This window comes from Bubalus kerabau, chromosome 15 (genome assembly GCF_029407905.1).
Source record: "Bubalus kerabau isolate K-KA32 ecotype Philippines breed swamp buffalo chromosome 15, PCC_UOA_SB_1v2, whole genome shotgun sequence".
Lineage (NCBI taxonomy): Eukaryota > Metazoa > Chordata > Mammalia > Artiodactyla > Bovidae > Bubalus > Bubalus kerabau.
Window position 1 is genome coordinate 22,718,090 of NC_073638.1, and position 144,179 is coordinate 22,862,268.

At 43.3% G+C, this 144,179-nt stretch overlaps 1 long non-coding RNA gene across 1 annotated transcript; it reads left to right on the forward strand.

The window, feature by feature from the left end:
* The first annotated feature begins 46,375 nt into the window (after positions 1-46,375).
* LOC129628051 (uncharacterized) lies at positions 46,376-49,875 on the forward strand. Its single transcript, XR_008702707.1, has 2 exons — positions 46,376-48,062; positions 49,562-49,875. It is a non-coding gene; the product is annotated as an uncharacterized LOC129628051 (long non-coding RNA).
* The last annotated feature ends 94,304 nt before the right edge of the window (positions 49,876-144,179 follow it).

The following is a 144,179-nucleotide window of genomic DNA, read 5'->3' on the forward strand; positions in this document are numbered from 1 at the left end:
TATTTCAGCTGGAGTTGGGATGATGGAAATAACACAGCAGCGTTAGAGACATCACCAGGGGAAGGAGAAAAGAGAGAAGGCTGAGAGAGGTGGAGGAAGAACAGTGGTCTCTGCCTTTCTCTTGCCTTCTGTTTCCCCCAGCATCTTTTCACTGAGAAGGCTTCTGAGGAAGTCAGCTGGCAAAGGAGCATAGGCCTTACAGAGCAGTATACGGAGGGTGGCCTTGGGGCTGAGAGACCATAGATAAATAATAAGTACAGTCAGGCAGCTAACAAGTATTTATTGAGTACCTTCTACAAGCCAGACACTGCTGTAGTGCTGGGGAATCAGGAGTGAACAAAACAGAAAGTCCTCGCCCCCTAAGAACCCATATTTTAGTTGGGAGAAATAGACAGCAAACATATCAAGAAAATAACAGTATCACAGATGGTGGTAAGAGTTACAGAGAAAAATAAAACAGGGAACGGGGTAGGGAGTGGTGAGAGTGGGTGGGTGGGCAGGAAATGTTTCACTGAGAAGTGGTGTTTCACTGAAAGAGTGAGAGATTGAGCCCTGACGCTATCTGGAGGAAGAAGATTATAGGCAGACAGGCAGAGAAGGTGCAAAGCCGCTGGGGCCAGAGCAGAGTGTACAAGGGGAGAGGCGCGGTGGGCCCCCGATATTTGCATCCAGGAGGTCAACCAACTGTGGATTTAGAACTCACAGATACGGAAGGCAGACTGGACTGCCATTTGGCAGGATAGGAGCCTGAAGCATCCTTGGATTTTGGTATCTGCAGGGGATCCTGAAACCAACTCCCTGTGGATACTGAGGGACAGTGGTGATAGGAAATGAAGACCCGGAGATAGCCTGACAAAGACAGTTTGGGTTCCAAAGAAAAAAGAGACCCCTTTGAACAAGCAGGACATCTAAAAACCTTTACACAAGTTTCTATTAGGCCCTGGCCCCCTCTGGACTGCAGATCTGGGTTATTTGCACTGGTTTCCCCTCTCACCCCTTGTAGGCTGGGAAGAGAGATAAAGAGGGTGACTCTCAAGGACACGCTCTGCAGGGCCTGGGAGGACACTGTAATGGCTTTATGCTAAATGAGATGGAAAGCCGTGCTCCCCTTCTGCCCTGTTGACACCCGCTTTCTCCTCCCCGACTCCGTATCGGGAGCTGAGGTCCACTTTGAGTCCTAGTTCAATTATTGGAATTCTCCTTCCTCTGATCTCGACATTCACACATCATCTACTAGACTGTCAGAATGTCAGAAAACAGGACCCTCTCTGTGTTATGTATCACTGTTTGCATAACTGGAGCTTGGCATCCAGTAGGGGCTTAGTAGGAGAAGGCAATGGCACCCCACTCCAGTACTTTTGCCTGGAAAATCCCATGGACAGAGGAGCCTGGTAGGCTGCAGTCCATGGGGTCGCTAGGAGTCGGACACGATTGAGCGACTTCCCTTTCACTTTTCACTTTCAAGCACTGGAGAAGGAAATGGCAACCCACTCCAGTGTTCTTGCCTTGAGAATCCCAGGGACAGGGGAGCCTGATGGGCTGCTGTCTATGGGGTTGCACAGAGTCGGACACGACTGAAGCGACTTAGCAGCAGGGGCTTAGTAATCACCTGCTGGATGAATGGACACTTAAGCAGATCTTCATAGATCTCATTTGTCACCAACACTGTGATGGGTCAACTCAGATGACTCAGTCAAAGCCAGTGTCATCTGACAGTGACAAGGCCAATCGTCATCAGTACAATGGTTAGTTGGAGCAGGCTAAATAATAGGGCAGTTGTTTGATTGCATTTTAAAACTGGTTACGTGAAACTTGTGTGGTTATCGTCTCAGGATCCATGAAAACGTTGGGGCCAAGGAGTTACATACTACTCAAGTATGTCCACCCCACTGCTTTCTTGTAATGATGGAGGTCTTTTTTCCCCTCCCTTTTATTAGTGATGAAGGTTTTGTTGGAGATAATTGTATTTTTAGCAGCACAGTTAATGAACTAGCTAAGCATCAATAGACAGAATCATAAAACCATTAAACACCAAGAGCAATAATGGGAAACTGTGTCTGGTGGTAATGAAATTAAGTGTCTTTATGAGGTCACTTTATTCCTTTTCTCCTCAGCTCTCTTGCCCTCCTGAGTACATGGTGACTGCCGCTCCTAATTGCTGTTTCACTAAAATGCACAATGCCATCCATTTTGTGTTTTAATTCAATGTATTTCTAGGGCCTTCAGGATCATTAAACCCTTCACCAAGAGAGTGCAATGGAAGTGGTGATTATGAAAGCTTCTGGAAATGGCCCAGGAGTGTAGGAGAATGCGGAGCACAGACAAGGTTGAGAAGGAAGAAAAAAGGACCTGCTGGACTTGGTACTGGATCCAAACTAATGAGAACTGGTGCTCAAGGTTGAGCCCATGGGAGTGTCTAGTACAACCTCTGAAGGTAGGATGGGGCCACTCCTAGAGGGATGGAACGTCCACAGTTATCAGTTCAGCTCAGTTGCTCAGTTGTGTCTGACTCTTTTTGCGACCCCATGAACCGCAGCACTCGAGGCCTCCCTGTCCATCACCAACTCCCGGAGTTCACTCAAACTCATGTGCATCAAGTCAGTGATGCCATCCAGCCATCTCATCCTCTGTCGTCCCCTTCTCCTCCTGCCCCCAATCCCTCCCAGCATCAGAGTCTTTTCCAATGAGTCAACTCTTTGCATGAGGTGGCCAAAGTTCTGGAGTTTCAGCTTTAGCATCATTCCTTCCAAAGAACACCCAGGACTGATCTCCTTTAGAATGGACTGGTTTGATCTCCTTGCAGTCCAAGGGACTCTCAAGAGTCTTTTCCAACACCACACTTCAAAAGCATCAATTCTTCGGTGCTCAGCTTTCTTCACAGTTCAACACTCACATCCATACATGACCACTGGAAAAACCATAGCCTTGACTAGATGGACCTTTGTTGGCCAAGTAATGTCTCTGCTTTTCAATATGCTATCTAGGTTGGTCATAACTTTCCTTCGAAGGAGTAAGCGTCTTTTAACTTCATGGCTGCAATCACCATCTGCAGTGATTTTGGAGCCCCCAAAAATAAAGTCTGACACTGTTTCCACTGTTTCCCCATCTATTTCCCATGAAGCGATGAGACCAGATGCCATGATCTTCATTTTCTGAATGTTGAGCTTTAAGCCAACTTTTTCACTCTCCACTTTCACTTTCATCAAGAGGCTTTTTAGTTCCTCTTCACTTTCTGCCATAAGGGTGGTGTCATCTGCATATCTGAGGTGATTGATATTTCTCCCGGCAATCTTGATTCCAGCTTGTGCTTCTTCCAGCCCAGCATTTCTCATGATGTGCTCTGCATAGAAGTTAAATATACAGCCTCGACGTACTCCTTTTCCTATATGGAACCAGTCTGTTGTTCCATGTCCAGTTCTAACTGTTGCTTCCTGACCTGCATACACATTTCTCAAGAGGCAGGTCAGGTGGTCTGGTATTCCCATCTCTTTCAGAATTTTCCACAGTTTATTGTGATCCACCCAGTCAAAGGCTTTGGCATAATCAATAAAGCAGAAATAGATGTTTTTCTGGAACTCTCTTGCTTTTTCCATGATCCGGCGGATGTTGGAAATTTGATCTCTGGTTCCTCTGCCTTTCCTAAAACCAGCTTGAACATCTGGAAGTTCATGGTTCATGTATTGCTGAAGCCTGGCTTGGAGAATTTTGAGCATGACTTTACTAGTGTGTGAGATGACTGCAATTGTTCAGTAGTTTGAGCATTCTTTGGCATTGCCTTTCTTTGGGATTGGAATGAAAATGGACCTTTTCCAGTCCTGTGGCCACTGCTGAGTTCTCCAAATTTGGTGGCATATTGAGTGCAGCACTTTCACAGCATCATCTTTCAGGATTTGAAATAGCTCCACTGGAATTCCATCACCTCCATTAGCTTTGTTCGTAGTGATGCTTTCTAAGGCCCACTTGACTTCACATTCCAGGATGTCTGGCTCTAGGTGAGTGATCACACCATCATGATTATCTTGGTCGTGAAGATCTTTTTTGTACAATTCTTCTGTGTATTCTTGCCACCTCTTCTTAATATCTTCTGCTTCTGTTAGGTCTATACCATTTCTGTCCTTTATCGAGCCCATCTTTGCATGAAATGTTCCCTTGGTATCTCTAATTTTCTTGAAGAGATCTCTAGTCTTTCCCATTCTGTTGTTTTCCTCTATTTCTTTGCATTGATCACTGAGGAAGGCTTTCTTATCTCTTGCTATTCTTTGGAACTCTGCATTCAGATGTTTATATCTTTCCTTTTCTCCTTTGCTTTTCACTTCTCTTCTTTTCACATCTATTTGTAAGGCCTCCCCAGACAGCCATTTTGCTTTTTTGCATTTCTTTTCCATGGGGATGGTCTGGATCCCTGTCTCCTGTACAATGTCATGAACCTCAGTCCATAGTTCATCAGGCACTCTATCTATCAGATCTAGGCCCTTAAATCTATTTCTCACTTCCACTGTATAATCATAAGGGATTTGATTTAATCAAACTTGAATGGTCTAGTGGTTTTCCCTACTTTCTTCAATTTCAGTCTGAATTTGGCAATAAGGATCTGAGCCACAGTCAGCTCCCGGTCTTGTTTTTGTTGACTGTATAGAGCTTCTCCATCTTTGGCTGCAAAGAATATAATCAATCTAATTTCGGTGTTGACCATCTGGTGATGTCCATATGTACAGTCTTCTCTTGTGTTGTTGGAAGAGGGTGTTTGCTATGACCAGTGTGTTCTCTTGGCAAAACTCTATTAGCCTTTGCCCTGCTTCATTCCATATTCCAAGGCCAAATTTGCCTGTTACTCCAGGTGTTTCTTGACTTCCTACTTTTGCATTCTAGTCCCCTAAAATGAAAAGGACATCTTTTTTGGGTGTTAGTTCTAAAAGGTCTTGTAGGTCTTCATAGAACCGTTCAACTTCAGCTTCTTCAGCGTTACTGGTTGGGGCATAGACTTGGATTACTGTGATATTGAATGGTTTGCCTTGGAAATGAACAGAGATCATTCTGTCATTTTTGAGATTGCATCCAAGTACTGCATTTTGGACTCTTTTGTTGACCATGATAGCTACTCCATTTCTTCTAAGGGATTCCTGCCCACAGTAGTAGATATAATGGTCATCTGAATTAAATTCACCCATTCCAGTCCATTTTAGTTCGCTGATTCCTAGAATGTTGATGTTCACTCTTGCCATCTCTTGTTTAACCACTTCCAATTTGCCTTGATTCATGGACCTAACATTCCAGGTTCCTATGCAGTATTGCTCTTCACAGCATCAGAGCTTGCTTCTATCACCAGTAACATCCACAACTGGGTATTGTTTTTGCTTTGGCTCCATCCTTTCATTCTTTCTGGAGTTATTTCTCCACTGATCTCCAGTAGCATATTGGGCACCTACCGACCTAGAGAGTTCCTCTTTCAGTATCCTATCATTTTGCCTTTTGATATGGTTCATGGGGTTCTCAAGGCAAGAATACTGAAGTGGTTTGCCATTCCCTTCTCCAGTGGACCACATTCCGTCAGACCTCTCCACCATGACCCGCCTGTCTTGGGTGGCCCCACAGGGCATGGCTTAGTTTCATTGAATTAGACCAGGCTGTGGTCCGTGTGATCAGATTGACTAGTTTTCTGTGATTATGGTTTCAGTGTGTCTGTCCTCTGATGCCCTCTTGCAACACCTACCGTCTTACTTGGGTTTCTCTTACCTTGGACATGGGGTATCTCTTCACGGCTACTTCAGCAAAGCACAGCCGTTGCTCCTTACCTTGGATGAGGGGTATCTCCTCACTTCTGCCCCTCCTGACCTTGAACATGGAGTAGCTCCTCTCAGCCCTCCTGCACCCTTGCAGCCACCGCTCCTTGGATGTCCACAGTATTTTACCTGAACCATACCTTTTAGTTTGGGAACACATTCATATACATAATTTCCATTGAGAATTGTGACAAGGCCACATGATGAAATTTTATTCTCGGTTTTCTGATGAGAAAACTGAGGCTCAGGGAAATTAAGTGATGTTGACTCCCACTATTCATCAGAAGCCAAAGGTGTATTCTTCCTTTCATTCCAAGATGTTTACTCCAAGATGTTTCATTGGCTATGAGCAAAACCACTTGCCAATGATTTAAAACTTGCCCTACAAAGGTTAATAATTCAAGAAATATATGTTGAGTATCTAGTACTTATTGAGTGTCTGCTATATTCTTGGGCTCCAAAATCACTGCAGATGGTGACTGCAGCAGTGAAGTTAAAAGATGCTTTACTCCTTGGAAAGAAAGCTGTGACAAACCTAGACAGCATTTTAAGAAGCAGAGATACTATTTTGCTGACAAAGGTTTGTATAATCAAAGCTATGGTTTTTCCAGTGGTCATGTATGGATGTGAGAGTTGGACTATAAAGAAAGCTGAGCACCGAAGAACTGATGCTTTTGAACTGTGGTGTTGGAGAAGACTCTCGAGAGTCCCTTGGACTGCAAGAAGATCCAACCAGTCCATTCTAAAGGAAATCAGTCCTGAATATTCATTGGAAGGACTGATGCTGAAGCTGAAACTCCAATATTTTGGCCACCTGATGCAAAGAACTGACTCATTTGAAAAGTCCCTGATGCTGGGAAAGATTGAATGCAGGAGGAGAAGGGGATGACAGAGGATGAGATGGTTGGATGGCATCACTGACTCAATGGACATGAGTTTGAGTAAAGTCCCGGAGTTGGTGATGGACAGGGAGGAAAGAGTCGAAGACGACTGAGCCACTGAACTGAACTGAACTGAACTGTGGTGTTGGAGAAGACTCTTAAGAGTCCCTTGGACTGCAAGGAGATGAAACCAGTCAGTCCTAAAGGAAATCAACCCTGAATATTCATTGGAAGGACTGATGCTGAAGCTGAAGCTCTAATATTTGGCCACCTGATGCAAGAGTCGATTCGTTAGAAAAGACCCTGATGCTGGGAAAGATTGAGGGCAGGAGGAGAAGAGGGTGACAGAGGACGAGATGGTTGGACAGCAGCATCAACTCAATGGACATGAGCTTGAGCAAACTCTGGCAGGCAGTGAAGGACAGGGAAGCCTGGCATGCTGCAGTCCATGGGGTCTCAAGGAGTTGGCCTTGACTTAGTGACTGAACAACAACAATATGCTGGAAACACGATGATGAGCAAAATAGACACCTTCGCCATTGTCATAGAACCTGGATGTAGCTGGGAGGACAAGCATGGCCAACAACATGCAGTGAATTAGGGTGATAAAAGAGAGAACGCATTGGTGATTGGAGCCCCTAGTCTAATCTATGAGATAGGAAATCTTCCTGGGGTGAGTGAGGTTTAAGCTGAGGCCTGAAATGTGGAAGTTAAATGGATGAAGGAGGGAGAAGAATACACAAAGGTGGGCTGAGGTGTCCGAGGCAGCAGTGGTTCAGCAATTTTTGTCTATTTAGGAGGTAGCATCAGTTGGTGAGACTAAGGAATGACTTTGTGTGGGGGCTGGAGGGGTAAGTGGAATTAGGAGTGCCTTTCCTGTCTTGGCTGCCTGGTGGGGCAATGACAGTTCCGTTTACTGAGACTGTGGGAGAAGCCCAAGGGTAGAGGTGGGCCGGGATAAGATGGTAATTACTGGGTAGGTCCCATTTTTATAAAAACGAGCCCTAAAAGGCTGCAGCTGGCTAGGTCCAGTGGTATCCCAGGGCTAAGAAGTGAGATAAAGCCCTGATGCAGACATGCTGTTAATTTCTCCACGGAGGTCACCCTAAAGCCGCGGTACCCTTTGTTTCCACTCTGCTGAGGAATTGAAAGGCAGAATGAAGCCTCAGAATGACCACCACCAGCCGGAAGGATTAGGCTAAACATGATGAAATTTAAGAGGGACAAATGTAAATGACACACCTCAGGTTTACAAAATCAGTTTCATGTCAAGGATGAAATCCCTGATCTGACAGCAGCTCATATCCACAGAACCTAAGAGAGTCAGCTGGCTGTGAATCCCACAAAAACCAACAGCGTCATTTGGCTGCCCCTTCTCCCACCTCTAAAGCCTCCTTGACTTTAGCATCACTGAGGAGCCCAGAAAGGTGGTTATCTGAGAGAAACAGAGACAGACCTGTGAGAGAGATGCAGCAGCCAAGAAGGAGAGACGTCAGTTCAGAGACATGTCTGTTGGTGCCCAGGATTCTAGGGGCCGCTTGGAGTGTGGTCGATGCGCATCTCCAATAAAATACCTGGAAAAATCAGGGACAAGGGCATAATTCTCAGTGGACCAGGGGCCTCAGAGAGAGGGATTTGTTTGGGTTGGGAGTATAGGAAAGTGTGGACCAAGGAGTGTTAAAGGGAGGAGGAGCCTGCCACATCTGCTCAGTGTGTTGTTTGTTTCCATCCTGCGTTTGAGGTTAATTAGGTGCCTAGCTGCTCTTATGTGCCCTGCTGTGGGAAATACTGTAAAACACCAACTATAGAAAAGCCAGTAGTTCAGACTGTTCTAGTTCAGGCAGCAGGAGCTATTCAGAGGACAGTGAGGTCTGGGAAGACAGAGAGATCAAAGAGGTCACGGGATAACTGGAGGCCAGGGAAGAAGTCACTGGCAAGGCCGAGTTGGGAAAAATGAGAAACTCAGCTGACTGCAGTCTTGGGAAATAAGGCAGGAAAGGTAAGCAAAAGGCCAGAGCTTGACCCGTTCGATGGGCCAGACAAGGCATGGAGATGTAATGGAGGTCGTGTGGGATGCAGAGTTGACAGATGTCTCCTGCCTGGTGAAGCTGAGTTGAAGGATGACCCTAAATTTGTGAGTTTCCCCCTGATCAGTTTCTCCCTTCATAGCGCCTGCCCCACATGGCTGATTACCCTTGTGGTGTGCTGAGGGTCTGTAACAGACAGGAGTGCCCAGACAGCAGGAGGTAGGAAACTCTAAGGCAGATCTCTAGAGGAGAAAGCCTGGTGCCTTCTGATGGGAAATCAAACTAAATCAGAGCAAGTGTGACAGCAATTTCTAAATTGCAGTGGAAGAGATTTCCCTTCCTTGTTTTCTTCCTTCCTCCCTCTCATTTCCCGTGTCCCTCCAGCATTTATTGAGCAGTACTCCCAGCTCTCTGTGAAGGGGTGGGGACCCAAATGAGCAGAACACAGGTCCTGCTCTTTGTAGTTCATAGTGGAGAGGGGAAGTGGGACATCTGAATGAGTACTATTATTTCTTTGATTTTAAAATGCACTCTCAACATAATAACAGCTTTTCAGAAGCCAAAAAATAATAAATAAAAACCCGAAACACAACCACACTAAATGTACACATTGTTGCAAAATGTCCCACTTTTAGAAACATTCAAATGTGAAAAAATATAGTGTGTTTCAGAATTGAAACATATGAGCAGCATAATCATTATTATCATAATAGGAGTGGGTGCCCTGACCCATCAGAACATAACAATGTGGGGAAGAATGTGTCTTAGAAGCAGGAGGTACAGCAGTGCGATCATTGTCACAACAGGGGTGGGAACAAGGAGCCACTGGAACCCACTGGAGGAAGTTCTTTAAGCCTCCTGGGGACAGCAGATTAGGCTTCCAGCAGGGGCTGGTGTTGTAAGGCAATCTTGCAGGCAAACAGTGGTGGAAGAGGTGGATACGAGGCCAGGGGAGGGGGCTGCAGGCAGAGTGAGCGGTTTTTGCAGAGAGCGCGGTGCATCCTGGGAGCAGCTGCATCTTATCACGGAGATTGTCATTATCGGTGAGGAACAGAGGGGCCTTCAGTCTGGAGGAGTCTGACACGTCTCATCACAAGGGCAACAGGGAAGGAGATGTGGGCAGTGTGTCTCAGAGCCAGGCCTCTCTGCTAAACTTAACTCGTCTCTTGAAAGCTTTTTCTGTTTCTGTTTACATAAGGCAGAAGCTGATTGCCTCGTGCAGAAGTGATGTGTTCTTCAAAAGAAAGAAAATACAACAGATTTCAGTCAGTAGGCTTGGAATTTTTCCTTAAGTCTGCTTGGCTGTTTCCTTAAATCTTTTCTCCAGAGCAAGGATGCCCTATAGAAGTGACTGAATGTGTTGCCTCCATGGGCACATGGACCTTGTATAGGTTCTTCTCTGTCTGTCTGTCTCCTACTCTCTCTTCTTCCCAGTTGTCAATAGGCTGCTCAGGCAGGCAGCCAGGAACCTAGATTTTGTTTAAGTGTATGTGTGTGCATGTGAGGCTGTTTCTGAATTGCATCCACACAGATTGTCCTTTGGGTATCAGCAGGATGAGGATGCCATTAGCAAGAAATTAATCTCTGTTGGTCCCAGTTTTCAAAGAAAGCCCAATAAATAGCCTGGATGTTCTTCCCAGGAAAGCCCGGTAAAAAAGACAGATGAAAAGTAAAGTGAAGTGTTAGTCTCTCAGTCATGTCTGACTCTTTGTGACCCCATGGTCTGTAGCTGGCCAGGTTCCTCTGTCCATGGGATTGTCTAGGCAAGAATACTGGAGTGGGTAGCTATTCCCTTCTCCAGGGAATCTTCCTGACCCAGGGATGGAACTAGGGTCTCCTGCATTGCAGGCAGATTCTTTATTGTCTGAGCCACCAGGGAAGCCCTCCCCTCGCCCCCTCTGCAAAAAAAGACAGATGGTTCTGTATTAATTAGGACATTCTCCTGGGCTGTGTCTTTTCATGCTCTTGGGGGAATGGATATTCTCTTGGGGCAGAGAAGCACTCATCTGGTCCTTTCCACCTTCACTCCATAGCCCAATCCCCCTTGGGCCTGAACGGAAGAAGCCCTTGTCTGCTCCTCCTTCATACTTTTTTCTCAGCCCTGAGAGAGCCTTGAGCTGTCTGAGCAGAGAGCCAGGGCACACTGCAAACGGCGCCTGGGGAAATCATCAGCTTGGCTCCTGAAGGTTCTGCCACTGGAGCCTCCTTGGAGCATGTTTCCTTATCTGTTAAATCAGATTGTTTATTATGTAATTTCTGAGGCTCTGTTTCAGTTCTGTGACAGCAAGTCAAACAAAAATAAAGGTCCTTGTTGCTGAACGTTATGAAAAGCTAAAAGCCTTACATATATTATCTCACTGAATCCTCATGGCAACTCCATGTAGTTTAGTCTCTTGCTATCCCATTTTACAAATGAGGAATGGAAGCTTAGAGACGCCGTGTACGCAGCTCAGGGAAGCGCACCAGTCAGCGGCAGAACTGTAATGAAGGCGGGTCTCTGATTCTCTAGCCGATACTCTTGATGAGTTGTCTCAGCCCATTTTTGCTGCTGCACAAAATCCCACAGACAGGATGACTTAAACCACCAACATTTGTTTCTCAGTTTGGAGGCTGAGAAATCAAAGATCAAGGTGCCAGAAGGATTGATGTCTGGTGAGGTCTGTCTCCCTACTTTACAGATGGCTGCCTTCTTGCTATGTCTTTGTACAGCAGAGAGGGAGGGAGGGAGGGAGGGGAGAGAGGGGAAAAAGAGAGAGAGTGAGTGAATTCTAGTCTCTTCCTCTTCTTATTAGGGCACTAATCTCATCATAAGGACCCTACTCTCATAAAAAAGAAAAGAAGTGTTAGTCACTCAGTCCTGTCCGACTTTTTGTGATTCCATGGACTGTAGCCCACCAGGCTCTGCTGTCCTTGGAATTCTCCAGGCAAGAATACTGGAGTGCGTTGCCATACCCTTACTCCAGGGGTTCTTCCCCACCCAGGGATCGAATCCAGGTCTCTGGCTTGAGAAGTGGATGTTTTTACTATCTGAGCCACCAGGGAAGCCCCACTCTCATGAACTCATTTAAACCTAATCACCACTCAAGGCCCCGCCTCCTAATAACATCACATTTGGGGGCTTAGGGCTTACACACAAAGCTGCCGTGCCTGTGATCAGGACTCTGGAGGTTGATGAACAGGAGGGGAAGTGTGGGAGGGCCCGTGTGACTGAAGCTGAGAGGGCAGAGGTGAGGGAGCCAGGCGGGAGGTATGGAGAGTTCTGTTAGACTTCATAGGTAATTTAAATAGTTTGCACCATATTCTAAGTGCAACAGAAAACCACTGTAAGGTTTTAAACAAGAAAGTAATGTGAACTGAGGAGCATGAAAGCAAAATCACTCGCTGCTGTATGGAAGAGGCCCCAGTAGGAACAGGAGACCCAGTTGATGGGCTATGCACACCAGTCCTTTTTTTTAAAATTTCTGTACCACTTGCAATAATTTATTAATATTCCATTTCTTTAATCAAATAGCTGACCAATTTGAAATTATTTGGAAAGCGTGGTGAAATTTTATTCACATCACTATATTATGTGCAGAGTATGCTTTTTTATATGATACCTATAAATTAAACATGTAAACTTTGTCTTTCATAAGTATATTTTTGTTCCCTAATGGTGCTCACCAATCTTGTAGATTGTACAAGAGGTAGCGGTCGCTGGGCTAGAGTTGGCAGTGGACATGGAAAGAATAAGAAACTTTAGGGGGGCTTTTAGGAGGTAAAATTGGCAAGACATGGGGACGGGATGGCTAGAGTTAGGGCTGCAGGTAAGACAATGTGCAGAGGTAGGGATGGGCAAGCTCATTTTGGACCCTGGTGAGGCAACTTGTTTTTAAGGGGTAATGCTCATTCCTAAAGCTTCCCAAAGTGTCTAGCTGGGTCAGTTAGGATGACCTCACCTGCAAGTTAGACAAATCCTCCAACTCAAAGGTCATGGACAATTAGGAACCATGTCACGTAGCAGAAAGTGTAGCGGTGGTGTGTCTCCCGGATGGTGGGATCAGGCCTGCGATGCCAGCAAGGGGCCAATTTCTCTTCTCTTCCCTCTGCTGAGGAAGGCTCCCAAGCTGCCTTCCCTTCTGGAGGCAGATGACCCTGCCATTTCTAGACAGCAGACACCCAGTCACAGCCACATCCTTGTCAGGCCCAACTGGCCAGACTGAGTCATGTTTCCACGCAGTAAATCGATCTTTGCTCAGACAATGGGTTTTCTCTGACCCCTTAGATGGTTCAGGGTTTTGCTCAGAGCTGAGAAGTGGGGTGAGTGGTGGAAAAGTGGACTAATCTGGGGTTCTGTTCAGGGGAAGAAATATTCAGGCTCATTGGGTTTGTCATGAGGTCCTGGACAAATGAGACCAAGCTTTTGCATTTCTTAGATCAATAAATACATCATGAGGGGAGTGGATGTGGGAACTGGCTTCCCAGGTGGCACAGTGCTAAAGAATCCACCTGCCAATGCAGGAGCCACAGGAGAGTCTTGTGTTGAGAAGATCCCGTGGAGGAGGAAATGGCAACCCACTCCAGTATTCTGGCTTGGAAAATTCCATGGACAGAGGAACCTGGTGGGCTACAGACCCTGGGGTCATAAAAAGTCGGATATGACTGAGCGACTGAGCACAAGTAGTACATTGAGCACATGTGGGAACTGGTAATAGGATCGTCCACTTTTAATTTTTACCTTGTAAAGACATTTAAACAATTACCACCTGCTGTCTCTATCATTTCATCAAAAGAACATTCTAAAATCAAAGAAAAAAAATGTTACATTTAATAAACTTAGCATTATCAAAATTTGCTCTTTTTTCAAATTTCTTATCTGAAACCTGGAAACCACTCTCTTGGACCACTATGGTCCATAGAAAACAGAAGTTCTTAACTGGATTGATGGGCCCACAGGGTCTGTGGAATTGAAGTCAGAGGGCCTTCTTGGGTAGACAGAAACTACAGTTTCATTTTTACTATCCTTTATCTGAAATGTAGCATTTCTTTCAATGACAAGTGTGGCAACAGACTGGCAGTATTAGCATGACCTGTGATTTTTGTCATTAATAGAAATCACAAATATTTTCATATTGTTTGTGGATCAGTGCACAGGATTTGAATCATTTTCATGGTTTGCTGAAGTTTTTGCAAATCTGAGTCCCTTTAACATGAGTTTTTTCCTCTTGTTTGGGAATGCAACTTTTGGTGACATAGACGAGTTCAAACATGTCTGGTGGCCGCACCGACTGTCAAAGTGTGATCCCTAAAGCAGCTTCTTGTGATTGCTAACAGGTTGCAAGTGACGCAGGTCATGGCAGTGTAGTAAGCTCTCCGAGTAGCATAGTCCTTTCTTTTTCTTTTTTGTTCTCCATTTGCAGATTCTCTCTGTGTTGTGAAGTAAAGTCCTATCTGCATAGTATATATATGCATGTTGTCCTTGTATCATTATTTTGTGAAAATGTCACACATTAAAAATACGTTTGTGGGAAACATTGACAATATGAGAAATGAGAACCATTATTTCACATGAAGCAGTAGCTAAATTCCAGGGAGATCAGGACTCCTGAGCAGCTGGTGTTACCCCTGGTCCACACAAAGGTGAAAAGATGTTGCTAGTACAAACATTGACTAATCATAAAACCTGCCTTCCTTCCTTGTCATAAAATGTAATGAATGTTTTATACTTTACTTAATTAACATACAAATAATTCACTTCTAGGTAGATTTATCAAACAAATCACTTAGGAACCACAAAGAAAACATTATATTTCAAAAAATGTCACTGGAACAAAAATATTTTAACTTTATTATTTTTTTATGGACTCAATTTATCTTGAGCTGGCAAAGAAATGAAGGTCTATGAAAACTATGTACCTGGTTTCATTTACATTAATTAAGCAAAAGGACACAAGATGACAATGATTTCTTTACTTTTGTGGAGAAATTATTGCAAAAGGAATTGTGAAGTCAGGAAGACTGAAAGAATACATCATGTCTGTCCATCTAAAAAATGCATCTAAATAAAATGAAGGTATTTTTGTGTGTATGTGAATGAAGAACCTCAATTTCAAAAAGGTAGGATACTTCAAGGGCTTCCCTGGTGGCTCAGACAGTAAAGAATCCACCCTCAATGTGGGAGACCTGGGTTCGATCCCTGGGTTGGGAAGATCCCCTGGAGGAGGGCATGGCAACCCACTCTAGTGTTCTTGCCTGGGACATGCCAAGGACAGAGGAACCTGGTGGGCTACAGTCCATGAGGTTGTAAAGAGTCCGATATGATTGAGCGACTAAGCACAGCACAGGATAGATACTTCAAAATGTGGATTTGCCACTTGCTGGAAACCTTTTCCAGAAGAGTTCTTGAAGTTGCTTACCAAGTGCTAAACAAAAGCCTCACGTGACTGGGGAAACCTGAAATCACAAAAGCTGGGAACGCAGAATGGACTGGAAGTGGCTCTTCGGGTCAAGGGAGGTGTTTCCATGGAGAACTGGTGAAGTATTTTGAAGTGGGGGAATTGGCAGCTTTGTCATTCTCTTCCGTGAATCACTGGAGGGAACTATTAGCATCTTACAATACAGCTACCTGCTTCTTTTGTTCACGATGACCCACATCGAAAAAGAATTCTTGTTCTGTGGGTGACTTGGAAATTACAAAGACCACTGACATTTTGGAGATGGTGTGTGTAGCTTCTTTTTTTTTTTTTTCCAAACAAACTCAGCTGGACAGAAAATCTACTGATCTTTGTACGGGACCTCCTGTGATGATTAGTTGTGCATCTACTTTAGTGGAAAAGGGAGCACCTTATGTTGTTATCACTTGCTGCATTTAATAGACATATTCTGGTCTGGTTTTTCCCAAAATCCTGAGGGAAGTTTTGTTGACAGCCATAAAAAGCCATCAAGTTTATCAAAAGTCAGTCTCTGAATCAGTATTTTTACAGGTTTTATCAAGAAACCATAGCAGAATATAATGAGCTTCTCTATCACAGAGAAGCCCATTGAATTCAAGAGGAAAGTTTTACTTATTCTAAAAGAAAAAGAAAATCCATTCTGGGAACACTTTGAAAGAATTTTGTCTGCGCGTTGGTTGGCTTACCTGGCAGATGTTTTTAACCATATGAATGAAATGACTCTTTCAATTCAAGGCCTTGGTATCATCATTATGAATGCTTCTGAAAACATTACGAGCTTTCTTGGCTGATAGGAGGCTAACATCTTTCAAACTTTCAATGTTGGGGGAAGTGCTTTAACCTCAGTGGAGTTGAGTTACAATATGCTGTCAATTTATTTGAAAAGAGTAATCTATAAACACCTGGAAACACTTTAGAACTCCTGCAAAAGTTATTTCTGTCTTGATGGTAGCAAAATTGAACCCTAGAGTCACATTCTTTTTCTTTCTGATATAAACTGAATCAACAATGTTGAGCTAGCCAAAGATGAATTCATTGATCTTAGGACCAAAACAACCACTATAACTAAAGTTTCACTGAAAAGCCTTAAAGAGTTATCCTGGTCCCTAGGAGACAATTATCTCTAGTCTGTGAAGTTGCTGACAAGCTTTAATTTCATTTTCAACACTGCATCTTTGAGGATTGGATTTTCAACTTTGTAACCATAAAAAAATCAGTTGGAGTTCAACAGAACGTGTGTTTATTTTGTCAAAGACCAGTCTGCCATCTTATGTTCTTATTCTAGGTAAGCAAAAAGTGTTCATATGGGTATGTCTTTAAAAATTAAAATTTGAGCTTCCTTGGTGGCTCAGTGGTAAAGAATCCACCTGCTAATGCAGGAGACACAGGTTCAATCCCCGATCCTGGGAGATCCCATATACCTCGGAGCAACTAAGCCCGTGTGACCAACTATTGAGCCTGTGTCCTAGAGCCCGGGAACCGAAACCACAGAGCCCGTGTGCCACACCAGCTGAAGCCTGTGCACCCTAGAGCTGTGCTCCACAACAAGAGAAGCAGCGCAGTGAGAAGCCTGTGCACCCTAGAGCTGTGCTCCACAACAAGAGAAGCAGCGCAGTGAGAAGCCTGTGCACCCTAGAGCTGTGCTCCACAACAAGAGAAGCAGCGCAGTGAGAAGCCTGTGCACCAGCCCCCACTCTCCACAACTAGAGAAAAGCCTGCAGCAACGAAGACCCAGCACCGCCCAAAATAAAGAAATAATTAAAAAATAAAATTTACCTCGACTGTATTTCAAATGTAATGTTCCATTTTTAATGTCATACAGAGTATCAAATTCATCGCTATATAATTGTCACCCTGCTTATTTAACTTATATGCAGAGTACATCATGAGAAATGCTGGACTGGAGGAAGCACAAGCTGGAATCAAGATTGCCGGGAGAAATATCAATAACCTCAGATATGCAGATGACACCACTCTTATGGCAGAAAGTGAAGAGGAGCTAAAAAGCCTCTTGATGAAAGTGAAAGTGGAGAGTGAAAAAGTTGGCTTAAAGCTCAACATTCAGAAAATGAAGATCATGGCATCTGGTCCCATCACTTCATGGGAAATAGATGGGGAAACAGTGGAAACAGTGTCAGACTTTATTTTTTTGGGCTCCAAAATCACTGCAGATGGTGATTGCAGCCATGAAGTTAAAAGAAGCTTACTCCTTGGAAGGAAAGTTATGACCAACCTAGATAGCATATTGAAAAGCAGAGACATTACTTTGCCAACAAAGGTCCATCTAGTCAAGGCTATGGTTTTTCCTGTGGTCATGTATGGATTTGAGGGTTGGACTGTGAAGAAGGCTGAGTGCTAAAGAATTGATGCTTTTGAACTGTGGTGTTGGAGAAGACTCTTGAGAGTCCCTTGGATTGCAAGGAGATCCAGCCAGTCCATTCTGAAGGAGACCAGCCCTGGGATTTCTTTGGAAGGAATGATGCTAAAGCTGAAACTCCAGTACTTTGGCCACCTCATGCGAAGAGTTGACTCATTGGAAAAGACTCTGATGCTGGGAGGGATTGGGGGCAGGAGGAGAAGGGGACGACAGAGGATGAGATGGCTAGATGGCATCACTGACTCGATGGACGTGAGTCTGGGTGAACTCTGGGAGTTGGTGATGGACAGGGAGGCCTGGTGTGCTGCGATTCATGGGGTTGCAAAGAGTTGGACATGACTGAGGGACTGAACTGAACTGAATGAATATATTTAAAAACAATTGCATTTTGGTATATTTAAAAGTGACTTAGCATCCATGCATGCACTGGAGAAGGAAATGGCAACCCACTCCAGTGTTCTTGCCTGGAGAATTCCAGGGACAGAGAAGCCTGGTGGGCTGCTGTCTATGGGGTTGCACAGAGTCGGACATGACTGAAGTGACTTAGCAGCAGCAGTTTTTTTTTTTTTTTGTAACCTTGCATATTTATTTTGTGCATTGAAAACCTTTATTCTAAGATAGGTCCACAAACTTCATGAGACTGTCCAAGGGATCCCTGTTATAAAAACAACAATGAAGTTCTGATCTAAGAGGACATGATTTAAGCTCTCAAGTTGCTTAAATATGGGAAAAGGGGAGGCTGGCTGTGTCTTTTGGAGGCTGGAGAAAGAGAAGCTCCCCTGACATCAGGCTAGGCCATCTGTAAGAGTCCTCTGCTTCCTGGAAAACCCACTGACAGCCATGAATATTCTACCCCTTCACACCCAGGACAAGGGAAGAAAGGGAAAGATAGCCCCCAGTAAGAAGGCAACCCTTCTTATCTTCCCATAATAACTGGTTTTAGGAAACTTGGGCACTTTTCAATCAATCCCAAGTACTGAAATGAAATACACTGTTGAGTTCTTCCTGTGTGTATGGAGTGTGGCATTGGAGGGCCACAGAGAAGAGGATTACAAGGTTTCTTCCCTCAAGGAGTTAATTTATTTGTGGAGACAAAACTAGTGCATAAAACAATTAAGGAGAATTAAATGCAAAGCGAGGTGGTGTCTTGAGAAAAACCTGCCTGTTGACTTTTTAATCACAGTATCCGCAGAGTTTAGAGTATTGCTTGGCACATAGAGTGTGCTAGAAAAATATTTTTTGAATGAAAAAATTGATGACTGAATTTTTAAAATAACACTTATTGTTATGAGAGTAATACATGTTCATCAGAGAAAATTTCAAAATACAGAGGAATATAAAGCATTAGCAAAGAAAAAAAGCAGCGAACATTTTCCATATTTCTTTCTCCCCCCCGTATACACATGTACAATATACACACTCACACTTTTTTTACAGAACAGAATTGAGGCCTGAGTTTTATTGCTTGAATTTTTTTCTCTTAAAATTATACTGTGAATATTTTTCTGTGCCATTAACTATTCTTCAGAACATTATTTTTTATGGCTTCGTTATATAGTATTCTATAAATAATAAATCATGATGTAGCCTAACTTATTAACCACTTTCCTATTGTTGAGCATTTGGAAACGTTTTATAAGACCAAGAGCTGCATTTATTTGTTGCTTGCTCTGTTCCAAGTGTTACGGTGATTTTCCCCCCTCTTCATACATGATCTCATTGAATTTCCTTCTCACAGTGATCCAATGAAGAGGAATTCATTATACCCACCTTACAGAGGGAATACCTGGACATGGGAGGAGTAAAGTACCAAAGGTCACGGTGCTGGTAAATGACAAAGCTGGGATTCAAACCAGGCACGTGACTCCTTGGGCACTAAGGGGATGCAGAAACACACATCTGCAAGGTGAGTGAGTGGGATGGCAACCAAAGCCCAGAAGCGAAGGAGGGAATGCTTTTCAGGTCTGCAGCTGCGGAGACATCGAGATGGACTTAGACCAAAGCAGAGCGTCTCAAAGAGTGTGTTTCAAGAGAGGCATTTCAGAAGTGAGAGCCAAGGTGTATTCCAAGTTCTCTGCTCCTAACTTCAGGCAGGGGAGAGACTAAACCCCTCTTTTATATCTTCTTGCTATTGAGTCATCTGACCAAGAGCCTTCATGCAATGGCTGAACTAAGGGCCGTGAAAAGCAGAGGGTGGCTCTGCTCTCAAGCCTTCCTGCGCCTTCTCCTGGGTGAGTGGTGTCAGAGAGGAGCTCGGAAGCTTGACAGGGTGGAAGGCAGGGACCCCAGCTCTACCACAGGGAAGAACCACGGGGCCTTGAACTGGGCACAGCTCTTCACTTGGGGCGGGTCGGGGACCAGGTTTACTTGATCAGATGTCCTGGTATAGCTGGGAAGGAAGCGGGTGGTTTCTCTAGATGCAGGACTTTCTTTGTCAAAATTGAGAAAGTCCCAGGCAAAATGGAATGGTTGGTCACCAGAGGCCTAGGCTTTTCTCCATGTGAGGGCTCATTCTGTAGGAAAGGTCCAAGCAAGTTTATTTATTTACTTATTGGTTGATTGATTGATGGGTGGAAATATAATAAGTCCTTTATATGCTAACAAGTTCCATTCAGAGAGAGTGTTTGTAAGTCTAATTTGTTTGTAAGTCTAACAAAGTTAGCCTAGGTATCCAACTAACACAATTGGCTATAAGCACTATACTGTGTTAGGTTTATATTCATACAAATAATATATAAAAAAAAACACAAAAAGTGAAGCATTTAAAATCTTACAGTTCAATACCTTGAAAAGCACAGGAATACAGTATAACAGCTGGCATACAGGGGCTGGCATGGAGTGAACAGGCAAGAAGCGCTCCTGACTGGAGGAGGCAGAGGAGGTGGGAGATGGTAAGAGATGATGGATCGTCAGCAACAGGAGATGGAGGGCGAGCTGCAGTGCCTGACTTTGATGGCGCAGGCTCTGCTTCCTGACTGGGTACAATTCTGTCTACCTTCTTGGAAAAATGATCCAGTGCTGTCTGGGTAGTGCTGTACCAGCAACATCACTGCTACTTTTATGTTTGCTTCCGGACATTCTGGACTTGAAACAGAAATATTGTACTATTGTACTCTATATGGTATTGCATGCTGCTGCTGCTGCTAAGTCACTTAAGTCGTGTCCGACTCTGTGTGACCCAACAGACGGCAGCCCGCCAGGCTCCCCCATCCCTGGGATTCTCCAGGCAAGAATACTGGAGTGGGTTGCCATTTCCTTCTCCAGTGCATGAAAGTGAAAAGTGAAAGTGAAGTCGCTCAGTCATGTCCAACCCTCAGCAACCCCATGGACTGCAGCCCACCAGGCTCCTCCATCCATGGGATTTTCCAGGCAGGAGTACTGGAGCGGGGTGCCATTGCCTTTGTACTGTAGTGTACTCTATAAAGTACATAAAAGCACAAACGTAGAGGATTCATGCATGTGACAATGTATGTCAGACACGTGAACAGACCTTACATGGTTGGGCATGCAAATGCACGTTTGCATCTTTGAAAGCTCACAACTTGAAATTTCATACGTAAAAGACTTACCGAATAGTTGACTGACAGTGTCATATTAGTGTCGGATATACAATGTAGTAATTTGATATTTTTATAGATTATATTCCATTGAAAGTTGTTATAAAATATTAATTATAGTCCCTGTGCTGTACATTACATTCTGATACTTTATTTATTTTATACCCAGTAGTTTGGGCCTCTTAGTCTCCTTCCCTAGCTTCCCCCTCCCCTAACCCTCTCCCCACAGGTAACCACTAGTTTGTTCTCAGGTAGGTGTCTGGAAAGAGTCATTTGTGATCCAGGACCCAGGGCTGTCTGCACATGCTCACCTCCGTTCCTCACCCTTGTAGCCTGCCTCTCCCTCTGTGCCTTCACTGAAGCTGTGTCCACCAGGGTCTCTGATGGCCTATGTACTGCTAGATTCTGGGCACTTTCAGTCTAAGCCATGTCACTCTCACCCAGGGGCCTCCCTGCTTCCAGTCTTGCCCCTTCAGTCTATTCTGAGCCCCAAAGACAAAAGTGATCCTTTCTTATTTTTTTCTATTGAGAAATAATGTATATACAGCAAAATTTACCTACATTAGTATACAATTCTGCATGTCTTGACAAATGCACCCAGTGCTTAACCATCAGTGCAATGGAGAACAGTTCTATCACTCCAAATAATTTTTCTGTGTCTACCTGTTCCCTTACTCTCAGCTCTGATAACCACTGATTCGTTTCTGTCTCTGTACCTTGCCTTTTCAGAATGTCATATAAATAGAACAGTGTAGTGTGCAGCCTTTGAGTCTGGCTTTTTTCACTTGGCACATGTATTTGTAATTCATTCATGTTCTGTATATCAGCAATTATTTTCTTTTTGAGACTGATTAGGATTAGGATCAGTTGTATAGATATTTTATGTTGTTTATCTATTCCCCAGTTGAGGGATATTTAGTATTTTGTAATTTGGGGAAAATAGAAATGAAGTTGCTCTAAAAATTCACATACAGATTCAGATTATTTGGTGCATGTAGGTTTCTAGTTTACTTGGGCAAACACCTGGGAGGGATATTGATAGAAGTGATGTGATAGAAGTATGTTTCACTTCATAAGAAATCTTTAAACTTCCAAAGGGACTATGGAAGGGACTGTGCTTATTCTGAATCCCCTCCAGTAATGAATGAGAGTTCCAGTTGCTCTATGTCCTCACCAGCACTTTGTATTATCAATTACAAAGATCATTTTAGCCATTCTACTAGATGCATAGTGTTATCTCATTGTGGTCTTTTCAATAAAAAATTATTTATTGATTGGTTCTTGGCTGCTCTGTGTCTTCCTTGCTTTGTGCAGCTCTCTCTAGTTGCAGCAAGCAGGGGCTACTCGTCCTTGTGGAGTGTGGGCTTCTAATGGCAGCGGCTTCTCTTGTTGCAGAGCACGGGCTTTAGGCACGCAGGCCTCAGTAGCTGTGGCTTGGACTCAGTAGTTGTGGCACATGGGCTTAGTTGCTCTGAGGTATATGGAATCTTCTCAGACCAGGGATCAAACCCATGTCCCCTGCATTGGCAGGTAGATTCTTACCCACTGCACCATCAGGGAAGTCCTTGTGGTTTTAATTTGTATTTCCCTAGTGGTTAAGCAGCCACAGTTCTTTTGCCCAATTGAAAGCATCTGTTCAATTCTTTTGCCAATGAAAAAAACTGGACTGTTTGCTTTTTTGAGTTTTGCAAATCCTTTATGTATTCCATGTCAAGTCTTTTATCAAGTATGTGATTTATAAATATTTTCTCCCTGACCATAGCTTGTCTTTTTATTTTTGTAATGGTGTCTTATGAAAAGCAGAAGTTCTTAATTTTGGTGAAGTTTATTTTCTCAATATGGTGTCAGGGCTAGGAAATATTTGCCAAGTCCAAGTTCACAAAGATTTCATCCCATGCTTTCAAGTAATAGTTTTACAGTTTTTGCGTCTAGTTTTGTGTTCCATCTTGAGTTAATTTGTGTTATATGATTTGAGAAATGGATAGAGGTTCTATTTTTTTTTCTTCTTTTGCTTATGAATTTCTAGTTGTTCCAGTATGGGACAGTTAATTGAATTGCCTTTGAAATTTTGTTTAAAATGAATTGCCCAGATATATGTACATCAATTTCTAAATGCTCTGTTCCCTTGATCTACATGTAGAAGACTGCTGCTAAACATTTAAGAACCGGCTTTTGGGAGAAGAGCAGGGGTGGGCTGGAGGAGTTCTAGTTTATGGTGCTTGCTGATGTTTATTTCTTAAATATTCTCACAATAGACAGTTTTAAGCAGCCAATTTGACATCAACCAACTTGTAAAACTCTCGAAAATTTAACAGGCGGCTCCCATGAGCTGCCATGACTCCAGCACACCACTCTGTGTATTCTGTTCTCCTAAACCACACTGTTGTGATTACCATGGTTTTATCCTAAGTCCTGAAGTCAGGTAATGTGATTTCTCAAATTTTGTTCATCGGAGTTGTTTTGTCTATTCTAGTTCCTTTGTCTTTCTATGAACATTTTTGAATCAAAGGATCGATTCCCACAAAAATTCCTGCAGAGATTTTGATTGAAATGTGTTGAATCTGTAGCTCACTCCAGGAAAAATTGGTATCTTAAAAACCCCAAGCCTTCAAATCCATGAACAATATAGCTTTCATTTATTTATATATATTTTTTATTTCTTTCATCAGTGTTTTCTAGTTTATGGCATACTGATCTTGCGCATATTTTGTTAGTCTTATACTTCAGTGTTGCATGGTTTTGGGATGCTACTATAAATAATATTTTTGCAGATTCCCATTTCTAATTATTAATCGCAAGTCAATACGAATACAATTGCCTTTTGTATATTGTGAGACTTTGGGGAAATCACTTACATTGATTCTAACTAGTTTTTTTGTTGTTTTTGTAGATTCTGTATGATTTTCTACCTAGACACTCAGGTTGTGTATAAATAGAGTTTGTACTTCATTTCCAATTTGCATTCATTCATCCATTCATTCCACTGGCTGGGACTTCCAGTGTGCTGATGAGAAGTAGTGAGAGTGGACACCCTTGCTTTGTTCCCCATCTGAGGGAGAAAGCATTCAGTGTTTTACCATTAAGTATAATATTATCTGGAGGTTTTCTGCAGTTGTCCTTTGTCAGGCTGAGAAAAACTGCTTCTATTTCTAGTTGGCTGAGTTTTCATCATGAGAGGGTGCTTTTTCAAGTGCTTTTTCTGCATTTATTAAGATGATTACATGGTATTTTCTGTGGGTTGAATTGTAACCTTCCAAAATATATGTTTAAATCCCTAAACCCAGTTCCTACAAATGTGACCTTGCTGGGAAATAGGGACATTGCAGGTGTAATTAAGTGAAGATGAGAGCATATTAGACTAGGGTGGACCCTAAATCCAATGACTTGTGTCCTTCTGTGGAGAGAGAGATTTGAAGACACAGAAGTGGATCCGTTCCAAGACTCTCATTAGACGCATCACTCCAGTCTCTACCTCTGTCTTCACATGGTATTTTCCCTTGTGGGTCTGTCTCAAATCGCCCTTTCCTTTTTCTTATAAGGACAGCAGTCATTGAATTTATGGCTCAACTTAAATCCAGGATGATTTCATCTTGAGTTTCTTAATTTAATTACATCTGCAAATACCCCATTTCCAAATAAAATCACATTCATAGTGCCAAGGGTCAGGACTTGGATGTATATTCTTGGTGATCACTATTCAGTCCAATACATACACTTAATTTTATATGTATGTGTACCATATACTTATTTATTTCCTTAAGCTTTCTCTCTTCAACCTGTATGAAATTTCCACTTGGGTGGGGAGTTTTGCCTGTTATGTTCACTTTACAGCTCTCTCTCAGTACCTGGAATGGTGCCAGTCATAGCATTGCTATTGCTAAGTCACTTCAGTCGTGTCCGACTCTGTGTGACCCCATAGACGGCAGCCCACCAGGCTTCCCCATCCCTGGGATTCTCCAGGCAAGAACACTGGAGTGGGTTGCCATTTCCTTCTCCAGTGCATGAAAGTGAAAAGTGAAAGTGAAGTCGCTCAGTCATGTTCGACCCTCAGCGACCCCATGGACTGCAGCCTTCCAGACTCCTCCATCCATGAGATTTTCCAGGCAAGAGTACTGGAGTGGGGTGCCATTTGTTCAGTAAATCTTTGCGGAATGAATGAATGAATGACTCTCACTTCTCCTTGCTTCAGCATCAGACAGGGCTGTGTACCTTTTATTCCAAGACTCCTCTTCCTTGGTCTCTAAGACCATCCACTCATCCTTCTCTGTTTCTCCTTTGCCTTCTCTAATTGTTCCTTCTTCTGTCTCCATTGTTGGAGCCCCTTTCTGTCTCACCCCTTAACTAGTGGGTCCCCAGTCTTCTTTTCTTTCTTTTAAAAAAAAAAAACTGAAATATAATTGATTTACAGTGTTGTGCCAATCTCTGCTGTATAGCACAGTGGCTCCATTATATCCTATAGACATTTTTTGGTATTCATTTTCATTATGGTTTATCACAGGATATTAAATATAGTTCCCTGTGCTCTATAGCAGGACCTTGTTGTTTAGCCCAATCTTCTTTTCTACTACTCTATTTCTTCTCCGCAGGAAGCCCACTCAGCTCTGACCAGTCACTTGCTAGATGTATGTGACTCACATATCTGTATCTTCACCACAGCATTTCTTCTGAGTCATATTTCCACTTTCCCCTTTTATCTGACTCATCCTTATAATTAATGTTCCCAACAATCTGAAACATTTTTTTTTTCTCCAACCTTCTTTCCAGGGTTCAGTATCACCAACCCATCATCATTGTTGCTGTTGTTTAGTTGCTAAGTCGTGTCCGACTCTTTGCGACCCCATGGACGGTAGCCCACCAGCCTCCTTGATCCATGGGATTCTCCAGGGAAGTATACTGGAATGAGTTGCCATTTCCTTCTCCACCACCAGCCTCCCAGTTACCAAAGTCAGAACCTTGGAATCAGCCTCGACTGTGCTATTACTACATCCTATCTCTCACTAAGTCCTGTAAAGTTCACCTCTTAAAGACTTCTTGGATCTGTCTGCTTCTCCGCATCCCCACTGCTATAGTTCAGCCACTCTCATTCTCTCCCAGTCTCTCTGCTTCTTTCCAAGATGCAAAATTTCTCTACTGCTTTTCATCATAACCCCTCTGGTGACTGCCCTGCCTACAGTTAAGACAGACACGTAGCCTCCCCAGCCTGTCTCCTGAGGCACGCTCCTTGGTTTTTGTGACCCAGTTGCACTGACCTTGTAGTTCCCCAAGTTCACCAATTTCATGGATTAGACCAGAGGGCCCTGGGAAGCAGACCAGTCCACCAGACAAATTCCTGGTCCCCGTCTGCCTGTTTGCTTCCCAGTCCCTTGGACCCTGGGAAAATTGTGTTGAAAATTGTTGGGACAGAAAACATTACCAAAAAAAGAGAGAAGGTTTTAACATTTGGAGGTGGGGGAGCTGTCTTCAGGAGAGATTTTGGGTTCTGCTTTACTCTCAGGTTATGGCAGTTTCTTGGAGAACTACCGTTTCATCCCCGCTCTTTGGCATTAATTGTTGGGATCGATGCTGCAGCAGTTATATAATGTTTATTGCAACCAGCACATATCTGAGGCTTAAGTGTTGCTAAATGTCACTTTCACGCTCCCCAGTGTATGGTGTGTAATTATAACTGGTTCACTACCTTCTTTGTGAGGGAGGCAGATGCTTTTAGCCTGAAAAGGAGAAGAGAAACGCATTTTCTCTAATCTTACGAAAAGCACTCATTTCCGGAGAGATCCTGGGTGGAGGGAGAGGAACGTGACATGGGCTCTTCATCACAAACACCTTTGCTGGGTGTCTCCTAGAAAGTGCAGGACTCCTCCTCCCTGCCTTCCCCCCCAGGCTGCAGTGGGCATCTGTGACCCTGAGATCAAATTCAAGGGCAGAGGGAGATGGACCAACTGGGGATCAGAGTGGCGGCCAGTGAAGCAATGAAACAGGTGTCATCACATTATAGAAACGTGACCTGAAAGAAAGAGCCATGGGTGGGCCGGCGCTGATGTGGCTTGGGTCTGTATCTAGCTGTGTGGCCTTGGATAAGTCACTTTGACTTTCTGATTTCACTTTTGTCATACGTCAAATGGGAATAATAAACCCTGCCTGCACTACCTCAGTTAAATCCAACCCTAAGACTATGATTTATTCAGTGCTGCTGTATTCCAGGTACCAGAGGACCCAGCCGTGCACACAGCAGGCATGGTCCTGCCCTCGGTGAGTTGAGGTCTATGGCAGGAGTTGGAAAACTGTGAGTCGCAAGCCAAATCTGGCCCGGGCCCTGTTTTTGTACAACCTATCAGCTAAGAATGGATTTCACATGTTTAAAGGGTTGTAAAAAAAAAAAAATAAGAAGAATAAGAATATGCAATAGAATGTGTGTGTGGCTAAAAGGCTCAAGGTGTTTATCTGGTCCTTTACAGAAGGACTTTTGATGACCCTTGGTCTGGAACTTGACAGCCACCACGTGGGCACTGAGCACTTGACACGTGGCTGGAGATGCACTGTGATCCTCCGTGTCCTGTGGTGGGGCTGGTGTGTGTGCCATGAGGTTCCTCCCCCGCTTCTCACTGCCCCCCTGTGCCCTCCTCCTGTTGCCCAGCCCCCAGGCCTCTCATGCCCTTCTGTAACCCATGTGGCTCAGTGGTAAAGAATCCGTCTGCCATTGGAAGAGATGCAAGAGACACAGGTTTGACCCCTGGGGCAGGAAGATCCCAGGAGGAGGAAACGGCAACCTACTCCAGTATTCTTGCCTGGAAAATCCCGTGGACCAAGGAGACTGGCCATGGGGTCCCAGAAAGTTGGACATGACTTAGCGACTGAGCAGGCAGGCTGTAACTGATAGAGCCACTCTTTCCTCCTAAAGTGCCTGCATTTGATCTTGGAAAAGCAAAGACTTCAAAATCCTAATGGAAATGCCGTAGGAGAAATACATTTTATTAGGAACCAGGAAATCTAGATGAATAACATGCCAAAGAGCCACTAACATTAAGGTCTTGCTAAGTGTTTCACAAGCATTATTTTACTGAATCCAACAGCAATAGCAGGAGAACTCAATGTCCTGAGTTTACAAATGAGAAAAATGGGAGTGCAGAGAGCTAAGTGACCTTCCTGGCCGGCAGGTGGCGGAACCTCCATCCACTGACCTGAGTATGGTGCTCTTCCCATGATCTTAGAGGTCATTCAGGGTTCAGGGCTTGTCCTGCATGAGGGGTAATAAGGGAAAGCAGGTAGTGGTATTGGGGTTAGTTGGTCTGGGGTAGTGGACACAGCTGTGGCCAAGGAGTCAAAAGATGTAGACTCTGTCCCCAGGGCTGCCCCTTATTAACTGGGTCAGGCTCTTCCCTCTCAGGCCTGGAGGTCCTCATCTGCAGCAAGTATGGCACTGTCTCCTCCCAGGGGCTCTTAGCACTCACATCCTGAGAGTTAGAGTCAAAGCCAAGTGCAGGGCCTTGCAATGCCAGCCCAGGCACCCACTCCCTCAAGGTCACCTGGGAAGTGGTTTAAAAAATGCAGGTTTCTGGGCCCCCCTCTGAACTGCCTCCTCTGGTGCCTGTGAAGTGAGGTGTTAGAATCTGTGTTTCTGAATCTTTCTGTTGAAACTTCAGGTTTATGAACCAGTTAGTTAGAGACTGTGGTTTATTTTTACTAGAACTTTGGTATCAGCACTTTTGAAGCAAGGGTCTCCAACTGTCTTTTCTTTGTCTCATCTAATTAAGATGATAATCTTGTCAGCACTAGTTTTAAAATATAACTGGGATCCAGCCATTTCTCACCCCCTCTATAGGTTATCATCACAGTCCTGGCCACCATGATCTCTCACCTAGATTGCTACAGAGAGACTGTGTCCCACGGCAGGTTAGGAACAGGGGACCTAGGTTCAGAACCTGGCTCCATTGCTTGCTAACCTCTCCATGCCTTGGTTCCTTAGCTGTGATGTGGAGATTATTACATGAGTTAATACATGATAACATATGACATGATAATTCCTCAACACATATCATGTACATTGCAAAATCTCTAACTGATGTCTCTTCTAGGCCTATTATGATGATCCGCCTTCCACCCAGCATGAGAGAGATTTAAAAACGTAAATCAGGTTATGTCACTAGCCAACTTAAAACCCTGTAAAAGCTTCAACCTCGCCATTATACCCTGGATGAAATCAAAACTGTTTTCTACAGCCTGGGAAGCTTTACAGGTTCAGCCCTAAACACTCTCTCACCCATTCGTACCCTTACATGCTCCACTGTAGCCGCGATGACTTTCTTGCTGCTTCTTAAACACAGCAAGAGCATTTGGGCCTCAGGACTTTTGCACTAGCTCTGCCTACTCATGCCCTGAGATTATATTTGATTACATTGTTGCCTTGCCCACTAGATTGGAAACTCTATGAGGGCAGGCATGGAAGACAGTGCCTGGCATATCCCATGTGTGGATGAGTCCTTACCCTCTTCCTCCTGCCTCCCCAGCTCCACCTTCTACCCCTCGCCCCTCAACTTGAGCTCTGGCTGGCTTCTTTTCTGCTTCCACTTCTCCCAGCTGAGTCTGTTCTGTGGTGAGTGGTCTGGGCATTTAGCTGTAGTTTATCAAGGCAAAGGAAATTATTCTCTGGGAAATCATAACTTGATATACACGTTGCTTTTGCACCACGTTGGTGTGCTCTAATGAATCCCGGAGAGGAAGAAATATTTCTGGAGACACAAGTTGCCCCGCCAGGCCTTTTGTCTTTCCTGTCAGGAGGGGTGGAAGCTATTTATTACCCCTTACTTCCCTCCTGGAATCACGGGCAGGAGGCTGCCGTAGGTGCGACTGGAACCTTCATTATTCATCTGAGTTTTCATCTGATCAGTAAATCTACCTCTTGAATGTGGCTGTCTGTATTTAATGTATCTAGGGAGTGGGCTAATTAAGCACCAAGTTAGATGGCCTCTTCATAGGCATTTTATGGTCTAGAATTTTCCCTGTGACTCATGGAATCTCTCCCCAAAGGAAATAAATCCAAGTTCAGCTTCTTGAGCCGTGAGAGATCAGATGCCAGCCATTCTTTTTCCTGGCTCCCCTCTCGGCTCATGCCAGCTTCTTAGCCCTTCTCTCCCACGGCCACTGCTCTTACGCTGTGGCTTAATCCCCCAAGCTCTGTGTTGGTAAAACTGAGATCATACGATCCATCTCATGGTTGTGGTCAGGATTCAGCGTGTCACTTTCATAAGTCCTTATCCTAGTGCAAGGGGTGATATGCAAAAATACTTACCCGCTAGTGGCCCAGGCTGGCAAGTTGTGCCAATGCTGGGGCACTGGAGATGTCGGCAGTGTAGTTGTTGAAGTGTAGGGGGCTCTAGGGGGTCTCAGAGGAGGAGTGGTGTGGCCAAGGTGATGGGAGCCCTTGTGAGGTTGGGAGTAATGAAGTATAACTGGTATGACACACTTCAGTATTGCAACAATGCAGATGTCTGTACTGCAGAGTCCTGGCCAATGGCTAGCTGGCACACGAGAGCTTCTGCTGGCTCCTTCTGCCTGCCCCTTCATGGCAGCCTTAGCTTCCTTTACTTCTCTGCTTGTTCCTGGTTCTGTCCCACATCTGACTTGCTGCTGTTGACCTTTGACTTCTTCTCCCACGTCTGTCCTCACTTCATCTTGGGATGTGACCCTGGGCGCCACTCTCCTGGCCACAGACCTGTCTTCCTTGGACAAGCGGGCCTGCTTCTCCATCTAGCCCTCGGGGCCTTCAGGTCATTTCATGCAAACATCCCTTGTGTTTGCCCTCATCTTGGGGTCCTCCAACCTCAGCTTTAAGGTCTCAGGAACAGGAAGGGGCTCTGCCTGTTCAAACCTCACTTTTCCCAGTCAAGATCCATCTTGAAATTTGCCTCTTCTGAAAAGTTTTCTCTGCTCTTCTCAGTTGTCTAGATGGAACAGTGGACTATCCAGCCACTGCCAAGGGCTCCCCAATCCGGAGCAGTTTGTGGCATGTGGCAGCAATGATAAGTGCTATAGGAGTTAACGCACGGGGAGCAAATGTAGGGAGCAGGGTGTTAAAGCGTTAAGCAGATCTGGGGGTGAATCTGTTTTGCTTGTCATTGGTTGTATTGTCTTGGGCAAGTTGGACTTGGTGAATGCTGTAGTTTCCTTCTCTGTGAAATGAAGGGTCTTGGTGAGGATCAAGTCGAACGATGTTTGTGAAATGATATTCGTGGTGCTCAGGACCTGGCACACTGCAGGTGCTCAAAAGCGGTGCCTGTTGCCGTTGTCCTGTGTGCACCATTTTGGTTTCTTCCTTGAGGAAGATGTGATGTGATGGCAAGAGCACGGACTTTGGAATCTAGAGAGCTACAAGGTCAACGCTTACTCCACTACCAAGTTGCTGTGAGACCTTCAGTCAGTTAGGAATCTACCTGGGTCCCTGTTGGTAGGAACGGCACTCATGCCTTCCTTGTGGAGCTTGCGGGGGTCATGAGACAAATGCCAGGAGAGCGGCTGGCATACAGCAGGCGCTCCACAGTGGTGGTCCTTTCTGTCCCCTTCTCCTCTGCTCAGTGACCCGTGACCACAGTATCTGACAAAGAAACAAGGATCCACTCAGTTGATAAGGGATAATTTTCCATCCTCACTTGGTTTTTATTTTTTTAACCTGGCAGAAAGGTACTAGAGGAAGTGGAATTATTGGGAGAATTGCCTTGTCTTCAGAAACATTAGATAAATTAGTTTACACATTTTATTGTTCTTGAATGCTGTGACTAATTTATCTCCCTCCTTTGAAGGTGCCTGTTCCAACACCCCAAAGCAATGCTTTATTTTGTGCATGGTCGATGTGATCTCCTCACCTGATTTACGCCTTGTTCAAATGAACTTGCTTTAATACAAATTTTAATTGTTTCTAATTCTTTAAATTAATTATAGCCGTTTCAGTGGCTCTTCTGCGTCTGTGTTGTTTCTCTGTTTCATCTCCATGGAAACGTTTTTTACAAAGAGGAGCATATGTGTGTGTGTGTGTGTGTGTGTGTGTACGTGTACATGCATAGGCCTTTTCTGTTTTGGATGTTGACTTGAGTGTGCTTTTAAACTCTGTAATATCTGCTCCTGGAAGGAGAATGCTGGGGTGACAGTGAGTGAAAGCTATTTGTTCTCCACATGGAAACACTGCCTGGACTAGAAAGTCAGCTGCGAACTCTCTCCACTAACCCGCCCTGCCCCATCCTGCCTCTTCCCAGCCTGCAAGCAGCTCAGAAGGACCATGTGGGGTTAGTGCTGAGATGACTTAGTGCAATATTTGGAATTAATAAATTAATATTCATGGAGCGCTTTTGTGTGCCACACAGGGCTCGTTACGAATGTTAGTTGATCTAATCCTCGTCACTATTATGTGAAGCTGGAGTCATTATTCTCAGTTTAGAGATGAAGGCAAGGCACCAAGAGGTTAAATAACTTGGCCAGAATTGCTCAGCAGGTGAGCGGTGTGACCGGGGTTAGATCTCAGGTTTTGCTGATCTCAGAGGACAAGTTCCCTTCACTCGGTTGCACTGTTTCTTTCCCTCCGCTACTGAGGGCTATAGACTCACTCTGTCCTTTGGGGCCCCTCTTCTTGAAACTTTCCCGACACCAGCAGGCCCATCTGTCCCCCCTCAACCCCTCTGGCTCTTTGTTTTCTGCTCTCTTTGGCCCGTCCCTTTATTAGCCTTTGCATTCATCCCTGGTCATCTCCTAAAAACAGCCTGAGGGCAGCCTTGAGTTTTGTTATTTTTCACTCCCTGTGCACCCAGCACAACGCTCCCCACAAATTGCGTGGGTACTTGGTAAATATTGAACCAAGTTGGAAGGAAAAGCAGAGGTGTTTTGAACAATTAATTTTATTATATTGTAAACATGAGAGTGGTTATTGTCTAAGCTGCCGTTTCACTGACTTGTGTAGACACTCGGTGAGGCGTATTTGGGAAAGTGGGGTGAAACCTGATCAGGAGCACTGTGAAATTAACTAGGTTCCTGCATGTAGGGGGAAATGGGGCTCTTGCCTTCTTAGTACCGAGAATACCCACTGCCACTTCATTAGACCTGGCAAGTCTTGGCCTCAGAATGTGGTCTGATTCAAGAGATGGCAGGAGGTACAGGTTTTTCCAGTCTGGCTGTCCAGGCAGGAAAGAGGGCGGGAGATTAATGGGAAAAGCTAGCAGAGGTGAGTGGGGGCTTGGATCCAGGTGCCCACCCCCTTCTTCCTTCTGGCTAGAATTCTGTGGATTCAGTGAAGAGACACCAGAGAGATTCTGAAAGGGAAGTAGGAGAATTTTAAAGGTAAGCAGAGCTACATGAGGAGACAAGATGTACAGGTGTATTTTGAACAATTATTCTAGCACCTACATCCCTGCAGACACATGCCCCATCCCTTCTCTTCCCAGCCTGGGGCCAGGCATTGATCCCAGAAGGGTTGCCTTGCTCAAGATGCTATTGAGAGCTTCTCAGTAGGAACAGCCTTTAGGACCAGCTGGCTTATGTACCGACGAAGCAGCCACTCTCGCTGCCTGGCCAATACATCTCATGTAATACATCTCTGCTCCCCTCCGCACGGAGGTCTCCACCACCCCCTATATCACTGTGAACCCTGCCACTTGGCCATCCACACGCAGCCTGAATGCAGATGTCACATGGCCGCTCCTGTGACGTGGTGGCAAAGGCTCCCTTGGGTTCTTAGTGATGAGGTAGAGTTTGGTGGCCATTTTCTCAACTGGTGTCAGCAGGGCCCATTGGCCCTTGTGCTCAGGGCCTGGGGTAACTTTTGCCCCCAGAGGGCTTCTTCTTGTTCCTTGTTCTTCTGTTGCTCTTTCTGACACAGCAGGCTGCCTTTTGCGCTGGATCCTGGGGGGAGGTGGGCCAGCAGGGCGTTGGGGGCTGACATTGGAGGGCTGGTTTCAGTTCTGTGACCGCCCTGGCCTGGCTGGCTCCTCAGTCTTTCCTGTCCGCCATGAGTCATATGAATCTTCAGTTCAGCTTCCCTGAGGGGAGAGCCACCCAGGGCCTCTGCCCTCATCACCTGATGTTTCTTACTGGATTGGCGGCCAGTGAAGCTGTCAGCCCTGGAGCCTGGGTATCTGGGCAGGACCTTACAGTGATCGACCTCAGCTGCGTTGAGTCACCACACCCAGGTCATCATCTGCATGGTGGAGACTTCCAGAAGTCTGTTGTCTATCAGTCCACCTTTCCAATATCTCTTCTGTCCACCCCCACTGGAAGAATTTCTCAATCAGCTGGTTATGCCTGGATGTTGCTTGTGGGGCTCTGTGGGCCATCTTCTCAGCCTCAGGGCTTTACACAAATATCCACTCAGCAGGTAGCAGAGGAGGGGTTTCAGGAAGGTTCCTTCCTCTGAGGCTGTGAGGGGGAGAAAGCAAGGTGTCCTGTTGATGTTTTTGCTTCTCCCTGTCCCTGCAAGCACAGAGAGGAAACTCTGACACACCGGGCCGTGGGAAAGACACAGTGCCGTGTCAGCACAAAGGTGAGCAAGCACACGCGCACCAGCACACACAACAACACACACACACCAGCACACAGACACAAACACACACAAACACCAGCACACACACCAGCACACACACACCAGCATATACATCAGCACACACACACCAGCACGGACACACCAGCACCTACACATCAGCGCACACGCACCAGCACACATGCATCAGCACACACGCACACAACTTCAGAATTCGGGGCTCAGCATCCAGTCTCCCTACAATGACCCCTGGTTGGTTGGGCTTCTGGTGGTTAGTGAATCAGTAGCCTCTGGTCTCTTTACTCCTGTGAAGACCCAAACCTCCTGAGGCCCAGTGTGATCAGCAAACAGAAGCCTGGAGGGAAGAGCTGCCACATCCCTGGAACACAGAGGGTGGGTCCTGATCAGGGTAAACTGGGATGAAAGGGGGCTTGATTAGCGTTTTCCTCCCACTGCTCTTCTCAGAACCTTCCTCTCCACAAACTGCCTTGTTCTGGCACTGTGGAGGTCACAGAGGGGAACATACATACAGAAGCTTGTGCCTTGATTATTGCGTTGCACCAGATTTCACATGAAATGCCCTTTGAAATTCCCGGGAAGCAAGCACCACCTCTGTTTGGGCCTCGTCCCTTCTCTGGACCACATCAAGTCCTGACCTGCACTTCATCCAGGCTACTCTATCCTCACCCCTTGCCCTCCGGGTGAGGCTCAAGGTGTGCGAGGCTTGGAGGGAGGGTTAGGGAAAGGTTGAAAGCTCAGGTGCGGGACGGGAGAGTTAAACCTAGACACAGTCACAATTTCCTCATGTCTTGGCTGAATGGATTTCTTTAAAAATTGAGGTATAATTGACAAACATTTTATTAGTTTCAGGTGTAGGACATAATGATTCAATATCTGTATCATTGTTGGCTTAATGATTAATGGCACTTTCCTTTGCTTTCAAAAGTGTCCTAATTTGGGTAAGTTATATGATCATGCAATTTAAGCCCACTTTATCTGCCACTGATGTACGTAAACTGTTCTCGTATTATCTCAAGATGTTCCTGGATCCAAAAGGATGCTTTCAGGCTTTTCCTGGTGGTCCGGTGGTTAAAAATTCGCCTGCAGGGGACACGGGTTTGATCCCTGGTCCAGGAAGACCCCACCTGCTGTGGAGCAACTAAACCCATGTGCCTGGAGCCCACACCTAGAGTCCCTGCTCTGCAACAAGAGAAGGCACTGCAATGAGAAGCTGGTGTACTGTAATTAGGGAGTAGCCCCTGCTCACCGCAACAAGAGAGAAGCCCGTGTAGCAACAAAGACCCAGCCAAAATAAATAAATAGCAAGTTGCTATGGAATGTCTCTTGTCCAGTGGCAGGGCCCAGCTGAGGGCTGAGACGATGGAGGCAGAAGTATAAATGACTCCAGGACAGGCCTGGGGATGCACGTGACTCTCCTCCAGGGGCACCGTGTCCATTTCACAGGAAGTTCTTGAAGACCCTTCCCCAACGATCAAGGCTGCAGGGCATAGAGCTGATGCTGGAGAACCCAGGCTGTAGTGAGCTATTTTGGGGCACAACCTCCTCACCTTCCCCTCCCCACCCTGGGCTTCCCCAGGCAGCGGAAGCTACCCGAAGGCTCTTGGCCTGTCCTGGCAGCAGCCTGCAGGTGAATCTGTATGCAGGCAGCTGGGGTTCCTAGGAGCTGGGGTCTTGACCACTGTGTGGAATGCTGGGCCCACTGGGGACACGAGGAAGATGGTTGATTTCTCTGCCACACCTCACAGCTTGGCTGGAGCAATGCTGTCTGCTCTGTCATACTAATAAGAAACAAACACATTGTTTTGTTGTGTTTGATTTCCAAGTTAGGCTGGAGTCTTCAAGGGCTGTTTAAAATTTAATAAGTGAGAATAAAATGAGGAGGAAAAAAAATATCCCTCTGGGGCATCTGACTGCATCAGACTTGTTAATTCCAGCTCTGTGTTTCCAGGAGCAGATGGCTTGACCCAGCAGCGGGGAGGGTGCCCAGGCTTCCTCCAGGGCTCAGGGCTGGTTCCACCATCTGTTCTGGGCAAAGACCCACCTTAGGAGGGCCACCTGATCGTGCCTCAGGTGAAAGCTGAGGTGGCAGCCCAGGGAAGGAGTGTTTCCAGGGGCCCGGAAACAAATTTTGTTCCCTGTTCTTCAAATTCAACAGTATTTTATTAAGCACTTACTGTATGTCAGATAGTGTTAGGTGCTGGGCTGGAGAGTTGAAAAAGGTGTGAACTGTGCTAAGAAGGCAGAGAATGGAGTCAGGCAATATGCAGGGCTGTGTGAGTGAGTACAGGGTACAGGAAGAAGCAGCAGAGGCTCCTGGGAGAGTCCCAAATAGAGACCAAGGACGTACCCCCTCAGCTGCTGGGAGCTGGGAGGGCCTTCAGCCGTGGGTGCCCTGTGGAGGTGCCTATCTCTGGGGAGAGCCGTCTGGTCCCAGATAATGCTTCTTCTCAGGGCAGCCACATCCAACGACTGATGGACTGTGGGTATGAAGGCCCAACCCCTTGCCCCAACTTGGGACAGTTCTGAAGGGTCATCTGAGTAGCAGAATCCCTGTGAGATCAGATGAGCTCAGCATCTCCCTTGGTCCATTTCTGCTCCCTTCTCTCCCACAGGTGTTGATTGGGAGAGCATCCTCTAATAGACCTCCTGCATGTTCACCCCTGTCTCCGGGTCCGCTTCCTGGAGAACTAGCCTGCGATCGGACCTAATGTGGTCAGCATCATTCAGGGAAGGCTTCTGGAAGAAGTGACTTTCAGGCTGAAATCTGGAGGATGAGTAAGAGTCAGTCTGGTGATAGCTATGAGTCTGGAGGGAAATGGTACTGGTTCCAGGTAGAAGAAGAGAATGTGTAAGGAAAGGCATGCCCAGGTGGGATGGCAAAGCAGGAGGCTGGGGACTGGACATTTCATAGGGCTCTGTGAGCTGTGATGGTGGCTTGGGTTTTATTCCACGGGCATGGTGATGCCATAGCAGGGTTTTAAATAGGGGTTGACATATGACATGGTTGAAATGTTTTCTTATAAAAAGAACTTGAGTTGAAGAAGGTAAAAACAAACAAGGAGTCCAGCTAAGGAAGCTGTTGTGGTAACTCAGAAGAGAGATGATGATGGTCTGAATTGAAGTAGCTGGAGAGAGGTACATGGATTTAAGAGATATTTACTTAGAAGGAAGAATCAATTGTCAGAACTGATGATGGATAATACATGGAGGGAGAGACAGGAGGCAAGGATGACATTTGGGTTTTTGGCTTCAGTAACCGTGAAGATGCCACCACCATTCAGTGAGATGGGGAGCAGGTGGAGAAGTGGATTTGGGAAGAAGGTGATGGAGGGAAAATGTGTGTAGGAGTGCTAAATTTGAGCTGTCTTTGGGATATTAGAGAACAGAGCTAAGACATCTAGGCATGTGGATACAAGGCTCAAGAGAAAGAACAAAGTTATTTATTTGTTGAGAGTTGGGCCATAAAGAAGGCTGAGCACCAAAGAATTGATGCTTTCAAATTGTGGTGTTGGAGAAGACTCTTGAGAGTCCCTTGGACTTCAAGGAGATCAAACCAGTCAATAGTAAAGGAAATCAGTCCTGAATATTCATTGGAAGTACTGATGCTGAAACTTCAATACTTTTGGCCACCTGATACAAAGAGTCAACTCACTGGAAAAGACCCTGATGCTGGGAAAGATTGAGGGCAAGAGGAGAAGAGGGGTGACAGAGGATGAGATGGTTGGATGGCATCACTGACTCAATGGACATGAGTTTAAGCAAACTCAGGGAGATAGTGATGGAGAGGGAAGCCTGGCATGCTGCAGTTCATGGGGTCACAAAGAGTCGGACATGACGTAGCAACTGAACAATAACACCGCCACCACCTGTTGCTTATGGTAAATTGCCCTCAATTTGATGGCTTAAATAATAATAAATATTTATTATTTCAGTTTCCATGAATGAAGAATTGAGCAGTGCCATAGCTTGGAGATTTCTCACTGGGTGGCACGCAAAATGCTGTTCAGGGGTGTGGTTATATGGAGTTTCAACTTAGGCTGGAGGATGTGGTTCAAGATGGCTGTCAAGTTGGTGCTGTTGGCAAGAGGTCAGAAATTCTCATTATGTGGAGCTATCCATAGGTGGAGGTTTGAGTGGCTTCACAACCTGAGAACTGAGAGCAAATGATCTAAGAGCAAACGATCCCTCAGAGCAAATGATCTAAGAAAGCAGGGCAGAAATGGCAGTGTCTTTATTGATCTATCCTCAGAATCACACATCTTAACTTACCACATCCTAATGGTCACACAGACTGCCCTTGATACACTGATGGAGAGGACTGCACAGGGTGTGAATACTGGACTCAGTGGCCATTGGTGCCTTCTTTGAGGCTGCCTACCACACACAACTCGAGATACAGAGACTTGAAAATCATTAGCATTTAAATGATATTGGAAGTTTTGGTAATGAAAGAGATTGCTTGAGAGATGTGTGCAGAAGGAAAAGAGGAGGATTTAAGGACCGTGTCCTGAGAGACACTGGCCTTTAAGGATAAGCCGAGAAAGAGAAGCCAGCAAAGAGACTGATGAAAAGCATGACCATATGTCCTGGTTTGCCAGTGGTTAGTTCTGCTTTATGCCTGTTGTGTCCACATGACAGTTTACTCTGCCCCTTTCACTTTCTCAAGGGCCCTGGATTAGATGAAACTTACATGGTCACCCAGAGCAATAGAGGAAAACCAGGAGGAGCCAATATTATGACGGACATTGGATTTCACGACACGAGGTCCCTGGAGACTTCAGCAGCAGATGTTTGAGTTGTGAGCATGCAACCCGGGTTTCAGAGGGTGAGGTGAGTGAGAAGCAAAGTAAATTATTTTAGTATTGTTATTTTCTAGAGGCTTAATGAAAAAATGAAGGGAGAAAGCGGATTTTCAGAGTATGGAGAACAGTGAGAGAATTTTTCTCTGAAGATGTCAAGCACTAGACTATGTATAATTGTGGAGGCCTCAGCATCTCAAAAATTAAAACCAAAATGAAGATGCAGCAGTTGATTCATAAGGAATAATAACCTCTCAGATCTCTGAAATTCCCAGGCATTCACTGGGGTCTGCCTGGTGATCTGAGCTCTGTCTGATGACATGGTGGGCTTTCTGGTCTGGAAATCCACGTGACCTGGCACCAGAGGTGTTTCTGGGTATTGTCAGCTACCATACTTGCCACCCTCCTTGGAAAGGCTGCTTCTTTCCAAGGTTCTGGAGATGCTTTGGCTTCTGAGCTGACAGGGGAGCAGCAGGACTCTGCGAAAGGGGATTACATGATGTAGGGATGTTGGAGATGCCTCAGTTTGTACGAGCTGCAGAATGAACTGAAATGGTCCTTACCCTCATCCACAATCATGATATGGGGGCCTGGCTCCATTGTCCTAGAGAGCTCAGGCAGGGGTATTTGTGTGTTCGTGTTAGTCACTCAGTCGTGTCCAACTCTTTGCGACCCCATGAACTGTAGCCTGCCAGGCTCCTCTGTTTATGGAATTCTCCAGGCAAGAATACTGGAGTGGGTTGCCATGCCCTCCTCCAGGGGATCTTCCCAATCCAGGGATCAAACCTGGGTCTCCTGTATTGCAGGCAGATTCTTTACCATCTGAGCCACCAGGGAAGCCCAGGGACTTTTGGGGGCCCTTTGTCACAAGCTGGCTCAGGAAGGAGAGAAAGGATTCTTTGTCATAGAAAGGCCAGGATAATTGCTTCATAAGGAACAGTGTCTAAGTCCCAGAGCTAAAATGAATATATGAGTTTCGAAAGAAAACAAGTTCTTGTGAGCGAGGTGTGTCTGCCCCTCAGAAAATCAAGAGGAGGCTGGCTGTAGCTGGCTCGGGGGGAGGGAGTCCTTAGTGCCTTTGAAGCACCCACGTCACTCCCTCCACCCAAGAGACAACAGCTGCCCTGACCACCCCTCAGCCCCGCACCGAGAGAGAAGCTCACACGGCTTTGCCGACCTCAGCCCCTATCAGAGACTGGCACAAGAACGCGTTCAGGGAGGGCCGCCATTTCTCTGTGGAGGAGAATCCTTAGAGGAGAGGCGGGACACTGGTGAGGAGGAGAGAGGGCTGGGGAGGGAGCGACAGCTAAGAAAACCGTGAAAGGTGAGGCTTGTCCTCACCGCCCACCATGTGGTGCGAGGGGTAAAGCCTCCTTGCCAGTTCTCTGACTCTTATCACGGTGCTCTCTGGAGCCCTCCATCCGAAGGGAGCTTGCCTCTGTGATGGAACGGAGGCCACGTTCATCCTCTGGGTGAGGACCCCCGTCCACCTGTATGAGCCGACTTGACAGTGGCCTTCCCGCGTGGATGCGGAGGAAGGGGGGACTACACCCGGGCAAGCCCGGGAGACCCACTCCTTGGATAGCCTCCCCCACCCATCTCAACCCTGTGTGAGTGCAAAGACACAGGGCAGGGGACGGGAAACGCCCGGAGGGACGCTTGGGTTTGGGGAGGACGCCTCTGGCAACTGTGCACATTCTGGGCCAGCCGGGTGGGGCATTCGCAGGCCCGGAGCTCCTGGAGTGAGCTAGGGGCGGCACCTGAGCTGGCCCAGCTGGGTGGGACCCAGCGTGGGCTGCAGGCGCAGGTGCCTAAGTCCTTAGCGTTTGGGCGGGTGGGTGGTCGCAGCGCGTCGCGGGGCTCCCGCCCCGAAGCACCGCGCAGCCTCTTTCCGGCAGGGAGTCGAGTCTTCCCGGCAACATGATAACTTAAAAACAAATTGATATGCTATAATTGCAAATGTCTGGGTTGTCTGGGCCTGACAGGAATCGTCTGAAAGCAAACAGTCTGGTCCAGCCGAGGGCGAGGGAGGTGTTTTTCTGACAAACGCACGCTGCTAACAGAAGGATCCCTCTGCATCCTGACTCCTTCCCTGTTTTATGGCAGGATGTAAATTCTGCATCAGGGATTTTTTTTTTTTTTTTTAATGATTCCTTTTCTTGACGTGTGGATTCTGAATTTCATTTCTCCCCAGAGAGGCGCCGGAATCATCCAGCCGTCCTCCTCGTCAAAGTTATGGGCAATTTGACCTGCCATTTAGCTGTTTCCTGGAGCCGGTTGAGTGGTTCTTAGGGCCGTTTCTGCCTTGAAGACAACACAGGGTATGTTATAACCCATGCAGATGAGGGCCCAGGACCGCTGGCTTGAGAATTAACGAATGTTAATTCTGCCTCAGCTGATGACTGAAGGTTTCACCAAGTTCACAGACCTTAAGTGGAGGCAGGGGTCCCTTCCCCACATGACTCATTTAGTTTAAAGGGCAAGGGGTTGAATAGGCAAGTCAGAGAGAACAAACCAGAAAGAGCAGCATATTACAGAGAAAATTCCAGAAGCCTGAGTAGGTTCCACAGCTCTCTTCTGCATCCGTATTGATAGGAAGATGTGAGCTGACCCTATGTGTAGTGTGCTCCTGTAATGTGATTTATGATAAGACGTGCCTTGTTCCTGGTCTTGGCCCAGAGCCAAGTATTTCCTCGGTGATGAGTCATAAATGAAAAAGAGTCTTTTGTTATTCATAACAGGCCCCCCTTCAATCACACCTGAGTGTATGTTATGGGGTAATTTTTGAATGGCCCTTAGATATCACAGGATGGGAACTGCTTGCCAGGGAACCAACCAAGTGATTAGCAGCCTGGAACTTTCAGCCCTACCGGACCATCTCCCAATCTCTGGGGAGGGGGAGAGAGGGGCTGGAGGTGGAATCGGTTGTCAATGGACAATGATTTAATCAACCACACCTACCCAGTGAAGCCTCCATAAAAATCTCTAAAATATGGAGGGACTTTCTGGTGGTCTAGTGGTTAAGAATCCACATTCCCAAAGCAAGGGGCATGGGTTCATTCTCTGGTCTGGGAACTAAGATCCCACATGCAGCAAGAGGTGGCCAAAACAAACAAACAAACAAACAAAACACAACCTAAAGTATGGGATTCATGGGATTCAGAGAGCTTCTGGGTTGATGAACAAGTGGAGGTGCCAGGGGGTGGTGCACCTGGAGAGGGCACAGAGACTCTGTGCCCCTCCCCTATACTTTGCCCTACACTTCTATCTGGCTGTTCCTGAGTTACATCCTTTTATGAAAAAAATGGTGATCTAGTAAGTATACTGTTTTCCGGAGTTCTAGAAGCTGCTCTAGCAAATCAGTTGAACCCCAGGAAGGAGTCAAGGGAAGCCGTGATTTATAGCCAGTCTGTCAAAAAGCATAGATGACTTGTGATTGGGGCTTAAAGCGGGGTGTGTGTGTGGGGTCTTGTAGGAATGAATCCTTAACTGGTGGAATCTGATATTGTCTCCAGGTAGTATCAGACTGAGTTAAATTGTGGGACACCCAGCCAGTCTCTGAGGATTGCCTGGTGTGGGGCTTTAGTGGCCAGAGATATTGTGACTTTTTCCTTTATAGCTTTAAAAAAATATTACTATTATTAGTTTGAAAATATTTACTTATTTACTTCCTTATTTGGCTGTGTTGGGCATTAGTTGCTACACGAGGAACTTTCTTGTGGCCTGTCTTGCTGTATCTCACTGTTCGCTGAACCAGGGTAGGCAGGGTATGAGTGGGGAAGCTGGAATTGCAAAAACTCAAGGAGCTGTAGGAACTACAGGCGTGTTTATTTTTTCCTGACTGGCACAGCGGCTGTGGCAGCAGCAGACATGCTGTATTCTCCTCTTGCGGTTGACCAGGGGGGCCCAGCCTTGGAGCAAGAGCTTTTTCAGGTGGAGATTATATATGTTTACGGAACAAGAGGGGCTGGGGCAAGTGTGTGTGTGTGCACGTGCATGCAAGGTGCTGTGTGATCTCAGCTGTTACATACCCATGTATTTACACAATGTAGGGCGAGAGAGCCTGACCACTACCATCTTGGCCAATTTGCTCTTTCCCTACACGGCCCGAGAACTTCTCTCCAGTTGTGGTGTGGGCTCCAGAGCACACAGGCTCACAGCTGTGGCACACAGGCTTCGTTGCCCTGTGGCTTGTTCCCTGACCAGTGACTGAACCCGTGTCCCCTTCATTGGAAGGTGGATTCGTAACCACTGGATCATCAGGGAAGTCCTTCCTTTCTAGCTCTTAACTTGACTATGTGTCAAACACTTATGGAGTGCCCATGGTAAGACAGGTGCTGGAGCTGGAGTAAGCTTTTTTCTGAGGAGTGGTGAAATGAGCCCATTTCAACCAACCCAGTGTGGTTAAGTGCCAGCATAGAGGCTTTGTCATTGTTGTTCAGTCACTCAGTCATGTCCGACTCTTTGCAACCCCACAGACTGCAGCACACCCAGCTTCCCCATCCTTCACCATCTCCTGGAGTTTGCTCAAACTCATGTCCATTGAGTCGATGATGCCATCCAATCATCTCATCCTCTGTCATCCCCTTCTCAGCAAGCAGGCTTAATTCAGTGTTTTGCTGGAGCTGGAGAGAGAGGAAGGTTTAATCATAGTGGTTGATGTTTGCTGAATTGCTACCATGCAACACGTATTATGCTAAATGCATTCCCTGCATTGTCACATGTAATACATCAACCCTAGGTGGCAGGTATTATTCAGATCATTTTACAGATAACAAAGCTGGAACTTAGAGAAGCTAAGTAACTGGAGATAAGGGGGTGGTAAGAGGCAGACTTGGGTTCAAAACTGGGTCTGTCTGATACTCTTAACCGCTGTTGCTGCATTTCCCATCTCCCTGGCCTGCGGGGGTCAGAGAAGCCTTCAGAAGCTCTGAGATGAAGTCAGGGCAGGATCACCCTGGTATTAGCCAGGGTAGGGTGGTCTGAGGGTTATCTTCTCTGGGAGGGAGGGGTAGAGGGGGATTGAACTTGACCTCTGACCCTAGAGCTGCTGTCCTCCTCTTCCCAACCACTCTTCTAGGCTCCAGGATAAGAAACAGCAGAAGCCTCAACAGGAGACTGCAAATTCTTGGCTATTTAATTGCAGCATTTTGCTGCTCTTGAAACCAGCTGGAGAGAAGGAGCAAGCGAAGAGCTTGAAGAGCTGGTCTTTGAGTCAGAGCTAAGTATAGCATAGCCAAGTGCTTCATCTCCCCACTCACCATATCGCTGTGGATTTTGAAGGAGGTTGGCTCCAGGGAGAAAATATTTAAGGCTGGAGAAATAGTTTTCTTCAGTTTGTCTTCTGTGGATGCAAAGCACACATGTTACGCTGGTTCTTATTGATTAACATGCTAACAAGTTAAACAGTTTTTCAGTTGTCCAGCCTCGCCTCTTCTCACGGCCGCTGTGCACGCACCGGGGGGCCACTGCGGGGAGGCCATGCCCGAGGCAACCAAGCTCCCATCCTGGCCCCTGGTTCCCAGGATGCACTTCTTTCTCTGGGTATCATTGGTATCTTCTTCAGGCTGTCTCTGTATCCTGTCTTTCCTCATCCACGTCTGTCTGTCTTTGAACTCACGATGGGTCATTCCCTCTTGCTGTGTTTTCACTTGAGATCCCACACTGAACACCTAGACCCAGAGCTCAAGGAGTTTGTAATCTGGACTTTCCAGATTGTTCAGTGTCTGCCAGTGGCTGGTGAGGCTGGTGGCTATTAGATCTGCATTGGTTGCTGTCCCCCCGAGGATTTGAGAAGGAAAGGGAAGCAGTGCTTTTGGTGACCTATGTTCTCAAGAACATAAAACCTTGGTAACTGCTTCATGCTAGGCCGGGCGTCTCAACCCGAGGTCTGTATGATCTCAAGGGAGATGAATAGAGAGCAACTTTCTAAATATGTGTGTCTATATGCATTTAGGGGGAAGTTTCATAGTGTTCACTGAGTTCTCAAGGTTGGCCAGGAGCCAAATCATGTATGAACAACCATCCTATAAGTGCGGCCCCAGTAGGGAGGCTCAGGCACTAAAGGGTGGGTCAGAATTCAGCTCAGAACTTGGACCCTAAGAGGTTCTCCTACTCCATCAGATGCTTTATTTACCTTTGAAGAGCAGCAGTGAAGAAAGAAACCAATAGTTACATCTGACCCTTCAAATCTATCTTTAATAAAAGATCATTTCCTTTGTACTTGGTCTTGTTTGGGGGTTGATTTGCAATTATTAGACTTTATTATGTACTTGAAGGAGCAGATAGAGGAAGAATGAGGTTATTATTGCTTTATCCTTTGATATATCCTAAAACTGTAGAGTTGGAACAGAGCAAAGAGTTTATGTAGTCCACCTGAAAGCCCCAACCCTGTTGCCTCGTCCAGAATCTTCTCTATGCCACTCCCATCCAATGGCTATTTAGCCTCTTGCAGGGAGAGAGAATGCTCTGTTCACTTTGCATTCATCCATTCAACTGTGCATTCTTATATGCCGTGTACTCTGCTAGGTTCTGCTACTGCTACTGCTAAGTCACTTCAGTCATGTCCGACTCTGTGTGACCCCATAGACGGCAGCCCACCAGGCTCCCCCATCCCTGGGATTCTCCAGGCAAGAACACTGGAATGGGTTGCCATTTCCTTCTCCAAAGCATGAAAGTGAAAAGTGAAAGTGAAGTCGCTCAGTCGTGTCCGACTCTTCGCGACCCCATGGACTGCAGCCCACCAGGCTCCTCCATCCAGGTTCTGGGAAGATGACAAATAACAGCCTTGGTGGCCCTTAAGGAGCTTACAGCCCAGCAATCTGGAGAGGCAGACATTGAATAGTGATGAAGAATGTTAGAGCAGGGACGACTCTGAGGCTAATGGGGAGCACTCTGCTCTGTGGGTGGTGGTGCTTATAGAAGGCGTTTCCAGAGAAAGTAGTATCCAAGCTGAGCTGAGAGGGAAGGGAGAGCTGGGAAGATGGAGGAAGATTGGGTTGAGGGAGTGCTGTAGGCAAAAGGAGTGGCACAGTCAAGGTTCTAAGAATGAAAGAGAAGGAGCGAGGCTTAGTGGAGAAAGTGAGAGGCCATGATTGGAACAGATAAAAGAAAATAAATAGAATAAATATATAGAGTGGTTTCCATGGCAACCTGCTTTTTTTTAGACAAGTCTGAGTGAGAAAGTTTTCCCTGACTTTTCTACTTACGGCCTTCTGATGCTCCTAGGCAGGGAAACATCTTTATGGGATTTATGAAGACAAACAGACATCTGAGCCATGAATTTTCTCCTCCACTTCCTTATACTGGACATAACTTTAAACCAAGAAACAAGTTTTGGTTCTGCTGTACCCTTGCTATGACCACCACCTGGAATATTATTTTGGACCCATCCACTCAGCCCAAAGGTTTGTATATGTTCACCTACCCCTTCAGACTGTGTGCTTCTGAAGGATGGGGACCATGACTAATTCTCACAAGTGCCTAGTGCAGGCCTAGCATACAGCAGGTGCTCAAGTAGTGCTTTGTGGTTGACCAGTGAATGGGTGAATGGCTTGGATGCCAATCAGTGACGAATCCTATGAACTGATGTCGGTGTGAAGCAGAGGGAGGCAAGCAGGAAAGCTGGACAAGTTATGGCAGAAATTATCAGTATCACCCCAGGAAGCTGAGGTTCCTTCTATGCTGTGAATTTCATGAGTATGATGATTACACTTCTCAGTGTATATTTCTCTTCTCCAGATCTTAATAGTACCCCTAGTTATATAATACTTGACTCACATAAGTTTAATATTGTGAAAATTGTTGCATAACAACCATAATTAGATTTTAGAGATCTTGGGAAGTTTGCATTACCAACCAACAAAGCAGCCAGCGTGTCAGTGAATACTGCAAAACCACAATGTGAAATTGGCAATAACCACCCTAAAGAGAAGGGACTTCCCTGGTAGCTCAGCTGGTAAAGAATCTGCCTACAATGCAGGAGACCCCAGTTTGATCCCTGGGTTGGGAAGATCCCCTGGAGAAGGGAAAGGCTACCCACTCCAGTATTCTGGCCTGGAGAATTCCATGGACTGTATAGTCCATGGGGTCACAAAAAGTCAGACATGACTGAGCGACTTTCACTCACTCTAAAGAGAAGGCTTTTCCTCTCTCTGTTCTGTGTTTCTGTTATTGTGTGACTTCTCAATGCCTTGGCTCATGTCTTGCTTTTATTGGTGATAATTATATTATATTCAGTTATAGTATTGTGGTAGACAGTCTCCAAGATGACCCCCAAAGATTCCTATCACTTGGTATCTATGCTCTTGTGTAATCCTGTCCCCTTGAGTGTGGACTGGACACAGCGTCTCACGACTAACCAACAAAATTTTGGAACAGTGATGGTGTCACTTCTCAGCTTAGGTTATGAAAAAGACTGATCAGCCATGGGCTTCCCTCTCTCACTCTCTTACTCATTTTCTCCAGGGGAAACCAATTGCCATGTTGTGAGCTGCCCTATGGAAAGGCCCACATGGCAGAGAACCGAGGGAAGCTCCAAACTGACAGCAAGCAAAGAACTGAGGTCTTCAGGGTCAAAGTCCATGAAGAGTTGCATGCTGTCGCAGGATATGCAAAAGCCTGGAAGTGGATTCTCTTCTCAGCTGGCTCCTTGACGGCAGCCTTGAGAGAGACTTTGAGGTAGAGGCACCCAGCCAAGCTGTGTCTGGATTTTAGACCCATAGGAATGATGAGATAATAAATGCTTTAAGCTGCTAAGTTTGGGATACTTTGTTATACAGCAATAGCTATCTAATAGAGGTTTTGGTCCCACCTGAGAGCTGATGCTGTAACAAATACCTAAAAATATGGAGTAGATTTCTAACTGGCCAGTGGATGAGGCCTGGGAAGATTTTCTGATGTGTGTATCTGTGAAAACCTAAGTTGAACAGTTGTAGAAATCTGAACTTTGATGATGCTGCCAGTGAGGTCTCAAAGGGAAATAAGAAACATTTTATGGAAATTTGAGGAAGGGAGGTCTTTGAGATGTCATGGCAGAAACTTGATATTATTGCCTACAGCGATGTGGAAAGTAAAAAGTAAAAAATGTGCCCAGTGAACTGAGTCATCTAGGTAAGGAGATTTCAAAGTACGGGGCTGAAGGTGCTGCCTGCTGCTTCCTTGTTGCTTATAGTGAAATGCAAGAGGACAGAGATATATTGAGGGAAATACTGATAAACAAAACAGAGCCAGGCATTGATGAATTTCTCAGCCTCTCCAGATGGCAAACAGTGCTAAAATTAAGAAATACCTTCCAAGTGAAGATAAAATCCAGGGCACTGCCAGGATCTTCCCCTAGTTGAAACTTCAGATAGGACTGGCATCAGCTGACTTCTTGTTAGAACCTCGTGAGAGATCTGAGGTGGAGGCATGTGTCTTGTCTCACAGAAGCTCAGAGAGAATGCTTGTTGTTTTAAGTTGCTAATTTTGGGGGTAAGTTGTTATGCAGCAATAGATAACTGGTACTATCATTATCATCGCCATTACTGTATTACCTGTGCAACCAGAAGGATGTCCATCTTCACTGTATGTAAGGTAAAACAGGGAGTCTCTGTACCAAGGACAGAGGGCACTTAAAGTTGAGATTACTGTACTGAAATAGGGGATTAGGTAAAAGTTAATATAATGGAATGGTCCTAAGATTTTTCTGGGAAATCTGACCAGTCCAAAAGGAAAGACCTACAGGAATTGATTTCAGAGTTTCTGCAAGAATAGTAGAGCCAGATCTACAATGTCAGTGGGCCCAAGCCATACACATAGAGCTTCCAATCTGTTTTAGCATGCCGTCTTTTTTTTTAATTGATGTATAATTAAGATATAACATAATATTAGCTTCAGGTGTACAACATAATGATTCCATACTTGTATATATTGCAAAATGACCACCACAGTAAGTCTTCTTACCATCAGTCACCATACATAGTTACAACTTTTTTTTCTTATGATGAGGACTTGGAAGATCTACTCTCTTAGCAGGTTTCAGATATGCAAGACATATTGTTAACTTCATTCACCATGTATTATTATTAACTGCAGTCACCATGCTATACACTATACCCCCCATGACTTATTTACTTTATAGCTGAAAGTCTGTAACTTTTGAGCCTCTTCTTTTTTCCCACCCCCTACACCCCACCCAGGCTTCCCAGGTGGTTCAGGAGTAAAGAATCTGCCTGCCAGTGCAGAAGATGCAAAAGACTGGGTTTGATCCCTGGGTCAGAAAGATCCCCTGGAGAAGGAAATGGCAATCTTCTCTAGTCTTCTTGCCTGGGAAATCCCATGGTCAGAGAAGCCTGGTGGCCTACAGTCCGTGGAGTCACAGAGTCGAACACAACTGAGCACACAGCAGCAGCAGCTACACCCCACCTCCTGCCTCTGGCAACCACTGATCTGTGTATACATGAGCTGATTATTATTGCTTTTAAGATTCCACAATAAATGAGCTTGAACAGTATTTGTTTCTCTGTCTGACTTATTTAACTTAGAATAATGCCCCGAAGTTTCATCTATATTGTGCAAATGGCAAGACTTCTTCCTTTTTATGGCTGAATAATATTCATATATTTATACACATGTAAGCACACCACATTTTCTTTATCCATTCATCAGTGATTAGATACTTAGGTTGTTCCCATGTCTTGGCTATTGTAAATAATGCTGCAATGAACATAGGGGTGCATATATATTTTCTAATTAATTTTTTTTTGTCTTCAGATAAATACCAAGAAACAGAATTGTTGAATCATATGGTAGTTCTGGGGCTTCCCTGGTAGCTCAGCTGGTAAAGAATCTACCTGCAATGCAGGAGACTTCAATTTGATTCCTGGGCTTTGGAGAAGGGCTAGTCTACCCACTCCAGTATTCGCTCAGATGGTAAAGAATCCACCTGCAATGCGGGAGACCTGGGTTCGATCCCTGGGTTGGGAGGATCCCCTGGAGAAGGGAATGGCTACCCACTCCTGTATTCTTGCCTAGAGAATTCCACGGACAGAGGAGCCTGGTGAGCTACAGTCCATGGGGTCACAAAGAGTCGTACACGACTGAATGACTTTCACTTCACTACACAATGGCAGTTCTAGTTTCAATTTTTCGAGGAACCTCCATACTATTTTCCACGGTGGCTGCACCAACTTACACTCCCAGCAACAGCGCACAAAGGTTGCCTTTTCGCTACCTCCTCGCCCACACTCGTTTCTTATCCTTTTGATGATAGCCATTCTGACAGGTGTGAGGTGTTATCTCGTTGTAGTTTTGATTTGCATTTCTTTGATGATTAGTGATGCTGAAACTTGCCACTTTTAAATATAAACAGATACAAGTATTTGAGGAAAGCATCTAACATGAAAGACAAACCAAAACAAACAAACAAAGGCAACTTTGAGAAAATGGCAAATGTGTAAGAAGCAAAAAAAACTTCAAAGAAATCTATCAAAATGCTCAAAGAGATAAAAGATGACAAGAGAATACAGTGCAGCCAAACCCCAGAATAGGATGCTGTAAAGAAGGAACACTCAGAGATCACAAACAGCTCTTGGAAATTTAAAATTTGGCAGCAGAAACCAAAAGCTCAGTAGTTGGGTCCAAAGACTGTATGATCAAAAATGGAAGTTTTTTTGTTTGTTTTTTCACAGCAACATGTCCAGCATGTTGAATTTTACTTTGTAAACAGTAGACACTCTACAGAAATTTGTTAAGAGAATGAGTGAATGATAATAAATTGGGTAAATCTTCTTGAAACTGTTATTCACTTAGTCGTGTCTGACTCTTTGAGATCCCATGGACTCTAGCCCACCAGGCTCCCCTGTCCATGGAATTCTCCAGGCAAGAATCTCCTTGGAGCAGAGGAAAAAGGCAGATGTGGGAAAGAGGAAAGCAAAGCGAAAGGCCTCCAAGAGATCTGAACTTGAGTAATGGGAACTCCAGAAGGAATAAGTCAGGTGGGAAACAAAGAATCACTGAAAAAAAGGCTCAGTAAAAATTCCTCAAAATGAGTGGCTTGGATTTCCAGAATCAGCATACTGAATGCAAATGGAGCTACACCAGGGCACAGCAGTGTAAAATTTTAGGACATCAAGGACAGCCACACCTGAAGCTAAAAGACAATGGAGTAATACTTACGAAATCTGAGAGGCAAATAATTTCCAACCAAGAATTCTATACTCAAAAATCAAAAATAGGAAGGTAGGACAAAGATATTTTCAGAGATTCAAGATCTCAAAAATTTTCTTTCCTGTGCACACTCTTGCCTACGAGGCAACTGAAGGATGCACTTACCAAGATGAGGAAGTAATCTAAAGAAAACAAAGACATGGGATTTAAGAAACAGGCTCTAACACAAAGCAGAGGTGAAGGAAATACCCAGCATAGTGGTGAGAAGAGGGTGCAAGATGACAGCTGTGTAGCAGGCATGAGAACAAGTTCAAGTTGCAGTCAGGGAGATTTCTCCAAAAACAGAAAGTTAATAGAACACCTAATGTGTTTGAATGTATTGAGAAGAAATTCATATAACTGGAGGAGAACTTGAGGGTAAATCAGTGAGAAGGACATAGAAAACCAACAAGACCATTATTTAGTCTTGGAAACTAAATAGCCCAGGGAAGCAAAATATGCAGGAATGGAAAAACAATAATAGTGTACAAATGGCTTAGCTGTGAAGAACATACATGCAATCACAGTGATGTAGAAAACTAAATGTTGACCTAACCAAACTTACCTTCTGGCTCTACAGGGATAGAGGATAGGCACAGGAGTGGGAAGTGTGCATATACCCGGTGGGACCAAGAGGAGGAAGTTACATCTTCATCTTCCAGATGAGTCAACAGAATCTAAAAGTTTTTAAAAGTAGCCTTGCCAGCAGGTTATTTAGTGACACAGGAATAAATTGAAGAGAAAATCAGGTAAGAGGGTTGAAAGTGATCATCTCTTGGGAGTGGGAAGTGAAATGCAGAGTGTGATGAAGCCTTATAGAATTATTTCCTCTTTATACCATGTACATGTTAGCCTTTGATAAAAAGATAAACTAGATTAATAAAAAACCAAAAAGACAAACTAATAAAGAAAGGAAAGTAACTAGATGGTAGCAAAAGAAAGGAGTGATTTATTGCCAGGGTCCAGCCCTGGCTGATTCAGGGTATTCGAAGGAGAGACGGCTTCGGCGACCTATTTATTTATTTATTTATCAAAGATATAAAGAGTAATAGAATGAGGATAGCTCAGTAGGAAAATTCAGTGGAGAAAAGAAGCTGAGTAGCTTGGTTTCTCGGAAAATCAATATAACCTGTGACACCAGGTTAGCTCTGACCACGGAGGCCGCAGGCGCCCTCTCGAATAGTGGAAGGTGCCCCACCTTAGACACCTTCTCGAGTGGGTCTTAGAAGCCCAGGCAAATAAATGGTCGCAGAGGATATCCGCGCTCCAGATGGATATTCAGCTGGAAGTTAAGGGGAAGAATGACATGGGGAGACCAAGCTTTGGTGAGCAAGGCCCGTAGCTTTATTTTCAACAGGGGCTTTTATACCCTAAGTTACACATAGAGGATAATAGGGGATGCAAAGTCAGCAGTCTTTGATCCTTATCAAAAACCAGGGTTTCTTTCCTGCAAATTTATCGTATACAAATGGTTTAGGTGATTTACATCATCTTCTGGCCAGAAGGCCTATTAACATTTTATGACTCTTGACAAAGACTTATTTTCTCTAAAAGTAATTATTTTAAGGTTTGGCGCCATCATCCGAAGGTGTTAGATAAAATTGCATTCCTATAGGGCGGATGTGTAATGGGTTTACAACAAAGGAAAGAATTTATTACCTTAAGGGTCTAAAGTTGCTAACACTAAGGCCACTACTTGTATTTTTTCTACATACCAACTATATTAATTAATACATATTCAAGGATACAATACAGGGGATGTGAAAACTTGGCAACAAGCATTGGCTCATCAATGAAATCTTTTACTAGTTTTATTCTGACAGTTTCTAACTCTCTGAGAGGCTCTAAGCTATTTGAATATCTTAAGCTTCCTGTGCCTCTCGAGGCTGGGAGACTGTAAACAATCGTATGCATAGTTGTAGGAGTCCAGGTAAACTTGTCAGGCGAGTTAGAGAGCTATCTGAGGGGTTTGGATTTAAACACTCCTAATTGCCCAGGAACTTTATTAATTGGAGCTGTAAGTTAACTCTTTGACAGAGAGAGCGAGATGGTGGTGGGGGACAGCCCCCAGTAAAGTCAGAGGTGAGAGCACAAAGCAATAAAGTAGGCAGACTCTAGTTTTTTGGGGGTAGATGCTCGAGAATATCCAGGGGGACTCCTGAGGCTCGATCCCGCCTTTGCATATGCCGAGCCTCCTTCCTCATGACCTTTGTCACGAGTGGAATGCCTCACTGGCTCCTGGCAATTTATAACTAGCAGAACACTGTAAAGCCTTGCACAGAGCAGAGCTATGATAGAAGGAAGTGGTCAGAAGCAGATACCCAGAGAAGAGACATGAAAATGAGTTAGTGCTTGAGAGGAAGATAGGGGTTGGGAATGAGGGTGGCACAGAGTGGCAGAAAGAGCATTTCAGGCAGAGGGAACAGTGTGGGCAAAGGGGAGGGTGGGATGAATGGGGAGACTGGACGTACACCACTATGTGTAATTGACATACACTGCTATGTATACTTGGGGCTCAAGTCAGATTGGAAGGAAGCCATGGAACTTCTCTTTGGAAATCCTTCCTTTGCTAGTCTGCCTTCTGAAGTTCGGCTTCTGGTTTTCTCCCATGACACACTCATCCTTTCCCCAAACCTTGAACCATGGGGGTTTATGTTAACAGGGTGGTGGCTCAGATGGTAAAGAATCATCCTGCCTTGTGGGAGACCAGGGTTCAATCCCTGGGTTGGGAAGATCCCCTGGAGAAGGGAAAGGCTACCCACCCCAGTATTCTTGCCTGGAGAATCCCCACGGACAGAGGAGCTTGGCGGACTTCAGTCCATGGGGTTGCAAAGAGTTGGACACGACCGGGCAGCTAAGCACTGTGTATAAAATAGATACTAAAGAGAATCTACTGTCTAGCACAGGGAACTCTACTCAGTGCTCTGTGGTGACCTAAATAGGGAGAAAAGCCAAAAAAGAGAGATGTATGTATACGTATAGCTGATTCACGTTGCTGTAAAGCAACTATATTCCAATACAGAAAAACAGAACAGAACAGAACAAAAGAACCAAAGCCAAGAAGATACAAAACAATAGGTCATGTTTAGAAAACAGTGCATCGAAAAGTGGGCCGTTGCTTCCTAGCTGCAGAAGTCATCTCGAAAGACACAAATTCAGATGCCATTAAAGCTAGGAGGCAGAGAGGGTGTTTTAATAAGGGTTCCACTGGGCTCAGAGGACTAGATTTGGCAGGAGGGCTGCAGCAGAAGGAAGGGTGAGGGTGGGAAGGAACAAGGATGGGGACCAGGCTGCATTTTAGCCAGAAGCTGAATATGGCAGGGATAGAGTTTGGTGGATGGGCTTCAGTGGTCGTGACTTTCCAGGCAGGCAGGAGCAGTCACCTGGGGTGGGCTTAGAGACTGCCAGAGTTGCCAGGCTGTGGTCCTGATGCCAGCTGTGCCTGTCGCTTGGGATCCTAGCTAGATCATACGTAACCAGACCGGGCTTTGAAAAGAATCCTGCCCCATGTAGTTTGGAAGGGTCTGGCTGCCACAAAGGATGCCTTTCCCAAACAGCAAATCTTTTTGATCTCTACACGCCTGTTTTCTTCACTATAAAATGGAGATAATGAGTGTAATAACAGGATCTAGTTCTTGGGGTTGTACTGAGGAGGGTCAAAATGAGCTGATGTGGGTGAGACAGGATTACGAACTGTAAAGAACTGTGCAGACTGGAATTATTCTAAACTTCATCAACTCTGATCCTGCACCCCATGGCCCCATCACCTCTCTAAAGGAGGTAGCACATTTGCTCTAACTTGGAAACTAACTGTGAGTTGACCTTGTACCTTCCAGTTGCCAGATTTACTTCCGGTGTTCTGTGGTCTTTGTGTTGACTTGCACAGCAGTAGTGGAATAGATGAAACATATGTATTCCCTGGGCTTTCCTGATGGCTCAGCCAGTGAAGAATCATTCTGCAATGTGGGAGACCTGGGTTTGATTGCTGGGTTGGGAAGATCCTCTGGAGGAGGGCATGGCAACCCACTCCAGTATTCTTGCCTGGAGAATCCCCATGAACAGAGAAGCCTTGGCAGGTTACAGTCCATGGTGTTGCAAACAGTTGGATACAACTGAGCAAGTAAGCACAGCACATGTATTCTCTACAGCATTAAAATCTCATTGCTTCATTATTTTTTAGGAGTACATTGCTCAGAATGATTGGGATATCTGATATTTGATAATTCAACTTTTTGAACTCAAATATATTCTTACATCACGTTTCATTTTAAAATAATTTGTGCCATAAATGTGTGTGTGAGCACGTATCTGTGTAGGTATTGTCCCTTTATTCCTTTGGAAGATGAAAGGACAAAGCTTTTTTTATAATCCTAGGATATTATTTGGGGTTAGACCTGGTCACAATACCTTTATTTCTTTCCACTTTATCATTTCTCCCTTCCAAGATTGGGGTCTCTGCCCTCAAAGGTGGTGTGGCCAAGGTCTCCTTAAGGTGATGTTTTATCAGAGAAAGAAATATTGTGCCCAATGCCTTCAAAGAAAGGAGCCCACTGATGGTTTTGTGGCATCAAATATCAACCCTCTTCAGGTACAGTTATCAGCTTCTAGTGGGAATGCCCCAGAGGCAATGTTTTGTGTTTTAACCTTTTCTTCCAGTGCAGAGGTAATTTGCAATGTCTGGCACTGTAGTAGAGCTCCCACAGACTGGCACCAGTTGACATATGTTATGGTGTGATATGTAGTCAATTACTCTGGTATGGCATACTGAGTGATCTGTTCTTAATAGTTTGAACACCACTCACTCTCTTATGGTCCCCTTTCCTTTGTTGTAGTGTTTGCGAGAAAGAGAGCCACTCCATTTTCTCAAGTGGAGGGGTTTTTATTCTGAGACTACAAACTGGAATTGAACCTGGAGATACTCCCGGAATGGAGGCTGCTCAAGTGATTGGTGTTGGCTCTAACTCTTTTATGGGCTACTGCCTCTTTCCCTTTTTGCCATCCCACTGACTTCTTCCTGCCCTGCCCTGTATCTTTTCTCTACGTAAAAGCTTTTGCTTACGTATAACTTTGGATTGCCGTGACACTTGGTGACGCTGCATTACGTTAGGATGCTTTTTCAGCTTCAGATCCCCTGGTTAACCAGCCCATTCTATATCCTGGTTAAAGTCTTGAAGGATGGAATGCGATTGGTCCAGGTCATCATTTTATAGCAGGATCAGTGGTCATACCCACTCCTGGTCCAGTCTCTAGTTGTGAGGAGAGGGGGCTCTGTATAGCCATGTAGCACCATCTGTGTTAATGAACTGTGGTAGACAGGTCCTGTGACTTACATCTCCATTATAGGCAAAGTCTTTCTTTGAGTCAGAGAAATATAGAAGACAAAATTCAGAGTGTCCTTCCAGCCAGAGGACTGATTAAATATTTTAATAAATGAAATCCAGACCCACTGGTAACATTATAGCAATGGTTTTTGTACTTATTTTACATTGAAACTTTATAGCTTTAGATTATATTTTGGTATTAATAGTCTCCCAAGTAGTTAGGCAGGAAGAAAATATATCTGAAAATCAAGTCCATGACTGTATTCTCCAAATATGTCTCTTGGTTTTCGGTTGCCTCTCTGCTACAGGGCGGCTGGCCCAACTCAAATCCCAAGTGCAGACTTGGATGTGCTCTTGAGAAGGAAGTTTTCTGCTAACTGAAGGAATCCATCAGTCAAATACCCTAAGATATGGAGGTAATTTCTAGCAAAGTTTTTGTGGCATTAATTTGTTTTACTCTGACAACTTGATTAATCAGTTTTATTGTGACAACTTGTTTTGCTGCAATGCTGCCTAATCAAGGAGCTGTCACCAAAATACTTTATGACTCCCCTATTTCCATCACAAATCAAAAACTTCACTGACAGCTCACCAACAGAAGAAGCAGTGATAATTAAATGCATTCTGACAGAATTAGGAAGCATTCAGTTGGGTGACGTTATTAGGAGAGATTGCACTTGAAGAGAAAGGAACAATCAGAAGGTACTCTTTCTAAGTAATTATGCAGTTTCCCTGGTGAACCCCAAATACCACACCTGTGTAAAGGTGCAGGGGGTGAGCTGAGAGTTTTGCATGCACCTCTGATGAATACCTGGGATTTTCCCTGCTGGATCTGGAGAAAGCTCTTGCTGATTATTAGAAGTAGAGTCATTAGTATTTCTCCAGTAGACAGTGGGAAAGAGAGAAAACTTGTCAGGAATGGAGAACGTATTATAGGAGGAGCTTAGGAAATGCATTCCCACCTGTTTCTAGGAGCTGTGCCGGAAGCAATGAGAAGGTGGTGGAGAGAACGGTATGAGGGTGTGCCTCTTCCAGGGGGCCCCACAAGTGATCATTTCAAAGAACTCAAGAAGTTAATTTTTCTGCTTTGTGCTTATCATTATACCTACAGCAAAGATGATGAAGGGAAGCACTGAAAGAACAACTCCCTTAGCAGTCCAAAATCCCTAGATAAAAGAATGCCTACTGGTCAAACACTTACAGTATCCTAGGCACCATATAAGCAGCTCTATGTATATCATTTAATCATTACAACAGCTGTATAATAGGCATTACCAGGCATTATTCCCTTTTCCAAGGAAGGAAACTGAGGCTCAGAGTTGTTAAGTAACTTGTCCAAAGTCTTGTAGTGAATAAGTGTAAGAGCCAAGATTCAAATTCAGGTTGTTCTGATTCCAAGCTTAAGTATTTCCAGTGGGCTTCGTCAGGGCTCACCTCGCTGTCTCCCTGCCTGGGACAGTTCCTTGGCAGCCTTATTCCCGTCTCTTGGAGAATGGCATTGTATTGTCTGCCATCTGTTCGGACACGGGTGGAGAGGCTTACTCACTTGTAGTGAGGTGGGTGGGTGCAGCAGGTCCAGCCCTATGTGCAGAAGTGCAGGGGAGATCAGCTCTGTTACATTAGGCAGTCTGTCTCCTGGCCATCCTGAGTTACGAATGAGCGATGTGAGCTCTCCTGGGGAGGGTCCTGTTTTGCAGGCGCTATGGAGATGGGTGTTATGACAAGCAGGACATTTATGGCCCCAGATGCCACAGGGCACAAAAGTCAATATGTTACATGCTCATTTAGCATGTTTGACTCTAATGAAACAGGTTGGAAATAATTGGCTTTTTAAGAAATGTTGCATTTCATTTCATTTCTGTCAGAAGACATACACCCGCTGGGTGGTTGTAACTCCAGACTTCACAAATTTACCTCGTTCTGAGATTGGCAAGGAGGGGATGGTGGGGACAAATAGAAGTATGTGTGCCAGAGAAAAGGTTAAGGAAGGTATCCCTCCAAGGAGAGTACAAAGCATGGTTGTGTAGGGGTTTTAAGTTCTTGGGTAGTTGACCATTTTCTACCTGTGCGTGATCAATTATTTCCTTACCAGTGATCAAGGTCTAGCGCCGGTGGGCTGGGATGATTTGAAACAATTTCTTGTTTCCTCCTTCACTGATTCCCAGTTGAAGTCTATGAAATGGTAAATGGCATAATGTTTGAAAGTGTTAAGTTTTAAAATCAACGAAAGGTTGTACTTTCACAACAGTCAGAATCTAGATGGTGAAGTAGAAACTATACTAGTTATTTCTATAGGGAGAATTGGAAATAGGGATTTGATAGAATAGATCAATCAGTTCAGTTCAGTTCAGTTCAGTTGCTCAGTCGTGTCCAACTCTTTGCGACCCCATGAACCGCAGCATGCCAGGCCTCCTTGTCCATCACCAACTCCCGGAGTCCACCCAAACCCACGTCCATTGAGTGGATGATGCCATCCAACTATCTCATCCTCTGTCGTCCCCTTCTCCTCCTGCCCTCAATCTTTCCTAGCATGAGGGTCTTTTCTAATGAGTCAGCTCTTCGAATCAGGTGGCCAAAGTATTGGAGTTTCAGCTTCAGCATCAGTCCTACCAATGAACACTCAGGACTGATTTCCTTTAGGATGGACTGTCTGGATCTCCTTGCAGTCCAAGGGACTCTCAAGAGTCTTCTCCATCACCACGGTTCAAAAGCATCAATTCTTTGGTCCTCAGCTTTCTTTATAGTCCAACTCTCAGAATTGATCTGTTTAATCAATTGAGGGATTAAATAGAATGGATAAGGGGACTGAAAAAGCAACAGGGCAGACAGAGGTAGTGACTACAGGAAGCAGCTGCCCTCCTAGGGTTAGGGGAACAAAGGGAAGTGACTGGGGTTATCAGAACCCAGCAGCTCTGAGGAGGATCCCACATTGTTGGGACTCAGACCTTAGGATGGCGCTGGTATCTCTGAGGGGTACAATGAGGAATGTGGAAAGAAGCTGGAAAATGGAACCGACTTCTGCTGTTCAAGTGGATGCCTGAGTGAGGCACCCTCATAGGGCGAAGGAAGTGGAAGGGACCAGTTTCCTTCCTCTAATATTTCCAGGAGAAGGCAATGGCACCCCACTCCAGTACTCTTGCCTGGAAAATCTCATGGACAGAGGAGCCTGGTAGGCTGCAGTCCATGGGGTTGCTAAGAGTCAGACACGACTGAGCGACTTCACTTTCACTTTTCACTTTCATGCATTGGAGATGGAAATGGCAACCCGCTCCAGTGTTCTTGCCTGGAGAATCCCAGGGACGGGGGAGCCTGGTGGGCTGCCGTCTATGTGGTCACACAGAGTCGGACACTACTGAAGTGACTTAGCAGCAGTAGCAGCAGGAATATTTCCAGAGTCCCTCTAGCTCCCCCTATTGGTCAGGCCTAACAGGGCACTTCCTGGCAAAGCAGAGAAGTGGGTTGCAGAGTCCCTGCCCCATTACAACTTAGGGTACAAAAGGCTGGATGTGAAACTGAGATACAATCAATAGCTTAATAACAAGCAAAGGTGTCTGTACAAGATAGCGCCGTAGCTAAGAGCATGCAAGAAATGAGCTTGTCAGATCTGATAAGACCTGTGTTTAATGTCACTGCCCATTAAGGGCTCTGGAGGGCAAAGGAAATGAAGCCGAGATGTGCTGCGTCTGCTCAAATGGCGGCTCCGTGCACATCCTCTTTTGATAAGCTTCTGGATCCTTGGCTAAAGAGATTGATGCTCTAATCTGACAGTGTGTTTTCGTCTTGCTCGTCTGCAGTTCTTTAAAAAGTTACAGTAGGTGCCAGAAGTGTATTTGGAACCAACAGCCTGCCCCTACCCACCCACCCTCGCCCTGGCAGTGTTACTAGATTTTGGAATGAGTCTCAGAAAAGTGAAGGAAAAATGGGGCTCTGAGAATGTTTTAGAGAAGGCCATTGCATGAGAGCTGCAGGACCAGCTGAAATCAGGGAGGCTGACTTCAAAGAGAAAACTGAAGAGCTAGTGTTATGTTATTACTTCAACATATGGGAATTAATCTTTGTTTTTACAGAAGAATCATTTGAGACCTGTGACCTTGGCTTTCACTGTTTTGTGCAAGCCAAATGAGGTTTTAAAAATGAATTTCAGAGGATAGGGTCTCAGAAATAACTTTATTCTTCAGAAAGGTGACTTTAAAGCAGGATATTAAAAAATACCAGATTGAAACAGCCTCAAGATAGTTCAACAAAAGTGCTGAATATCTTTGGCCAAAATTTGGTTTTTAGCAAAAGATGCCTATTTTGGAAGGAAACTGATCAAGCAAAACAGGAGGAGATGGCCACAAGCCTGGGCAATTATTATAAAGCAATTCATCTCTAGGACGAGTGGTTTGGGGAAGGTCACGCCTTCTTCCATTTTATTTGGGTCACTTTAGGATCTTGGCCTAGACCGTGGTTTCTGCAACTTCTGCACTCGGTAAGAATGACAGAGTGTCCAAGGCAGTTTTTATTTGTCCTATAGCAGATTCACACCATGCACCAGATGGGCTGAGCTGAACTGAAAAAGGCAGAGATAGGTGTTGGAGGACTCAGATAGGACATGGTGAAGAAACCACATTCTTCAACTTCTGAAAGAGAAGAAGTGAGAAAAGGGACATTGTTGGCTTAGATAACTGCTTGGAAAGTTGAACCCCACAAGGGGAGGCTGACTGAGTCTGCCCAAAGGCAGGTTCAAAGTCAGCTTGGGTCGTCTGACCTCTTCCCCTCTGAGAGATTGGTGGTTCCTAGTAGAAGTAACAAATGATGGTGCTCCCTTGCTTAAATGCACAAAACATAAGACCAAGAAAATATTTTTATCTAGAGCTACTTGGACATGCAAAATGGGAAAACCCATTATTAGCCTCTAAGAAGGTAGTTTTTCCTAAATAAAAAGTTTCTAGGGATCAAATCAGTGATTTTCTGTAAAGAGAAATAGTGAGCTCAAGGCAAAGGTAGTTTAATACTTGATCAACTGGATTTGAATTTTTGGCAAAATAGTCTCTCACACTTGTAGATCTAATTGAATCCTACTCATGAAATGACCCTAAAGAAAGTAACTACATTTCCTTTCTCTTGTGATTGAGCAGTTATCATAAAATGCAAACTAAATTCATAGAAATCTTTAGTCCAGGTAAGGATTCAGGGTTTCTGCTGCAAATATAAAATGTCTAAGACTTATTTTGATTGTTTCTGGAGTCAGCGTCAAATGTTTTGAGAATGCAATGTGAACATAAGGGATTGTAATTTATTCACCTTAAATATCTTTTGTTGTTTGAGTTTGTTCTTGAGCAGCCCAGCCAATATGGCATGAATTTTAAAGGCTTTACAAAAAGTGCTCCTTATTGACTTTTGGGAAGAGTCACTTATGAAAAATCACTTATAATTCTTAATTTTATTTTTTGTTGCATTTTCTGTTAGTAATTAGATTTTGAAAAGTTAGGCTGGCACAGGGCAAAAACAATATCAGCTTATCCAAAGGAAATTATAGATAACACTAAAGCTACCAGCAACCTAGAGGTCCATCAACAGATGAATGGATAAAGAAGTTGTGGTACATATATGCAATGGGATATTGCTCAGTCATAAAAATGAAAGAATTTAAGTCAGTTCTGGTGAGGTGGATGAACCTAGAATCTATTATACAGAGTGAAGTAAGTCAAAAAGAGAAAAACAAATATTGTATATTAATGCATATATATGGAGAAGGCAATGGCACCCCACTCCAGTACCCTTGTCTGGAGAATCCCATGGATGGAGGAGCCTGGTAGGCTGCAGTCCATGGCGTCGAGAAGAGTCGGACACGACTGAGAGATTTTACTTTCATGCGTTGGAGAAGGAAATGGCAACCCACTCCAGTGTTCTTGCCTGGAGAATCCCAAGGACAGGGGAGCCTGGTGGGCTGCCGTCTATGGGGTCGCACAGAGTCGGACACGACTGAAGTGACTTAGCAGCAGCAGCAGCAGCAGCAATGCATATATATGGGATCTAAAAAAAAAAGGTACTGATGAACCTATGTGTAGGGCCAGAACAGAGACGCAGACATAGAGAACAGACTGTGGGCACCGTGGGGAAAGGAGAGGGTGGGACGAACTGAGAGAGTAGGATTGTAGTGGTAGAAACATATACTAGAAAATAGATGCTAGAAGGAAGTTGCTGTGTAGCACAGGGAGCTAAGCCTGGTGCTCTGTGACAGCCTAGAGCTGTGGGATGGGGTGAGGGGCCATGGGGGGAGGTTCAGGAGGGAGGAGGCATATGTATACTTATGGCTGATTCCTGTTGTTTTATGGCAGGAACCACACAGTATTGTAAAGCAGTTATCCTCAATTAAAAATAAAACACCAAAGTTACCTATGATATAAATTAAATAATGACTCTAGCGATCATGAAGAGTTTCAAGAGATTTTTATACAAAACCTGTGAAGTGGGGGTTTGCCTGTGTTCTGGTTATTGTAATAACAATAACCCTTTGTTATTGGTACTTACTACCGAGATATTGTTCAGGAACACTTGGGCATGGTCTCAGCTTTGTCTCCCAGATGGGACTGTGTCCTCACGGATGACGAGTTTAGAATTCACACTGAGATACCAGGTATCTTAAGCCTGTGTAGATTTTGGTGGTTCTCTGGAGGGAGATTGGGAAGGCATTTTCCTTGGAGATAGTGGGTGCTTGAATGGAGTGATGATGGGTACCACATAGACCTGGACATTTTGAAGTTAATTCTTGTACTGGAGACAGAGGTCAAAAAAGAAAAGAAATGGGAATTTTAAAATTTGAAGGCAAGATTATAATTTGGACAAATGATTTGTTATAAAAGTATATAGCATGGTACATCAAATTTAGAGCAAGATTAAAAATTAGTAACAGTAGAGGCAAATTGAAAATTTCAACATGAACCTCCACTTTTTAAAAACAAAGATAATTTCCTTTTTGTCAACAAACCACCTCATGTACTCGTGTGTGTGTGTGTGTTAGTTGCTCAGTCGTGTCCAACTCTTTGCAACCCCATGGACTGTAGTCCACCAGGCTCCTCTGTTGATGAAATTCTCCAGGCAAGAATACTGGAGTGGGTAGCTATTCCCTTCTCTAGGGGATCTTCCTGACCCAGGGGTCAAACCTGCATCTCTTGCATTGTAGGCAGATTCTTTACCATCTGAGCCACCAGGGAAGCCCTCTTGTACTCATCTGGAACAATAAACTTCTGTAGTAGGTACATTTAGGTCTCTCCTATCATTCCACAAAGAAAGTCCAAGTTTCCTTGAAGAACAGTTGATTCTGTGCTTGGGACATGAGAACCTGAGGTGGACTAAATTGTAATCATGTGAGCTTCAGAAAGCAAATTATGACTGTGATAATTATAATATGTTAAGTTTATGAAAGACCACAAGTCCACAACGATGCTTGAATGGGACAAAAAATGTGAATTATGCTGAGGCAGGCCAACTGGTTGATGCCACATTACCAAAATTATAAGTATATGCACCTATGTGGGGGTAGCATGGTCACTGCCAAGGGTCAGAGGACAATTTCTGGAGGGATAAATTGGTCATGGTGGCTCTCAGTTCATATTAGGGTCAGAATTATCCAGATGAAGAGGTGTTAAATCAGAGGTAGGAGTTCTCTGAGAGCAATGGACTGTTTTGGACGCTAGAAAGCTGCAAGCAGACATATTGCTCAAGGACACTTGGGCATGGCCACAGCTTTCTCCCCTAGGAAAAACTGTCCTTGCTAACAATGAGTTTAGCTTGAGAGAATGGAGGGTTCTGTCTCTTCATATTAACATCTTAAATGTTCCTTATTAAGAGCCTTGATTAATAAGGCTTTTGAAAGTTCTTCTTCAATGATATTCTCAGTTTTCCTTCTGCATTCTGCCTCTTTGCTATATTTTCAATCTCTTCCTTTCTGCTCATTATTTCTCCACAGCAAAGAAATGAACAGCCTTGCCTCCTCCCCAGCCAAAAGCAATGTTCCCAAACCAAAAACTACAAACCTTCCCTTGACTCCAATATATCCCTTTAGTTATTGTCCAAAATCTTTCCTCTAATCTGAATGTTTTTGCCTTAAAAACTTTTTTGGGTGACATTTCAGCAAAAGTTTTAATTCTGAACCTAAATGAAAAAACCTATAAACTCTTGACATTATTTTCTAGAGACAGTATTTGTATTTAATGGGAATAGGGAGGCCTGGCGTGCTGCAATTCATGGGGTCACAAGGAGTCAGACACGACTGAGCAACTGAACTGAACTGAATGGGAACAATATTCATTTATTTAATCAATCATTTGCTTCCAATTACATCTTTGATATCAGATCATATTTGGGGGATCATTTTTCCTGTTCCTTTATTTATGCTTTTAATTATTTTAATTATGGTACTGTACACAAAATTTTATCATCTTAACTATAAAGAAAGCTGAGCGCAGAAGAATGGATGCTTTTGAACTGTGGTGTTGGAGAAGACTCTTGAGAGTCCCTTGGACTGCAAGGAGATCCAACCAGTCCATCCTAAAGGCGATCAATCCTGGGTGTTCATTGGAAGGACTGATGTTGAAGCTGAAACTCCAATACTTTGGCCACCTGATGTGAAGATTTGACTCATTTGAAAAGACCCTGATGCTGGGAAAGATTGAGGGCAGGAGGAGAAGGGGACAACAGAGGATGAGATGGTTGGATGGCATAACCAACTCAATGGACATGAATTTGGGTAAACTCTGGGAGTTGGTGATGGACAGGGAGGCCTGGCGTGTTGTGATTCATGGGGTCGCTAAGAGTTGAACACGACTGAGCGACTGAACTGAACCATGTTTAAGTATAGAATTCAATAGAAAGTACATTCTCGTTGTTGTGCAACCAACTTCCAGAACTCTTGAATTAAACAACTCCCTATTTTCCCCTTCCCCAACCTCTGGCAACCACTATTTTATTTTTTGTCTTTATGAGTTTAATTATTTTAAATATTTTATATAAGTCAACTCATTCAGTATTTTTGTGATTGTCTTTTTTCACTTAGCACAATGTTCTTGAAGTTCATACATGTTGTAACATGTGTCAGAATTTCCTTCTTTTGAAAGTCTGAATAATATTCCATTGTGTGGAATATTGGAGTCAATATACTGCATTTTGTTTATCCATTCATCTGTTGATGGATACTTGGGTTGCTTCCACCTTTTTGTTGCTGCAAATAATGCTGTGTTAAATATGGGTATACAAGTATCTCTTTGAGACCTTGATCTCTTGGTCTCAAATTGAAGATCTCTTTTCAATTCTTTTGACTCTAGCTAGAAATGGAACTGCTGAATCATATGGTAGCTTGATTTTTTATTTTTTAGGAACTGCCATACTGTTTTCTTTAGGGGCTGCATCATTTCACATGTCCACCAGTGGTGCACACCATTCTACATTCACCACATCCTCACCAACATTTGTTATTGTTTTCAATAGTAGCCATTTTAATGAGTGTGAGGAGTATCTCATTGTCATTTTGATTTTCGTTTTCCTATTTATTAGTACCTTTGAGCCTCTTTTCATGTGTCTGTTGGTCATTTGTAAATCATCTTTGGAGAAATAGCTCTTCAAGTCCTTCACCATTTTTAACTCTGTGTGTTTGGAGGGTTTGGTTGGGTTGGGTTGTAGGAGTTCTTTGTATATTCTGGATACTAACCCTTTATCAAATGTATGATTTGAAAACATTTTCCCCCATTCTGTAGCTGCCTTTAATTCTGCTGATTGTATTCTTTGATGCACAGGAGTTTTATTTTTTGAGGTAGAGCAATTTATCTAATTTTTTATGCTTATGCTTTTAGTGTTATACTCAAGAAATCATTGCCAAATCTAACATCATGAAGCTTCACCTGTGTTTCCTTCTAAGAGTTTTATAGTTTTAGCTTTTATATTTAAGTTTTTAGAATCTATTTTGAGTTAACTTTTGTATATGGTATAAGGATCTAACTTTATTCTTTTACATGTGGATAGCCATTTTTTCCTCATACTATTTCTTGAGAATTATTGAATGATTATTGAATGATCTTGGAACCCTTTTCAAATATCAGTAGACCATATACAGAAAGTTTTATTTCTGGACTCTCTATATATTCAATTGATCCATCTTTATGGTATTGCTCTACTATTTCAATTGCTATAGATTTGTAAGAAGTTTGAAATTAGGAAGTATGAGCTATTCAATGGAATTCTCCTTTTTCAGGTTTGTTTTGCTATTAAGGGTCCTCAAGATTCTATATGAATATTAGGAAGGATTTTTTATTTCTGTTAAATATGCCATTGGGATTTTGATAGGGATTGCATTGAATGTGTAAGTCACTTTGGGTCATACTGATGTTTATACAATATTAAATCTTCTAATTCAGGAACGTGGGATATCTTTCTAATTTATTTGGTGTCTTCAATTTCTTTTAGGGATGTTTCATAATTTTCAGGGTACAGTTATTTCACCTCCTCAGTCAAGTTTATTCCTAAGTATTTTATACCTTTAATGTTATTATAAATGGAATTATTTTATTAATTTCCTTTTCAGACTGTTTATTGTTAATGTATAATGCAATTAATGGTTGTTTGTTGATTTTTTCCTCCTGATTTATTGAGATATAATTACTATACAGCAATATATAAGTTTAAGGTGTACATAAATATAGTGATTTGACTTGCATACATCAAGATTAACAAGATAGGTTTAGTGAAAATCTATCATTTCATATAGATACAATGTTAAATAAAAAAATTTTCCTTAAAATTAGAACTCTTAGAATTTACTCTCTTAACAACTTTCACATATAATGGATAGCTGCTACTGCTAAGTCACTTCAGGCATGTCCGACTCTGTGCGACCCCATAGACGGCAGCCCACCAGGCTCCCCCATCCCTGGGATCCTCCAGGCAAGAACACTGGAGTGGGTTGGCATTTCCTTCTTCAATGCATGAAAGTGAAAAGTGAAAGTAAAGTCGCTCAGTCGTGTCCAACTCCTAGCGACCCCATGGACTGCAGCCCTCCAGGCTCCTCCGTCCATGGGATTTTCCAGGCAAGAGTACTGGAGTGGGGTGCCATTGCCTTCTCCGTAATGTATAGCAGCGTTAATTAAATTTATCATGTTCTACCTACTACATCCCTAGTACTTGTTTATCTTATATCTAGAAGTTTGTGCCTTTTGACAAATGGCAAGATTTCATTCTTTTTATGGTTGAGTTTTATTCCATTGTTAAGATATGCAACATTTTCTTTATCCCTTCATGTATTGGTGAACACTTAGGTTGCTTTCATATCTTGTCTATTGTAAATAACGCTGCTATCAACATGCCTGTGTGCTTAGTTGCTTCAGTTGTGTTTAACTTTTTGTGATCCCACAGACTATAGCCCTCTAGGTTCCTCTGTGCGTGGGATTCTCCACTCAAGAATACTGGAGTGGGTTACCATTTCCTTCTCCAGGGGATCTTCCCAACCCAGGGATCAAAACCCTGTATTTTACATCTCCTGCATTGGAAGGCAGGTTCTTTACCACTAGCACCATCTGGGAAGCTCAACACAGGGTGTATATATCTTTTCTAATTAGTGTTTTTGGTTTCTTCAGATAAATACCCAGAAGTGGAGTTGCTGGATCACATGGTAATTCTACTTTTAATTTTTTGAGGAATCTCCATACTGTTTTCCATAGTGGCTTCACCAATTTACATCTCTGGCAACAGTGAATGAGGGTTCCTTTTCTCCACATCTTCCCCAATGCTTGTTATTTGTTGTCTTTTTGATAATAGCCATTTAGATAGATGTGAGGTGACGTGTCATTGGTTTTTGGTCTGCATTTCTCTGATGATTAGAGATGTTGGTATTGAACGTCTTTTCTTGTGCCTGTTGGCCATCTGTGTGTCCTCTCTGGAAAAAGGTCTGTTTAGGTCCTCTGCCCATATTTAAATGGAGATTTTTTTTCTGATGTTAAGTTGAATGAGTTCTGTGCATAATTTGGATAGTAGCCCCATATCATGTGTGTGTGTGTGTGTGTGTGTGTGTGTGTTAGTCACTCAGTCATGTCTGACTCTCTGCAACCCTGTGGACTGTAGCCCACCCACCAGACTGGCTCTGTCCATGGAATTCTCCAGGCAAGAATACTGGAGTGGGTTGCTATTCCCTTCTACAAGGGAGCTTCCAAACCCGGGGGTCAAACCTGGGCCTCCTGCATTGCAGGCAGGTTTTTTACTGTCTGAGCCACGAGTATCAGCTGTTCAGTGAATGACGTTTTCATGTTGTCAATAGTTTCCTTCACTGCACAAAAGTTTTTCAGTTTGATGTAGTAATGTTTTTTGGTTTATATTTCCCTTGCCTGAGGAAACATAAAAAATATTGCTAAGATTGATGTCAAAGAGTGTGTTGCCTATTTTTTTTTTCTAGAAGTTTTATGGAATCAGATCTTACATTAAGTCTTTAATTTATTTTGAGTTTATTTTTGTATGTGGTGTGAGAAAGTAGTCCAGTTTAGTTTTTTTTTTTTTTGCATGTAGTTCTCCAGTTTTCCTAACATCATTATTGAAGAAGCTGTCTCTTCACCATTGTCTATTTTTGCATTCTTTGTCATAGATTAATTGCCTATAACAGTGTGGGTTCATTTCTTCCTTCTCTTTTCAGATCTATTTATCTGTGGGTCTTCTTTTTTTGCCAGTGCCATACTATTTTATTATTGTAGCTTTTTAACACAGTTTGAAACTAGGAAGTGTGATACCTTCTGTTTTGCTCTTCTTTTTTTTCTTTTTGGCTATTTGGAGGTATTTTGTATTTCCATAAAAAATTTAGAGTTATTTTTTCTAGTTCTAAAAAAACATGCCATTGGTATTTTGATGGAATTGCCCTGAATCTTATTTTCGCCTTGGGTAGTATGGTCATTATCAGTAGTAATACTCAATCCATGAGCATGCTATATCTTTCCACTGTGTCATCTTCAGTCTCTCTCATCAGTGTCTTATAGTTTTCTGAGTACATATCTTTAACTTCCTTAGTTATTTTGTTTGCAGTTATTTTACTCTTTGTGATGTAATTGTGAATGGGATTGTTTTCTTAATTTCTTTTAGATCGTTCATTGTTAAAGTATATAGACGTGAAAAAGATTTCTGTGTATTAATTTTGCATCATACAACTTTACTGAATTCACTGATGAGTTCTAGTAGTTTTCTGGTGGCTTTTAGGATTTTCTATGTATAGTGTATATCATCTGCAAACAGTGAGTTTTGCTTCTTTCTTTCCAATTTGGATTCCTTTTATTTATTTTTCTTGTCATATTTCTCTGGCTAGGATTTCCAATACTGTGTTGAGGAAAAATGGCAAGATAGGGCATTCTTGTCTTGTTCCTGATCTTAGAGAAAGTGCTTTTAGCTTTACACCACTGAGTATGATGTTATCTGTGGGCTTGTCATATATGGCTTCTATTATGTTGAAGTATATTCCCTTTATATATACTTTGTTGAGAATTTTTATCATAAATAAATATTTAATTTTATCAAATGCTTTTTATGCATCTACGAAGATTGCCGGGAGAAATATCAGTAACCTCAGATATGCAGATGACACCACCCTTATGGCAGAAAGTGAAGAGGAACTAAAATCCTCTTGATGAAAGTGAAAGTGGAGAGTGAAAAAGTTGGCTTAAAGCTCAACATTCAGAAGACGAAGATCACGGCCTCTGGTCCCATCACTTCATGGCAAATAGATGGGGAAACAGTGGAAACAGTGTCAGACTATTTTTTGGGCTCCAAAGTCACTGAAGATGGTGACTGCAGCTATGAATTTAAAAGACGCTTACTCCTTGGAAGGAAAGTTATGACCAACCTAGATAGCATATTCAAAAGCAGAGACATTACTTTGCCAACAAAGGTCCGTCTAGTTAAGGCTATGGTTTTTCCAGTGGTCATGTGGATGTGAGAGTTGGGCTGTGAAGAAAGCTGAGCACCAATGCTTTTGAACTGTGGTGTTGGAGAAGACTCTTGAGAGTCCCTTGGACTGCAAGGAGATCCAACCAGTCCATTCTAAAGGAGATCAGCCCTGGGTGTTCTTAGGAAGGAATGATGCTAAAGCTGAAGCTACAGTACTTTGGCCACCTCATGCGAAGAGTTGACTCATTGGAAAAGACTCTGATGCTGTGAGGGATTGGGGGCAGGAGGAGAAGGGGATGACAGAGGATGAGATGGCTGGATGGCATCAGTGACTCGATGGATGTAGTCTGAGTGAACTCCAGGAGTTGGTGATGGACAGGGAGGCCTGGCATGCTGCGATTCATGGGGTTGCAGAGTCAACACGACTGAGCGACTGAAGTGAACTGAACTGAAGATGATCATGTGATGTTTATGCTTCAATTTTTTAATGTGGTTTATCACATTGATTGCTTTGTGGATATTGAACTCTTCTTGTATACCTGGGGAAATTCCATTTGACCATGGTGTATGATCCTTTTAATGTATTATTGAATTCAGTTTGTTAGTATTTTTTTGGCAATTTTTGCATCTATGTTTATCAGTGATATTGGACTTTAATTTTCTTTTTTGTGATATCTTTGTCTTGTTTTGGTATCAGGATGATGCTGGCCTCATAGAATGAGTTTGGAAGTGTTGATTCTGCTGCAATTTTGGAATAGTTTGAGAAGGATAGGTGTTATCTCTTCTTTGGATGTTTGGTAGAATTCACCTGTGAGGTCCTGAACTTTTGTTTGTTGGGAGTTTTTTAAAATTATTGATTCAATTTCATTACTGATACTTTTCTCTTCATATTTTCTGTTTTTTTTCTCATTCAGTCTTGAGAGAGTGAACATTTCGAGGAATTTGTTCATTTTAGTTGCATATTTGTAGCAATCTCTTATAATCCTGTGTATTTCTGTGGTATCATTTATAACTTCTCCTTTTTCATTTCTGATTTTATTGATTTGGGTCCAGTCTCTCTCTTTTTTTCCTTGACATGTCAGGCTAAAAGTTTATAGATTTTTCTAATCTTTTCAAATAATTATCTCTTAATTCCATTGACCTTTTCTATTATTTTTAGTCTCTATTTCACTTATGTCTGCTTTGATCTTTATGATCTCTTCCCTTTTACTAACTTTGGATTTGTTTGCTCTTTTTCTAGTTCTTTTAAATATAAGATTATGTTGCTTATTTGACATTTTTTATTTGTTTCTTGAGGTAGGTTTGTATTGCTATACATTTCCTCTTGGACTGATTTAGCTGTTCTAAGGTTGATTTTGATTGTTATGTTTTCATTTTCACTTTTTTCCTGGTATTTTACATTTTCCTCTTTGATTTCTTCAGTGATCCACTGGTTGTTTAGTAGCATTTCTTTTAGCCTGCATGTGTTTGTAATTTTTTTTGCAGATTTTTTCCTTCATAGTTGATTTTTAGTCATAGAGATAGAATTCTGGTTGGAAAAGATGTTTGATACAGTTTCTGTTTTCTTCAATTTGCCAAGATTTGTTTTGTGATCTATCCTGGAAAATGTTCCATGTGGACTTGAAAACAATGTGTATTCTGCTTTTGGATGGAATATTATAGATCTAGTAAGTCCATCTGATCTAATTGGTCATTTAAGGCCAGTGTTTTCTTAATTAGCTTTCTGTTTGGATTTTCTGCTTCTGCCTATTTATGTAAGTGGGGTGTTAAAGTCCCCTACTGTTATTATGTTAATGTCAGTTTCTCCCTTTATGCCTGTTAATGTTTGCCTTATATATTTAGGTGCCTCTATGTTTGTTGTGTCTTTATTTACAATTGTTATATCTTTTTCTTGGATTAATCCTTTGATCATTGACTAATTTCCTTCTGTGTTTCTTATTACCATCTTTGTTTAAAGTATTTTGTCTGATTTAAATATTTCTACCCCAACTTTCTTTTGATTTTCACTTGCATGGAATAACTTTCTCCATGTCCTCACTTTCAGTCTATTTGTGTTTTTAGCTCTGAAGTGAGTATCATGTCGGCAGCATATATGTGTCTTGTTTTTGTATCTATTCTTCCACGTAAGTCTTTTGATAGCGACATTTAGTCCATTTACATTTAAGGTGATAATTGATATTTATGTACTTATTGCACTTTGTTAATTATCTTGTGGTTCTTTTTTGTTCTTTGCTTCTCCTTTTGCTCTCTTCCCTTGTGGTTTTATGTCTGTCTTTAGTATTGTGTTTGTATTCATTTATCTATTTTTGTGTATCTATTATAGACTTTTGATTTGTGGTTACATGAGGCTTCTATATAGCAATCTCTATATATGTGTGAATGTTTAAAGTTGCTGATCTCTTAAGTTTGAAAGCATTTTAAGAACCCTGCGTTTTTGCCTGCCCACCATGTTTACTCTTGGTGGCATCGTATTTTAATCCTTTTGTGTATCCCTTAACTACTTATTGTGTATATAGATGATTTTACTACTTTTGTCTTTTAACCTTCCTATTAGCTTTAAATGTGATCGATCTACTTTTATTATATATTTTCCTTTACCAATGAGATTATTCCTTTCATAATTTTCATATTTCTAGTTGGGACCTTTTTTTCCCTGCTTAGAGAAATCTCTAACATTTCTTATAAAACTGGGTTTGTGGTGCTTTCAGCTTTTGTAATTCTTTTAGCTTTTGCTTCTCTGTAAAACTTTTGATTTGTCTTTCAAATCTTAAGGAAAGCCTTGATGTGTAGAAATTTCTTGGTTGTAGGTTTTTCCCCTTCATCATTTTAAAATTAATTAATTAATTTTAATTGGAGGATAATTACTTTACAATATTGTGGTGGGTTTTGCCATACATTGACATGAGTCAACCACGGGTGCACATGTGCCCCCCATCCTGAAGCCCCCCACCTCCCTTCCCATCCCATCTCCCTGGGTTGTCCCAGAGCATCAGCTTTGAATGCCCTGCTTCAGGTATCACACTTGCCCTGGTTATATTACATATGGTAATATACATGTTTCATATTCTCTCAAATCATCCCATCCTCACCTTCTCCCACATAGCGTAAAAGTCTGTTCTTTGCATCTGTGTCTCTTTTGCTGCCCTGCATATAGGATCATTGTTACCATCTTTTAAAATTCCATATATATGCATTAATATACTATATTGGTGTTTCTCTTTCTGACTTACTTCACTCTGTATAATAGGCTCCAGTTTCATCCACCTCATTAAAACAGACTTGAATGCCTTCCTTTTTATAGCCAAGTAACATTTCATTGTGTATATGTACCACAACTTCCTTATCCATTCATCTGCCAATGGACATCTAGGTTCATCATTTAAAATATATTGTATTACTCCCTTCTGGCCTGCAGATTTTCTCCCTAAAAGTCGACTGATGTCCTTATGAGAGTTCTTGTGTATATAAGTTGTTGCTTTTCCTTTGATGCTTTTAATAAGTATTCCCTATCTTAAAATTTTTTTTTTTTGGTTTTATTTTTTATTTATTTATTTATTTTTAATTTTATTTTATTTTTAAACTTTACATAACTGTATTAGTTTTGCCAAATATCAAAATGAATCCACCACAGGTATACATGTGTTCCCCATCCTGAACCCTCCTCCCTCCTCCCTCCCCATTCCATCCCTCTGGGTCGTCCCAGTGCACCAGTCCCAAGCATCCAGTATCGTGCATCGAACCTGGACTGGCAACTCATTTCATACATGATATTTTACATGTTTCAATGCCATTCTCCCAAATCTTCCCACCCTCTCCCTCTCTCACAGAGTCCATAAGACTGTTCTATACATCAGTGTCTCTTTTGCTGTCTCGTACACAGGGTTATTGTTACCATCTTTCTAAATTCCATATATATGCGTTAGTATACTGTATTGGTGTTTTTCTTTCTGGCTTACTTCACTCTGTATAATAGGCTCCAGTTTCATCCACCTCATTAGAACTGATTCAAATTTAACTACAATGTTTAACACAATGATCTTGGTGTGGTCCTCTTTTGATTGACCGAGACCAAGGGCAATGGCCGGGAGGACCAACCCCACGTCCAAGGAGCTATGGCTGCGCGGGTGCAGGAGGGCCTAGAGGAGCTATCCAACGTTGAAGGTCAGAAAGGGCGGCAGTGAGGAGATACCCCTCGTCCAAGGTAAGGAGCTATGGCTGTGCTTTGCTGGAGCAGCCGTGAAGAGATACCCCACGCCCAAGGTAAGAGAAACCCAAGTAAGATGGTAGGTGTTGCAAGAGGGCATCAGAGGGCAGACACACTGAAACCATACTCACAGAAAACTAGTCAATCTAATCATACGGACCACAGCCTGGTCTAACTCAATGAAACTAAGCCATGCCCGTGGGGCAACCCAAGACGGGCGGGTCATGGTGGAGAGATCTGACAGGATGTGGTCCACTGGAGAAGGGAATGGCAAACCACTTCAGTATTCTTGCCTTGAGAACCCCATGAACAGTATGAAAAGGCAAAATGATAGGATACTGAAAGAGGAACTCCCCAGGTCAGTAGGTGCACAATATGCTACTGGAGATCAGTGGAGAAATAACTCCAGAAAGAATGAAGGGATGGAGCCAAAGCAAAAAGAATACCCAGCTGTGGATGTGTCTGGTGATAGAAGCAAGGTCCGATGCTGTAAAAAGCAATATTGCATAGGAACCTGGAATGTCAGGTCCATGAATCAAGGCAAATTGGAAGTGGTCAAATAAGAGATGGCAAGAGTAAACATCGACATTCTAGGAATCAGCGAACAAAAATGGACTGGAATGGGTGAATTTAACTCAGATGACCATTATACCTACTACTGCAGGCAGGAATCCCTCAGAAGAAATGGAGTAGCCATCATGATCAACAAAAGAGTCCGAAATGCAGTACTTGGATGCAATCTCAAAAATGACAGAATGATCTCTGTTCGTTTACAAGGCAAACCATTCAATATCACAGTAATCCAAGTCTATGCCCTAACCAGTAATGCTGAAGAAGCTGAAGTTGAATGGTTCTATGAAGACCTACAAGGCCTTTTAGAACTAACACCCAAAAAAGATGTCCTTTTCATTATAGGGGACTGGAATGCAAAAGTAGGAAGTCAAGAAACACCTGGAGTAACAGGCAAATTTGGCCTTGGAATACGGAATGAAGCAGGGCAAAGACTAATAGAGTTTTGCCAAGAAAATGCACTGGTCATAGCAAACACCTTGTTCCAACAACACAAGAGAAGACTCTATACATGGACATCACCAGATGGTCAACACCAAAATCAGATTGATTATATTCTTTGCAGCCACAGATGGAGAAGCTCTATACAGTCAGCAAAAACAAGACCAGGAGCTGACTGTGGCTCAGATCATGAACTCCTTATTGCCAAATTCAGACTTAAATAGAAGAAAGTAGGGAAAACCACTAGACCATTCAGGTATGACCTAAATCAAATCCCTTATGATTATACAGTGGAAGTGAGAAATAGATTTAAGGGACTAGATCTGATAGATAGAGTGCCTGATGAACTATGGAATGAGGTTCGTGACATTGTACAGGAGACAGGGATCAAGACCATCCCCATGGAAAAGAAATGCAAAAAAGCAAAATGGCTATCTGGGGAGGCCTTACAAATAGCTGTGAAAAGAAGAGAAGGGAAAAGCAAAGGAGAAAAGGAAAGATATAAACATCTGAATGCAGAGTTCCAAAGAATAGCAAGAAGAGATAAGAAAGCCTTCTTCAGCGATCAATGGAAAGAAATAGAGGAAAACAACAGTATGGGAAAGACTAGAGATCTCTTCAAGAAAATCAGAGATACCAAAGGAACATTTCATGCAAAGATGGGCTCGATAAAGGACAGAAATGGTATGGACCTAACAGAAGCAGAAGATATTAAGAAGAGATGGCAAGAATACACAGAAGAACTGTACAAAAAAGATCTTCACGACCCAGATAATCACGATGGTGTGATCACTGACCTAGAGCCAGACATCCTGGAATGTGAAGTCAAATGGGCCTTAGAAAGCATCACTACGAACAAAGCTAGTGGAGGTGATGGAATTCCAGTTGAGCTATTCCAAATCCTGAAAGATGATGCTGTGACAGTGCTGCACTCAATATGCCAGCAAATTTGGAAAACTCAGCAGTGGCCAGAGGACTGGAAAAGGTCAGTTTTCATTCCAATCCCAAAGAAAGGCAATGCCAAAGAATGCTCAAACTACCGCACAATTGCACTAATCTCACACACTAGTAAAGTAATGTTCAAAATTCTCCAAGCCAGGCTTCAGCAATATGTGAACTGTGAACTTCCTGATGTTCAAGCTGGTTTTAGAAAAGGAATAGGAACCAGAGATCAAACTGTCAACATCCACTGGATCATGGAAAAAGCAAGAGAGTTCCAGAAAAACATCTATTTCTGCTTTATTGACTATGCCAAAGCCTTTGACTGTGTGGATCACAATAAACTGTGGAAAATTCTGAAAGAGATGGGAATACCAAACCACCTGATCTGCCTCCTGAGAAATGTGTATGCAGGTCAGGAAGCAACAGTTAGAACTGGACATGGAACAACAGACTGGTTCCAAATAGGAAAAGGAGTATGTCAAGGCTGTATATTGTCACCCTGCTTATTTAACTTCTATGCAGAGTACATCATGAGAAACCGTGGGCTGAAGGAAGCACAAGCTGGAATCAAGATTGCTGGGAGAAATATCAATCACCTCAGATATGCAGATGACACCACCCTTATGGCAGAAAGTGAAGAGGAACTAAAAAGCCTCTTAATGAAAGTGGAGAGTGAAAAATTTGGCTTAAAGCTCAACATTCAGAAAACGAAGATCATGGCATCCGGTCCCATCACTTCATGGGAAATAGATGGGGAAACAGTGGAAACAGTGTCAGACTTTATTTTATTGGGCTCCAAAATCACTGCAGATGGTGACTGCAGCCATGAAATTAAAAGACTCTTACTCCTTGGAAGGAAAGTTATGACCAACCTAGATAGCATATTCAAAAGCAGAGACATTACTTTGCCAACAAAGGTCTGTCTAGTCAAGGCTATGGTTTTTCCTGTGGTCATGTATGGATGTGAGAGTTGGACTGTGAAGAAGGCTGAGTGCCGAAGAATTGATGCTTTTGAACTGTGGTGTTGGAGAAGAGTCTTGAGAATCCCTTGGACTGCAAGGAGATCCAACCAGTCCATTCTGAAGGAGATCAGCCCTGGGATTTCTTTGGAAGGAATGATGCTAAAGCTGAAACTCCAGTACTTTGGCCACCTCATGTGAAGAGTTGACTCATTGGAAAAGACTCTGATGCTGGAAGGGATTGGGGGCAAGAGGAGAAGGGGACGACAGAAGATGAGATGGCTGGATGGCATCACTGACTCGATGGATGTGAGTCTGAGTGAACTCCGGGAGTTGGTGATGAACAGGGAGGCCTGGCGTGCTGTGATTCATGGGGTCGCAAAGAGTCGGACATGACTGAGCGACTGATCTGATCTGATCTGATCTGATTGACCCCACTGGGACTTTCTGTGCTTCCTACATCTGTTTATCTGTTTCCTTCCCTAAGTTAGAGATGCTTTCAGCTATTATCACTTCAAATATGTTCTCTGCCCATTTTTGTCTGTCTTATCCTGTAGGATCCCTACAATACAAACATTAGTATGCTTGATGTAGCTAGTCACAAGGCAGAATTTCCAGTTATAAGATAAATAAGTACTAGGGATGTAATATTGGAAAAGGCAATGGCACCCCACTCCAGTACTCTTGCCTGGAAAATCCCATGGACGGAGGAGCCTGGTAGGCTGCAGTCCATGGGGTCGCTAAGAGTTGGACACGACTGAGTGACTTCACTTTCACTTTTCACTTTCATGCATTGGGGAAGGAAATGGCAACCTGCTCCAATGTTCTTGCCTGGAGAATCCTAGGGACAGGGGAGCCTGGTGGGCTGCCATGTATGGGGTCGCACAGAGTCGGACACGACTGAAGCGACTTAGCAGCAGCAGCAGCAGCAGCAGCAGCAGGGATGTAATATATACACTATGATACAGTTATTAAAATTGCTGTACATTATGTATGAAAGTTGTTAAGATTGTAAGTCCTAACCATTCTAATCACAAAGAAAAATATTTTTTTCTGTTTATTTGATGTTATAACTGTATAAAATGATGGCTGTTCACTAAACTTACCATGGTAATCTTTCCATGATATATAGAAGTCAAATCACTATATTTAAGTACATCTTAAACATATATATTCTTATATATTGCTGTCTGTCAATAATATCTCAATAAACCTAGATCAGAAAAAAATACTGATGTAGAGTTTATGTCAGTGGATCCATAGTGTGCCAAATATTTTATGAATAAATATGTAATTATTGACTACACATATATTTATGTTGCTATCATTAAATTTTTTTCTGTTTTGTTATTATTATTATGTTTGGTTAACTCCCAGAACTGGCTATGTGATAGCAAAAGGATTCTACTGTGCTTCTTATCATGTATTTTAATGCCTATCATAAAAAAAAAAATACAAGCAAAAAAAAAATGGTATCATTCCATTTTCTTCTGGCTCACATAGTTTCTGATGAGAAGTCTATAAATGTCATTATTTTTCTTTCACTGTATATAGTTATTTTTTCTCTCTGCTTTTAAGATTTGCCCCTTATCCCTGGCTCAGAAGTTGAATTATTCTGTGCTTTGGTGTGGTTCTTTATATGTTTATTCTTTTTGAGCTTTTTTTGAATTTCTTAGATCTGTGGGTTTATCATTGTCAACAGTCATAGAACTATTTTGGCTATTATTTCTTCAAATAATTTTTCTCTCTTTCTTGCTTCTTTATTTCTAAGACTTACATTTTAGACTGCTTGCCATTTATTTCTTGGGTACTCACTCTGCTCAGTTTCCCCTTTGCCTTCCATGCTTCATTTTGGTTATTTTTCCTATAGTATCTAATTCACTATTAATCTGATCCAGTGAAATTTGCATTTTCGCTATTGTATTTTTTGTCTGTAGAAGTTCTAGATGGGTCTTTTTATGTTTTCCATTTGTTTCCTCACGATATTGATGTTTTCCTCTACATTCTTTCACATATGGAGTATATTTATACTAGCTTATTCTGGTGTTCTTTTTGCTGGTTATGACAATTCTATAATTTTTTGGTCCATTTCTAATGACCAAATTTTCTCTTAGTTATAGATTACATTTTCCCGCTTCTCTGTATTCTTGGCAATTTTAGATGGGATGCCAGACGTCATGAATTTTGTGCTGTTCACTGTTGGGTTCTGGTATATTTCTTTAGAAAGTGTTGAACTTTCCTTTGTTACATAGCTATTTGCAATTAACTCAACCCTTCTAAGGTTTACTTTTATGCTCTATGAGAGTGTTCAGAGCAGCCTTTAGTACAGGGTTAGTGAGCCTTACTACACAGGTGACACCTTGCTGAATACTCTTCCTGACGTCTCACGTATTGTGAGATCACTCCACTCCCTTTGGTGATAATATGAATTACTCCTAAGACAATGTGAGCTCCAAAATTGTTTGGTCTACTTATTACCTTGTAGAGTTTCAGGTCATGCATGTATGGATTACTATTCAACCGAAAATATGAGAACCCCCATCGATATATTTCTGATGCTCTCTCTGTGCAATTACTTTCTTTTGACAGTTCTTTCATGTAAATTCAAGCTGTGTTGATCTCCCTGAACTCCTGTCTGGCTTTCTTATCTCCAAGAGAATGTGTGTGCTCTATTTGGATTTCTCTTCCCTGCTCTGTGTCCTGGAAACTGCGTCTAGGCTGTGATCTGGGAAAATCATAGTGTTCACTCTATTTGTTTCTCTTATTTAAAGGATCACTGCCCCCTCTTGCTTTTTGGCCCCTGTCTGCAAACCATTGCTTTTATATAGTTGGTCCAACTTTCTAGTTATTTTAGATTGAAGGGTAAACCTAGACCCAGTTATTACATCCTAGCTGAAAGTGAAAGTTCTCATCTAAACTTTTAGAACAATACTTTATTACTTTTGGGGGTGTGTGTGTGTATGTAAAATACTTATACTTTCTGCTTTCAGACAAATTCTATGTGTTTTTAAAAATATTTGAGTAAAAAAAAAAACCCAGAAATATAGCCAATATTACAAATTCCTATGTATACAGTAGAAATGAACATTAATGATTCACTTCAAATCTTTTTTCCAAGCAATTATGTTAAATACACTGTAAATATATTTCCCTTGCAGGAGGTATTATTCTAAATGTTTTCACATATACTGAATAATTTAATCCTCGCAACAATTCTATGATTTTAGTATAATGAATGACACTGTTGTGTAAATGAGGCTAATGAGTAACACATTAACTCATAATATTTAACAATGGCTAAGTATTATGCTCAAGGTCATATAACTAGTGAGTGGAGCTACAGGATATGAATTAATAACCGGTATACTCTACCACCTCTCATAATTATTGAAATACAGAAGACACACAGATCAAGTGGAAATTCTCTGCCCTTGATCCTCAACCCTATTTTCTTTATTCTTTACTCAGAGGCAAAACAAACAATGAAATTCTTTATTCTTCCAGTTCATTTTTGATACTTTAACCTTCATTTACACATATTAATGAATGATAGGTAGTATTTCTGAAATTTATCACATCCTACATGTATGACTTGCTTTTTAGTATTTTATTCTTGAAAACAATTTATATTGAAAAGTGTCTAATTGTGCTTCTGTTTACTTGGTTGTCTATACTACATATCACCGAGACTATATAAACACTCCCAGAAGTTGCAAAATCCATTCCAGGTAGTGAAACCCATTAGGTAATCAGTGCCTGCTCTTTCCTGCCCTTCCCCTGAGCTCCTGCTCTCTTGCCCTGCTCTGCACTAGCTGCCCTCAGCCTCTGCTGAGCAGATGTCCTCTACTCTCTTGCCTCACTCTTGTGCAGGCTCCTCTGCTTCTTATATGTTGTGTGTTCCTTTTCTTGATTTGCTTCCTCTTTTTGATGGAAAAGAAACAGTGCACAGAAAATAGATTTTTTGAAACCATGCTTTCTACAGTTATCTTTATTCTACTATTTATTGCATACCTGATTGATAATTTGTCTGAATACAAGTTCTAGACTGAAATAATTTCCCTTCTGATTTGTGAAGACAATGTTCTGTTGCACTCTAACCTCCTGTGGAACTGATTTTAGATAGAATATTTACCCCCCAGCCGCCACACCATGTAGCTTTTTGAGAGCTTTTCTTTTAGCTTTGATCTTCTAAGATTTCAAAACTTGTGTGAATTAGTATTGTTTTTGACAACTTTACTAGACACAAGTTGTGACTTTTTGATCTAGAAACTTCTATCCTTAATTTTTGGAAGTTTTAAAATATTATTTTTTTAAAAAATAGCTTTATCCTTTCTGCTTTTCTGTTCTCTCTTTTTGAATATTTTGTTGTTGAACCTCCTGGACTGATCTTACCTCTCCTGAAATTTTTTCTTTGTCTCTTGGTTCTTTCAGTTCAGTTCAGTTGCTCAGTCATGTTGACTCTTTGCAACCCCATGGACTGCAGCACGCCAGGCTTCCCTGACCATCACCAACTCCTGGGGCTTATTCAAACTCATGTCTATCGTGTCAGTGATGCCATCCAACCATCTCATCCTCTGTCATCCCCTTCTCCTCCTGCCCTCAATCTTTCTCAGCATCAGGGCCTTTTCAAATGAGTCAGGTGACCAAAGTATTGGAGTTTCAGCATCAAAATCAGTCCTTCCAATGAATATTCAGGACTGATTTCTTTTAGAATGGACTGGTTGGATCTCCTTGCAGTCCAAGGGACTCTCAAGAGTCTTCTCCAACACCACAGCTCAAAAGCATCAATTCTTTGGCGCTCAGCTTCTATATTTTTGGACAAATCCTCAACTTTATCTTTCAATCTTTACATTGACACTCTCTAACTTCAGTTACTGTATTAACTGAAAAATTTTAGACCTTTTTATTATTCTCCATTCCTTTTTATAGCAACCTATTTTTGCCTGTTCTTGTATCATGAACATAATCTCCTCTTATTTCTATGAGAATATTGCAATTTAAAAAATTTTCTTCTCCTCTATTGGTTGTCTCTATCCCCCCCACCCTGCTTTTTTTTTTTTTTTTTTTTTTTTTGGTCTCCTTTTTCATCCTGGAGGATTTCTTCAAAGGTCTTGATACACTTGGTTGACCCTTCATTTCTGAGAGTGAGTCACTTAGGAGAGCTTGGTTGTAGGTGGTACTTGTTGACTGATGTGCATCAGTGTGGGGTGGTCAAGCAAGGACCCTGCTCTTTCATTTGAAGCTCTTAAAGTCGGTCAGTATCTATAGTTCTGTTCTTCTGGGCAGTTTCCCCAATGAAGAACCCACCAGTTTCCTGTCTGAAATTTGTTCTTTTAGGATTATATCTTGGAATAAAGCAAGGAAAAGAAACTGGGAATCTCATTTTCACCAAATCTTGATTTTTGTTAGGCATCTGTTTTCCATTCTTTTTGTTAGCATGGTCTCCTTGAGTATGGAACTCCTTTGGCTTAGTTTTACCACAGAATGAATCAGATATCTCATCCTGTTGTGGGGAAGAGTTGTTGCTTGGCTCTGTAATATGGGGGAAGAGTATTGGTGGTCTCCTTTTTTCACTTCCATTTAGTCCATCTTTGCCAGTTCCAAGCCTTATTGCTACCTTCCATAGCTCTTAGTGCTACAGAGCATAGAGACTTTCCCGTGTTTAGCACCATGGCTTAACATTGGCATCCTCTTCTGTATACACTTGGTATTCCACTGTCTCAGGTCTATTAATGCTTTTCTCCTTTTCTATATCATTCATCATCTGGTGTCATCTCTCATCTTCTATTCTCTTTGTCCTTGTGGGTTTATAGCATTTTTAATTCTTTATTCTCATTTTATTGGGATATTAGGAAGGAGAAGAGATAAATTTATGTGTTCGAACAGTCTTATTTAACTGATAGTTGGAGTAGCTGTTTCTACTCTTTAATTTGCAAACTTTTTTTCTCATTACCATACTACTTGAAAAAGCAGCTCATTTTAATTGCCATCTAAGCTTCCATTTTTCAGTGGGAACACAATCCTACGTCTGGGCTTCATGCAGGGGTACAGGCTCCAGTCCTTTGCCATCTTTTAGGCACCTTTCGTTCATATTCTTTAACAGTATCAACATCCCAACCCCCAGAACCCTTTTCTTGTCCTGTCGCTGTGAGGGTACAGTGGGTCTCATGACTCTAGCCCACTGTACTTTCCACTTTGTTTTCGTACATATTTTGACCTTTAAAATGTTAATTATTTTATCTTTCTTTGAAACACACACATATACACACATTTCCCTCCTAAGTCTGGAGTACATAGGGAAGTTCTATTAAAATACCTTTATCTGATCACAAGCCCTTCCTGTGCAACTTTGACGTGAGGTCCCATACTTGATGTGATTTATTGTAATCTTTTATCCTTCCATCTTAATTGCAAGTACTTTTGCTTTAGTTTTCTAATTTCTAGGCCCAGTGGATTCTCTTTGGTTCTTGTCTAATTTCCTTGTTGCATTTAACATTTCAGTTTGCAACCTCCTTGAATCTATCCTTTTAGCCTCTATGTGCTATTTCCCATTGTCCTGCATGTATCTCTGGCCAATCCTCCTGTGACTCATTTGGAGTTCCCCTTTCCTCCATCAGCCACTGGAATATGGTGATCTCTCAGGTCTCATGCAGATGACAGCACCCTTATGGCAGAAAGCAAAGAAGAACTAAAGAGCCTCTTGATGAAAGTGAAAGAGGAGAGTGAAAAAGTTGGCTTAAAACTCAACATTCAGAAAACTAAGATCATGGCATCCAGTCCCATCCCTTCATGGCAAATAAATGGGGAAACAATGAAAACAGTGACAGACTATATTTTCTTGGATTCCAAATCACTGCAGATGATGACTGCAGCCATGAAATTAAAAGATGCTTGCTCCTTGGAAGAAAAACTATGACCAACTTAGACAGCATATTAAAAAGCAGAGACATTATTTCACCAACAGTGGTCTGTCTAGTCAAAGCTATGGTTTTTCCAGTAGTCATATATGGATGTGAGAGTTGGACTATAAAGAAAGCTGAGCGCCAAAGAATTGATGCTTTTAAACTGTGGTGTTGAAGAAGACTCTTGAGAGTCCCCTGGACAGCAACGAGATCCAGCTAGTCAATCTAAAGGAAATCAGTCCTGAATATTCATTGGATGATGCTGAAGCTGAAGCTCCAATGCTTTGGCCACCTGATGTGAAGAACTGACTCATTGGAAAAGACCCTAATGCTGGGAAAGATTGAAGGCAGGAGAAGGGGATGACAGAGGATGAGATGGTTGGATGGCATCACCGACTCTGTGGACAGGAGTTTTAGCAAGCTCCGGGAGTTGGTGATGGACAGGAAAGCTTGGTGTGCTGCAGTCTATGGGGTCACAAAGAGTGGGACATGACTGAGTGACTGAACTGAACCGAACCAGGTCTCAACACAAGCCCTATGCATTTCTCACTGTATATGCTTGCCCTGGTAGATCTCTTCTATGCTTGTTGCTTTAATTACTGACCATATACTGATGGGCATGAAATCCTCATCTCTCACTCATACCTCCCTGACCACTATCCCCAGATTTCAGCTCTATGACAAACTCTGCTAGATATCTATACCTGAAAGGCCCACAGTCATTTCAAATTTAAGATGACCAAGGATTAATATACCATTTTCCTTCCAAACCATGTTCCTGTTCTTGAATTTTTTATTTCAGTGAATGACACCAACATTTACCTGTTCACTCAAGCTAGAAACCTGGGGGACAATCTTGAATGCTTTCTTCTTACCCTACTTATTATAGTTATGTCTTTGGTTAGCAAGGAACAGAGACATGTTTAGTCTCAAGTAATGGGAGCTTATTTGGCCAGAAATGGAGGTGGACTCTAATGGTAATAAGTCAGGCCTCATAAGAAGTGCAAATGGACCCAAGGTAGGTCTTGAAATCTCAAGATCTGCAGCTTATAGAACTTTCTGGCAAGTGTGATTTCAACATCTCTCCTGTATTCACCTCTGAAGGTTAATTTCCTTATTCTTTTCTTCCATAATGTATCTTTTCTCTCCATCATAGACTGTTCTCATGACTTTGGCTTGGCATGATCTCTCATGGTTCTAACTCTACTTCCTCCTTCATGTAACCTCTACTTGATCTTATTTGAGCCTCTGGTCTTACTGTTCACAGCCTGTTTTTCTCTATGTTCAATGTTTTAGATTCCTGGGATCAGGAATCAGATTGGCCCAGCTGGTCTTCTCACACTTGGCCACACTGCAGGGTCCTTATCAGCCGATTGAAAGGCTTCCCTCATCTCAGGTGCTCACCCTACTCCAAGCACCTGTAAAAGGAGTAGCCCGTTAATCTGATAAGAACTATGACCACTTAAGTCCATCCTCCAAATGATGTGTTACCCTTCGTAGGGGAAGCTGGCATAGAAGATACTGACTGACACGAATATATATCCCTTAATCAATATATCATCCAGTGCATCAAATTTATTTTCTAAACAGTTTTCAAACCTGTATCCTTCTCTCCATTCTTAATCTCAATGTTTTGGTTTAATTCTTCATCTTTCATCTGCCCTGTGGCAGCAGCTGAGTGCTCTTCTTCTTCTTCATCTTTCTTCCCTAACTGGTGATAATACTGACTTTAAGCAATGAGCAATGGCATCTGTTATCTTTCATTAAGAGTAGACATCTGAGCCCTGGAGAAGGGAATGGCAACCCACTCCAGTATTCTTGCCTGGAGAACTCCAGGGACAGAGGAGCCTGGCCAACTACAGGGCATGGGGTCACAAAGAGTGGGACATGACTGAGCGACTGACACTTTCACTTTCTTTCAGACATTTGAACACGTTCTTGGTATCAGGAATGCCAGCAAATACTAGATGCAACAATGCTTTACTCCCACAGAGAAGAAACGGAACAAGAGCCGCGCCTGTCTTGGGCGTCAGTCTCCAGTGGCCAGCAGGCCCCTCTCAGAGGCCAGTGCAGCACAGCTGGCCCTTGCGTATCCTTCTTGTACCGCAGCAGAAGGGCCCTGTCCCCTTCCCACCGGCGGAGATAGCAGTGGGGTTGGCCAGGTGCCATTTGACACACACACTCAAGCAGAACAAAGGAATACACACTGAGTCTGAAACAGGGCAAGATTATCCCACACAAGGTGAGAGGTTCAGAACAAGTTGTGAGGGCTCTTTATTTTTTAAGGAAGTATTCCAGGCCCACGGCCCATTCTTAGGCAGCTGAGCGGGGGTCAAAAGTAGATATGCGTGAGCCTGCCTTTCCCAACATGAAGTGTATTCAAAACATCTCTGTGTTTATTGCATACAATTTGTTACTTGTTCTTAACTAAATTAGTAGATGAATTCAACTTTTTATTTGTTCCTTACAAGGAATCCAGAGACACTAACTGAATTAAGTTGTTTTTTTTCCTTCCACATGATTAATTTTTCCTCCCAGAGGGTCAGTGTTTCATCAGCCCTGTCTTGGATGATTGCAAAAGCCCCCTAATTATCTGCTGGGTCTCAATCTCATCCCAAATCCAATCCATCTTCTAGGTTTATTTTTCTAAAATGTATATCTGATTATTTTCCACTCTCCTATTGAAAAGTTCAGGGTCCTTTTCAGGACTATCGTCTGTCACTTCCTTCTGCCATACCCGACACCTGAGCTGTACTTTGCCCTATAGTCTTACTGGGAGGTTTCCCTGTTTACACTTCTGCACTGAGCAACAGGCTGTCCTCTATAGGATGACGTTCCTACTCTGCCAATGAAGAACCCACCACTCTAATTGAGGTTTTCATGCCAATCTCTGTCTGTCCATGTGATGTAATCTCATTATTTGAAATGTAAGGAATTTAGTTATTTCAAGTAGTGTTTTTCTTACTTCTGCCAAGCTGTTGATTTAGCTGTCAGAAGCTGGAGGGAAGGGATAGTTAAGGGACTTTGGGAATGCCATAAATATACATGCTGCTATATTTTAAATGGATAACCAACAAAGACCTATTGTAGAGCACATAGAACTCTGCTTAATACCAGCCTGGGTGGGATGGGGGTACGGGGGCATATGGATCCATGTATATGTATGGCTGAGTCCCTTCGTTGTTTGCCTGAAACTATCGCAATATTGTTAATCGACTGTACCCTAATACAAAATGTCTTTGGTGTGAAAAAATAATAAAATGCAAAAATAAACAGAATACTGAGTCCAAGCTCTGAGCCACTATGACACAGCACCTCTGGGGCAGGATTGTGTTATGTTCATTTCTATCTGGTCCCCTCTGCAGCACGCCTCTCCACCGGAGAACCCAGCTCTGCACTGTGCTTGTGGGTGCAACAGCAACCGTCTTTTTTCCAGAGTCCTTGGTTACCAGCCATCTGTGAAAGGAGTTTACAGAAATATCCAAAATAAAAATACTTAGTATAAATTTATTTTCAAGTCCATGTTTATTTTAGATCGTTGTCTAAGGAATTAATCTGGGGGTGATCTGAAGGCAAATAGGTGCACTTAGAGTGCACTATGGGGCTTCCAGATGGTGCAGTCATAAGCAATCCATCTGCCAATGCAGGAGACTCAAGAGGCACAGGTTTGATTCTTGGGTCAGGAAGGTCCCTGAAAAAGGAAATGGCAACCCACTCCAGTATTCTTGCCTGGAGAATGCCATGGACAGAGGAGCCCAGCGGGCTGCAGGCTATATGATGTCTCAAAGAGTCAGACGTGACTGAGAGGTTAAGCATGCATGCCAAGCACACGTATGGGCCTGGTGTCACCTGACAGGTGGTGGGAGTGGTGTGTGGACGGGTGTATGGGATCAGGAACTTGAATCCCATGGCTTCTCATTAAGATCAGGCTGATTCCTCCCTGCCAGGCCAATTAGATTTTTTTAATCGAGGTGTAATAAACTGCACATATTTAAAGTATACAATTTGATAAGTTTTGACATGACATATATACTTATGTATATATATGTATACCTATGAACCCCTCACCACAATCAAGACAATGAACATAATTTTTACCCCCCAAAGTTTGATTATGCCCCTTGGTAATCCCTTCCAGTTGACCTCCTTAACCTCCTTATTCTCTCCCTAGGCAAACAATGATCTTCTTTATGTCACTATAGATCAGCTGGCATTCTCTAGCATTGCCTATAAATAGGATACTATAGTACAGTGGTCTCCAACATTTTTGGCACCAGGGAATGGTTTTGGGGTCAGAGGATGATTCAGGCAGTAATGTGAGTGATGGGGAGCAGCAGATGAAGTTTCTCTTGCTCAACCACTGCTCCACTCCTGATGTGTGGCCCAGTTCCTAACTGACCAGGGACCAGACTGGGGTCAGAGATTCCCGCTATAGCATATAATCTTTCTTGGTGAGGGAAGAGGTCTGGCTTTTTTCATTCAATGTAACCATTTTGAGGTTCATCCATGTTGTTGCTTCTTTTTTGTTGCTGAGGGGCAGTACCTTGTGTGGCTGTACCACAATTCATTCAGTCATTCACCTGTTGATGGATAGTTAGCTTGTTTTCAGGTTTGAGCCATTTCAAGTAAAGCTGCTATGTACATTCATGTGTAACTTTTTGTACTTTCATTCTCATTTTTCTGGGGTAAATATCTAGGAGTGAAATGACTGGTGTACGAATGCATAAATGCGTAACTTTTACATTCTCATCAGCAGTGTGTGTTAGTTCCAGTTGCTTCATATCCCCCCACACTTGGTATGGTCAGTCTTTTTTTTATTTTAACCATTCTAATAGGTGTATAATGAGTCTAGATTTTGAACTTAAAAATTTTCATTTCCCTGGTCCCGTTTCAGACCTGGTAAATCATAACTTTGAGGAGGGGGCTTGAGGTGTTGTATTTTTTGGAAGGAGAACCAGTTGATAGTCAGCCAGTTGGGGGAGCCACCACTCTGTACCACACTGTCTCCAGCTTCTTTGAAGGGACTCAGACAGGACCCTGACGCAAGTGATGCAGGAAGGCAGTGAATGGAGTCAGGAAGAACCTTTTCTTCAAAGATGAAATGTGTCTAATTAGCTGAGCTTGTGTTAGATCAGTCATCATCTACCAGAGCTGAAGTGTCAGTTTAGAAAACTCCAATTAGAAGAGGAGAGTCTTGATGTACCTCTTCTGGGTGATGTGTGCTTATGTTGTTGAAGCAAGTGACGCCATGCCAGGTGCTGCAATGAGGCTCAGTGGAACCAGCATCAGAATCTAAGGAAGAGTCAAGATGACACCGCACGCATTGATGGGAATAGAAATGGGTGCGGCCACAGTGGAAACAGTAGGGAGAAGCCTCAACAAATTAAAAATGGAACTGCCATATGATCCAGCAATCCGAATTTTGAGTATTTATCTGAAGGAAACAACATCGCTGTCTCAAAAAGATATCTGCCCCTCATGTTCACTGCAGCATAATTTGTGCTGTGCTTAGTCTCTCAGTGGCATCCGACTCTCTGCAACCCCGTGGACTGCAGTCCACCAGGCTTTTCTGTCCTTGGGATTCTCCAGGCGAGAACACTGGAGTGGGTTGCCATTTCCTTCTCCAGGCAGCATTATTAACAATAGCTAAAACACAGAAACATCCTGTGTCAATAGATGGAAGTATGGGTAGAGAAAGTGTGGGCTATAGATACACAATGGGCTTCCCAGGTGGCTCATTGGTAAAGAATCCGCCTGCCAGTGCAGGATGCTTGGGTTCGATCCCTGGCTTGGGAAGATCCCCTGGAAGAGAAAATGGTAACCCACTCTAGTATTCTTGCCTGGAAAATCCCATGGACAGAGGCGCCTGGAAGGCTTTAGTCCATGGGGTCGCAAAGAGTCAGACACGACTGGGCACACACGGCATATGTACCCAATAGACTATTATTTGTTGAGACCCCAATTTCATCATTTGTGAATTGGGATTTGGAGGCTTTGGTTAGATAATTTGTGTGAAATGGTTTGTAAATGGAAATATTCTCTCTAAATACTGTATAAGGGAAAATAGAGCCTCTTTTACTAAGGGCTTGCCCTGTGCTAGGAACTATGCATAATACCTATAATCCTCACTAGAAAGTTTTTAAATACTTATCACTAACTCCATGTATAGATGAGCAAACTGAAGTTCAGAGATTTTGAATCTGTTCAAGGTCACACAGCAGGTAGGCAGTGGGGCCAGGAGTTGTGTATTGAGGGTATGTCTACACTGCCTGTTGGTTTGTTGTTTTTTTTAAACTTAAGTATAATCGACCTACAATATTTTATTACTTTCAGGTGTCCATATAGTGATTCATTATTTTTATATTGTACAAAATAATCACCACAGTAAAGTCTGGTTTATATCTGGCCTGGTTTCTAAATGACAAGATACCTCTGAATTTTGGAGTCAGAGGATTACCTGTGTTCTTCAAATATTGGTCAGAAACAAATCTTTCATAAGAGTACACATTTTACACAGTACTGAGACAGAGGCCCAATGAAATATTTACCATGGTATGGAAACTCTATGTCAAATCTTAGCCTTCCCCCAACATTGAGTAGGAAATTCCAAAGCTGCTTCTGAGCCAGAAACATTTCAGGTGACTTGATACAGGAGGAATATGCATCCAGCATCACAGGACCAATGTGTGTGTACCAGCTCTGTTATTGCCCAAACTTCTGAGATTCAGCCTTCTAACCTGTAGAATGGCTATCATAGTCTTTCTAGTAGCAGAGATGTTACAGGGTTTAAATGAGAAAATTGAATGAAAACACCTGGCAGCTCTCTCTCTCCTTAAAAACTTAAACATATTTTCCTGCAAAGGAGAGCAGAAGAATCTCCTCTATCATCTTATTCCAAGTTCTCGAGCCTCCAGCTGCCATATAATTTTTCCTTGTCCTGTGTAAACTGCCCCAAAGCAGTTTTTCCCAGCAGTGTGTGCAGGTGATAAGATGGCAGATTCAGCCTTTTCTTAGTACAATCTTTTTTCTTTCTTTTGTTAGAAATTATAGCATTTTTATAATTTTATGAAGTATAACATTCACCCGCTATTCTAATTATAAAAGTTACACATAACAACAAAGCATTAAGAAAAGTAATTCTACTTTTCTAATGGGTCATGTTTTTGCTCTGTTTCCTCTAGGCTTTGGTTTTTTGTTGTTGTTGCCTCATTCTTCTTGGGCTGCATAACAAAATCTTGCACACTGAGTGGCTTAAAAACTTACAGTAATTTATTTTTTCACAGCTCCGGAGGCTGGAAGCCTAAGTGCAAGATGCCAGTAGGGTTGGAAAGAACTGTCCCCTTGGGTTGCAGATGGTAACCTTCTCTCTGTCCTCACGGGGTTTCTCTTTGGTCCCTGCCTGCCTGTGCACAGAAGGTGGGGGGGATGGAGAGACAAAGAGTGAGCTTTCTGGTGTCTCTTCTCATGAGGAACTGATCCTGCTGGATCTGCGCCCCACTCTTATAACCTCATTTAATCTTAATTGCTTTCTTAGAGACCCCGTCTCCAAATATAGCCACACTGGGGTTTAGGTCTTTCAGATATGATTTTTTAATGACACATTCAGCTCATAGCATGTGTCATATACCTATGTATATATAACTGACATTATCTAAAATAATTATAGTATATAATATATATAATATTCAATACCATTCTTTAACCATTAACATCATATGATTTTTCTTATGCCATTAAAATTCTTGGAAAAACTTCCTATCATGCTTAATAGAAGTACCATAACATTTTTTTCACTATACCTCTGTTGATGAGTTTTAAAGTTAATTCAAATATTCCATTAATATAAATAACACTTTATACATAAATCTGTGTATATCTGATTATTTACTTTTAATTTTCTTTCTTTGAGATATTTAATATAAGAAATTGTTTTTAAGTTGCTAAGTTTTCTTGCCTAAACATTTTTGTTATTTATTCCCAGTTTTATTATGTTGTCAGAGAATGTAGCTTATAAAACAAGGTATAAATTTAGGAACTTGTTGAAGATTTCTTTGTAGCTCAGTATCAACTTTGTAAATGTTTCACGGGCACATGAAAGAAAGGTGTATTTGGTGACTGACAGGCACATCGTTTGATGTATTTCTATTAACTCCCTTCTATTAATTTTATTATTTAAATCCTCTATGTCTTTACTCATTTTTTCTTTTCCATATCTATCAAGAAATAGCTGATGTTTAGGTATTCAAAATTATGGTGTTTATCAATTTTTCTTCCAACAATTTTTGCTTTTTATAGCTTGATGTTGAATTATTAGATATATAAAAATTTATGACTTATGTTTTAATTGTGGATTATAATTTTTATAAATAGAAAATGACATTTCATATTTTGTTGAATGCTTTTTGCTTGGAATAAAACCTTTTCAGAATTTAATATTGTCATTTCTGTGCTGCCTTGTTTTGTACTCGCCTGAAAAATCTTTACTCATTCTTTTATTTCACACCATTTTTTTCTCTTTTGCTATATGTCTATTTCTTATAAGAAGCATGTAGTAAGATTTGAATTTGTGGCACAATTGGAGAATGTTTTCATTTTAATAGGGTAGTTAAACTCCTTACCTTTATTTCATGATTGATTGATTGATTTTTATATTTGCCATCTATTTTATGTTTTATATTTTTATGCCTCTTTGCTTTTTCTTTGTTTTCTATCTTAAGCTGCATGGAATATGTTTTATATGCTTTTGTGTTCTTCAGTGATTTGGAAATATGTCCTATTTTAAATTATGTCACTGGTTACCTTTAAGTACTAAAATCATTTAAATATGTACTTTAAAAAGTTTTTATTATGATAGCAAAGAAAAGGCATAAAATATGTTGAATTTTGTATAATTATTAAGTCAATAACTATGTAAATGCTATCTTTTGCTTTCAACCTTTCTATATCCTTGAGCTTCCCTGATAGCTCAGTTGATAAAGAATCTGCCTGCAATGCAGGAGACCCCTGTTTGATTCCTGGGTCAGGAAGATCCGCTGGAGAAGGGATAGGCTACCCACTCCTGTATTCTTGGGCTTTCCTGGTGGCTTGGCTGGTAAAGAATCTGCCTGCAATGCAGGAGACCTGAGTCCAATCCCTGGATTGGGAAGATCCCCTGGAGAAGGGAAAGGCTACCCATTCCAGTATTCTGACCTGGAGAATTCCATGGACTATAGTCCGTGGCGTCACAAACAGTTGGGCACAACTGAGTGACTTTCACTTTTATATATCCTTATGGTTTTGATATGCTTCTTGCAAGAATGATATAGTGAAGTTTTTATTTTTTGCTAAATTTTGTAAAATTTTTGCATCTATATTCACCAGAGATATTGGTCTTTAATTTTCTTTTTTTTGTTGTTCATAGTGTGTGTCTGGTTTTGGTATCAGGGTGATGGTGACCTTATAGAATATTTCCTCCTCTTCAATTTTTTGGAATAATTTGAGAAGGATAAGTATTAGTTGTTTTTTTTTTTTTTAATGTACTTGCTAAAATTCCCCTGTAAAGCTGTCTGGTCCTGGACTTTTGTTTTCTGGGAGTCTTTTCATTACAAATTCGATTTCACTACTAGTGACTGGTGTGAGCTGTGGTGATTCAGCCTCAGACAGAGGTCAGGGATGTTTCTGATGTGCTGTATGTGTGAGCACCAGTAATGGCTGCCCTCACTTTGCTCAGATGCCACCTGATCTGAGCTACCTCTGTATCTCACAGACAAGTCCTCTCCCCAGTGAGGAGCTGCTTTGTGAAGCAAGCTGGGCTGGACCATTCACTAGGTTCAGGCTGTGGCACATGCTGGGGTGGTCTAACCCGGCTTGCCACCCGAGCAGTTTTCAGTCTGCCCTCTCCACGGTGCTTTGGCAGCAAGTCTGCCTGCCTTCCTCAGGAGTGAAGTATAGGCTTCCTACAGCCCCAGGGGGGCTCATCTTCTCTGTGTAAGACCTCATGGCCAGGGCTCCCAATAAGTGGTCCCAACTGCTCATCTCCCCCCTGCCCACATAATCTCCCTTTTCGTGAGTTGGCTCAGATGGCAAAGCGTCTGCCTCCAATGCGGGAGACCTGGGTTCTATCCCTGGGTTGGGAAGGTCCCCTGGAGAAGGAAATGGCAGCCCACTCCAGTACTGTTGCCTGGAAAATCCCATGGATAGAGGACCCTGGTAGGCTACAGTCCATGTGGTTGCAAAGAGTCAGACACGACTGAACAACTTCACTCTCATCTTTTTTTTTTTTTTCATGAATCTCCTCCTAGAAGCACAAGTCCGGATATGATCACATTATCACTTCTCTTCCCTTCGCATCTGACTCCATGTGGATCTTTCTTACAGCCCTCGACTGTACTACAGTCTGAGAGTTTTCAGTGAAAGTTGTTCTATATGTAGATGCATTTTTGATATCATTGTAGGAGAGGCTGATTTCCATGTCTTCTATTTCACCATCTTGATCTCCTCTCCAAAATGTAATGTATATACAAAAAATGCATAGGCCTTATGTGAAGTTTAATATCATTTGTCAATTATATCTACCTTTATGACCAACACCCAAGACAGGATGTAGAACATCTGAATTACTCCCCAAATTTCCTGGTACCCCTTTCAGTTTGATTTGCATCATTATGGCCAGGTAACCATTTTCTGGTTTCTTGTACATCATATAAATGGAAAATATAGTATGTATCTTGGTGTGCTTGGAGTCTCTCACTCAAAGTGATGTTCCTGGGACTTCCCTGGTGGTTCAGTGGCTAAGACACCATGATCTCAATGCAGGGGGGCTTGAGTTTAATCCCATTTAGGATTTAGGGAACTAGATCCCACATGCTGTGACTAAGAGTTCACATGCCACAACTCAGACCCAACTCTCCTCCCCCCACCAAAAAAAAAGGGGTGCTTCTGAGGTTTATCACCAGTATTCCAGGTATCACTAGTTCACTCCATTTTATCAAAGTAGCATTCCTTTGTGTGAACTTACCACAATTTGTTTATCGAGTCTCCTGTTGAAGACAATTTTTTCCCCTGCTTTTTGGATTATTTGTTTTTAATTTGGAACATTCGGTCCATTTATATTTAATGAAATTTCCATTATGTTTGTATTTTAATCTACCACCTTATTTAGTGGTTTTTATTGGTTTGACCTGTTTCTTTTACTCTCCTTTCTTGCATTTGTTTGGATATATGGAGTTTGTTTTTTTTTAAGTAACTTTAATTTTTCTTTCAGCCAGTTTGGAAATATTTACTCCATTTCTATTCACTTGGTGGTTATCTAAGAAATTACTGTATGTGTACTTAATTTATCAGAGTTTGAAGTTAATGGATATCTTTCATTTCCTTCTGATAGTATCAGAACCTTAACTTTTTACCAGCTCCCTGTTATTATTGTTCTGTATTTTAACTCTTTACTTTTTATCACTTGAGCCTTTTAACACTTTGTTTTATGTAGTCAATATATAGATACTCCCAAGTTCTCTATGTCCTGAGTTCATTTCTTCTTCAATCTCAGTCTTTCTACCTGAGATTGCTTTCTGCCTGAAGTATATCTTGTGAATTTCCTTCAATTAAGGCCTGCTCATGGTGAATTCCCAGTTACTATTGGTCTGAAATGTCTTTATTTCATCTTCCTTTCTGAAAGATATTTTTCTCTCTTAAAAAATTATTTATTTTTAATTGGAGGATAATTGCTTTACAATGTTGTCTTGGTTTCTGCCATATAACAACATGACTCATCTATAGGTATACATATAGGTATACATATACCTATAGATGAGTCATGTCCCCTCCCTTGTGAACCTCCCTCTTACCTCCCACTCCTTCCCACCACAGAGCACTGGGTTGAAATCCCTGTGTCATACAGCAAATTCCCACTTGCTCTCTATTTTACATATGTTAGTGTATATGTTTCAATGCTACTCTCTCAATTCATCCCACCCTTTTCTTCCCCCACTGTGTCAACAAGTCTGTTCTCTATGTCTGCATCTCTATTGCTGCCCTACAAATATATTCATCAGTACTATTTTCAAGAAAAAGAAATGCAAAATGGTTGTCTGAGAAGGCCTTACAAATAGCTGAGAAAAGAAGAAAAGCAAAAGACAAAGGAGAAAAGGAAAGATATACCTATTTGAATGCAGCGTTCCAAAGAACAGCAAGGAGAGATAAGAAAGCCTTCCTCAGTGAACAATGCAAAGAAATAGAGGAAGAGAATAAAATGGGAAAGACTAGAGATCTCCTCAAGGAAATTAGAGATATCAAAGAAACATTTCATGCAAAGATGAAAGGCTCAAAAAAGGACAGAAATGGTATAGACCTAACAGAAGCAGAAGATACTAAGAGGTGAGGTGGCAGGAATACACAGAAGAACTGTACAAAGAAGATCTTCATGACCCAGATAATCACAATGATGTGATCACTCACCAAGAGCCAGACACCCTGGAATGTGAAGTCAAGTGGGCCTTAGGAATCATTACTATGAACAAAGCTAGTGGAGGTGATGGGATTCCAGTTGAGCTATTTCAAATCCTAAAAGATGATGCTATTAAAGTGCTGCACTCAATATGCCAGCAATTTTGGAAAACTCAGCAGTGGCCACAGGACCAGAAAAGGTCAGTTTTCATTCCAATCCCAAAAAAAGGCAATGCCAAAGAATGCTCAAACTACCGCACAATTGCACTCATCTCACACACTAGCAAAGTAATGCTCAAAATTCTTCAAGCCAGGCTTCAACAATACGTGAACCATGAACTTCCAGATGTTCAATCTGGTTTTAGAAAAGGCAGAGGAACCAGAGATCAAATCGCCAACATCCGATGGAAAAAGCAAGAGACTTCCAGATAAAACATCTATTTCTGCTTTGTTGACTATGCCAAAGTCTTTGACTGTGTGGATCACAATAGGCTGTGGAAAATTCTGAAAGAGATGGGAATACTAGATCACCTGATCTGCCTCTTGAGAAATCTGTATGCAGGTCAGGAAGCAACAGTTAGAACTGGACATGGAACAACAGACTAGTTCCAAATAGGAAAAGGAGTATGTCAAGGCTGTATATTGTCACCGTGCATATTCAACTCATGTGCAGAGTACATCATGAGAAACACTGGACTGGAGGAAGCATAAGCTGGAATCAAGATTGCCAGGAGAAATATCAGTAACCTCAGATATGCAGATGATACCACCCTTATGGCAGAAAGTGAAGAACTAAAGAGCCTCTTGATGAAAGTGAAAGTGAAGAGTGAAAAAGTTGGCTTAAAGCTCAACATTCAGAAAATGAAGATCGTGGCATCTGGTCCCATCACTTCATGGCAAATAGATGGGGAAACAGTGGAAACAGTGTCAGACTTTATTTTTCTGGGCTCCAAAATCACTGCAGATGGTGACTGCAACCAAGAAATTAAAAGACACTCCTTGGAAGGAAAGTTATGACCAACCTAGATAGCATATTAAAAAGCAGAGACATTACTTTGCCAACAAACATCTGTGTAGTCACAGCTATGGTTTTTCCAGTGGTCATGTATGGATGTGAGAGTTGGACTGTGAAGAAAGCTGAGCACCGAAGAATTGATGCTTTTGAACTGTGGTGTTGGAGAAGACTCTTGAGAGTCCCTTGGATTGCAGGGACATCCAACCAGTCCATTCTAAAGGAGATCAGTCCTGGGTGTTCTTTGGAAGGACTGATGGTAAAGCTGAAACTTTGGCCACCTCATGCGAAGAGTTGACTTATTGGAAAAGACCCTGATGCTGGGAGGGATTGGGGGCAGGAGGAGAAAGGGATGACAGAGGATGAGATGGCTGGATGGCATCACTGACTTGATGCACATGAGTTTGAGTGAACTCCGGGAGTTGGTGATGGACAGGGAGGCCTGGCATGCTGCAATTTGCATTGCAGCATGTTCTGCCAAGAGAACACACTGGTAATAGCAAACATCCTCTTCCAACAACACAAGAGAAGACTCTACACATGGACATCACCATGGCAGAAAGTGAGGAGGGACTAAAGAGCCTTTTGATGAATGTGAAAGAGGAGAGTGAAAAAAATGGCTTAAAACTCAAAATTCAAATTCAATTCAGCGACTGAACTGACCTGAACTGAAATATATATACATATATATAGGGACTTCCTTGGTGGCTCAGATGGTAAAGCGTCTGCCTGCAATGCGGGAGACCTGGGTTCAATCCCTAGGTCAGAAAGGTCTCCTGGAGAAGGAAATGGCAACCCACTCCACACACACAATGAAATATTACTCAGCCATAGAAAGGATGAATTCATGTTAGTTCTAGTGAGATGACTGGACCTAGAGCCTATCATACAGAATGAAGTAAGTCAGAAATAGAAAACCAAATATCGTATTTTGTTCTGTCACTCAGTCGTGTCTGACTCTTTGCAACCCCATAGACTGCAGAATGCCAGCCTTTCCTGTCCTTCACCACTTCCCAGAGCTTGCTCAAACTCATGTACATCAAGTCAGTGATGGTATCCAACCATCTCATTCTCTGTCACCCATTTCTCCTCCTGCCTTCAAGCTTTCCCAGCATCAGTGGCTTTTCCAATGGGTTGGTTGTTTGCATCAAGTGGCCAAAGTATTAGAGCTTCAGCCTCAGCGTTGGTTTCCTTTAGGATTGAGTGGTTTGATCTCCTTGCAGTCCAAGGGACTCTCAAGAGCTTTCTCCAACACCACAGTTCTAAAGCATCAATGCTTAAGTGCTCAGCCTTCTTTTTGATCCAACTCTCACATCCATACATGACTACTGGAAAAACCATAGCTTTGACTATACAAATTTTTGAAGGCAAAATAATGTCTCTACATTTTAACATGCTGTCTAGTTTTATCATACCTTTTCTTTCAAGGAGCAAGCATCTTTTAATTTCATGACTGCAGTCACCATCTGCAGTAATTTTGGAGCCCAAGAAAATAATATCTGTCATTGCTTCCATTGTTTCCCCATGTATTTGCCATGAAGTGATGAGACTGGATGCCATGATTTTCGTTTTTTGAATTTTGAGTTTTAAGCCATTTTTTTCACTCTCCTCTTTCACATTCATCAAAAGGCTCTTTAGTCCCTCCTCACTTTCTGCCATGGTGATGTCCATGTGTAGAGTCTTCTCTTGTGTTGTTGGAAGAGGACGTTTGCTATTACCAGTGTGTTCTCTTGGCAGAACTCTATTATCCGTTGCCCTCCTTCATTCTGTACTCCAAGGCCAAATTTGCCTGTTACTCCAGGTGTTTCTGGACTTCCTACTCTTTCATTCCAGTCCCCTATAATGAAAAGGACATCTTTCCTGGTGCAGTGCTGGAGCTGCGAGTGATGGCTGCATGGTGCTGGAGCGGTTGAGAGGAAATACCCCACGTCCAAGGTCAGGAGCGGTGCCTGCACTTTGCTGGAGCAGCCGAGAAGAGATACCCCACGTCCAAGGTCAGGAGCGGTGGCTGTGCTTCTCTGGACTGGCCATGTAGAGATACCCGACGTCCAAGGTCAGAAAAACCCCAGTAAAACGGTAGGCACTGGAGTGGCTTTGAGGAGATACCCCACGTCCAAGGGCAAAGGAGAAGCCCCAGAAAGATGGTGGGAGTGGTGAATTCATGTTTAGAATCAAACCTGGTTCCTGCCAGAGACACTGAGAGGGCTCAAGCAAACCTTGTGCTCACCAGGACCCAGGGACCCCACAGAGACTGGGGCAGAACTGTGTTTGAGCATCTCCTGTGGAGGTGCGGGTCGGCAGTGGTCTGCTGCAGGGACAGGGGCTCTGGGTGTGGGTATGGCAGAAGTCCTCTTGGAGGAGGTCGCCATTAACCCCACTATAGAGCTGCCATAACTTATACAGGACTGGGAAATAGACTCTTAGAGGGCACAACAGGACCTTGTGCACCAGGACCCAGGAGAAAGGAGCAGTGACCCCACAGGAGACTTGCCTGTGGGTGTCTGGGAGTCTCCAGTGAAGGCATGGGTCGGTGGTGACCTGCTGCAGGGTTGGGGCCATGGGCTGTAGCAGTACATGCCTGGGATCTTTTGAGGGAGGTCGCCATTACCTTCATTACCTCCACCATAGTTTGGCCCCAGGTAAATAGCAGGGAGGGAACACAGCTCCACCCATCAACAGAAAATTGGATTAAAGATATACTGAGCATGGCCCCGCCCATCAGAACAAGACCCAGTATCCCCCTCCATCAGTCTATCTCATCAGGGAGCTTTCATAAGCCTCTTATCCTTCTCCATCAGAGGGCAGACAGACTGAAAACCACCATCACAGAAAACTAACCAAACTGATCACATGGACCACAGCCTTGTCTAACTCAGTGAAACTATGAGCCATGCCGTGTAGGGCCACCCAAGGTGGACAGGTCATGGTAGAGAGTTCGGACAAAATGTGGTCCACTGGAAAAGGGAATGGCAAACCCCTCAGTATTCCTGCCTTGAAAACCCCATGAACAGTATGAAAAGGCAAAATGATAGGACACTGAAAGATGAATTCCCCAGGTCGGTAGATGCCCAATATGCTACTGGAGATCAGTGAAGAAATAGCTCCAGAAAGAATGAAGAGATGCAGCCAAAGCAAAACAACACCCAGTTGTGGATGTGACTGGTGATTGGAAGCAAGGTCCAATGTTGTAAAGAGCTATATTGCATAGGAATCTAGAATGTTAGGTTCATGAATCAAAGCAAATTGGAAATGATCAAACAGGAGATGGCAAGAGTAAACATCGACATTCTAGGAATCAGCGAACAAAAATGGACTGGAATGGGTGAATTTAACTCAGTTGACCATTATATCTACTACTGCGGGCAGGAATCCCCCAGAAGAAATGGAGTAGCCATCATGGTCAACAAAAGAGCCCGAGATGCAGTATTTGGATGCAGTCTCAAAAATGACAGAATGATCTCTGTTCGTTTCCAAGGCAAACCATTCAATATCACAGTAACCCAAGCCTATGCCCTGACCAGTAATGCTGAAGAAGCTGAAGTTGAACGGTTCTAGGAAGACCTACAAGACCTTCTAGAATTAACACCCCAAAAAGTTTTCTGTATACAGCTCTTTTGTCTCCTTAGGTAGGTTTAGTCCTAAGTATTTTATTCTTTTTGTTGCAATGATGAATGGGATTGATTCCTTAATTTCTCTAATTTTTCATTGTTAGTGTATAGGAATACAAAAGATTTCTGTGTATTGATTTTGTATCCTGTGATTTTACTATTTTCATTGATTAGCTCTAGTAACTTTCTGATTGTATCTTTAGAGTTTTCTGTGTAGAGCATCATGTCATCTGCAAATAGTGGGAGTTTTACTACTTCTTTTCCAATCTGGATTCTTTTTATTTCTTTTTCTTTTCTGATTGCCATGGCTAGGACTTTCAAAACTATGTTAAATAATAGTGGTGAGAGTAGGCACCTTTGTCTTTTTCCTGATCTTAGGGGAAATGCTTTCAGTTTTGCATCATTGAGAATAATGTTTGCCATGGGTTTATTGTATATGGCCTTTATTATGTTGAGGTTGGTTCCTTCTATGCTGATTTTCTGGAGAGTTATTATCATAAATGGGTGCTGAATTTTATTAAAAGCTTTTTCTGCACCTATTGAAATTATCATATGATTTTATCTTTTAATTTGTTAATATGGTGTATCACATTGATTGTTTTGTGTATATTGAAAAATCCTTGCTTCTCGGGTAAATAAAACTTGATCATGGTGTATGATTCTTTTAATGTGTTGTTGGATTCTGTTTGCTAGAATTTTGTTGAGGATTTTTCATCTATGTTCAGAAGGGATATTTGCCTATGATTTTATTTTTTTGTGATGTCTTTGTATGGTTTTGGTATCAGGGTGATGGTGGCCTCATTTCTTTTTCTTTTTTTTCCAAGAAGAAATTTCTTGGCATTTGCTTCCCTTCAATACAGTGAAGATTCTATTTTGACTTTTGAGTGCTTTTGTTGCTTTTGAAAAGTTGATTATCAGAGTGACTTTTGTTCCTTTGAAGTAATTCATCTTTTATGATTAAAAACATTTTATTTTTTCTCTTGTGTTCCTCAAGTTATCTATGTTGAGACTAGGTATGGATTTCTTTTTATTCATCCTTTTCAATGTTTGTTTGGCTCCTTAAATCTGTGTATTGGTGTCTTTCATTAATTCTGAAAAATTCTTAGCCATCATCCTTTCAAATATTGACACTCTTCTATTCTCTCTCCCTTTTCTTGAGGAAATTTTGCTTCATATTTTGAATTATTTCTTCTGCTCTATCTAGTTCACCAATTTTCTATTTAGCTATGACTGTCCACTCCAGTACTCTAGCCTGGAAAATCCCATGGACGGAGGAGCCTGGTAGGCTGCAGTCCATGGGGTCGCTAAGAGTCGGACACGACTGAGCGACTTCACTTTCACTTTTCACTTTCATGCATTGGAGAAGGAGATGGCAACCCACTCCAGTGTTCTTGCCTGGAGAATCCCAGGGATGGGGGAGCCTGGTGGGCTGCCGTCTATGGGGTCACACAGAGTTGGACACGACTGAAGCGACTTAGCAGCAGCAGCAGCAGCAGCAGTCAACTGTTATATTCATCCATTGTTTTTATTTTAAGAAGTTCCTAGACATCCTTTTTACTTTAAAATGTATGTGCTATATTTTATAGCTTCCTTGCTGAGACTTATTGTAGATAACATTTATTTATTGGGATATAGTTGCTTTCCAATGTTGTGTCAGTTTCTGCTGTACAATGAAGTGAATCAGCCACATGAGTACACATATACCTCCCTCTTTAGATGCCCCACCCCACCCCATCCATCTAAGTCATACAGCATGTTCGCACTGGTTATCTGTTTTATGTATGGCAGTACACATATGTCACTCCCAGTCTCCCAGCTCGTCCCCTCCCAACTGTGTCCACCCGTCCATCCTCTACGTCTGTTTCTCTATTGTTGTTGTTTAGTTGCTCAGTCTTAGTTTAGTTGTCAAACTCTTTTGTGACCCCATGGACTGTAGCTTCCTGAACTCGTAGGTCCTTGGGATTTCCCAGATAAGAATACTGGAGTGGGTTGCCATTCCCTTCTCCAGGGGATCTTCCTGACCCAAGGATTGAACTTGCATCTCCTGCATTAGCAAGAGGGTTCTTTACCACTAAGCTACCAGGGAAGCCAATGTCTCTATTCCTGCCCTGCAAATAGGTTCATTTGTACCATTTTTCTGGATTCCACATATATACATTGATACATGATATTTGTTTTTTTTTATCTGACTTATTTCACTCTGTATGACAGACTGTAGGTCCATCCATGTCTCTAGAAATCACCCAATATCATTCCTTTTTATGGCTGAGTAACATTCCATTGCATATATACATACCACATCTTTATCCATTCATCAGTGCACATTTAGATTGCTTCCATGTCCTGTTTATTGTAAATAGTGTTGTGGTGAGCATTGGGGTGCATGTGTCTTTTTAAATTGTGATTTTCTCAGGGTTTATGCCTTGTAGTGGGAGTGCTGGGGTTTTCAGTTTTTTTAAGGAACCTCCATATTGTTCTCCATAGAGAGTGAAGGTGTTAGTCACTCAGTCATGTCTGACTCTTTGTGACCCCCAGGTCTGTCCAAGGAATTCTCCAGGCAGGAATACTGAAGTGGGTTGCCATTCCCTTCCCCAGGGGATCTTCCCAACCAAGGGATCGAAGCTGGGTGTCCTGTATTGCAGTAAAGGCTATATCAATTTACATTCCCACCAATAGTGCAGGAAGGTTCCCTTTTCTACACACTCTCTCCAGCATTTATTGTTTGTAGATTTATTGGTGATGGCCATTCTGACTGGGATGAGATATTTAAAAACCAGTCTTTTATTTCTTAAATACAGTAAGGATCAGATCAGATCAGATCAGTCGCTCAGTCGTGTCCAACTCTTTGCAACCCCATGAATCGCAGCACGCCAGGCCCCCCTGTCCATCACCAACTCCCGGAGTTCACCCAGACTCACGTCCATCGAGTCGGTGATGCCATCCAGCCATCTCATCCTCTGTCGTCCCCTTCTCCTCCTGCCCCTAATCCCTCTCAGCATCAGGGTCTTTTCCAATGAATCAATTCTTCGCATGAGGTGGCCAAAGTACTGGAGTTTCAGCTTTAGCATCATTCCTTCCAAAGAAATCCCAGGGCTGATCTCCTTCAGAATGAACTGGTTGGATCTCCTAATTGAATTTTAATAGCTTGATAATCCCAGTGTCTAAATTTGAGGGGCTCTGTCTCTGCTCTTTGTTGTCTGTTGGTTTACATCCTTTTATCTGTTTTATAATTTTTGGCTGTATGAATGTCATTGCCCTCATAAATATTAATTTTAGAGATTGTTTGAAGCATAATATGAAAGTGCATTATTTAGAGAGGATTTATTTTTACTTCTGTGGCATACCTAGGGGAACTACCGGTCTAGAACCATTTTAAATTCATGCCCTGAGGTGTTTTTTCCCCCCAACCAATTTATGTGAATTTCAGCTACAAATCTGCTCAAGAGCTGCTCTGATTTGTAACTTCTCAGATAACTTTTTGTTTTCATTTCTCCCCCTATCTTCTGACCAGGACCCGAACAACCTTCCTACTGACAGTTTGGGATGGTAATTGTGAGGGGTTGGGACAGAGAGGGAGGTTGACTTCTACTAATTAACCCTTCTTGTGAAGATGCAGCCTTTTGGGAACCCCAGCTTTATGTATGGATAAATGTTGCAGTTACACCTGCTCCTTTTGTCTAGCTAAGGCACTGAAGTTTGCTGTCAAAGGTGGAATTCAAGTTTGCAGAGACAGACAATGCCTGGTTCTTTCCAGTCTCTTCCACTTTGGTCTAGGAACTCCTTGGTATGCTGTCAGAACTCCTCTGCTTTTAAAGACCCTTAATAAATACCTTTCCGGAATTTTTCTGTTGCTTCTAGCAGGAGTGTTGGTCCAAATTTTTAGCCCATCATAAGCTCACAAATAGAAGTCAATATGCATATTTTGAGGATAAAAATAGCAAACAAAATAACATTTTTGACTATATACATGTAGGATAAAAAAATTGACAAGACATTTTACATTTTTCTGCCATCACAATTCTATTTTCCCCTTCCCTCCCTACTTTTCCATCTGTTTTAATTAAACTGGAGTTTTATGATACAGAATATTAGCTATAAAATATTTTTATTTTTACATTGTATATTCTCTTTCAAAAATTATTTGACAGTTGCATTTAATTTGCAATAATATTTAGAGCAGTTATTTAGATTTGTCATTAGTAGACTTCAATAGTCGGCAAATAACTTTCCCCATTCTTAACTCAGTTGTATATCTTTTAAAAAATATTGACTAGACTGCATTTTAGAGAAGTTTTAGTTTACAACAAATTTGAGGGGTTGGTACAGAAATGCCTCATATACTCTCTGTCCTCACTCATGCCTCCCCCAGAGTGGTGCCTTTGTTGTGATTGATGAACCTACATTTACACACCATTATCAACCAAAGACCATGGTTTACACCAGGGTTCACTCTTGGTATTTCACATCCTATGGGTTTGGACAAATGTATGATGGTGTGCATCCACGACTATAGTATCATATAGATCACTTTCACCCCCTAAAAATCCTCTGTGTTATACTACTTCCTCCCTCGTTCTCCCTTAATCTCTGGCAATCACTGTGTGTGTGTGTGTGTGTGTGTGTTTAACTTTCTTTGTACTTTTGCTTTTTCTAGAATGTCATGTAGTTGGAATCATACCATATGTAGGCTTTTCAGATTGACTTCTTTCACTCAGTAATATACATTTAATACTTTCCTATGTCTTTTCATGGCTTGATAGTTCATTTCTTTTTAGTGCTGAATAATATTCCATTGTCTGGATGTGATACAGTTTTTAATACATTCACCCACGGAAGGAACATCTCAGTTGCCTTCCAAGTTTGGGGAGTTATTAATAAAGCTGCTATAAACATCCATGAGCAAGTTTTTGTATGGACATATGTTTTTCAACTCCTTTGGGTAAATACCAAAGAGTGTGATTACTGGATCATATGGTAAGGGTATATTTAGTTTTGTGAGAAACTGTCAAACTGCCTTCCAGTGTGGCTGTCTCATGTTGTATTCTCACTAGCAATGGATGAAACTTCCTGTGGCTCCACATCCTCACCAGCATTTGGTGTTGTCAGTGTTCTGGATTTTGTCATTCTAATAGGTGTCCAGTGGTATTTTGTATCCCCATGATGACATGTGTTATGGAGCATCTTTTCGTGTATTTATTTGTCATCTGAATATCTTCTTGGATGAAGTCTTTGGTCCATTTTAAAATGAAGTTGTTTCTTGTATTGAGTTTTAGAATTCTTTGCATACTTGGGATGTGTCCTTTGTAAGATGTATCTTTTGCAAATATTTTCTCCCAGTCTGTGGCTTATCATCTCATTCTCTTGACATTGTCTTTTGTAGAGCAGAAGTTTAACTTTAATGTAGCCCAGCTTATCAATTATTTATTTTATGGATCATGGTGTTGGATCATCATTGCCTTTGGTGTTTTATCCAGAGTTATTGACATACTCAAGGTCATCTAGGTTTTCTTTTGTGTTATCTTCTAGGAGTTTTATAGTTTTGCATTTTACATCTAGGTCAATAGTCTGATTTGAGTTAATTTTTGTGAACGGTATAAGGTTTGTGTCTAGATTTATATTTTTGTATGTGGATATCCAGTCGTTCCAGCAGCATTTGTTGAAAAGGCTAAATACAAAGTCTGTATTGTCTTTGCTGCTTTGTTAAAGATCAGTTGACTGTATTAATGGGGGTCTATTTTTGAGCTCTCTTTTCTGTTTTCTCCATCTATGTTCTATTCGTTTGCCGGTGCTACACTGGCTTGATTAACGAAGCTTTATAGTAAATCTTGAGGTTGGCTAGTGTTAGTCCTCCAACTTTGTCCTTTTCCCTCAATATTGTGTTGGCTGTTCTAAGTCATTTTCCTCTCCATATAAACTTTAGAACCAAAATAACTTGCTGGGATTTTGATTGGGATTGCATTAAATCTATAGCTCAAGGAGGGAAGAACTGACCCCCCACCATGCTGCCTCACATTCCTAGTGGCTCTTCTCCATTTCCTCTTACCTTTGAGGCAGTGGAATCAACAAAGTTTACAAAGAAGAGGTAATTCAAGGCTGAATGTTGCCCCCGTCATTGCCACATGTCTTTCCTGCGAGTCCTTGTGGAACTTAGACCAGGAATTGAAACTCCAAACTCCCACCTCAAGCTTCCTTCCCCAGCATTGTGTTGTCTTAACATAATAGCTTTTTTTTCAACTGTAGAAAGATCTGAGTAAATAGTGTTTCTCTTTTTATGATAAATCATTCTCACTTCCATTAGATTTAAAGAAAGAGAGAAAGGGAATAAGGAAACAGGGAAGAAAGAGGTTTAAAGTATTTAAAATATTGCCTGGTTGGAAGTCCTAACCTAGATCTTCCTTCATTTGTCTCTAAAATAAAATTACAAGGTTGCAGGATACAAAATTAACATACAAAAGTCAGTTGCTTTCCTATGTACCAGCATACAAACAGGTGGAATTTGAAGTTAAAAACACCATATCATGTACACTGGCACCCTGAAAAAAATAAATTATTGTTGTTCAGTTGCTAAATCATGTCTGACTCTTTACAACCCTATGGACTGCAGCACACTAGGCTTCCCTCTCCTTTACTATCTCCTGGAGTTTGCTCAAACTCATGTCCTTTGAGTCGATGATGCCATCCATCCATCTCATCTTCTGTTGTCCCCTTCTCCTCCTGCCCTCAATCTTTCCTAGCATTGGGGTCTTTTCCAATGAATTGGCTATTTTCATCAAGTGGCCAAAGTATTGGAGTTTCAGCTTCAGCATCAGTCCTTCCAATGAATATTCAGGATTGATTTCTTTTAGGATTGACTGGTTTGATCTCCTTGCAGTCCAAGGGACTCTCAAGAGTCTTGTCCAGCAACACAGTTCAAAAACATCAATTCTTTGGTGCTCAGCTTTCTTTATGCTCCAACTCTCACATCCATACATGACTACTGGAAAAAACCATAGCTTTGACTATATGGATCTTTGTTGGCAAAGTGATGTCTCTGATTTTTAACATGCTGACTGGGTTTGTCATAGCTTTTCTTCCAAGGAACAAGCATCTTTTGATTTCATGGATACAGTCACCATCCACAGTGATTTTGGAGGCCAAGAAAATAATGGCTGATAGCCTACCGTCCCTGAATGCCAGAACTTCAGCCCAGAATCCAGGACCAAGAAACACCACTGTCTGGGTTTTGCACCAGGATGAGGCAGCCATGGAGTGTGGGTATGTGTCCACATTTCACAGAATGGGTGGCTTGAGGATCAGGGAAGGATTTGATACATTGAATCCTAGGGAGCAGCAGAAAGCAGGACAGGCAGGGATTCTAAGCAAGTGTCAGCATCTAAGAACTGGGAGATGGAAACCAGAAACCAGAGAGAATCCTTGAGACGAGAGGGCAGGGAGAGGAGACCTCAGAGGAGCCATACGCTAGCAGGAACCTCGGTGTGCCAGGCTGATTGGAGAGGAAGGAAGGCAAGCCAAACAGAAAGGGGCCCTTGAAAAATAGTCAAGACGGGAAGATAGTACCAGCTTGAGAAAACGCAGGGGGAAGAAAATGTGTATAATGATTTAAACTGCATTTGCACCGTGGCAGCGTCTGCCTGAGAGCAGAGAGGGCTGTAATTGAAGTTCCAGAAGCATGGAGACATTTAGCGGAAGATTAAACTCAGGGAACATTGTATTTGTAGAAGGAACAAGGCAACTGGCCTGGGGGTGGGGACAGTGATGGGCCTCTGGCTCCCACCACTGGGTGGCAACCAAATAGCAGATACTTACCTTGTCCTCAAAGGCTGGGCTCTGCCTTAATCCCAAAGACAAACACCTTCCTCATAGTAACACCACATCCCAGCTCACAGGTGAGGAGGGGACACATCCGTGGAGGACTTGTGTGCCCCACGTCTCCTGGGGCTCATCAGTTGTCTTTTGGGGCTGGGCTGCCTGCTGGTTCCTCTAACAAAAAAAGTAGCCAGTGACCGCATGATGGGTGGATGAAGGGGCGAGTGTTTATGAAGGCCACGAGGTTCCTGTGAGCCGTGGTGGACACTCATTACATGAACAGCTGCCTCCCTGCCTGCTGCTCAGTCTGGGTTGTCAGGCTATCCATGGCAGTAACCTGGCCTTTGCCTCTTGTCTGCTTCCTCTGGAGAGGCAGGGCTCCTCTCCTTTCTGAGTTGGGAGGGCAGTTGGTGAGGGCCTGGAAAAGCAAAGGGCTGGATTTTTTTTCATCCACAGGCCAGAAAGCAGAGAAAAATGGGGTAAGCTGTTGTTTGTGCCTCGGCTACCAGCCTATACCAGGCTTAGGGCTTCTCGTGATAGACCTTGATGTCAACAAGGTGGGTTCCTTGATGCACAGACTCACAAAGACCCACCGATTCCTTGTGAGATGGGACCTACATGGTACAGGCCAGAACTTCTTTCTGTATCTGGGTTCTCTGGTGCCTGGTCTCCCCTCTGTTTCTCCCAGGAGCACAGAGGCAACTGCAGCAGGCTTCAGCTGACACCCTCCTGCTTGGTACCCAGGGCAGCACAGAAGGTCCTGGTAGTGGGCTGGGCAGGGCTGCCAGTCTAAGACAGAGGTCTCCTGTGACAGCAGAGGGCAGCTGCCTCCTCTTCTCTCATCTGATGTCCTCAGGGAGCTTACATTGCCTGGTGCAGAAGAGGAAATTAGGCAAGCCATCATCATAGATTTATTTTGATTGCACAGAAGACTCTTCATTTGCACATGGTAGAGTAATACAAGCAATAGCCAAATGTATTGTAAGTATATTTTTCTTAAGATAGATATCTCCTGGTTTTAGACAGAAATCTGATCCATGAGGTCCCTGATGATCAGAAGGAGCAGATGGGACCTTCTGCGTCATTCCTACAAAACCCATTCCCTTAGATTTGAGGAACCAATGCCACTTTAAAAAATGTAACTGTTGTCTGGGAAGGGCAACAGAATAAGCCATAATTGGCATTAGTTTACATTAATTTATTAAGTTAGCACTAGTCTCCTATGAGTGTTTGGAAGAAATGGAGGTGGGTTTTGATTAGGGTGGGGGAGGGGAGCAGAGGGGGCTGGCTGGTAAGTGTGTTCCCCCAACAGCAGGGATGGCCTGAGGGCACTGACTGCCAGGTTCCAGGTCGAAGTGGATGCAGAGCGAAGAGCAGGGAGCCCAGAGCCAACTCCAATGCAGGTGATGTTTCAGGGACCAGCCTATCAATCACACACATGCAAGAAATGCTGTATGTGGTTGTCCCCCGATCTCCACGTCTGTTTAATCTCCTCTGCCAAAACCAAGCCTTATCTGTCTTTGCACCAGTTCTTCTGATTCTTTTCTGCACACGAGTAGCAATGTCTTTAAGCCAAGGCCCAAGTCATTTTTATTAAATTGCAGAATGGCTGGGTTGTTTTGTTGAATACGGTTGAAATGAAGAGTGCAACCCAGGTTTCTGTGAGTTCTACCAGATGAGGGAACAAATGGGCCATTTGCTTTTCATGAGTTCATGCTTCCGCCTGCTAGCGCAGTGCCCCCAGCCCAGCGCAGTGTCTCAGACAGGGTGGGTGGGAAGAGAAAGAGGCCACAGAGCGGCTCTTGGTTACTTGGGCCCCCCATCTGCTCGGGGCTGGGGGATAACCCAGCCTTTGTGACTTGGCAGTGTTCACCCTTTCTTATCCTCCTTGGTGGGCAGATCTGTCCCCTGGGAAAGCTGTGGGTACATTAAGAGTTGAGGAGCTTCCAGGGAAAAGAGACCCCGACCCCAACCCCTTCCCTTTTGATGTTCAATGTAATAAGAGCTTCTCTGACCCGCCCTCCACTGAGGTTGTTAGACCGGAAATTTTAAAAGTCCTGAGGGAACTTGCTGTGAGGGTGGAGGGTTGGAGGACCTGGCTCAACTCCCAGGACTTGGCGGCATCTCGAACTCCCTTCCACATTACCCCCTCTTTACATCAACACTCTTCAACCCAAGCCAGGCCCTAACCCTGCCTGTGCCGGGTGAAGAGGGGCTGAAAACCAGCGTGCATGAAATGGACACCGCTAAGCTCAAGTGGCTTCTCAGCTCCTACTGGTGCTCTGCTACGTGGTCTTAAGAATTTACTCTTCGAGTCTGTAAGATTCTTTCTGCCTCTTGCTCACTCTTTCTTTAATGTCCAAAAACTCTTCTCCATCTTGTTCACTGACAAAACCCACCTTTCATTTTTCCAAGGAAAGAGTAGAAGAAATTAGAGGAGAAGTGTTATCTTTCCAGCACCAAATTCACTAACTCTCTTGCTTCTGAGAAACCTGAACTCAGCCCTGCGTGGAGCCTTTCGCTCTGCTTCCCTCCTGTAGCAAGGATGAGAAGCCCCTGCTTGATGGAGGTTGAAACCTCCAGCTATAGGGTAGACCCCCTTCTCTCTTGCCCACCCAAGGGTGCTGTGTTCTCCTTTATTCCTTCTCTCTTGTATGATTGACTAGTTCTTTTCTCCTGGCCTACAGACATGCTGTAATTCTCACTCAGTCCAACAACAACCTGAGACAGTCCTGGTCTCTGTGTAACCCGGCTGCCTGTCCCCATCACCGTCTATTCCTTACTTGTCCTGAGTGTATTTGTATCTCTGTTCATTTCTTTATTTTCTGTCACTGTTTTCTCTATGAAGTTAGACTTCCAGTGGCCCAGGTGCCTAAAAGAGTGTCTACTATAAATGCTTAATAAAATGTCCTGAATAAATAATAAATACATGAACATGAGAAAAGTAGAAAACTCCAAAATTTTGAGTACACCCTAACCACAAGGGGATAGAGTCGAGTGTTCTGAGAGAATGTGAAAGGCAGGATGCCACATCAAGACATTAACTGCTAGGTAAAAACCGTGGGTGCTGGAACCCTAATGGGTGGTAACCAGGTGGCTCTACCTCAGGAATCAGAGGGCAAGGCAGGGGAAGTTGAACCAACGAGCAAGTGTAAACGCCCCCCACCCCATAGATGTCTCCCCTTTACAGTGACTTCCAGCACAGCTCTTCCCTATCCCCCTGCTATCCTTTCCCAGGGGGCTCCTCAGACCCAGGGGGCTCCTCGGACCCTCATGGGGTAGGGCTTCTGGCAGGTTGCCCCTACGAGCCACTAGATATTCCAAACAAAGTGAAGGCCAGCAGTACACTCAGCCTTGATGCATGCTAGAAGCTTGCAGTGGCAACAGTCCAAGGCCCCTCAAAAGAAGACTTGTTGTACATGTAGTGACAACAGAGGAATATGAGGTTAGACCTTCTCCAAGTTATAGCAAGAGTGTTCTGGCTTCTTGAAGGATGTTGGCATTTTTGTTTCCATTTTAAGTGTGTGCATTTGGCCCTTTCCCAGTAGATTCTGTGGAGTCCCCGGTTAGCAGAGAATAGGAAGACAACGCATAATCCAGGTAAAGATGGCGGGAAAGTTGTAGAAGGCAGCGCCTCAAGACAATGGATGGTGCACAATGCTTCTCCCAGCCCACAGGTCCTGGGCAGGTTAGGCCCAGGGCAGAAGATGACCTGAGGGAACTACAGACTCCCCGGGGAAAGAATTAGATAAGATCTGAGTTCTTCGGGCCTCCCATTTCAACAAGCCTACAAAATGATCATGGTGAGCATAGACCCATAGTCCCTGAGCCCTGTGAAGATGGGTAGAAAGTTGGTCTCTTTATCATTGTAATATCCACTGGCATAGTATCTCACGCATTGTAGGTGTTCAATAAATACTTATCGATTTAATGAATGCAAGAAGTTATTCTAATACTGAATTCATAGACATGGAGTAGGAATACAGTCACATGTAAAAATCTGCTTATTTTTTGTATAGGTGAAAAGACCTTGAGCCAAAAATATGCCCCTCTGGAATCTCTAGATCAGATTGGAGGGAGGGAGAAGAAGCATTCTTGTGAGCATCCCAGGCCTGGTGTCCCCTGAGTTGGGGTCTGGAGCAAGAGGAGGGAGATATAAGTATTATAACTATAACAGCAGGGACTCAAACTCTTTCTGGCTATAAAACTCCTTTGAAGTTCTAAGGGAAGCACAATCTGTATGCCCAGGAATAAGAACATATACACTGAAGAAATATGGATGCACAGTAAAAAAAAAAATCAACTATGACCTTGTCATGAATTATAGAAATGAGAAAGTTTATATCTGTGCATATTTTTTGTCAAATATATGATAATCACTGCACTGTGCTTAGTCGCTCAGAAAGAGTCGGACACGACTCAGTAATCACTGATTTCCTTTATCTTCTCTTCTTCCTTTCCTCTACAACAATGTTCCTCAGCCTTGCCACTTTTGACATTTTGGGTCAGACAATTCTTCATTAAGCTGCAGGAGGTTCTGTAGGCTTTTAACAGCATCCCTGGCCACTACCCACTAGGTGCCTATAGCGCCCCCTAGTCGTGACACTCAAAAATGTCCTCAGACTTGCGGAGAAAAACTGCCCGCAGCTAAGCAGCTCTGCTCTATTTTTTAATATGAGGAGTGTTGGTCCTAGATAACTTGCCAGCGATAAAAGGACTATATTGGCCAGAGATCCTGGGCTTGAGTGGTTACAGTGATCTTCACCGGTGTCTCCAGCAACAGTCTCTTTTCATTTGGGGCTCCAGCTATCTCATTGTGATTCCACCTTCTTGAATGTGCTTCTGCGTTTTGGTGATAGAATGCTGTTTTGATCAACTTTATTGATTTGGAGGATCAAATAGCCACCAGTTCATGATGGGCAACTCAGGCCACATGGTTGCTCGCTATTTCCTGGTTGACGTTTAGTCTTTGCAGATGCCAAGTAAGAAGCCAGGAATGGCTTCTCAGAAGGAGAAGAGATGTCAACAAGGAGGGCATGTCCTTGTTCCCATGTCCTGGAGGTCTGTGCTGTGATCCTCCTGTTGGGCTTCCAGAGGCCCCATAAAGACTCCTGCTTTGCAACAGATACTTTGAGCAAGGTTGGGTCTGATGGATCGAAACCCCCCAATGGAAGGACAGCTTGTCCCTTGCCACTCTGGTCTGGACCCACTCACAGCTCCTACCTAGCCTTGCTGCTGCTTTGGTAAACAGGTCAGGGAAGCATGCCCGCTGTGATACGTTCAGCCTTCACAACCCAGAGAAGCTCAGGGTTATCACCTGTGGATAATTAGAGCAACAAAGAACTACACCCTTATCTGTTTCCCTCCTCATGGTCAAGGGCAGTGCCTCCTGGGAGCTGAGACTTTCTGTAGAAGTTTCTTTGGGGAGCTGTGGAATGCTAATCACTGCCTCAAAGGGAAAACTGGCAGGCAGAGCTCTGCTGGATATCTTTCCAATGCCTCATTCATGCTTCAATCAATTATTAGCGTTTGCTTTCTCCAAGTGGTTAATTAAGCACAGATACTGTATCTGTATGTTTCAGCGCCCAACTTGTCACAGCACCTAATATGCAGGAAAACATAGCTGGGTTCCCTCCTCCCAGCTTTCTGTGTGCAGTGGGTGATTCCTTGGCCGCTCAGGGTTGTGCTTTTCTAAGTATTAAAAGTGAACAAAAGTATAGATAAGAACCCTGTAGTCAAGCTTCCTTGAAATCAGGGAATCCTTCTTTACATCTCTCAGCATCCCTGAAGATGCCTAGAGGAGCCACAAAAAATTAACTTTATAAGGAGAGAATGCATTCCATTGTTGAGGAACTTCAGGTGTTAGATAGCTCTCAGTTGCCAGCTTATTCCCTCCGAGGTATTTTAGTTTCAATTAGGAAACCTTGGTTATTGTCTTAAGGTCCCAAGAGCTTACTTCTCAAAGATACATTTAACTGAAACTAAAAGATCTTCCTTTAAAAAATAGAGCTCCTTATTAAAAACCAAAACACATAAAACAAAACAAAACAGATATCACACAAAGCCCAATCATTGGAGCCTTGAGTAAGAAGTATCTTTTGATCCACCCTAAATTTTCCTGTTGTAATTTAAATCCTTTTGGATTGTGAACATAGCTTTGGAGGTTCTGCCCATTTATTATTTTCATTTGCAGATGAGAAACACTTAGTTCAGGAAGGTTAAGCAACTCATTCAAGTGTACACAGAAAGTCTTAGGGCTAGGATTTGAATCTTGTTCTGCTGGGAGACAGAGCCTACGTGTTATGTATCATTTCACATTAGTGGGGAGCCTCTGACAGATGAGATTCAATGAATGACTACTTTCTGGAAATCAAAGAGAGAATCTTAGTTGTTTGAGCAAGTTTTCTTCTCCACTCTTAAATCAGAACTATATGAATCATCTGTATTTGCTAGAACAAAGAAACTCTCATTTCCAGCATGTTCACTGAATTTTCTCTCCATCTGACTTTCTCTTGCTTGTGACTTTTTTTGTTGATGTTTGATGAAAACTTGCTCTAAACTCAACATTTTCCAAAGGTTTGTCTTTGAATTTATCAGCTAGAGTTCTCATAGGAACCAGCCCTATATCTTTGTTTCAAGGCCTTGGTTTGTATTGGACACAACCAGTTTCTAGAATGGGTGGGACCCGGTAGGACCCTCCCAGATCAGTATTTAAAAAGCACATTCAGATCCCCCCTGACAAGGGCATCAAGAACCCACTCAGTATTAAGTGTCTACCCTGCTGTTTGTTGTTTTGTCGCTCAGTCATGTCCAACTCTTTTGTGATCCCATGGACCGTAGCCCGCCAGGCTCCTTTGTCTATGGGATTTCTCCAGGGGATCTTCCTGACCCAGGGATTGAACCTACATCTCCTGCATTGGCAGGCGGATTCTTTACCACTGAGCCACCAGGAAATCCTAAGTGTCTACTTGCTGTGCTGTGTTTAGCCACTCAGTTGTGTTCAACTCTTTACAACTCCATGGACTGTAGCCCGCCAGGCTCCTCTGTCCATGAGGATTCTCCAGGCAAGAATACTGGAGTGGGTTGCCATTCCCTTCTCCAAGGGATCTTCCTGACCCAGGAATTGAACTGGGGTCTCCTGCATTGCAGGGGATTCTGTACCAACTGAGCTACCAGGGAAGCCCAAGTATCTACTTACTGTGTACCAAATATCATGGTACCATGTAGATTTCACATCAGTACAGAGTTGCAGCAAATATTTTTGGCAAGTACATGGAGGCATAAATCATGTGTTGTAACTAACTTAAAAATAGAGCAAAAAGAAATTTTTAATAAGTGGTTTTGCCAGTGCATCAAATATCTCAGGCTCCAGAAGAATCCATTAGTTCTGAAGGTCTCTTCAGAGATATATGTCGATATCTACATATCTCTAGAGATATGGAGCAACTGTCTGGGAACATCAGTAGCCTGAAAGAACAGTCTCATCACGCCTTGTTGAGTTTTATGAATGTCCATCCTCCTGCATGATGACTTTGAGACCTCTCCCAGGGACCTATGCTTTTGTTGTCCGTGTGCATGAATTTGATGCTTCCTTAATAATCCATACGTGTATGTAAGGCCATCTGTTGAGCACTTGCTTACCTAGGTGCTTTTGACACACATATACTTCATCTTCCCAGCATCCTCATGAACTGTGAAAGTGTCAGTCACTCAGTCATATCTGACTCTTTGCAATCCCGTGAACTGTAGCCCACCAAGCTCCTCTGTCCATGGGATTCTCCAGGCAAGAATACTGGAGTGGGTAGCCATTCCCTTCTCCAGGGGATCTTCCCGACCCAGGGATCAAACCAGGGTCTCCCTGTATTTTCTCCTTTTATCAGATGAGGAAACTGAGGTACAGAGGTTAACTAATTTGCTAAGGTCACTTGGTAAGTGGCAAGGCTGGATTCAACCCTGGGTTGGCTTAGCTCTTTTCTTCTCCTTCCTTCTTTCATGCCCCTAGATGATTGATCGATTCCAGGAACCCTATGATTGCCAGCTCTAGACACTCACACTCACCCTCTAGTCATCAACACCTGCACTTCTCCTGGGATGCTCTGGTGAAAGTGACTACATGACACTGTCTCCCCTGGCCCACTGGGCTATGCAGGAGAAGTGGGGCTCAGAGCTGTGCTTTCTCTGGACAGAGACCCCCCAGGGCTCTGCTGTGGGGGCAACTCTCCTATGGTTGGACATGCACTCCATTGTGGTGCAGTGAAAGCTACGAGATGTCTGCAGCCAGCTCAAGGCCAGTGGCCTCAGCTCAGGGCCTGGCTCTGACTTCTCCCCCAGAGAGGCAAGGTCTGTGGGGAGGGGAGCGGTTGGAGAGAGGAGGAGTGGATCATGCTATTTCCTGCAGATTCTACTGCTCTCTCTTGTTTCCTACTCTCTTAGCTTTTTTTTTTTTTCAGGTTTAGATTTTATTTTTTTATTTTTATTTTTTTTAATTTTATTTTATTTTTAAACTTTACAAAATAGTTATGCCAAATATCATAATGAGTTCGCCACAGGTATACATGTGTTCCCCATCCTGAACCCTCCTCCCTCCTCCCTCCCCATACCATCCCTCTGGGTCGTCCCAGTGCACCAGCCCCAATATCCAGTATCGTGCATCGAACCTGGACTGGCAACTCGTTTCATACATGATATTTTACATGTTTCAATGCCATTCTCCCAAATCTTCCCACCCTCTCCCTCTTCCTCTCCCACAGAGTCCATAAGACTGTTCTATACATCAGTGTCTCTTTTGCTGTCTCGTACACAGGGTTATTGTTACCATCTTTCTAAATTCCATATATATGCATTAGTATACTGTATTGGTGTTTTTCTTTCTGGCTTACTTCACTCTGTATAATAGGCTCCAGTTTCATCCACCTCATTAGAACTGATTCAAATGTATTCTTTTTAATGGCTGAGTAATACTCCATTGTGTATATGTACCACAGCTTTATTATCCATTCATCTGCTGATGGACATCTAGGTTGCTTCCATGTCCTGGCTATTATAAACAGTGCTGCGATGAACACTGGGGTACACGTGTCTCTTTCAATTCTGGTTTCCTCAGTGTGTATGCCCAGCAGTGGGACTGCTGGATCATAAGGCAGTTCTATTTCCAGTTTTTTAAGGACTCTCCACACTGTTCTCCATAGTGGCTGTACTAGTTTGCATTCCCACCAACAGTGTAAGAGGGTTCCCTTTTCTCCACACCCTCTCCAGCATTTATTCCTTGTAGACTTTTGGATTGCAGCCATTCTGACTGGTGTGAAATGGTACCTCATAGTGGTTTTGATTTGCATTTCTCTGATAATGAGTGATGTTGAGCATCTTTTCATGTGTTTGTTAGCCATCTGTATGTCTTCTTTGGAGAAATGTCTATTTAGTTCTTTGGCCCATTTTTTGATTGGGTCATTTATTTTTCTGGAGTTGAGCTGTAGGAGTTGCTTGTATATTCTCGAGATTAGTTGTTTGTCAGTTGCTTCATTTGCTATTATCTTCTCCCATTCTGAAGGCTGTCTTTTCACCTTGCTAATAGTTTCCTTAGCCAAATGACATTTGTACCAGCTGCTCCCAAAAGGAGTCACTTTGGTGACATGTCACAGGCTTCAGCATGAATGATCCTTCTCCATCCTTCACTTCTCTCCCTGCCGCCTCCCGTCCACCCCTCAAGTGCCTTTTTTTATTCTGAGAGGACACCACCTTGAAATTCAAGTGCAGGAAAAAGTAATTACATTTTCTCTTCAGGTCTGCCTCTCAAAAAAGCCTCCAAATCATCTCTGGCTGAAACACAGGGATTGTTCCAGAGGGAAAATGTTATCAGTCGCAGCTTTGCCTGCATCCCTCTCTGGGTTTCACTCCCCACTTTTCTCCCATGCTGAGGCCCATGAGGACAGCATGGTTGATTGCTGCTGCCTGCCTGCCTTCCGTGCCGCCTTGGGAGGGCTGAGGCCGTGTCCCCGTGGAGGTCAATCGTCTCATCAATGTCACCCAAGTAGTAAGTGGTGGGACTACCTGGAGTCCCAGCAGGGCCTCTGCAACTCCAGGGCTATGCTTGTAATAACTCTGCCGTGTAATTATAGTGGCTATAATTGCAGAGCCAAAAATTGGGAAACGTTATCTGACAAAAGACTTGCTTTTCCTGATTTATTGCTTTTTTCAAAATTTTAATGTGAAAACCCATTTGAAGTTACCCAAATGAAATCACGTGTTGTTATATGTTTAATATAATTAACATCGTTATAGGAATACATTGTGTATGACTGGAATTATTCCAGGAAATCCAGCACACAGAACTGCTATTTGGTGGAAATTACACTTGAGCAGGAGTTAGGAGGCCTAGATTCCAGTCCAGGTTTAGTCTTAACTAGTTGTGTGATCTTGGTTAATTTATGTCACCTCCCTGTGCCTTGTTTTTTTGGTTAGTGAAATGAGAATGTAAATGATGGGTTTTACATTGTTATACTTCATGGGAACTGTGAGGCCTCTGTATTTATTTCTGTGTTGTATGTATCTATATGTCTTGTAAATATATGGTATTACCAAAATAAGTTCATAAAAGGGCTCTATTTAATTGACTTAAATGAACTTAAGCACTTATACAAATACTCAGAAATATAATACTAGCTAGAATAAATTTTGGGTGGTGGTTCAATTCCTGGAAATCCCTTCCCCTTCCCCAAAATAGTTGGAATAATTCTCCTACTCATTAACCTATGAAATCATCCAGCCCGTAAAAATAAATTACCCCATATTTTGAAAACTCATGCCTTCTGAAATGTCCCACTCTCTTTCTGCCACTTTATTTCTCTAAATAAATATACTTCTTAACTATCACTTTATCTCTCACTGAATTCTTTCTGTGATGAGATATCAAGAGCCGGCGCCTCCTTAAGTCTGGACACCAGCTGTGTGAGCTCAATTAAAAGACTGTGGGTTCAAGTCCCAATCTGAAGGGCACAGCTTCAAGAGGGCTGAATCAGGTGATGTCTCAGGACCTCCCTTGCACTGGTGTTCATGACCTTGTAATTCTAGGTGCTGACTTCATTGTTTGAACAGTTAGCAATATAAACATGAGATTCTAACTTTAGAAATGATTTGACTCCTCTTCTACTCTGACTTCTCTGGTGGCTCAGATGGTAAAGCATCTGCCTACAATGCGGGAGACCCAGGTTTGATCCCTGGGTTGGGAAGATCCTCTGGAGAAGGAAACGGCAACCCACTCCAGTACTCTGCCTGGAAAATCCCATGGACGGAGGAGCGTTGTAGGCTACAGTCCATGGGGTCCCAAAGAGTCAGACACGACTAAGCGACTTCACTTTCTACTCTGGGCGAATCTTGGCAACATATGAGTCCAGTCCTGTGCCATCTGGGACCCTCTCTCATTCCCTGGGAAGTCTACTTTCTTTTTTGCCAGACTGAACTTGGGGAACTTATTTTTCTGTTTTTTCCTGTAAAATGATCTCTTGGACTTGCCTCCCTGCTTGTTCCTTGCCCTCTCTTCAGGCTGGATGCCCACCTCCTCCTCCTCTCAACCCCTCTCCCCACCCCACCCAATCCCCACTCCCCCCAGTCTCCTCCCGCAGCTCCCACATCTTGCTTCCACCAGCGTCTCCCACTCTGCCTTTCATATTTCAATCTCTGAACGAGCTTCTTCCTCTTCACATAAAACACAGGCTTAGCTCTCCCTAAACTGAAAGGAGATAAACAGCCTCCAGCTCTGCTGTCTCTGCCACAGTTGATAAAATTCTCTCTATCCTCCTCAGGGCTCCCTCTCCTTGCTGCCCGCTAAGCCATTTAAATTTCCTGCCCTTTCCACTGCTAAACTGTCTGCTTGAAGAGAACCAGAGAGAGCCAGTTCCTAAAGGCCAGCAGCACTTCCCATCACTGTCCCTGCCTTCCTGCTGCACTGTCTCTCCCGCCTTTCTGGAGCGGTCTCATCTGGCTTCAGGTGTCACTACATTATCCAACTCTGTATCCTTCACTTGGGGAGGTTCTGACTTTGACTCCTATTCTCCTTTCTTAGAGATTACATCTAAACTTATTTAGCTTCCACTAAATCTCTGATATTTTTGACACCAAATGTCCCCAGACATCTTTACTGGGGTGTTTCTTTGTCACCTTTCTCAACATGTTTGGGTTTCCCTAGTGACTCAGATGATAAAGAATCTGTCTGCAATGTAGGAGACCTGGGATTGATCCCTGGTTGGGGAAGATCCTCTGGAGAAGGGAATGGCAACCCGCTTCAGTATTCTTGCCTAGAGAATTCCATGGACAGAGGAGGCTGGCAGGCTACAGTCCATGGGGTCACAAAGAGTCCACAAGAGACTGGGCCAGACCTGCCTTTCCATGTCTGAGTGTCTCCTGCAGAGGCACGGGTCAGCAGTGACCTGCCGTGGGGACAGGACTCTGGCCACAGCAGTCCTGGGAGGCAGAGTGTGACATAAGTCCTCTGGGAGGAGGTCACCATTAGCTCCACTATAGAACTACCAAGCAGATGACACACAAACTGGAGAAAAATTATACCAAAGAAGTTCTCCTATTGTTGCAAAAGGCTCAAAACAGATTTCCCAACCTGGAGATCTGGCAAAGGGACTGAGAAGCCCCAGGGAATTTGACTTGGAAGGCCAGTGGGATTCGATTACCAATCTTCCACAGGAGTGGGGAGACAGGCTGTTGGAGGGCACAAACAAAACCTTGTGTGTATCAGGACCCAGGAGAAAGGCCCAGGGACCCCACAAGAGACTGAGCCAGATTTGCCTGTGAGTGTTTGGGAGTCTCTGGTGGTGGCGCGGGTTGACAGTGGCCTGTCGCGGGGTCAGGGCACTGATTACAACAGTACTGGGAACCACAGCATGCTGGCATAAGTCCTTTTGAAAGAGGTTGCCCTTGGCGCCATTATCCCTACCATAGTTTGGTCTTAGGCCAAACTACAGGGGGGAGCACAGCCCCCCCCACCAACAGAAAATTGGATTAAAGATTTACTGAGCATGGCCCCGCCCACCAGAGCAAGACCCAGTTTTCCCCACAGCCAGTTCCTCCCATCAGGAAGTTTCTACAAGCCTCTTATCCTCATCCATCAGAGGGCAGACAGAATGAAAACCACAATCACAGGAAACTAACCAAACTGATCACATGGACCACAGCCTTGTCTAACTCAATGAAACTATGAGCTTTGCCATGTAGGGCCACCCAGGACGGATGGGTCATGGTGGAGAGTTCTGACAAAACATGGTCCACTGGAGAATGGAATGGAAAAGCACTTCAGTATTCTTGCCTTGAGAACTCCACGAACAGTATGAAAAGGCATAAAGATAGGACACTGAAAGATGAACTCCCCAGGCTGGTAGGTGCCCAATATGCTACTGGAGAAGAGTGGAGAAATAACTCCAGAAGGAATGAAGAGGCTGAGTCAAAGTGGACACAATGCCCAGTTGTGGATGTGTCTGGTGGTGAAAGTCAAGTCTGAAGCTGTAAAGAACAGTATTGCATAGGAACCTGGAATGTTAGGTCCATGAATCAAGGTTGCAAAGAGTTGGTCACGACTGAGTGACTAACATTTTCACATTCAGCCAGTGAAACTTGGAAGAAAGTGGTGTCACCCAAATCTTTCAAGATGGTTACAGTGGAATTGACCATCCTTGGTCAAAAGCATGCTTCTTATCTGGATTTCCCACGGCTGTTGATTCAGTTGCTGCTGCTGCTGCTAAGTCGCCTCAGTCATGTCTGACTCTGTGCGACCCCATAGACGGCAGCCCACCAGGCTCCTCTGTCCCTGGGATTCTCCAAGCAAGAACACTGGAGTGGGTTGCCATTTCCTTCTCCAATGCATGCATGCATGCTAAGTCGCTTCAGTCGTGTCTGACTCTGTGCGACCCCATAGACAGCAGCCCACCAGGCTCCTCCATCCACAGAATTCTCTAGGCAAGAATACTGGAGTGGGTTGCCATTTCCTTCTCCATGATTCATTTGAGTGGGTTTGAAATCTAGTCAGTGTCTCTCCTTGCTCTTATCTTTCACATCTTCTCATTCATCAGTCACTAAGGCTGCTCGGCTTCTTGTCAGAAAGTCTCCCAAATGTGTGGCCTCTTCATACAAAGAATCCCTTTACTAGTTTTTAGTTTCCTGAGTCTCTAACTCCTCCTATTTTCCTACATGCCAATCATCTTTCTGAAATATCACTTGGCATATTTCACTGTCTTCTGGTTCCTATATTCCCAATCTCTAAACAAGCTTTCCAAGCTTCCCAGAATAACACTTAAAACTCTCAGGTCGATGTTCAAAGGCACCCAAACTTTGGCCATAGTTTATTCCCCTCTATGACAAACCTAGACATCACATTAAAAAGCAGAGACATTACTTTGCCAACAAAGGTCTACATATTCAAAGCTATGGTTTTTCCAGTAGTCATGTATGGATATGATAGTTGGACCATAAAGAAGGCTAAGCACTGAAGACTGATACTTTTGAATTGTGGTATTGCAGAAGACTCTTTGGAATGCAAGGAGGTCAAACCAGTCAATCCCAAAGGAAATCAACCCTGAAAATTCATTGGAGGGACTGATGCTGAAGCTCCAAGACTTTGGCCACCTGATGTAAAGAGCCGATTCATTGGAAAAGACCCTGATGCTGGGAAAGACTGAGGGCAGGAGACAAGGGGGTGACAGAGAATGAGATGGTTGGTTAGCATCACCAACTAATGGACATGAATTTGAGCAAACTCCAGGAAAGAGTGATGGGTAGGGAAGCCTGGAGTGCTTCCTGGGGTTGCAAAGAGTCGGACATGACTTAGCAGCTGAACAGCCTCTCCTGTGCGTCCTCCTCTCCTTAGATGAAATGTGTATTCTTTGCCTCTCTGTGTATCCAGAGCTTGCTTCTCCTCAATCCCATGTGCTTGGGCCTCCATAAGACAATTTCCTCATCTACAAAATGGTAATAATACCTCCTCTGATTTCCTTAGGGTGTTATGAGGATAAAATTCACTTATCAATAAATATTTATTGGAGAGGTAAATGTTTTCTAATTTTATGTGCCAGGTTCTGGCAGTTTATGAAGATAAGTTCTGTCCCCTCCTTTGAGTTGCTTATGTAATCGGGGAAATGTATACATAAAATGCCCACAATATCAGTAGGGTGGGTGGAGCGAGGGTTGGCTGGCTGGCATGTCCTGTGGGCCCAGCCTGGCCCTGGCCCTGGCCCTGGTCCTGACACCTGCTAAAGGACCTGCTACATCACCCTTCAGTGATGACTCCCTGTCCTCCTCCATCCCTGCAGGGCCCAACTCTCCCTAATGTAAAAATGAATGATAATGGATGCTAATTTAATGTGTTGCTTCTTCCAGGTGACATATTTACATTTTAATAGACAATGCAAAGGAGGATTTTTTAAGCCCTGTGGCAGATGGGTGGGGACACGAGTTCGGGAGGATTTGGGAAGCCTCCAATAACACTGTGTAGGCACCAGCACCAACTAATTCTTCTCATGGGGTTGGCTACACTCTGGAGTCCAGAGATGAGGATCCCTCCCCAGGCCGTGTTGCCTCCACACGCTCTCTGAGTATCTGGAGGGTCGGAGTCTCGGTTCAATGACAGATGAGACATCTGTTCCATGATGGGCTATTACCAACAATTCATTACTGCAAAATGGACTTACCCTCATTAGCCCAGGAGCTCTGAGTTTAATGTGGCATTCTGCAATCACACAGATCCTGCTGCAGACATTGAAGGCATGCATCACATTTTATAGAGCCAGGAAACCTGAACTTCAGAAAACAATAGAGATTTAGCATGCCTCTTGAATTAGTTGACATATTTACTCTTCATGAATACGCCTATTTTGTAGACACACACTGTAGCTTACAGCCTCATTATTAGAAATTAATTCACCCCACTGCTCTGCCCAAGGACGTGGTTCTCCTTGGGGAGCAGTTTTGCCCTTATCATCCTGGTGCTTGCTGTAGGTGAATAGGTTTCTGAAGTTCTGGCCTGGGAATATTTCCCTTGGGCAGCTGTGGGGATGGGGTTGGGTCTTTTTGTCTCTGCCTGCACTTCACCTCAGTGAAATTTGCACATTCTTCATTGGCCATTTCGGGAAGGTTTCTTTTTACCTTTGTAATGCCTTCCAGCAAAACCACGGTCATATAGCCACACTTTGGCAGGGAGGGGAGTGAATTATCCAGAACCAGTAATCAGTTCAAATAATGTGTGACAGACACGGTGTCAGTTTCCTAAACTTGGATTTTATAGGCACTGCTGTTGATGCGTGAACTCCCTGCCTGGGCTCAGCTTATCCTCAGAAATTACACAGCCGCTTGTCACACTCCCACAAAATGATAGCTCTTCTTTCAGATTTCGTTTTCTTCAAGAGCTCAAGGATCTCTAAGGTACTTCTAGATAGAAATTTCTGCGTTACCAAATTACCAATCATAAAATGGGCAACTCTTTAAAACCCCATTCCAAACGTTCTGCCTCATTCGGGGTGGTGATGGTGGATGAGGAGACTATTTTGGGGCCAAAGTATGGTCAATTACCTTATTTTTTCCCTGAGAAGTTAAACTTGGTACCTCATTTTTCTCACTCATATGTTTCACAAATATACTCTAGCCTGTCCCCCAGACTCAAAAGTACTTATTCACTTAACCATCCATTCCTTTCACCAATATTTACTGAATATTCATTATGTGCAAAGCATTGTTAGGTTCTACGACCATGCTGGGCATGGGTTCCCAAGAGATTGCTTGACCCCAGCACAGGGGTACGAGTGCTGCGCTCACTCATGTCCCACTCTCTGCAACCCCATGGACTGTAGCCCACTAGGCGCCTCTGTCCATGGAATTTTACAGGCAAGAATACCGGAGTGGGTTACCATTTCCTACTCCAGGGGATCTTCCTGACCCAGGGATCAAACTGGAGTCTCTTGTGTCTCCTGCGTTGGCAGGTGGATTCTTTACCACTAAGCCACCTGGGAAGCCCCCTAGCACAGATAAAATACAATTAAACTTATTAAGAAGTTGTTGAATATTTGCAGTGGATCAGGCCTGGGGGTGACAGGAAGCCCAGACACTCCCTGGAACGTACACACTATATTCCTGCAGGTCATAAGACACATGTTTTCTGGTATGATGTTCCTTCACCCACACAACCTGCTTTTTACCTGCTGAGATCAGATGATGGAGAGTTCCAGTTGTATCATAGCTGCCAAAACTGTTGACTTGGGGAAAAAAAAGCACAACCTAAAAGTTGAGGGTTTTGTTTCATTCGGTGGACTTACTGAGGACTTACACCTGAGATACAGCATCTCTGATAACTCTGAGAGACTACTCCGAAGAGGGAAGGGTGGGTGTGGGGAGCCAGGATATGCATGAATTTTTGGAACTAAGACCAGGTAGTCAGAACATCAGGGATTACTGTCAATTAAAGAAAACCAGAAATCTCAAGGAATTTAGTGCTTTTCTGTGTATGAGAAGATGCAAGGGTCAGGGCTCACTGAAATCATTCCTTTGATGTGCACCTCAGCTATCTGGGGCCAGTATTCTGTGTTTCCTCATCCTGAGTTTCCTCAGAGTATACCACTGGGGTGTGGCTGTAGTGCCTGGTGATTTGACTTCCACATGGAGATGATATTGTCATTAGGATTCTCCTCTTAGATCCTTAAATAATTTCCCATATGTGTTGTTGGTCAGTCCCTAAGTCATGTCTAACTCTTTGCAACCCCGTGAACTACAGCATGCCAGGCCCATATGAATTGTTTGGAAATACCGGGAGAGTGTCTTTATGCTCCAGGAGTACCTTCTTATTTACTGCCGTAAGCTTATTCCCCCCACCCCACCAACTACTCTTCATTTCTCTATTATCATACTTGTGGCAATAGACAATCAAGGTCCTGTCTAATTTTCATTTATTCAGAAGAAGAGGTTGTGTGACTTGAAAGTGAAGTGAAAGTGTTACTGGCTCAGTTGTGTCTGACTCTTTGCAACCCCATAGACTGTAGCCTGCCAGGCTTCTCTAGTCTTGGAATTCTGCACCTTGAACATTAGAGTGGGTAGTCATTCCCTTCTTCAGGGGATCTTCCCAACCCAGGGATCAAACCTGGGTCTCCTGCATCGCAGGCAGATTCTTTACCACCTGAGCCACTGGGGAAGCCCTTGTGTGACTTGGGGCAAGTTTTTATCCATTCATCAGTTGATAGACATTTGAATTGTTTCCACATTTTGAATATTATGAATAATGCTGCTATGAACATTCATGTAGAAGGTTTTGTGTGGACATATGTTTTCATTTTCCTTGGGTTTAATACCTAGGAGTGGGATTGCTGGGTCATATGCTAAATCTATATTTACCTTACTGTGAAACTGCCAGACTGCTTTCCAAAGAAACTGTACCATTTCATATTTCCACCAGCAATGTTGAAGCGTTCTATTTTTTCCACATCCTTACATACGCTTATATTTATCTTTTTGATCATAGCCACCCTAATGGGTTTGAAGTGGCATCTCATCTGGGTTTTACTTTGCATTTCTTTTATGACAAATGACATTGAACATCTTTTCATGTGCTATTTCATTGGCCATTTTTATATCTTCTTTGGAAAAAGATCCTTTGCCTATTTTTAAATTGAGTTGTCTTTTAAACTATTGAGCTGTAACGAGTTTATATACTCTAGATACAAGTCCATTATCAGATACATATTTATAAATATGTTTTCCCACTCTGTAGGTTAGACAAGTTTTTAAACTTTTCTGAGCCACACTTTCCTCATTTGTGAACTTGAAATAATAATGGTTGTTTTTGTTGTTCAGTAGCTAAGTCATATCTGACTCTTTGTGGCTCCATGGACTGCAGCACTCCAGGCTCCTCTGTCCTCCACTATCTCCTGGGGTCTGCTCAAATTCATGTCCAATGAGTTGGTGATGCTATCCAACCATCTCATCCTCTGCCGCCCCCTTCTCCTTTTGCCTTTAATCTTTGCCAGCATGATGGTCTTATTCAATGAGTCAGCTCTTCGTATCAGGTGGCTTAAGTATTAACTTGGGATAAGAATGGTATCTAGCCCTTAAATTAGGATTAAATGAAATAAAGATGAAAAGCACTTAACACAAGGTCTGAAACACAGCAAACCCTAGTACATGTTAGCTATTTTATTGTATTTTTTAATTTCTTCAGGTCAAGGGCCTTAGTTACATAATTCTACTTTATCTTGGAGGCTCCTGGCATATGAAATAAACCTTAGTTTCAGGCAGAAGCCTTCCAGTAAAGAACAGCATAACAACAAGCATCGGGGTCATAGCGGCTGCCCTCTCCTGAGGGGGTTTCCTGCTTACCAGCCCTGCGTCTCGGGCTCCTTAAGCTGGGAGGGGGAGGACTTTAGTAACAACAGCAGCCACTGACTCTGGCCCGTTTCCTCTGGCTGATGCGTGGACTACAGCTGGGTCAGCAGAGAGTCCAGGACCACAAGGCAATGGACATTAGGCAGCCCCTGCGGGATCAGGACTTGGCATGAAGAAGTCAGAGGCCAGAGCCTGGGGCTGGTCTGGCATGTTCTAAAATAGAACCTAGGAAAGCAGTTCACTTGAAAGTTGTCATCATCTGTTAGTAGTGGAAGCTTGAAGAAAGGGAAAAACATGTTCCTGATGAGAATTTTACCATCAGCCTTAGTTGATGGCTCACCTGTGCTAGATACTTGCCAGGAGACTGGACCAGACAGAGGAAAAATTACACCATTGCCATGAGTATGATATTTGGAAAACAAATGCATATGTGGTTTCAGAGTTGGTGAATGTTGGATTTTTTTTTTTTTTCTTACAAGATGGTGTTAAACCAAAGCCGGGCAAAACAACAAACTTCCCGGCATGGTCCTCAGATTCCCTGAATCCATTAACTACTGATGTTGACATTCCTTACAAACTCTACAAAATGCGAGTGTCCCATATCTTTGTCAGTCTTTCCTGTCCTCTTCTAGGTCTCTCCTGGCATTAAATATTTAGTTCTCATCCTGGGCAATGTGCTGAGAGAGATGGAAAGATTAAACATGATCTTTGCCCTTAAAAGCATCATAGCTTACTTAGGAACCCTAGAAAGCAGAGCCTGAGGCAAAAGCCTGCTAACATTTTATTGGAGGGTTAAAAAACCAAGGAAGTGGGAGTGAAGAAGAAACGGAGAGCCAGGCAGCGAAGGAAGAAGATGAAAGACGAGGGTATGTTACCAGGCTGGCCACTGCTTTATACAAAGCACAGATATCTGCCCAGTCTCTGACACCATCTTCAGAGAGACCATCGGAGCCGCTAAATCTTCAGGTCAGTTTGTGGAAGGGAAGATGGGCATGGAGAAAGGGTGCTTTCCAGCTTTTATTCCCTTTCACCAGACTTTGCCCTGAGGAATTAACTAGTTTGCAGGACACGGTTCTTCCGGGGCCAGCATGGAAGCCGGGTCACGCCACACATTATGGAAAGGGGGTCGTCTGGGAAGGGGGTGGTCTGGGAAAGGCAGCTGAGTGCTGGTGGGTGGATCCACACACAGTCAACAGCTGGCATGGAGCACGTGGGCAAGTGTCCTGAGACACGTGGAGCTGATCGGCTCTGAGGGGGCATCTGGGAGACGGCCACGCAATTCAGACCAACGCCACTCAGCCCTCAGTGCTCTCCCAGCCCCCACACTAGGATACGAACCTCTATTTCTGGGAGAACAAGATACCCCTCACTTTTTCCCTGAGGAGGAAATACAAATTCAATCAGTCACCAATCCTCCATCGAGGCTGAAACCAGCCACTCTCCATGAAAAGAGAATAACCCAAAGAATCTGCAGTTCCCGCCGCTGCAGCCGCTGGTTTGAAGACGTAATTAATATTCGCCCCCCACCCCCACCCCCTTCCGATACTCATTCTAGATTTCTCTCGCCTTCAGCTAAAAGTTCTAGGTTGCCTCCCTAGTGGGATCCCTCGTAGGCTTCTCTACTTGCAGGTTCGTGTGAATTAAAATGCGTGTTAGGATGCAGCATCTGACTCACAGGTCTGGGGAGGCGCCTGGGCTCCTGCAGAGCCAACGCGTTCTCAGGTCCTACAGCTGCTGGTCCCTGGGCAAGCCGAGCAACAAAAACCATATTTATCCCTTAATTGCCCTTAGTTGCCTTGCCCTTAATACCTTGAGGTTCCTGCAGTTACGCTTTTATAGTTTTCACTGCACCTAGAAAAGCCCCATAAATGCCCTGGGTTCTAGTAGTTAATCCTCTCTGCACCCATTGTGTAGCAACAACTTAGCTCTTTCTGGGGATCAGGGTTATTAATCCTGCTAGTACAGCAAATCCTGCCTTTGTCCGTCTGTCCACTGGCATGTGCTAAGTCACTTCAGTCATGTACGGCTCTTTGTGACCCTATGGACTGTAGCCCTCCAGGCTCCTCTGTCCTTGAGGTTCTCCAGGCAAGAATACTGAAGTGGATTGTTATTTTCTACTCCAGGGGATCTTCCTGACTCAGGGATCTCCTGCGTCTCCTGTGTCTCCTGCATTGGCAGGCAGGTTCTTCATCACTCGTGCCACCTGGAAAACCCACTGGCATGGGGAGCATCAAAGCACCAAGTTATATCTCAGCTTCAAGGCCAGTGGCACTCTGAATGGCAGAAGAGAGTCCTCCCTGACAACCAGCACTCTTACCCGGCAGAGTCTACTTTGCAGACAGAGCATAGACTCTGCAAGTTGAGGAGAGAGCTGTGGAGAGGAGGCAAGTCCTCCATCCACTCCTTGGTCCCCAGACTCTACACCATGGCTGCTGGGGACATGCCACCGTACAGGAGGCTGGTTCAGAGTGTATGCCACCTTCCAGATGACAGTGCCCTAGCCCTTTGGAGTATTGTCACTAAGCTGGTACCTTTGTTCATTCTGCTGTGCCTTTAGGCTGTTCCTCCTGGATGGTGGGGAACATGGTAAGACCAGCGAACCCCAAGTCATGCTTCCATTGTGTGTCTCCTTTGCTGAGCAAAGTGGCCCCAGGAGCCAGAAGCTGGGTGGAGTCCATGCAGCGCTGATCGCTGTGGTGACGCTGGAGGTGGGACAGTGGCAGAGGGCCTGAGACAGGTGAGGCTGAGAGGATCTGGGAGGATGCACAAGAAGCGTCTCGATGGAGAGAGGTTACACTCCGGTCCAGAAAGCCAGATGCAAGCACCTAAAAGATGAGGCCGAAGAAACAGTGAACACCATGCAGTTCGGATGTGGTCAAGGTGGAGCCGGCGACCGTGGCCTGGGGTGGTCAGGGGGTTTTCAGGAAGGAATATGACGGGACCTGCTCTCAGGTCAAACGCACGTGAGACTGGTGGGTGGAGAGGAAGGGGGAGCTATCCCAGGTGGCCAGGGCCAGTGTAAACAAGGACCCGGACGTGGGAGTTTATTCAGGGACCAGAACACAGCTTGGAGCTGGAGTGTGTGTGGTGTGTGGTGGGGAAGTAATCATTATTATTTTAGCAGTAATAGGTAACCTTTGTTGAGTGCTTGCTGGATGCCAGGCACCCTTCTGTACTCTTACATGCATTACCTCAATTCTTACAACCACGGATTTCAGACCCAGGCGGCCCGACTTTAGAGTTCACACATGTAATTCCTACTCTACATGGCTTCTCAAAAACCATTAAGGAGAAAGATTTGGAGACCATATTGGAAATTAGGTGGTAGCAAATTTTTAAGCCTCAGTGAGTGGGAAGTCAGGTGGGCCCGTGTTGTTGGGGTAAGAGAGGATGTGCTTCATTGGGTCATCCGTGGTCTACCTGGCTGTCTTCCCCAGAGAGAAGGCATGTTCTCCAGGCCTCGGGTATCAGCAGACATGCAACTCTGCACATCGGTAGGTGGTTTGTGTGTGTATGTTTTCTCTTTTCCCCCTACAGTGTATTTACACTCAAGATTGAGGTAAACATCCATTTGCTTGAATACACGTGAAAATACCTTAGCAACTTCCTGCAGCTCTGGCCTGTTGCTAAGCAGTGACCCTAGTGTTACCATGGCAACATCATCTGAGATTCCGGAGTGCTGCTGGTACCAGCCTGCTGTTCCTGACGCGACTTTGGGAAACAGGGTTAGGAGGGCTTTGGGAGCACACTCAGTCTTTAGGCTCAACCTTGCCCTGTGTCTGCCTGAGGGAAACTGCCTGGGGAGAGGAGCTCTCTGATGCCCGGCTGACAAGGCCTGTGGGCCTATCAGCTATGCCTCACCTTGTTGCTCCCTACCCATCCACGGGGAGCCCTGTGGGGCGGGCTGGAGTTCAGGATGCCTGAGAAGGTGGAGGGAGCTATTTCTCCACTCTGCTACTGAGAAAGGCCCTTTTCAGTACCTCTGTCCAGAATGGAGGAGCTCTGCATACCCTGGGAAGTGGCAAGTCAAGCAGGGGTATCCACTGGGGTCCAAGTCTGAGGGGGCAAGGGCAAGGCTGAGGGAGTTTTTGTAAAAACCGGATTGCAGGCCTAAACTGAGAAGGCAATGGAACCCCACTCCAGTCCTCTTGCCTGGAAAATCCCATGGACGGAGAAGCCTGGTAGGCTGCGGTCCATGGGGTCTTGAAGAGTCGGATGCGACTGAGCGACTTCACTTTCAATTTTCACTTTCATGCATTGGAGAAGGAAATGGCAACCCACTCCAGAGTTCTTGCCTGGAGAATCCCAGGGACAGGGGAGCCTGGTGGGCTGCCATCTATGGGGTCACACAGAGTCGGACACGCCTGAAGCAACTTAGCAGCAGCGGCAGCGGCAGGCCTAAAGAACATCCTTCAGGTTCTCCTAAACCTCTCCTCTTCCTGCTTCCGCTTGGCATCCCATTGCCCTTAATCTGGGTTCCTTTCTTAGTTGAGGTGCTTTGAACTGGTCTAGACCAGGGCTGCATTAGCACCACCTGGTTACTTGTCAGAATTGCATCTTTGTGGGCCTCACCTTAGACGTATCAATCAGAGATGTTTAGGGAAGAGCCTAGCATCTGTGTTTTAACAAGCCCTCCAGGAGGGTGTGATAGCTCTCAAGTTTGAGAGCTACTAGTTCAGATCTTGTGAGTAGTTTGCAACCCTCCCTTTGGTTTAGGTGTTGCTCTCCTATCTTCCGTGACTCTTTGCTCGGCAACCTCAGGCCAGCTCTGCCCCATTCTCATGTTGTGTCCCAGCTCAGAGGGTTCCCACCGTGGGTGAGAGCCTTGAGGACCCATTTTCCTGGAAGGAAAGTTTGGATTACCCTCTTTTCTTGGGGGATCATAGTGATGGGCAATTCAGGTGGGTGGCTATAGGTAGTTGGCATTGGGGAAGCAGGTCTCAGTGGCAGAACTAGGGTTTGGGGGTAGGACACCAGCTCTGAGAGATCTAACAAGGGCAAGGGCAGGCCAGCAACCCTGATCCTAAACATAAGAGTCAGAGGCTCCTGCCCAGGGTATTAGAACTGGGGTGCTGATGGGAGGCTAAGTCACTTCAGTTGTGTTCAACTCTTTGTGACCCCATGGACTGTAGCCTGCCAGGCTCTTCTGTCGACGGGATTTTCCAGGCAAGAATACTGGAGTGGATTTCCATATCCTCCTCCAGGGGATCTTTCCCCACTCAGGAATCAAACCCACGTTGCTTGTGTCTCCCGCATTGGCAGGCGTGTTCTTTACGACTAGTGCCATCTGTGAAGCCAAATCTCCACGGGTCTCTTACATTTCTGCACTTCCTGTAGGCAGAGCACTGGGCTATCTTTTCAAGGTTGTTTGTATAGTGAACAGCTTGGAAGACAGAAATTGTGTCTCTTGTTGGAGCAAAGGGCATGCATGTTTATTGTCCATTATAAAAACTGGCTTTCCTAAACTCAGGCTTCCTATCCTATAATACAGTCTACTTTGTGTGTAGATATCCTCTTGCCTTCTTTGTGCCCTATGGATACTGGGGCTCGGGAAACGGACGCAAAAATGATGCACTGTTATTGCTGTAAGTAATCAACTGTCCTTTGTCATTGACCCAGGAACATGGTCTTCTGTCAGCATGCATGAAAATGCAGCAGGCTAACTTCTTACCTTGCAAGTATTGTAAAATCCCAGACTCTTCATGCTTCTTGGCAGGCACAGATAGGTCTGAGCCTTGAGAAGTAAAGAGCTGGATAGTGTCTGGGCCAGCAACAAAGATGACTGAGCTTAGATGGAGGGACCTGGGCTCAGTCAAGGATAGTCCTATAGGTTGGGCAGAGCTGAGCCTAAAGTGTGGGAGTTAAGGGACTCCATTTAAAGGGAAAAGAGGGAAGAAGAGACTAGAAATCAAGACACCCATATACGTACCAGGTAGTTAGCTCTAAAGGAGACATCTTGGACCTAACATTGCTTGTACATTTGAATTATCTGAAGAGATTTATAAAAAAAAATACTACTACCTAGGCTCCATCTCCCAAATTCTGATCTCATTTGCAGCAGAATGGGTTAGTTGCTAGTTCATTAGGTTATCCTTATGAGCCAGTTTTGAAAACCACTGATCTATCCCAACTGCTTCCTATAATGAAAAAGGCTCAGAGCACTGAAGTGACTCTATTGAAAGTCTACTCACTTCACAGTTCACGGGGCTGAATTCCTAGATCCCCAGGCCTAGCGCCTGGCTCAAGCACTCAGAGCCAAGGAGGTTGTTATATGAGGCTCGAGACCTAGACTCAGTTTTGGCCAGAGTCTCACCTGAAGCTTGCTAGCAGAGGCTTTCTTTCCAGAATGCACCAACCTGGAGACTCAGAGGGTGGGCTTTATCTTGTCCAGGATGAGTCTGGGTTGCTAAGCAACCAGACCTTCTTAGGCAGCCTGCAGTTCTGTGCTGGTGCTTTGCATGCTGAGTTTCCCGAGTTGGTTTGTGGGGACCCTCAAGAGTTTTAAGTCAAGAAGAGAGTTTTGTGTGTGAGTGTGTGGGTCCCCTCTTCTTTACTTTCCTGTTCCACATCAAAGATTCAAAGGTTCTTGTGCCTCACTGGATTTGGAGTTAAGAGAGCCAGGACTTTGCTTCTTCTTTCTGGTGGCCAGAGGCTTTTCTTGAAGGAGTGGGGTGGGGAGTGGGGGTGGCGGGGAGGTAGGTTACAGCCTAAAGGCCTCTTAAATTTTTTAAAATTTGGAAATAATTTCAAACTTGCAGAAATGGTACAAGAATAAAAAAACAGTACCAAATACACTCAGATTCCTCTACTTTTAACACTTTATCTATTTTATTATTTGTCATCTCTTGCTGTGTGTGTGTATGTATGTGTATGTATAATATTTTTTTCTTAACCATATGATAATTAGCTGGATACATCATGACCTGTTACCCTGAAATACTTCAGTGTGTTTCTGCCCCAAATAGGAGCATTTGCTTTCTCTTTCTCCTATAGGTCCACAGGATACTTACCAACTTCAGTCATTTAATATTAACACAATACCTTTATTGAATTCATTGTCTGTCTTCCAGTTTTGTCGCCTAACCCAATAATGACCTTCAGGACCTTTTTTTCCCCTCTAGTGCAGGCAGGATCAAATCTAGCATAATGTATTACATTTTATTGTCTTGTTTCTTTAGTCTTCCTTAATCTGGAACATTTCCACAGCCTTTCTTTGTCTTTTGTAACAGTGACATTTTTGAATATAGAACCATCCCCACACCTTTTGTTAAAGGATGTTTCTCATGTTGGATTTGTTTTATACTTTCTAATCATCAGATCTGGGCTATGCATTCCAGGCCAGAGCAGTCCTTCAACGGTGTCCTTCTCAGGGTGTCACACCTGCCCTGACACAGTGTCAGTCAAGCACTTCTTAATTTCCATCAACTGCTCAAAGTGTTGTTCAGTTTTGCTATTGTATAGTTACTATTTTATCATTTACAACTAATAAAAATCTGTGGGAAAACATTTTAAGTCCATGCAAGCATCAGAATTTCCCCCTAGTTTTAGCATCCTACTGATGATTCTTGCCTGAACTGATCTTTACTCGGACGGTTTCACAATGATGGTTTCCCATCTCCAGCACTCTGAGGACACTTTTTAGAAGATGGTAAAAGGAATTTCCTGGGCAGATTCCCTTCTGAGCTTTGGAGGCAATACAAGGCTGCTGAAAAGTCTCCATAACCATCAGAAGCATCTGCATTCAGTGCCTGCCCCTAAGTTTCTCTCCCCTCCAAGTGCTCAGTAGCTTTTTGATTTAGGTTCTCAATCTCTAGGTTGACCTCTCTAATCAGTGGCATTAGCACAGTGTTTCTGCATTTGAGGGACAGTTCATCCTTGTATTTATTCATTCAGATAATTAGCAAGGACTTCAGTGTCTTTAATTATCATGCATTGTACTAGGTGCTGGGGGAAAGTAGGAAATAAGACAGGCACTGATCCTACCATCAAGAGGCTTAAAGTTGAGTAGGGAAGACCAACACTGTACAGATGATTCAGTATGCTGAATTTTACAAAAGGGACAATCAAGGAGTACCTTATGAGCATGCATCAGCAGAAGCTAGTCTCATCTGGAAGCAGGAAACCCTTCCCAAGGAAATAAAATTAAAGATGAGCACAGATAATCTCAACAGACAGTGGGTGAGTTGGAGAAGCTGTAGACTCTTAGAACTGAGTGTGCAGGGGTGTACTCTTCTCTATGTGGCTTGGTGTTTTTTGGGGGGGCTGTGACTCATAATGAGGCCCCAAAATGGGTGGGACTCAAACTTTGGAAAGCCTTTTGAGCCTTGAAACAATTTTGGTTTTTATCCTAAGAACCGAGGGAAGGCTCCCAAGGATTTTAAACAGAAGAGTGATAAAAATTTAATTGAAAATTGAAAGGATCACTCTGACTGCCATGTGGGGAGTGCCTCTGAGTGAATGGTGTAAGAAAGCCAGAGTAGAAATAGGAAAATCAGTTATGAGGCTGGAGGGGTCCAGCAGGTGGCCTAACTAGTGTGGCAGCAGAAGGGATGGAGGCAAGGCTTTTGCTTTTTCTGATTTCCCATGTCTCAATAGGGATCCTGGATGCTGCATGAAGCTTAAATTCCTAAGGACCTAGCCATTCTGTTTAGAGATGACAATGCTCATTAGAGAAGCCAACCAAAATCTTGGTCCAGCTGGGAAACGCATAAAGATTTCCTAAGCAAGAAGTTTACTGATATTTACTAAAAGTAGCTGAACATGGACCAAGATCTCACATCTAGTTAATGAAAGAGGTTTACTGGCAATTTTGCATTTGCTCTTTCTATTTTTACAAAAGGAGATGATCCCATTACTAAGTATTCCACAACTTAATTTGATTTGTGTAACCATTTGCACTCAGAAGTGTTATGGACATGGCCATCCTGGCTCACAGACAATACAGAGTTATAATGGAATCTTCTCCCCCAACCCAGCATTCTTTGCTTTGACTGCAGTTTTTATGGCATATGATACTTCCCCATTAACTTTTATTAGATCTATAATTTTTTTTATTAACATTGAGTAATAACTGTTTTCAATAGCATCACTCTTCCGAGGAGTCCTCAATTTGTAGTCCATGATAACAGTTGCTAAATTGAAGTTTCTTCTGCCAGCATTTCACCCACAGTAAATCCAGCCATTCAACCTCATCTTGCTTAAAAAGCCATGAAATTCCTGGACATTATCAGAAAAATGACCACAGTCAAAGTGCTCTAAATGGAGATGGAAATTGAGCTCTGGCCTATTTGAAGAAAGATGTTTCATAGTTATAGATTGGGAGTGGGAACGTTTAACCCCAAGTGAAAACCCTCCTCTCTGTGGGATTTGTACAAGTAAAGGGAGGTTGTTGGTTGATCCACAGTTCCAGATTGGGACTATATCTAACGGAAGCTAAGAGTATATCTTACAAGTAGCCATAGAGTTGGAGAAGGCAATGGCACCCCACTGCAGTACTCTTGCCTGGAAAATCCCATGGATGGAGGAGCCTGGTAGGCTGCAGTCCATGGAGTCGCTAAGAGTCGGACACGACTGAGCGACTTCACTTTCACTTTTCACTTTCATGCATTGGAAAAGGAAATGGCAACCCACTCCAGTGTTCTTGCCTGGAGAATCCCAAGGACAGGGGAGCCTGGTGGGCTGCCGTCTATGGGGTCACACAGAGTCGGACACGACTGAAGCGACTTAGCAGCAGCAGCAGCAGCAGCAGCCATAGAGATGTTTGTCTTCCCTCCTTTAAGGATGAAATGAGATTCAGGTGGAAAGCCTACCCAAAGCAGAGTGGGAAGCGTTGTGACGCTAGTCACTGTTAGGGATGTGTTGTCAAATTCAAACATCTCTTACCTTGAGTTTCCAGTCAAGTTTCTCTCATTTAAAAGGACATGACTTTCATATACCCGGTGAGCTCAGTTCAATTTAATTCAATCCAACTCAATTCTATTCAATTTGATTTAATGGAAGATTTTTGATATTTTTCATGTTGTGTCTGGCAGAAAGCCTGTATTTGTTCGATTAGTTAGGCTGCAAGTGATAGAAAATTGACAGTTTCTCTCATGTAAAAGAAATCTAGAGATAGAGAGTCCGGGGCTCACTGGGCAGGTCACAAAGTGGTCAGGAACCTAGGCTGATATCTGCTGCCTTCATGTCCTCAGCATGTGTTTTCAACTCATGGTTCAACATAGTTGCCTGAGATCCAGCCATCTTATCTGTACTCTAGTAAGAGGAAGATGAGAAGACCATCTTCCTTTCCTTTAAGGAGTTGTGTACGACCATTCCACTTAAATCCCATTGGCAAAATTCAGTCATATGATCAGACTTATATACAGGGGAGAGTGGAAAATGATATTATTCCAGGCACCTTCGGCAGAGCTAAAATTTAGAGGTTTCATTACTAAGGAAGAATGGGAGAATACATATATGGGAGATATCTAATAGGCTCTAACAAAAGACATGCAAGCTATCTTCTCTAAATTTCTTTTAAGCACGCCTCAGTTGTTTCCAAAGTACTCAGGAAACATATTTTAAAAATGAATGCCATCTATCCTTGGAAAATGAACTTCAAAATCTAAAGACTAAATACTGAGAAAAAAGGTACATATATAGCTGGTAACTTTTAAAAACATCCAGAGGCTTCAAATGGTCATCCATCTATCCATCCACCTATCCAGTCAACATATTTATTGAGTACCTACAATATGCCAGACACTGTGCTCATAGCTGAGGAAATGAATATGAATAAGCTAGTCCTCATGCTCAAGAAATTTATGATCTGGTGGGGGAAATAGTAGGTGGACTAGTTATTTCAGGTGATAAATGCTATGAGAGAGATAATCATTTATTTTTTCATTCAACAAATACTTATGAATTCCTACCGTGTGCTGCTCCTCTAGACACTGAGGAAACAAAAATGAAAAGTCAGGTTCTCTACCAGATAAATTAAAATGCAGAGTGAGAAGAAGGTCTAGTGGAGACCTGGGTAAGGACAATGAGAACATACAGAGAAAAGCTTAAGTCTGTTTGGTGAGTCAGAAAAGGCTTCCTAGAGTAGGTAACTCTGGAGCCAAAACACAAAGGTAGAATAGAACTTTCCCAGGATCTCCTTGGTTCTCCTTATTTTGCCCATCAACCACTGAGGGAGTTAAACTCCTTTTTAAAAGTGCTCTTATGTAACACAATATGTCACGTGTGTGTGCATGCTAAGTTGTTTCAGTCGTGTCTGACTCTCTGCGACCCTATGGACTGTAGCCTGCCAGGCTCCTCTGTCCAGGGATTCTCCAGGCAAGAATACTGGAGTGGGTTGCTATGCCCTCCTCCAGGGGACGTTCCCGACCCAAAGATGGAACCCGAGTCTCTTACGTCTCCTGCGTTGGTGGGTGGGTTCTTTACCACTAGCGCTACCTGGGAAATTCTCAATATGTCATGAGTGGCTGGTATTTGCCAACAATCTATACTGAAGACTTTTGAATAATTCTTTCTACTACCCAGTTGGGTGCACAAAGATATTTACTTGGTAATATTTCTTGTATGAGTGGGTAATGGGAGATGTTTACGATTTTCCTTGGTTTTAAGCAGACTTGTGATGGCAATATTTTCATCCTGTCTTGGGGCTGGAGGGCCTGACAAATGCGTTTTCACCATGGCAAGGGACTGGAAACCAAAAATGATTGTGTCTCCAATGAGATGAAGAGTCTGACAAAATACATCCTATCAGTGGAATGAAATTAGATATCTGTCAAAATGCATTTGTCCTCTAAATAACTATCCATATGTTCTATGTTTTGGCATAAACAGACATTCATCAGCTTATCACAATTGCGCTGTCAGAGACCCAGCAATTCGAAACAGAATTTTAAAGATCCTTCTCAAGCAATAACCTAAGGAAGACTTTTGGGGGCTTGTTTCTCTTGTTTCCTATTTCTTCTCTTTTCTTCTTTTGATTTCTTTCGGCTCCCGCTAGAGCCCACAGCTCATCCCTAAAGAGAAGTGAAACATCTATTTAAAATCAATCCAATAATACTATGTTCCAAAGCATTAATTCTTGCCTGCAATCAGCTCCTTTGCAGAGTGCTGTTTGCTTCCTCAGGCTTCCTTCTTCAGGTGTCGCCTGCGGTGGGGACTCAGGCTTCGTGACCACTGGGAGGCTGAGGCGTGGGTTTTCTCTGGTCCTGTAGCGCCTCTACTGCTGGGCAGGGTAGCCTTGAGTCAGGCCTAAGAGAAAGCACGGGTGAGGAGGCTTCCTGGGAGCTCTCCCACCCTGCCGGGCCACTGTGCTTCCTCGTTTGTATTGGGTAGCAAGGCATAGGCAGCCAAGGAAATTTTTTTTTTTAATCTTATTATTCTATATTGGGGCATAACTGATTAACAATGTCATGATAGTTTCAGGTGAACAGCAAGGAACTCAGCCATACATATATGTGTATCCATTCTCCCCCAGACTCCCCTCTCATCCAGGCTGCTATATAACGTTGAACAGAGTTCCCTGTGCTCTACAGTAGGTCCAGCCAAGGAAATTCTGAGAAGTGGAGGCCTGTCATCTATAAGCCTCAGTGGTGGGCATTTCAGTCTGTTTCTGAGCAGGGAACGGGCTGCTAAAACAATTACTATCTTGTCAAACATTCTGTCCAATGAAGAAAATTAATAGAGTGACTTTGCAGACGAAAGCACATTTTGACCAAAGTCCAGAACTATGCATTTAAATAAACCCTGGAATGAATGCTGTGATTAGCATTAATATTTGCCAAGGTCATAAATTCATTATTTAAAAGATGGTTTAAGAGCCAAGCCAACCAAAGTTGCCTGGAGGAAGGGAGAACAATTGTGGAATTTAAATCAGGTTTTCATGAGGGCACGCTGTCGTCCAGACGCAGGGCAGATGGCCAGATTCCTCTTGGGAGGTCAGCTCCATGAGCCTCTGCTGAGTGGTGCTCTAGAGCTCTGCTCCTAAGCCCTGATGGAAGGAGGGAACAAGGGCATGGATGGGGATAGTAGTGTTCACTCTGATGCCAGCCCCTTATGGCAGCTGTTGTACTATACTACTGTACTTTTTCAAGGTACTATGTTGTAAGATTAAAAATGTCTTCTTGGGCTTTCCTGGTGGTATAGTGATTAAGAATCTGCCTTGCAATGCAGGGGACACAGCTTTGATTCCGGACTTCCCTCAGACGGTAAAGTGTCTGCCTACAGTGCGGGAGACCTGGGTTCAATCCCTGGGTCGGGAAGATGTCCTGGAGAAGGAAATGGCAACCCACTCCAGTATTCTTGCCTGGAAAATCCCAGGCAAGAATAGAAGCCCACAGAAGAGCCTGGTGGGCTACAGTCCATGGGGTCGCAAAGAGTCGGACATGACTGAGTGACCTCACTTGCTTTCACTTTCCAGAAAGATCCTACATGCCGTGGAGCAACTAAGTCCTTGTGTCACAGTTACTGAGCCTGATTGCCCCAACTGCTGAAGCCCCTGTGCCCTAGAGCCCACGTGCTACCACTAATGAAGCCTGACCACCCAGAGCTTGTGCTCCGTAAGAAAAGAAGCCACCACAATGAGAAGCCCATACACTGCAACTGGAGAGCAGCCCCTGCTCACTGCAAGCAGAGAAAGCCTGTGTGCAGCAATGAAGACTCAGCACAGCCAAAAATACATAAATCTTAAAAAAATAAAAGTGTTTTATATTTGCATTTGTTTTTATATGTTGTTTGTATGAAAATTATTCTCAACCTATTACAGTGCAGTACTATCCAGCTGGTTGTGTTACTTGGGTACCTAGGCTAACTCTGTGGGACTTACCAACAAACCGGACTGAATGAATGCACTCTCAAAACAGAACTCATTCGTATGTAGGGGAGTTGCTGGAGATGGAAGGAAACATCATTTTATCTACGCAGGACTCTCTGGATCCTGGCTTTAAACTCTTCACTCCCTCTCCACTCTCTGTTTGCCTGACCCCATCCCAGCTCACCTGGTCCTCTGAAAGTCAAAGTAGTGAAAGTGAAAGCCGCTCAGACATGTCTGACTCTTTGCAACCCCATGGACTATCCATGGAATTCTCCAAGGCCAGAATACTGGAGCGAGTAGCCTTTCCCTTTTCAGGGGATCTTCCCAACCCAGGGATCGAACCTAGGTCTCCCGCATTGCAGGCAGATTCTTTACCAACTAAGCTATCAGGTCCTGTGAGTCAGAGCAAACCTCTCAACAGGACAGGTCTCAGTGTTTCAAATGCCGTCAGCTCATTGTGAAAAATACATTCCTATTCTTAGGGCCCAAACGTACAAAATTCCTTTATGATATCCACCGCACATCACCATTAGCCTTTATTCATTATATATAGCTATATACTGTATCTTTATCTCTTGGGGTATCTGAACTGCCCATAAGACAAATTTTTTTGAAGGAAAGGGGTTGGTCTTTTCATCTTTACAACCCACGCCACAGCACAGTGCCTGCTCAGTATATTTTTCTTCCGCTCCTGTAACCCCAGAATAAAGGTACTTTGCTCAGTGTCACACAATAACTTTTGACATCATCAATCAAATTCAGAGTGGTCGATACCATTGTGTGATACCAGTTTGCTTTGGACTTTTTCAGTGGGCTAGAGAAATAGTATACATTGGTCAAAGTGTTCAGAAGGACATCGAAGAATTGGCTTCAAAATATAACAGACCAATCTTGGCCCACAGAGAAAGCCTGGAATATCTGAAGAAGATTGCTTACAGTTTTCTCATAGATTAGCTATAAAACATTTTTGCCAAATCATAATGAATATTTGTGGTTGAAGTGATCGACACAAAATAAAACTGACAGCAACTAAAATTACCCATGTTTTATTGGTAGGGATCCATATGGTACATTTTAGGAATGCAAAGTTGGATTCAGGAAAATGGTGCTTGTTCAACATGGTGGCAAAGAAACTTCCTAATGGCAGAGATAATAACTAATCATTATCTGGTATGGATAAATTTGATTGATGAACCCAATATTTGTTTTGAAATATACATGGAAAATAATTCTGATAAAAATTAATCTTGTTAAAAGGAAACAGATATGGGAAGATGGAAATGATTTAAGGGTAGCTGTATATAAAACAGAATTTAAATCAACTCAGAGAAGTTCATAACTGAAAAGACTTGCTCTCTGGAAGGAAATA